At 48.2% G+C, this 121896-nt stretch overlaps 10 protein-coding genes, 3 long non-coding RNA genes, 2 other non-coding genes and 1 pseudogene across 22 annotated transcripts; 10 read left to right on the top strand and 6 right to left on the bottom strand.

Annotated features, from left to right (window-relative positions):
- Nucleotides 1-1140: 1140 nt before the first annotated feature.
- On the bottom strand, nt 1141-5772 carry LOC135319170 (uncharacterized). The gene is made up of 3 exons (XR_010377617.1): nt 5656-5772; nt 3502-3637; nt 1141-1334 (listed from the first exon to the last, which is right to left on the bottom strand). It is a non-coding gene; the product is annotated as an uncharacterized LOC135319170 (long non-coding RNA).
- LOC116147266 (U6 spliceosomal RNA) lies at nt 4949-5055 on the top strand. The gene has a single exon (XR_004130800.1). It is a non-coding gene; the product is annotated as a U6 spliceosomal RNA (small nuclear RNA).
- A 6053-nt stretch (nt 5773-11825) lies between the features above and the next one.
- SEPHS2 (selenophosphate synthetase 2) lies at nt 11826-14084 on the top strand. Its single transcript, XM_064478556.1, has 2 exons — nt 11826-11883; nt 11967-14084. The coding sequence occupies exon 2, from the start codon at nt 11977-11979 to the stop codon at nt 13333-13335; it is 1359 nt and encodes a 452-aa protein (XP_064334626.1). The 5' UTR covers nt 11826-11883; nt 11967-11976; the 3' UTR covers nt 13336-14084.
- Nucleotides 14085-21518: 7434 nt separating this feature from the next.
- On the top strand, nt 21519-24848 carry DCTPP1 (dCTP pyrophosphatase 1). The gene is made up of 3 exons (XM_010996158.3): nt 21519-21677; nt 22362-22472; nt 24068-24848. The coding sequence occupies exons 1-3, from the start codon at nt 21580-21582 to the stop codon at nt 24366-24368; spliced, it is 510 nt and encodes a 169-aa protein (XP_010994460.1). The 5' UTR covers nt 21519-21579; the 3' UTR covers nt 24369-24848.
- A 2182-nt stretch (nt 24849-27030) lies between these two features.
- Nucleotides 27031-35317, bottom strand: ZNF771 (zinc finger protein 771). Of its 3 annotated transcripts, none has more exons than XM_031432904.2 (3): nt 35022-35317; nt 34215-34364; nt 27031-28098 (listed from the first exon to the last, which is right to left on the bottom strand). In XM_031432904.2, the coding sequence occupies exons 2-3, from the start codon at nt 34353-34355 to the stop codon at nt 27286-27288; spliced, it is 954 nt and encodes a 317-aa protein (XP_031288764.1). In that variant the 5' UTR covers nt 34356-34364; nt 35022-35317; the 3' UTR covers nt 27031-27285. The 3 variants fall into 3 exon arrangements, with proteins under 3 accessions (XP_031288764.1, XP_031288763.1, XP_031288765.1); XM_031432903.2 differs by lacking the exon at nt 35022-35317 and adding an exon at nt 34725-34963; XM_031432905.2 differs by lacking the exon at nt 35022-35317 and adding an exon at nt 34487-34702.
- A 3456-nt stretch (nt 35318-38773) lies between these two features.
- Nucleotides 38774-51155, bottom strand: ZNF48 (zinc finger protein 48). 2 transcript variants are annotated; one of them, XM_031432907.2, is made up of 4 exons: nt 51026-51155; nt 49190-49247; nt 42495-42588; nt 38774-41350 (listed from the first exon to the last, which is right to left on the bottom strand). In XM_031432907.2, the coding sequence occupies exons 3-4, from the start codon at nt 42571-42573 to the stop codon at nt 39555-39557; spliced, it is 1875 nt and encodes a 624-aa protein (XP_031288767.2). In that variant the 5' UTR covers nt 42574-42588; nt 49190-49247; nt 51026-51155; the 3' UTR covers nt 38774-39554. The 2 variants fall into 2 exon arrangements, with proteins under 2 accessions (XP_031288767.2, XP_031288766.2); XM_031432906.2 differs by lacking the exons at nt 49190-49247; nt 51026-51155 and adding an exon at nt 42754-43562.
- On the top strand, nt 44961-53380 carry SEPTIN1 (septin 1). Of its 5 annotated transcripts, none has more exons than XM_064478554.1 (13): nt 44961-45009; nt 48640-48734; nt 49653-49787; nt 49891-49981; nt 50074-50160; nt 50401-50524; nt 50832-50966; nt 51060-51177; nt 51816-51917; nt 52034-52133; nt 52378-52543; nt 52786-52876; nt 52981-53380. In XM_064478554.1, exons 3-13 carry the CDS (start codon nt 49713-49715, stop codon nt 53065-53067), a joined length of 1176 nt encoding a protein of 391 aa, XP_064334624.1. In that variant the 5' UTR covers nt 44961-45009; nt 48640-48734; nt 49653-49712; the 3' UTR covers nt 53068-53380. The 5 variants fall into 5 exon arrangements, with proteins under 5 accessions (XP_064334624.1, XP_064334625.1, XP_064334623.1 ...); XM_064478555.1 differs by lacking the exon at nt 44961-45009 and adding an exon at nt 47241-47251; XM_064478553.1 differs by lacking the exons at nt 44961-45009; nt 48640-48734 and adding an exon at nt 49247-49273 and having other exon boundaries at nt 49653-49715.
- Nucleotides 53381-53568: 188 nt separating this feature from the next.
- Nucleotides 53569-55841, bottom strand: MYL11 (myosin light chain 11). The gene is made up of 7 exons (XM_010996162.3): nt 55752-55841; nt 55025-55120; nt 54705-54780; nt 54390-54494; nt 54206-54284; nt 53856-53904; nt 53569-53766 (listed from the first exon to the last, which is right to left on the bottom strand). The coding sequence occupies exons 1-7, from the start codon at nt 55752-55754 to the stop codon at nt 53662-53664; spliced, it is 513 nt and encodes a 170-aa protein (XP_010994464.1). The 5' UTR covers nt 55755-55841; the 3' UTR covers nt 53569-53661.
- Nucleotides 55842-59175: 3334 nt separating this feature from the next.
- Nucleotides 59176-69979, top strand: TBC1D10B (TBC1 domain family member 10B). Its single transcript, XM_010996163.3, has 9 exons — nt 59176-60443; nt 63389-63488; nt 63794-63901; nt 64002-64108; nt 67151-67265; nt 67392-67457; nt 67662-67851; nt 68201-68355; nt 68450-69979. Exons 1-9 carry the CDS (start codon nt 59500-59502, stop codon nt 69080-69082), a joined length of 2418 nt encoding a protein of 805 aa, XP_010994465.3. The 5' UTR covers nt 59176-59499; the 3' UTR covers nt 69083-69979.
- LOC135319221 (uncharacterized) lies at nt 66935-67764 on the bottom strand. The gene is made up of 2 exons (XR_010377687.1): nt 67639-67764; nt 66935-67037 (listed from the first exon to the last, which is right to left on the bottom strand). It is a non-coding gene; the product is annotated as an uncharacterized LOC135319221 (long non-coding RNA).
- On the bottom strand, nt 69132-71545 carry LOC116147197 (uncharacterized). Its single transcript, XR_004130689.2, has 2 exons — nt 71049-71545; nt 69132-70747 (listed from the first exon to the last, which is right to left on the bottom strand). It is a non-coding gene; the product is annotated as an uncharacterized LOC116147197 (long non-coding RNA).
- A 148-nt stretch (nt 71546-71693) lies between these two features.
- Nucleotides 71694-74182, top strand: CD2BP2 (CD2 cytoplasmic tail binding protein 2). The gene is made up of 7 exons (XM_010996164.3): nt 71694-71827; nt 72362-72465; nt 72695-72830; nt 72956-73113; nt 73222-73657; nt 73740-73846; nt 73934-74182. The coding sequence occupies exons 2-7, from the start codon at nt 72388-72390 to the stop codon at nt 74042-74044; spliced, it is 1026 nt and encodes a 341-aa protein (XP_010994466.1). The 5' UTR covers nt 71694-71827; nt 72362-72387; the 3' UTR covers nt 74045-74182.
- A 13235-nt stretch (nt 74183-87417) lies between these two features.
- LOC116147256 (U4 spliceosomal RNA) lies at nt 87418-87537 on the top strand (annotated as a pseudogene).
- A 7003-nt stretch (nt 87538-94540) lies between these two features.
- SPN (sialophorin) lies at nt 94541-98557 on the top strand. The gene is made up of 2 exons (XM_064478781.1): nt 94541-94692; nt 95051-98557. The coding sequence occupies exons 1-2, from the start codon at nt 94541-94543 to the stop codon at nt 96267-96269; spliced, it is 1371 nt and encodes a 456-aa protein (XP_064334851.1). The 3' UTR covers nt 96270-98557.
- Nucleotides 98558-101875: 3318 nt separating this feature from the next.
- Nucleotides 101876-101979, top strand: LOC116147274 (U6 spliceosomal RNA). Its single transcript, XR_004130807.1, has one exon. It is a non-coding gene; the product is annotated as a U6 spliceosomal RNA (small nuclear RNA).
- Nucleotides 101980-102320: 341 nt separating this feature from the next.
- QPRT (quinolinate phosphoribosyltransferase) lies at nt 102321-114901 on the top strand. The gene is made up of 4 exons (XM_010996165.3): nt 102321-102406; nt 112709-113244; nt 114201-114332; nt 114406-114901. Exons 1-4 carry the CDS (start codon nt 102394-102396, stop codon nt 114622-114624), a joined length of 900 nt encoding a protein of 299 aa, XP_010994467.3. The 5' UTR covers nt 102321-102393; the 3' UTR covers nt 114625-114901.
- Nucleotides 114902-121896: the final 6995 nt, after the last annotated feature.

Raw genomic sequence — 121896 nt, 5'->3', positions numbered from 1 at the left:
AAACAGTGCCTGGGAGCAGAGTGGGTGAATACTGAATCAGTGACTATTTAGGGAATGAATAAATGCTTGGGGTGGCCCTTGCCCCTAAGAGTGGTTAAGAGGCTTTTGCCTTCCAAAGTCTGGGCTCTAAGAAGCAAAAATCTGTATCATCCAAAAGGGAGAGGTTGAAGGATTTGAAAGAAAAGGACTAAGTTTCCAGAGCTGGGAACTTGTTAATAAATATAGAAAATGAAATAGTACACTGGTGGTAGGTAAGCAATCCATTGGTTCTTTCCAGAATGTGAACTGGAGAACACAGAGAGGATTGGCCAGTTATAAGTGAGGGGAGGATGGTGCAGACAGGCAGACAGACAGACGTCATGAGGGATGTAAATATGAAGTCTGTGAATGCAGGACGGTGATAACTTGGAGGGCTATCTCCATTCCTAATGGCCGCTCTAGTCCCAGTCCACACATACTCTCACACTGAACCTTTTCTCTTTTGTGGCTCTTGAATGAATAAAATGTTGACTAAGCAAGGATGTGGCAGCAAGGAGCCTCTGGGCGTGATGGGGACCAGTGGTCCTCCGGCTGATGTGGATGGCAGCGGAAAACACAGGCCAGGATCTCCCTGTTCCCCACCCCACCAGTCCACCAGGCCCAACTGCCTACAAACCCAAGACAAATCAGGGCTAAGCTTGCTTTTTTGGACTCACACAGAAGATCTGCCGGTGCAAATGCTGCTGGCTGCTTCACTGCTAGCTCCCAGCCCAGGCTCCCCACCCACCACTTCCTCCTGGGTAACTTGGCACAGGCCGCTTTTTGTCAGGATGGTTCCGACACAAACATCTATGTCACCGCAGTGTTCTTTCCCCTTCTTCCCACGTGCCAGGAGATTAGAAGGAGGAATTCCCCAGAGAAAGAGACTGAGCCTCGGGAGAGAGGCCATCACTAAGGCCACCACCCTATTCCAAGGCCCTTATGATCTCATGGCTAGATGGACTGTGCATTCTAAAGTTCTAGAAACTCTACGTGGATTTTCCCTCCACCTGGAGGGAGGGCTGAGCTGAACATACCACAGGCAGGGATTTTCTAAGGATGGCACTCCTTGGGTATTCATCTGCCATCCATGGGGCCCGTGTCCCTGGGTGACCTCACTTCAAGGGCTCCATTTCCAGCCTCTTGGTATGTGGTTGATTTTTGTGGCCATAAGAGCATACAGTTCAGGGCCAGCGATCTGGGGATCAGTTCCAAGTGGTATTTTTTTGCCACGTTGTGCTGATGAGTCTTCTCACCTCTCTGGGTCTTGGTTCCTCCCTCTATCCATAGCTCAGACTTCTATGGGATTCAACAATCTGTGAGTTCAAATAGGAGGGTATTAACCTAATACTCCCATGTTGTTGCTTTAGTACTCCCACCTGCTTGCACAAGATCTCCAGCTTCCTGAGAATCCACTGTGCTGTTTCAAAAAGTCTCATGTACCATCCCCCGGAGCGGGAGCTGCTCCTGGCTTCACACCTCAGCTGTCATTGTACAGCCAAGACCTTGGATATATATAGCAATTCTTGGCGATTAGCCCTAAGCCCTCAGAATGCCAAGGCTGACAGAAGGGTGTGATAGAGTTGAGGGGGAAAACCTCTCTCTGCTTTGAGTTACATCACGGTAGAGTGTCCCCAAGCTCTAGTGCTTGGGCTTTAGTGTGCAAGGCTACTGAAGCAGCTCTTTCTGGTTCTACTTAACGCTCCTCTCTCAATCTCTCTCTCTCTCTCTCTTTTTTGATTTTATTTTGTATTGAAGCCTAGTTGATTTACAATGTTAGTTTCAGGTGTACAGCAAAGCAATTCAGTTATACACATACAGACATATACATGTTTTCTTTCCAGATTCTTTTCCATTATATGTTATTATAAGAAATTGAAAATAGTTCCCTGTGCTGTACAATAGGTCCTTCTTGTTTATCTATTTTCTATATAGTAATGTGTGTCTGTTAATCCTCAACTCCTAATTTATCCCTCCCTTGCCCTTTCCCCTTTGGTAACCATAGTTTGTTTTCTATGTCTGTGAGTCTATTTTTTAATCTCTTTCACTCTTGAACTCTGATTCAGGGGGCTGAGCCAGACATATACTTGAATAATAGCCCCTATATCTAGGAAGGATTTCTACTCCCCTCTGACAACAAAGACCTCAGTCCTGGGTCAAGCTCGTTCTAGTATGAGTCTCCCCCTACCTTCAGGAAGCTCCTCTGCCCCCTCTTGAAAAAGTCTTCTCCAGTGTCACCTCAAAAGCTCTCAGACATGCCTAGGCAGTCTTGAAATTCCAAAGTGGTCAAAATCCAAGTTTGACCTGCTACACCTACAATGGGGATGTCAGTAACGCCTACCACTTTCTTTTGTTACAAGAAAAGCGAAGTCCTTGCTGTCACTCTACCTCAAAGGAAAAAGGAAGACATTCCCCATATTCTGACAGGTAGCTTAAGTGCATCTAGAAAACAAACCAAACAGAACCCGGAGGACCGGTTATTGTGTGATATGTTTGCTCTGCACAGTGAGGTGAAGTGTTTGGGGGAAGCAGCAGCTGTGTCTAAGATCTGAAGGATTAGGAAGGCCTCCTCCCAGGTCTCACTGTCCATCAGACTCTTCTCAACCCTTTCTGTCACCCATCCTTCAGCTGAATATTCCTGAAGCTTCAGGAATTATGGATGACTGAATTTAGAGGATCTCAGCCAAATCTCACCTTATGTCAAGTAACAGGAGCCCATCCGAACTGGCTAAAACCAAAAGAATAAATTTGTTTAAAGGATATCACAAAGCCCTTAGGGGAACCCTGATACAATTAGGTCTTCCAGGTGGCTGGAAAGGGCAGCACATCTTCCCCCAATTCTTTCCTTCATCTCTGCAGGTCACCTTTCTCCACCTTTTCAACAAAGCTTGAGAAAGGTTGTCCTTTATTGGCACCGTCATTCCATTTTTATATATACTTAATTGAAAAGACCACCAGAGGCTAAGATCTCTGAATTTCCACCCTCTTAGGAAGGAGAATCTGACCCAGCTAGAGTCCAATGTCCGCCCTACAGTAAGCAGCTAAGGTCAAGGGAACAGGGTCACACCCTAAATCTCCAGATGGGGAAGTAGCTCTTAAATAGAGGTTGTGGGGCTAGGGTTAGGCAGAAGTGCCCAAAGCTCTTTGTTAGCTGGGGTGAATTTCGATCTTACACTATAACTTGGTTCAAACTTTCTTTAGCTTCATGTCCTACTTTTCTTCCTTAATCTCTCATCAGCTCATCCTCTTTGCCTGAAGTGTGCCTTCCTTGTTGCCACTTGTCAAAATCTTCCCAAAATCTTCTCTAAGGCTTCATGCCAACTTTTTCATGCTATTCTTTGTGATACCTTCCACTGAAAGTGTAGTAAAACATTTCAGATTTGAAAGGACTCCTGAATATCACCTAATTCAACCCCTCCTTGCCTCACACAAGTCCCTTATATATTACCTCCTACTGAACCTTCAGCCAGCCCGCTTACACACCTTCAAAGGTGGGATGCTCAAGACTTCTCAAGGAGATCCGCTGCATCTCCAGCACCTCTTCCTGTAGGAAAGTGCTTTCCTGCATTACATGCCAATTTTCTTCCTGTGACTTCCATGCTCTAGACTTGGTTCTGCCCTGTGGAAATGTAGGATGAGTCTGTTTATTTTCCCGCCTGGAAGCCCCTTCAGAAATTTGGACAGGATTCATGTTAGTCCTTACTCTTCTCTCTTCCAGGCTGAACATCCTCAGTCACAGCTAATATTCCCCATAAAACAAAGCCTCCAGTCCTCTGACTACCCCAAGAAGAACACCTGTTTCACCTACACTCCTAAAATCTGATGCCTCAAAATAAATGCAGCAAGGATATTCAAGGAAATCTTTAAATTAAAAAAAGAAGAAGAAAATAGGTTAAATACCCAGCGTAATAAGAATCTGGGGGTCGGGGTATAGCTCAGTGGTAGAGCGCATGCTTAGCACGCACGAGGTCCAGAGTTCAACCCGCAGTACCTCCATTTTAAAAAGTTGGTTGTATCAATTAAACAAATCTATTTTATAGAATACTATTCAACCTTTAACAAAATATCGTAGACTTACATCTATTAGCATAGAAAGATTGTCATAATGCAAGTAGGAAAAAAGCAAGTTATGAAACAGTGTGTGTTACATCTTAATCTGTCTGCGAGGCAGGAAGTCCCTTCCTGAGCTTCCCTCTCTCCCACATCTCTGCCTCTCAAATACTTCATTTTTTGGTGTATACATAAAACATATTGGGGGAGGATATTTACTGAACTCTGCATAGTTATTTCTAGATTCTAGAGCTGTCTTGCATTAGTTCTGGAGTATAGAGGATGAGGCTTGGGGGATCTTTCATGCTGTGATTAATATATCTGTAATGTTTGCTTTTAATAAAGAGCACATATTACTGTCATAATCTGAAAACAACAATAATAAAGGTTTTGCAATGCCTTGGTGAGCTCTGAATATCAGGGTGTTGACCTATTTCCTCTTTCACATTCTTTTCATTTATTTATTAAACAAATGCTCTCTAAAGCCTTCTCTGCACCAGACCTCAGACTGGGCCTTGGGCTCTTAGAGCCTAGTGAGGTGTGATCCCAGCTGTGAAGAGCTCACATATTTCAGAGAAAACCTAGCATGATGTGTGGTAAAACAGAGGAAATCACAGGGCTCAGGCATCACAGAAGAGGGATTTCTTGGAGTTTTGAAGATAACAGTGTTTGTTGGTCATAAAGGGCTTTTTGATGATTGAGAGCAACCTATGCAAAGGTCCAGAGGCAGGGAGAGGTGTACCCCGTCTTCTGTCTACCCCCTCCACCTGCTTCCTTCAGTCCAAGCCAGCAACCATCCTTCACTGTCCTCTGCTGCATTCTTCCCCTCCAGTCTGTTTTCGACATAGCAGCCAGAGTGATCTTTCAAAAACAAAAATTCATGCTCATTTTGGCAACACATATACTAAAACTGGAATGATACAGAGAAGATTAGCATCGCCCCTGCACAAGGATGATTTGCAAATTCGTGAAGTGGTCTATAAAAAAATACACACACACACAAATTCAACCATGTCATCCCCCTGCTTAAAACCAATCCTGTGGCTTCCTCTTTCTCTTAGGAGGAAAAGTCCAAAGTTCTTCCATGTTACCCATCAGATCTTGCACCCAAATCATCAGGAAATCTCTTGGCTCTACTTTCAAAAAATATCCTGAATCTGCCTGCCTCTCACTATCTTTAATGTAGCCACTAGTGCAAACCACCATCATTTCTCCTCTGGGATTTTGGCAGGAGCCTCCTCACCTTCCCTCTGGTTCCACCTCCCAAGTCCATCTGCCCTCACCTTAGCTAGGGTGATCATGTCAGTCCTCCGGTCTAAACCCTCCAAAGGCTCCTGTCTCACCCAGCGCCAAAGCCAAAGGCCTTACAGGCACAGTGGGCTCTTCATTGCCACTCTGACATCAACTCCTTCTGCCCTTCTCTTGACCATTTGTCTCCAGCCATGCTGGCCTCTGATGGTTCCTCCAACCCATCAGGCTTGCTCTGTCTCCAGGACTTTGCTAGGGGTGTTTCTCTGTTTGGAATGCTCTTCCTATAGAGTATCACGTGACTTCCTCCCTCACCACCTTCAAAAGCGCTCTACTGACCTCGATCTCTGTCTCCAAATCCTCTGTTCCCCGAGTTCTGACATCATTATGAGCCTCTTTCTCTCCTTGTTTCCCTCTTGTTCTTATGGCAAGAGCTGACCCACTAGGGCTTCTCACATACAGATGTGAGATACAAAGATGAAACTTCCTGCCATTTGGGATGGTGGAAGGTGGTTAAGAGTGCGAGAGCTGTGGTCATGGGTGTCATTTCTCAAATCTTCTGAGGCAGAGCCTGTAGCTGGAAGCCCCATGGAGAAAGCCCAGGGGAGGTGGGAGCTGAGAACTAGAGCTGTAGCTGGCCTAGGTGAGAGCCCTGTCAGGAACCAACAATGGGGACCCTGAGCTGGCTGTCAGGCCAGAGCGCTGGGGGCTCAGGCCAATGGGAAAGGTTTTGGACCTCTGGGGTGTGGCTGCAGATTAAAAAACTCGAGCAGAGTTAGATTATGTCACTCCTACAATGACCTCTGAGGCCATGTCCTGTACCACCTCCCCCATGCCCTCTGCCACTTCTGTCTGACTTCATTTCCTCTAACTCTTCCTACTCACTGTGGAGCAGTCACCCTGGCCTCCTTGTTGTTCCTAGACCACCCCAGGTATACTCCTTCCTGCCCCAGGGCCTTTGCACTTGCCATTCTCTCTGCCTGAAACACTCTTTCCCAGATATTTGCATCGTTGTTCCATCAGGCTTTTACTTCAGGGTCCCCTTCTCAATGAGGGCTTCCCTGGCCACAATCACACAATACACACTCACATACCAGACTTTTTATACCCTTCTCTCCAAACTTTATTTTTTCTCCTTAATATCTATCCCTAACTAGCAAATGATTGATCTTATCTACTGTTATTTCTCTCCATTAGCATGTCAGCTCCATGAGGACAGGGATTTTTGTCTGTTGTGTTCACTGCTGTATCTCCAATATCTAGTGCAGTGACTAACACAAAGGAGGTATTCTATAAATATTTGTGAATGAACCGAGAAGTGTTGAGCATCTATTACATACCGGATGTTTTTCAGCCTTTATTTTATTTCTTACTAGAAATAAATGGGATGATCCCATTTTTGCTTTTTTTTTTTTTTTTTTAATTTCATTTGGGGGGGTAGGTAATTAAGTTGGTTTATTTATTTATTTTTAGAGGAGGTATTGGGGACTCAATCCAGGACCTCATGCACGCCAACCATGCACTCCACCACTTGAGCTATACCCTCCCCCTGTTTTGTTTTGTTTCTTAAAGTATATGTAATACACAGAACACATATACTTTGCGGCTCCAAACAGCCGGGAAGGAATGGTAGGGCGTCCCCTGGCGGTCATTGTGAGGTGGTGTCCCTCCATATAGTACATATGAAAAAATGCCTAAACTAAGCTCTGCTCCTTAAGGTGTCAATAGTACTTCTCTCTGGGGGGAAGGATTTCAAGTTATTTTAACTTTTTTCCTTTTTACTAAATTTCATTTAGTGACTTTTCTCCAATGACAGAAGAATGATCTTGCAATAAGAAAAAATTTGAATTGAAAGTGTACTAAGCATACGGAAGTATTTTCAGTGTATATATACTGAATGTATATTTCACCACAATAAAAAACAGTCTAAAAAGTGTACTGAACCTTAAAATGTAGTATTATGACTAAATGATTATCATAATGGGGGAAAAAACTACAACTAGCCCTAGCCCCAAGGCTTTTGATGTATATGGAAAACAAGTGGGCGAGGGGGAGGGGCAAGACAGGGAAGCGGGATTAAGAGGTACAAACAACTATGTATAAAATAAATAAGCTGTAGGATGTATTGTGCAGCACAGGGAATACAGCCAATATTTTACAATAACTTTAAATGCGGTAAATCTATAAAAAAAATTTTGAATAGTTAAGTTGTACACCTGAAACATATATATAGTTAATCAACTATGCCCCAATTTTAAAAAATGACAAGCTGGTATTCAAATCCTCGTTCCTTAAAACCTCTCTTTCTTCTCCTTTGCCTGCTCTCCCAACCTCACCTCCAGGATTTTACCTTTGCAATCTTTGACCCAAATGGTAGATGTATTCAGTGAATCTCTCAGTGAAAAATAAGCAAAAGATTTTTTAAAAATCACTTTTGAATGCTCATGATGCAGTTACAAGGATCCACCCAGGTGGATTGTCTGCACAAAGGCATATGAACTTGTTCTGAGCCCAGTGGGTTGATCACTGGCCAAGGCAAATTTACTTTGCACTGGCCCAGGTGAACATTGCTCCCAGGTAGAAGTGACAGGGAGCGATATGGATGAAAATCTTCCCCCAAAAGAATCCTGATTCCTTGAGAGGCATTGCAAGGAGTTATTAGTATTATCAAGGGGGCCCCTAGGATGAGCGATAAAGCACCAGCCTTCAGGTCAGACAGACATGGGTTTGCATTCTTACTAGGTTGATTCCCAGCTAGTGACCCTGTGCAAGACCCCTAACCTATCAGGGATCTCAGTTTTTGCCTCCGTAAAACGGAGATTAGAATGCCAACTTCCAGGGGGGAAGGGGATAGCTCAGTGGTAGAGTTTGTGCTTAGTATGCATGAGGTCCTGGTCATCCTAAGGCTCAGCATATGTACTTAGCAATGTATAAAATGATGTATTCGTTTCACAAAAGTTATTGCCTGGGAAACCAGGGTGGACAAAACAAAGAAGCCTCTGCTCTTTGGACCTTACAGCCTAGTGGGACAGATAGTTATGGTGTAATCACATGAATAAAGAAGTACAAATTGTACTAAATACTGAAAAGGAAAAGTCCAAAGACCTAAGAGAGTATGTAACCAGAAGTACCTGATGGAGTCAATTTTTAACCCAGGCAAGGTGACTACAGATGTAATAGAATGTTCTTGTTTTTCCCAAAAATGATAAAAGAATCCTTCATGGTCACAATATGCTGAACATTTTGAAAAGAACTTTTCATAGTTGAGATTTTCATATGATCCAAAGCAGAGATTATGACCCTGATTTTACAGAAGGGGAAACTAATGTGTAGAGAAATTATGTAACTTCCTTAAGGCCAGACAGCTCACTGATAGCAGATCCAGAGGTTCGACAAAACCCAGGGATCTTTCGCTTCCACATCTATAGTTACGTGAACACTAATGTAACTACCACCCAGCCCAAGGAACAGAATTTAACAAAGCTCAGAGGGCCCCTATGTTCCCTTCCCCAGAAGTAACTCCTATGCTAAATTTTGTTAATCATTCACTCTTTTACCTTCTGAAAGTTTTTTTTATCATTTATGCATCTCTCAACAATATATTATTGCTTGTATATAAATGGCATCTTAGTTTCTGTCTTCTTCCGTAACTTGCTTCTTCCCTCAACGTTTTGTTTTTGAGATTATCCATACTGATGGCGCTGCCTATACTTCATTTTCTCAGATAAATAATATTCCATTGTGATTATATCCCAATTTATTTATGCATTCCCTTGTTGACAGACACTTGGATCATTTCCAGTGTTTTACTGTTATAGTTCTTTTTTTTTAAGGGAGATAAATGAATTTCTTTTTATAAAAAAATTTTCAAGGTATTATAAATTTTGTGAATTTGAATTCCAGTCCCTGTACCCATGTTAACAGTACTATATGATAATAGGTTCTGTCATTTAGTTTGAGTTTACCATCAGCCAGGAACGGTGTTAGGTGCTTTATACACATTTTAAATTTTAACTAGCATAATATTCCTATTTGATAAGTGTTATTACCTTCAGGTGAAAGGACTATTTTATAGGCAATGAAAGTGAGTTTCCTACAGGTTAGACAATTCACCTAAGGTCATTAGGAGAGCCAAGATTGAAACTCAGTCTAATTCTAATGTTCTAGGTCCTCCCAATTCACTCCAGGACTTAATACTGTATTGTGCAATAATAAAAAACCAAATGTATACATCTGAAACTAACATTGTAAATCAACTATGCTTCAATTAAAAAATATTTTTAGAAACAACTGTAACAATGTGCCATAAGATCTATGAGTATCTACTATATTTTTAATATTTTTAATTGTGGTAAAATACACATAACATGAAATTTACCATCTTAATCATTTTTAGTTGTACAGTTCAGTAGTGTTAAGTACATTCACATTGTTATGCAATCAATCTCCAGAGCTCCTACATTTTTAATTAATCAATTAATTATTTATTGAAGTATAATTTATGTGCAATAACAGTCATTCTTGTATATATCACCTGGGGCACTTGTGCAGCAGTTTCTCTAGGGCATGTCCTATGGGTGCAATTGCATGGGTTTATATATGTCCAAATTTATCAGTTAAGGCCAAGCTCTTTTCCAAAATGTGTGCACCAATTTATATTCCCATAGCAGTTAATTTTTTTTCAAATATGTATTACATTTAAATTTTAAAAGAATTTTTTTAAGTTCCAAATGTTAAAACAAGAAAAACACAATATAATGGAAAAAATCTCCTGTTCCCTTATCATCTCATTCCCTCCCCAGAAGCAATCAAAATATCCAGTTTCTGGTGATCACTCTTCCAGAGCTATGCTTCTGTATATACTTTCCTACTTTTTTTTAAAACAAGTAATAGTGTTCTATACATTACTGTTCTGAAGCGTCTTTGTTTCTCTTAACAAACATCATCGGAAGTATAATCTGGTGGTCTTTGGAGCAGATTGTCTGGATTCACATCCAGCTCCACTCCAAATTGGCTGTGAATTTGAACAGGTCATTTAATCTCTCTGTGCCTTATATTCCTTATCTGAATATCTCATGAGAATCTTAATTTATAAGGTCTTTATGAGAATTAAGTTAGTTAATATATGTAAAGCATTTAGAATTGTGCCTATTAGAACTATAACTGTTATCAATATAATCACATCAATGTTTTCTTATTCTTTTTTACAGTTATTTTGTGGCCTGTAATGTAAATGTATCATAATTTATTTTCATCATAATTGATAAACACTTAAGTTGTTTCCAGTATGTTGATATTACAAAAAGCACAGCAATAACTAACTACCATTTCCTACTCAAACAGGCCAGTGCATCTGCAGGATAAAGTTCTACAATTGGAACTTCTGGGTCAAAGGTAATGCATGCCGTTATAATTTTAAAGGATATTGGCAAACTACCCTTCATGAATACATCACAGACTCTCACATACGTTAACTTAAAGATATATAGAAACTTTAGAATAAAAGAAACTTAGGTAAGCTTACTTTTTGTCCAGATGAGTCAGCTGATTCCGGGAGAGGGAAAGTGACTCACACAGGCAGTTGGTGGAAGCAGCATGAGAACCCATGCAGGTGTCTGGACTTAAGAGTCCTAAAATTCTTTCAAGTCCATGTTAACATTTCATTATTTTTTTAAACAACAATATAACATTTTTTATTGAGTTATAATCATTTTACAATGTTGTGTCAAATTCCAGTGTAGAGCACAATTTTTCAGTTATACATGAACATATATATATATTCATCGTCACATTTTTTTCTCTGTGAGCTACCACAAGATCTTGTGTATATTTCCCTGTGCTATACAGTATAATCTTGTTTATCTATTCTACAATTCTGAAATCCCGTCTATCCCTTCCCACCCTCCGCACCCTTGGTAACCACAAGTTTGTATTTATTGTCATGAGTCTGTTTCTGTTTTGTATTTATGCTTTGTTTGTTTTTGTTTTTTTTTTTTAGATTCCACATATGAGCAATATCATATGGTATTTTTCTTTCTGGTTTACTTCACTTAGAATGGATGCAGCAGTTTGCTTACATAATGTTAGTAACTTACAATTTCTCATCATTTTTTTCTAATTTTTTTCCCCTTGACTATTTCCTACCCTGTATTGATCATGTGCGCTCTCAAGTGACCCTTGGACAGTTCTGACTTGCTTGAGGTTTGCCGAATGACCGATCTTCCCTTGTCTTAGAAAATGCTGGATTTGGTCAACTGCCTCGAGGGGAACAGAGTTTCGCCAGGTTCTCCCAAGAGTTCATTTAAATTGCATCAAGGGGAATGAACAAAATCGCTTGTTCTGTAAACTTGCCGAGACCAATTTCGGAAGCTGGTGGTTGATTTGTAATACATCTTTTAGACGGCAGGAAGCCCGCCCCTCGGTGACAAAGTCCTCATTGGATGGCACAGCTGTCAATCACCATGGGTATAAATAGGAGAGGCCAGCCGCTCCTCCTTCAGGACCGCCAGGAGCGCGTGGGGAGGCAGTAGTCCTTCCGCGAGAGTTGTGCCGGGGAAAATCTCTGCGGTAACGTCTGACTTACTCCTTATTAACTGGAGTAGAAAGTAAAAAGGATCTCCTCTACTCGCTCCTCCTTTCCCTCCCTGCAGGGCAGGCGTGATGGCGGAAGCCGCAGCAACGGGCGCCGGCGGAGAGGCGATGGCGGCAGCGGTGGCGGCGGGGGAAGGCTCCTCGGGCGCGGCGGGTTTGTCTCTAGGCCGTGGCTTCTCGAGCTACCGGCCCTTCGAGCCCCAGGCGTTGGGCCTAAGCCCTAGCTGGCGGCTGACCGGCTTCTCTGGCATGAAGGGCTGAGGCTGCAAGGTCCCCCAGGAGACGCTGCTCAAACTCCTGGCGGGACTGACGCGGCCAGACGTGCGGCCCCCGCTGGGCCGGACCCTGGTCGGAGGCCCAGAAGAGGCGGCCCAGGAAGCCGGCCTGCCGGTTAGGGCGGAACCCAGCCCAGCCCTTCCAACCCTCGGCATTGGGTTGGATTCCTGTGTCATACCCCTGAGACACGGGGGCCTCTCCCTGGTGCAGACCACGGACTTCTTTTACCCCTTGGTGGAAGATCCCTACATGATGGGGCGCATAGCTTGTGCCAACGTGCTGAGTGACCTCTATGCCATGGGCATTACCGAATGTGACAACATGTTGATGCTACTCAGCGTCAGCCAGAGTATGACTGAGGAGGAGCGAGAAAAGATAACACCACTCATGATCAAAGGCTTTCGGGACGCTGCAGAGGAAGGAGGGACTGCAGTGACTGGTGGGCAGACGGTAGTAAACCCTTGGATTATCGTCGGTGGAGTTGCCACTGTGGTATGTCAGCCAAATGAATTCATAATGCCTGACAGTGCCGTTGTTGGGGATGTGCTGGTGTTAACCAAACCCTTAGGAACCCAAGTTGCTGTTAATGCCCACCAATGGCTGGATAATCCCGAGAGATGGAATAAAATAAAGATGGTGGTCTCCAGAGAAGAGGTAGAGCTGGCCTATCAGGAAGCCATGTTCAATATGGCTACCCTCAACAGAACTGCTGCTGGATTAATGCACACGTTTAATGCCCATGCAGCCACCGATATCACAGGCTTTGGCATTCTAGGACACTCTCAGAACCTTGCAAAACAACAAAGAAATGAGGTGTCCTTTGTCATTCATAATCTGCCAATTATTGCTAAGATGGCTGCCATCAGCAAAGCCAGTGGGCGCTTTGGGCTCCTTCAAGGAACCTCAGCAGAAACTTCAGGGGGATTACTGATTTGTCTGCCAAGAGAACAAGCAGCTCGCTTTTGTTCTGAAATCAAATCTTCGAAGTATGGAGAGGGTCACCAAGCATGGATTGTCGGCATTGTGGAAAAGGGGAACCGGACCGCCCGGATCATTGACAAGCCTCGAGTCATTGAGGTCCTACCTCGTGGAGCCACTGCTACTGCTCTTGTTCCTGAGAATTCCAGTGCCTCCTCTGAGCCTAGCTCATGAGATGGAATAGCAGAAGTGGTTTGGACCAGACAGCCTTTGTACACAATCATGGATGATTCTCAAAAGTTGATTTTAGGAAGAAATTTCCAAAGGCTGCCTGCATAGTAGTTCCAGTTGCTCTTTCTAGGTGACTTGAATTGGCCCATCAAAAGCTGCACATTCCAAGGCCAAAAGTAACATTTATTTTGAACTTCTGAGGGGTAGGTTTGTTAATTTCTTGAGTAGAAGAAGAGCAGAAAAACCTTTATTTACTCTTTCCAAGAGCAAGATTAGGCTACTCAGGTTTGAGAGATTTCTCTTGGCACAGGGTTGATTGATTTCTGCACAGGGAGTGAGATTATTAAAATTACATACATAGCAGAAGTAAATTACAAAATGAAAAACATTTAGATCAGAAGCAAATAAGTTTGGACCAATATTGTTGATAAATCTAAACTGTTAAAAGAGATAGTAAAATGCAATGTCAAATTGTTTATTAGATTTCTCTGAAATACTGGCTCTTTCCTGCTCTGGACAAGAATTGAGCAGCTTGTCCAATGATTGGGAAAGGAGGACCTCAGCCACCTTACTTGGTCTCTGTTAATGATGTCTCTCCCTCTAAACCCCTTTAAGGACCGGGAGAGGCAGAGCAAGCCCCAGAGCCTAGGCCTTGGTGGACATTAAGATGTTAAATCTTGTGCTGAAAATTCCTGGTGATTTAATCAATAAAGTGATTTCTAGTGAAATAAAGAGAATTTTGTTGAAAAATTTTTCTGGCTAATGTTTGGATCCTTGGAATTCTGAATCTTTTTACAGTCATAAAATAAACCAGCTGATTCATTTAGAGTTGACAGCAAAGGACTCAAGACAGGAGTAAACCCCAAGAACTAAAGGGTAGGAGAGGAAATAGAGAAAAAAAAAAAGTCAACTATTCTTGGAAGATGGAAAGTGGGTGGAAGAGCAGAACAGAGGAGGCCAAAGTATAAATGCCTTCAGAGTCGGGGAATACTAACAGGAAGCAAGGAGATATGCTCCCGGTATACTAAGGAAGGTGGGGTCAAAAGGTGAGGATAAAAACAGATACTGGTTAAAAGTTTATGCACAGAGTAATTAGATCTTTGAAGTTCTCACACCTCTCCTTCACACAGCCAGATGACTTCTCACCTTTGTAGGAAAAAGGTGATTTATTTTTTGGAAAATGTGGATTTAAAAAATACTGTCAAGTCAAGGATACCAGGCAGAGAGAGTACTGGGAGCGTGATCAAAAACCAAAGAGTAAGGACTGAATAATGAGATTGCCCCAGCTCCCTTCCTCAGCTTAACTATTAGAAACATTGCCCAGGAAGCTTATACTGCCCCTGGCTGGTGCAGATAGAAGACTGGAGAATATTCCTCTGGAGAAAATAAACCTGCCCAGGAAAAAGACCTATAAATATAAACATTTAGGGAGCCTCCCAGTTGAAAAGCTTCACTCAAACACATTCTTTTTAATGCCTCATTTTAAAATATGAGCAGTCAAGGATCACCATTTGAGGCAAGCCTCCAACCTGAAGTCAAAGCAAACAAAAAACTCAAGAAAGAGATAATACAGGAAGCAGAAGGGAAAAAAGCAGAAATGAAGACAAAGTATCTATAAAAAGATAATAAGAGCCAAGTACTTAAAATATAAAAATGTAGCTAAAATTTTAAAATTCAGTAGAAGACTTAGAAAGTAAAGTTGAGAAATTTATCAGAAAGGACAACAACAACAAAAAGATGCACAATAGAAGAAAAACAGGAAAATCAGAGGTGAGTTAGGAGGTTCAACATCTGAGAGGAGTTCCAGAAAGAGGTAATAAAGCAGATGGAAGAAAGAAAACTAGCAAAGAATAATACAAGAAAGATTTCTAAAATTTTAAAGTTGTGTCTGTCACATGCTTTTTGAATTTCTGCATAGTGAATGGAAAAAGACCTACACTCATTGTTAAGTTTTAAAATGCCAGGGACAAAGAGACCCTAATAATAATAACAGCAAACAGTTTAATAGTACATACTCTTTGCCAGGCACTGACATATAAGTGCTTTTATACGTATTGACTCCTTTAAACTTTCAAAACCCCATTTTGCAAACGAGGAAGCTGAGGTGCAGGGAGATTGAGAAATTTGTCCAAGGTTGCACTGGCAGACTTCCAGACAGTCTGAGTCCAGAGTCCAGAGTCCACGCTTCTGATAGCTATGCTCTCTGAAGTCTTCTGCGGGGAGGGGCAGATCACCTACAGAGGTTTGGTGATAAGAATGGTATCAGGTTCTCAACAGTGAGTCTGAAGCTAAAAGACAGGCAATGTTTTCAAAATTCTGAGGGTAAATGATTTTCTATGTGTAATTCTATATCTGGCCACATTTTCCAAACAAGTAGTATAAGGATATTTTTAGACATGCCAAGTAGCGAAGTGGTTTCATCCCATTCACTCTTTCTCAGGAAACTACTGGGAGATGTGCTCCAGCAAAACAAGGGAACAAATTGAGAAAGAGAAAAACAGGAGGTCCAGGAAACCCAACCCAGCACAGGGGAGAGGTGAAGGGAGGTCTCAAGGCAATATCTGTCCAGCAGGCATAGAGAACAACCAGCCCATGCCGGAACAGGAGCCTGGAAGTCTTCCAGGAAGAGAAAAAATGAAACTGATAAGAGTATTGATATATTTAATTGTGTGAAAATTGTATTTGAAGATTCATGGAAGATGTAAAAAGGATTAGTGATAGTTACATAGAAAGTTAGCAAATAAAAAAAAAAGAAGTAGTTGTAAGCTCCAGCCAAAAATAAAACCTTGAAAAATAAAATTTCATCTAACAACAACAAATAATAATAAATAAATTCAGTTGGCTTTTTCCCTGCTCAGAGCTCAAAGCTCTCATAAAACTTTGCATAAAACCCCTGCTCCATCTCATGATACTCAATTCCTCTCTCAATAAACTGTAGCCCATTTGCCTTCCCACAGGCCTTCAAACACATCCAGATCCTTTGTACTCTGTCTGGAACCTTCTGCCTAGCTCGCTCACTCCCAGTCCAAGCGCAGCTTAAATAAAACCGCTCCATAAAAGCCCTCTCTGACCTCAGTCAACACCTGACTACTCTCCAACTCATCGTAGTACTTACTGGCTTCATAGCTTTTATCCTGATCTGAAACTGTCTTGAGGATTTATTAGTTCACTGCACAATTGTCCCTTTCTGCTACTATATAAGCTCCAAGATGGCAGAGAATACTCTGTATCCGAAGCACGTGGAACAGTGTCTGGTTCACAGTCAGTGCTCAGAATATATTGAATCAACGAATCAATGAATGAATGAGTGAGGTACACACTGGGGACCCTAGCACCCCCTGTTTTCACACTTTCCTTGCTCTTGGTGTCTCCTAGTGGTGGAAGTTGGTACCAACAATCTCTCAGGACAAGGCTTTGGAGAAGAAATCTGGCCCTTGGTCCTAGTTGTCCACTTACACAGTTCTCTAACTCGTTTATTTTCTAGCTTGGGATGGGCAGTAGGAAAGGGCAGGAAAATGACTGGATGCTTCCCTGGCCTGGGTCCTCTTAGTTACCCAAGAAAGGATTAGGGGTTGAGAGCAAGGTAGGCATTCAACTATTCCTTGTGGAGGGGCTGGGCAGCAAAATGGAGGTAGCAGGTAGTGGGGGTGACAGACCCCAGGTGGAAGTCAGAACAGAATCACAGGTCCAAAGAGAGGTAAGAAAGATGATGGAGGAAAAGAAAGAGGAAGAAAAGGGAAGGGAGCCAAAGGAAAAAGAGAAAAAGAGCAAATTGAAGGTAGAGGAAGAGAAAGGACAGAGGGCAGAAGGAAAGAGAGTGACAAGGTGACCTCAGCACACATCGAAGCTCATGTAAAGCTGCATCCTCTACTCCCTTGTTGCGGGGGAAGACTCCTTTCACTTGCTGAGGAGCATTGGGGAGTTCTGGTGAGGTCAGACAAGTCTCCTGACCTCTCTGGGTCTCAGTTTCCTCATCTGTAAAATAGGTACAGCCATGCCCACCTATGGCAGGCAAGTCATGGAGAGAATCCCATGAGACATGCTCCTATAAAGTAGTATTTATTAGATCGACTCAAGTACCAGGCCCTGGGAAAACAAAAGCCTGATGCTGCTTCTAGGGGGAGATCTAGAACAGGGACACCAATCACCCCAAAATTAAGGTAAGAACTGGTAAGTACCATGAGCGCTCTAGTGGATGAAGTGCTATATAAAACCAAATTATGGGGGGTGGATATAGCTCAGTGGTAGAGCGCATGCTTAGCATGCATGAGGTCCCAGCCATCTGCCCACCTTATGGGCCTCTGCTACTTTGTTCTCCAGCTTCTGCTGCCTCTTCCACTCCAGGGTTTCCCAAAGAGAAGAGCCTTACTGGAACCAGCTGCACCTGCTTCAGTCTAGTGGGGAAGATGGCCAAACTCTTTTGAGCAGCAGAAGGGCGTGTGTGCATATTCATGTTTGCCTGTCCCAGCCCATCCATTCTATCATTAAACATTCATTAGCGTGTACTGGATAAACATCTTTGGTTTGAAAAGAGTACAGTCCAGACTCTGGGGAATAGACCTATTTATAAAGGGCTAACCACAAATGTGGACCAAAAAACAAGACCAAGTATACTGAGGCCCTGACTAAAGCAGAGAAATCTGGCTGCCAAGATGTATCTGAGGAGAACAAAGGAAACTAACAGGATGTGGGGTGAGGGTTCAGGAAGAGCCTGGGATAAGAAATCCACATGATGGGGCCAATCATAAGTTCATGTCTGTTCCTTCTCCTTCATGAAGGCCTCCCACGCACCCCTACCACCAACTCCATGCTCTGTGCTGGGCTGGAGCTGGGTTTGGTTGGTTTTCAGGGCATGACGCTGTGGAGCTAAGAACTTGGATGTTCCTGCAGGATGCTTTGCAAGAGCTTTACAGCTCAGCCAGGGAACCTCCTAGTTGGGGTGGGCAGGGGCAGTCCGAGAAAGAGTATCTCCTCCTTCCTGTCAGTTTCCAAGGACCATCTGACCTGTGAACTCTACAAGACCTGGAAACCTGACTCTTCGAAAATCAGAGATGCAGAGAACTCCTGAGAAGCTGCTCTTCAAGTGGTGTTTTATATTCCAGTGAGAGTTTGTGTTCTTGCCTGAAGAAGCTTGGCAAACATCAAGGAAGGAGCTAGGGGTGGTACTTGGCTTCTGAAACTTTCAGTACCCAGATCCATAAGGCAGCTCAATGCTGTGAACTTCAGACCTGTATGTCCACCTGCCAGCTGGAAATCATCTAGTTGTTCTAGAGCCATCATGGGCTCAATGTGTCCCAAACTGAATTCATTATCTTTCTTCCTACCCCAACTGCCAGGTTTTTTGTGTCCTCATTTCAGTGAATGGCAAAACTATTCATCCATTTACTCAAGCCAGAAACCGAGGAATTACCCAGGACTCCCTCTTATCTCCCATCTCCAACTTCCATGTTGCCTAATCCAGTAGCAAATTCTGCACTTCATTTTACACAGCAGCTCAGCAGCATCAGCAGCACTCATTCTGGACCACTTTCCTCTCTTAGCCTCCATAACATCACACTCTGCCAATTTTCCTCGTACCTCACCTTTCTCTTCTGCTTAACTGCTAAATGTTGGAGTGCCCCAAATCTTGGTCTTGTCTACCTAGATTCTTGTATAAGTTATTCTTCTCCAATTCCTTGACATTAAATGCTGTTTATTTATTTTATTTTTTAATGGAGGTCCTAGGGATTGAACCCAGGACCTCGTGCATGCTAAGCATGCACTCTACCACTGAGCTATACCCACACTCTAAGTACTGTTTAAATGACTGAGACTACCAAAACTGATTCTCTAGCCCTTATCTCTTCTCTAAACCTTAGGCTCATAAATCCTTCTGCCAACTTGATATGCACCTTCAACTTCCTCTGTCCTAAAACACAGTTCTAATGCTACATGTGTTCAATTTTGCACCTCATCTTCCTCATCCTAGTATGAGTCACCATCCATTCACCAAATTGCTCAACACTGAAAACCTATAAGCCATGCTTGATTCTACCCTTTCTCCCATTTCACTCATTAAAAACCAACAGAGCTTATAGGTCTGTCTCCAAAATAGGCATCCACTTCTCTCCATCTTCACCCACCATCAGCCTGGCCCAAGTCACCAGCATCTCTTTCCTGGACAACAGCCGTAACTCATCTCCCTGCTTCTACTCTTGCCCTCCAACGATTCATTCCTAACACAGCAGCCAGAGGGCTCAAACATACAAAATACAATCACATGGCTCCCCTGCCTAAAATCCTCCAAAGCGTTTCCATAATACTTAGAATAAAAAAATAAAGTAAAATATAAAATAAAATCCATGGTTGATTGATCTGATCTCATCTCTTTTAACTTCTCCAACACCATATCCCACCATTCTCCCCCATCTTCACTATATTCCTGCCACACTGGAATTATTTTTGTCTTTAGAACATGCCAAGCCTTTCCTGCTTTAAGCATTGGTGTTCTCTCTACCTAGAATTCTGTTCCCCTTGATTTTTGCTTAGCTTAAATGTCACTTGCTATGAAAGTGGAGGATTAGGAGGTACAAACTATCAGGTATAAAATAAGCTACAAGGAGGGTGAGAGTATAGCTCAAGTGGTAGAGTGCTTGCTTAGCATGCATGAGGTCTTGGGTTCAATCCCCAGTAACTCCTCTAAAAACAAATAAACCTAGTTACCTTCCCCAACCAAAATAAAATAATTAAATAATAAATAAAACATAAAGCTAAAAAAAAAAAAAGCTACAAGGATGTATTTTACAACATGCAGAATATAGCCAATATTTTATAACTACAAATGGAGTATAACCTTTAAAAATTGTGAATTATTTTATTGTATACCTGTAACATATAATATTGTACCTCAAGTATGCGTCACTTTAAAAAATATGATATTATAAAATAAATTCAGAAATTAAAAAAAGAAAACAAAAGAAAAAAATGTCACTTGCTCAAAGACAAGTAACAGAAAACTAACTAAAAATCGTATGACCAATAAAGGGATTTATTATTTTACATAATCAGAGTCCTAAATCAGGGCACCTCTGGAACTTGTAAAAATAATGGATAGGTCCTTTCTATCTTGCTGTCTACCAGTCTCAGCTTGTGGGCTAGCTCTCATCACAATCTGATCCTCACATACCAACATCTAAAGGCAGAAACATCCTGTGACTTTTTGAAAAAAAGAACTAAGAAACTTTCCAAGAAGTCTCCAACAGATTTCTTCTAACTTCTTATTGTCAAGAACTGGGCCACATGTTCACGGATAAAACTGATCAATGGCCAGGATAATGGGGGTCACATGATCAATCAAGTAGAGGAAAGTGGACCCTAGAACAGCATCATGGTTCTGCCAAGAATAGAGGAGGGGAAAGGGCAGTTGAGTAGGTAACCAGCAGTGCTTACTTACCCCATCTTCTCTGGATCATGTAGTCTAAAGCTGCCCCCACTTTTCATAGTATTTAAATATTGTAGATTGAAAAATCTTTTTCATAGTACTTTATCACCATTTGAGACAACATAGGGATTAACACAGACTCTGAAGCCAAACTGCCTGAATTTGAAACCTGGCTACCACTTTACTAGCTATTGAGTTAGATTACTCCATCTCTCAGTTTCCTTATCTGTAAAGTGAGGATGATGATTACCTCAGAGGGTTGTTGTGAGGACTGAATGAGTTGTGTGAGGATTAAGTATGTAAAGTGCTTGAAACAGCTACTTTAGTTCTAGGTCATTCCTAAGGCCCAGCTGTATTCTAGAGACATTCCTCTATCCTCTTAGTAAATTCCCCTTTCTTGTTTAAACGCTTCGTTTCTGGGGTTCTCCACGGGGCTCCCCGCGGGGCTCCCCGCCCAGTCATTTTGCTTTGGCGCCATCTGGCGTCCAAAAGGGAAGTGATGCGCCTGCGCTCTTTCGCCCACTGCCTGCCCTTTTGTCTCTTCCCCTGCTAGAATCTGGTACATATACCTTTAAGACGCTCGGTCCAGACTCAAGAATTCAGGGGCCAGAGCCTAGGAACGCAGGCCTGAAGTTCTCTTAGGTTGGTCCAGGCCCGGTAAGGGGCAGGCTGTAGTAAACTCCACGTAAATAATTGGTCTTTCCTTCGGCTCCGCCCCCATGAAGCAATCGTGAATGCTTGTGATTGGTCAGGGGCTCCGGAGGCGGGGGCTCTGAGCTTGGACCCAGGTTCTCCCAGACAGTCCCGACTGCTGTGTGGTGGGCAGCATGTCAGCTTGTGGGGAGAGGCGTGGGGACACGGAGGGAGAGGGCACTGCTTCCGCCGGCCCCTTCAGCTTCAGTTCTGAGCCCACGCTGGAGGACATGTAAGCCGTCCTTGCCCCGTCTGGGCTGGGGAGATCGCCCCCTTTCTCCCTCCTACTGGGGAGGGTCCTTCCACGTGGTCGGGAAGAAAGCTAGCAGCTGTGCTGGGGTCTCAGCTCTGCTCCCTGACCTCGGGCAAGGCTTCTAACCTCCTCATCTGCAAAATGGGATTAACAGTGCACACCTGAGGCGGGGGAATACCGGAGTCCAATGCTGCTTCTGCCTTGCCTCTGCCCTCCAGGAACGAGACGAAGGATGGGGGCAAATGTAGTGCTAAGAGGTGGGAGACATTTACTGCTGGAGGAAATCAAGGAGGGCTTCTTAGGGGAAGTGTCTTGGTTCTGCATTCTGTAAAATCAATACGCTTTAGATATGCAGAGATAGGGATATTCTAGGTGGAGGAAACTGCAGAAGCCCCAGCAGGAGGTGGAATAACGGAAAAGAAGGTATTGCTAGATTTCGATAGTTTAGGGTCTGTGTAAGGGCGCACCCATTTTATAGATAAGGAAACCAAGTCCCCTAAAGACAACTGACTTGCTTAGGCCATCCAAGGAATTAGTTGCAGAATCCTCTCTGCTACCCATGTCCCCATTACATATCACTGAGGTACCTGCCTGGGTTCTGCATCTTCTGCCCTACCCCCTAACCTTGGGACCTGGACTTCCACCCTTTTCCTCCTCTTCTAGCCGCCGCCTCCATGCTGAGTTTGCTGCTGAACGAGACTGGGACCAGTTCCATCAGCCTCGGAACCTCCTCCTGGCCTTGGTGGGGGAAGTAGGGGAGCTGGCGGAGCTTTTGTGAGTAGATGAAAGACTTCCTGGAAGAGTCTGTCTGTTGGGGAGGATTTATTTGACCATCAAATATCCATGGATGCAATTTCCCCTCCTCACTATCAAGTTCTGTGTCTGGTTGCTGGGGATACAGAGATGGCTAATGGGTCCCTGCCCGCTAGGGCTGCCCAGGCTCCTGGGAAAATTGTGAAAACAGCAAGGCAGATCCAGGTCTAAGGAGAGGTGTTGGAACCTTCCTTTACCTCTGCCTCTGGGTTGGAAAGGATTCTGTAGAAGACCTGCCTATGGCATTTCAGACAGGGGGAACTACATTTGCAAAGGTAGTGAGGTAGGAAGGGGCAAGTTAAATTAAGGGAGAATTTAAGATTCCTTCAGTGTAAGTTTTTCGAGGAAGGGCAAGGATTGTGTATGTTTTGTTCTCTGGTCCATCCGAAGTGCCTGGCACACAATGGGCACTCAATATATATCTGCTGTAGCTGTGGAGGAGAGCAGTAGGTTGGAACACAGAATCAGGATTGGGAAGTAATAGAGTTTAGACTGAAGACCTAACCAGATTTGAGTGGTAGAAATATCACTATGTCTTCAGGGTGGATTGGATCACCAAGAGCATTGAGCCAGGGGAGACCAGTGAGGAGGCTGGTGTACATCAGGCAAAAGGTGGTGAGGCCTAAGCTGGGCAGTCACTGTTGGGTGGAGAAATGAGGGCACAAATGTCTGTGAGGGCAAGCCATCCGTTCATTACAGATTCGGGAGCATCATGTGTGTGCTAGGTCTTCTAGGATCGAGATACGGCCTTGAACAAGACAGACACAGTTCCTACATCACAGTGCAAGGGAACTGACAATAAATAATCAAACCAATTTTAAAAGATATGGACTGGTGACAAATTCTATGTGGAAAATAACACAAGGTGATGAGAAAGAAAATAACAGAGGGAGAAGGCTTTTCTGGGGACGTGACATCTGAGCTGAGACCTGAGTAGCAGCCAGCCACGGGAAGGATGGGGGGAAGAGCATTCAAGGCAGAGGTAACAGTAAGTGCAAAGGCCCTGTGACAGTTTGGCCTCTCTGCAAGACAGAAAGGGCCAGAGTGGCTTTAGGTGGGGAGTCAAAGGGAGATTGGTGGACAATGACATTGGAAGAGGCAGGAGTCAATTCTTGTAGGACCTAGAGGGCATGGTAGGAGTTTGGATTTTATTCCAAGCACAGTTGAGGGAGTTTTAAGCAGCGAAGGGACAAAATGTAATTTGTGCTTTTAAAAGATGGCACAGGGCAAGAGGCATGAGGATGTTAGAAGGCTTCCTCAGAGGTCCGGGTCTGAGGTTTAGTCTAGGGCTCCGGCAGGGGGTGGGGAGCAGAACTGGGTCGCAGTAAGTGGTATGTTCTCATGGCTACTTGGCTCAGGTTGGGAACACAGAGGTCTGGGTGAGTCATCTGTTGGGGCCCGTGAAGAGTCAGAGCCCAGATGAGTTGAGTTGTACTTGGAGGAATTTCCCAGGAGGTGGGAGTTTACTGCTGCAAGGACTAGGGTGCACCTAAGAGAGGTGGACCCATTGTCCTGGCTACCATCTATGCATGTGCGCCTATGTGTTCTCTCCCCAGTCAGTGGAAGCCCGATGAGGAGCCTGGCCCCCAAGCCTGGTCCCCCAGGGAACGAGCAGCCCTTCAAGAGGAGCTTAGTGATGTCCTCATCTACCTGGTAGCATTAGCAGCCCGCTGCCATGTAGACCTGCCCCAAGCAGTGCTCTCCAAGATGGACACCAACCGGCGACGCTACCCAGCACATCTGTCCCGCGGCTCCGCCCGCAAGTATACAGACTTGCCCCACGAGGCCACCTCTGAAGACCAGGCTGTGAGGCCTGCAGACCTTGCCTGTGAGTCCGCAGGTCAGGCCCCAACCTAGAGACGTAGGCACAGAACCTCTGACTCAGCACGGCATCTGAGGAGCAGAGGGTGCCCTGGCCATGGAACTTCATTCTAGACCTTTCCTAGCAGACCATGGGCTTGGGGGCTACACTTCTTGAGGTCTGAGGCCCAAGAACTTCCAGAAGATAACCTCCTGATTATTTTCTTTCTCAGTACAAGTTTTGGTTAGCAACTTCTGGATTCTTCCTGGAGCAGCCGGGGAGTCTCTGTCTCAGCACAGGCTGTGGAGGGACAGCAGGGAGGCCTCTGAGGGAGGCCAGCTCCCACGATTCTCTGTTGTAACTCCCTCCTGCAGAGCAGAGAGACCTGATTTCCAGTAAGGTCCCTGTCTGATCTCATGCAAGTCTCTTCCCTTTCTCTAAACAAGATTGGAGACCATATGTAGTGCTGGTTAAGAGCCCAGATTCTGGAGCCATCTTTGATAGTGGTTCATGTTCATTATATTACTTCATCTTTCTGTGTCTCTGTTTCCTCATTTAAAATGAAAAGAATGGGCCGCTCTCCCTTCTGAGAGGGATCGCACTCTTGTCTATGGAGTGTGTAACTACTTTTACTTTAAACTAGACACCCTACCCCCACACCTCGTGGCCTCTCTCTTGCCTTCTGTAACAGCCTGCACTCTATCCATGGAGTATGTATCTCTCTGAATAAATCTACCTTTACTCAAACAAAAACAAAAAAGAAAAGGAAAGAGTGGTATCTACTTGATAGGGCTGTCAGATTTAAGCGAGTTACTGTAAGTAGAGTGCTTAGGCCAGTGCCTGGCACATACTAGGTATTTCCTAAGTGTGCAGTTGTTCTTATGTTTGCTTTTCAACTCAAAACTTTCAGGAGGCCAGAGCAGGAAATATCAACAGTTAGGGCAGGCCCCAGCCTTGTCCATCAAGACCCCAGCCCTGTGAGACCCCTCTGTCCCTCTCCCTTGGCTCCCAGCACAAATCAAGATCAGGTCCACCTGGTCTGGAGCAGAACAGGGCTTCCTCTCTCCGGGGCTTGAGCCCCTTGCCCCCTCTCCTGCCCTCCCAAGGTCAATTTCTTGTTCCACTTCTACACCTAAAGAAAAGTGTTGTGTGACCTCAGACGTATCTCCTTTACTGAGATACCCATGGCCTGCCTCCTTCACAGGGTAGGGTAACGCAGGGAAGACCATTAAACTACTTTTGCTTCCCCTCTGAGCCTGTTTCCACATCAGTAAAATGAAGCACTTCCCTGTTACTGGCCTCATTCCTCTTATTAATGACCTCACTCTCTCTTAACCAGTGACCTCTCTTATTTCCCAGGTAAAAAAAGATCCATCAGATTGGAACTGCTTTAGCTTTATGTTCCCAAACCCTCCTTTCCTCTCCCTACCAGTGATAGGAGGAGCCTTATCTTATTGATCTCTTATTTAATCCTGTCTCCTTGATCAATTATCTCATCTCCTTTCTATATAATCACTTTCTTTCCATTAGCCCTTCCCACCAGCACGTGAGCCTCTTCCCTATTGACAAACAAAACCAGCAGAACTCCAGCTCCTTCCCTCATGCTTTTCATGCCCAAACTTCTTGAAAAGGGTCGTCTACACTGATCCATTCTGCTTACTCGTTATCCCATTTATACCCTAATCCACTCAAAGCTGGCTTTCACCCCAACCCCTCCACTAAAACTGTCTACACCACTTTCTCCGAATTCATACACACACAGTGGACACCAGAGCATCAGTTGACTGAGCTGTTTTCCTCCGTGAAACACTTTCCTCTAGATTTCCCAGACACTTCTGGTTTTCTTTCTACCGCTGGCTGTTCTTTCACAGACTCAAGTTCTCAAGGACCCCCTTCTGAACGTGGTGCCATGCCCTCCAGACCTAATATCCCCAAGCTGCTATTTCCCATCACCTCCCTGACCCCTCCACATTTAATCTCACTCAACATGTCCAGATAAGGGTGTAACAATTGCTGCCACTTCAAGTCCTGTCCTGCTCCTCATCCTGTGCCATCTCAGGGACACTACCTGCAGTCCCCCAAGCTAAGAAATGAAGTCAGCCCCATTCCTCCATTCCCTTATCCCCACAGCCACTTTAACTCCTTTGAATTCTAGCTCCTTAAAAATATGCCAGATCCACCCCTCCCCTCTAATCTCTCAAGGCTTCTTTGCGGCCTTGGAACCTTCAACTGGCTTCCAAGTTCCCTAGTGGTCTCTCCTGCCAACCTCCTTGCTTTCTGTCCCTACATTCCACCCCAGGGGACATCTGCAAGCTCTAACAAGTCTGGCATGCAGTTTCAGGGGCTCTCCATATTTCCCCAACCCCAAAATGCTCTTAAGACCAGCTTAAATATCACCTCTGAGAAGAGCTTCTCTAGTGCTATGAAGACTACTTCTTCACTAGACTGAATTCTGTGATGTTCATGCCGCTCGCCAAAGCTCTGCAGAATACAGTGCTTGTTGATCACGCATATGCTAAACTTATGGACCCTTCCAGATCTGAGGTTTTGAGGACATAGCCAAGGGCCAAGTGCGGGATGACTCCACCACACGCAGAAACGCAGTTCCAGAAACCCTTTGGGGCTTATAGCCCTAGTTGGCTCCACGACAGTTAACCTAAGCCTGAAGAAACCTTCAACTTTCCTCCTGTCCCCACTCACCTCATTCACAGGCACGGGTAGGGTGAGGATATAATATTTTATTCACTAACACGGACGGAGGGGATGGAATGAGGGGGAGGTGGGCACGGTTTCCAGGAACCTCGGCGGGGGATTCTCTCTGTCTCCCAGTTCCAGGGCAGCCAAGACTGCCATCCCACCCGATCCCAGTCCCGGGTGGCGGGATGAGGAGGAGTCGTCCACGCTAACGCATCCCAGGCCTGGGTCCCAGTATGTCCCTCCCCAACCAGACCCCGCGGCGACAAGAACGGCGGCTCAGTTGCCCTCACAATCTGGGCAGCGTTCAGTGGCAGTGGCGGCTGTAGCGCCAGGGGGAAGCTTGAAGTCCCGGCCGCAGCCCGCGCAGATATACAGACGGCGCCGCATGTGCGCGCGACGGTGGCGGATGAAGTGCGAGCTGAGCCGGAAGCGGCGGCCGCACTCGGCGCACGGGTAGGGGCGCTCGCCCGTGTGCGTGCGCGCATGCTCCGCCAGGTTGGAGCGGTGGCCGAAGCGGCGGCCGCACACGGCGCAGCGGTGCGGCTTCTCGCCTGTGTGCACGCGCCGGTGCTTGGCTAGCGCCGAGCTCTGCGCGAAGCGCGTGCCGCAGTCAGCACATGCGTACGGCCGCTCGCCCGTGTGCGTGCGTCGGTGGCGCGCCAGGCACGAACTGCCGCCGAAGGCGCGTCCGCAGTCCGGGCACGCGTACGGCTTCTCGCCCGTGTGCACGCGCAAGTGCTGTGCGTAGTTGGAGCTCTGCGCGAAACGGCGGCCGCAGTGCGCGCATGCGTACGGCTTCTCGCCAGTGTGGCGCCGCCGGTGCTGCCGCAGGTTCGAGGCGGCCGAGAAGCGCTTGTCGCACTCCGGGCACTCGTAGGGCCGCTCGCCTGTGTGCGTGCGGCCGTGTTTGGTCAGCGCCGACTTCTGCGAGAAGCGCCGGCCGCACTCGGTGCACGCGAAGGGCCGCTCGCCCGTGTGCGTGCGTGCGTGCTTGGCCAGCGTTGAGCGGCGCGCAAAGGCGCGGCCGCAGTCCGGGCACGCGTGTGGGCGCGCCGGGTCGGCCGACGGCGCTGGCGCCTCGCTCGGGACCTGCGGGGAGAGGGGCGACAGGTCAGCCCTGACCGAGAGGCCTGGGAGCCAGAAACGTGGGGCTCCGCAAGCTGCAACCTCTCCGTCCCCGTTTGTAAAGTAGGAAATGCCACGGTGCCTGCCTCTTAGGACGGTTGTGCGCGTTAAATGAGATTATCCATTAACGCACATCACAATGCTTAGTGTCATTCTAGCTGTTCTTTATTAATACAGTATTTATTGAGCGCGTACAATGTGCCAGACTCTGTTCTAGACATTGGGGATTCAGCATTAAATTAAAAAAAAAATTCCAGCTTTCAGTGAGAATGGACAGGAGTGCTTGTATTGGGAGGATGCTGCAAATTTAAATAGGGTTGTTAAGAAACCTTACTGGTGTCACAAGAGCAAAGACCTAAAGGAGGTAAAAGAGCAAGCTACTGCGGGAACAGCAAGGCCCTGAGGCAGGAGTTTTTCTGTTCCAGGAATAACAAGAAGTGCCTAGGGCAGAATGCAGGAGGGTGAGTGGTCCTGGGGTGGGGGGATATTTCAGCATAGGGCCTTGAATGTGAATGAGATGAGGAACCATTAGAAGAGATGTTAGATGGTTTTGAGCAAGGACACAAACAGATCAGACTCATATTTTTAAAAGTTCCACAGAATGAAGGACGGGAGAGGGTAGGAACCCAGTGAGGAGGCTACTATACTGCAGTCAAGAGAAGATGGTGGCTCGGACCCAGGTGACATAGGTGGAAACTGAAGGTGGTCTGCTTCTGGATATATTTTGCAGTTTGAAGCCACAAATTTGATAATAGATTAAGAGATGTAAAGAAAAAGGGGTTGAAATGACTCCAAATTTTTTGAGCTTATTAGCAACTGCAAAGGTGGAGTTGCTGTCTACAGAGATGAGGATGGTGGGAGGACCAGGTTTGATCTGTTTCTGATCTTATCTCCAATTTTCCTCACCACATCTGGAGCTCAGAAGAGAGGCCCAGGCTGGAGATGTTAACTGGGAAGACATCAGCCTGTAGATGGTTTTTAAAGTCATGAGACTGGATGAGATTACTCAAGGAATAGGCAGAGAGAACTTGGGGCAGCAAGATGAGGAGCAGCCAGCCAAGGAGACTGAGCAGAAGCAGCCAGTGAGGTAAGAGAGCCAGGAGAGCATGGTGTCTTAGAAGCCAGGCCAGGATCAAGTCCAGGCTCAAGAGCAAGCACCTATCATTTTTTAAAGCTGTGAAAAAGGCAGCAAGGGTAAAACCTAAATATTAATCTGAGGCGTGAAATGAAAAAATATGAAAATGTGCCAGTTTCATAAGGTCTGGGCCTCTAGAGATAAAATCAGAAGAAGAAATGCTTTGTAAGAAGCAGATGAAGGGAAAACGGTTTGTACTAACAGTAGAGTGAAGTGGAATATTGAGGGCACATTGCTTCCTTCTTAGTAAAGAGAAGGCTCATCCTAGAGTTGCTGAGTCTAACGTGGGCCAAGCAATCGCAATCAGGTATATATTGACTAGTGACCAAGTGAAAAACCGGGCACATATTAAGGACAAGACAGTGTTAGCTTCTTTCTCCTCATATTCCATCTCCACTGAGTAATTATCACTGTTCTCTTATAGACAAGAGAACAAGTTAAGACAGAGTAAGGGACAACTAGGGAGTGGTAAGAACTTTTCTTTCTAAAGTTGCAAGGATGGGCCTTCAAGATCCATTGTAAAAAGACAGCAGCTTTCTGGTAACCAACTCAGAAATTTGAAAACTAGGCAGTTTGGAAAATGAGTGACCAGTCAAGGGAACTCTGATTTACACAGTGTACATAATGCTAATGGTGATAACAGCATTACACTGTAAAGCTTTGACAATGCTGTTTTATGTACATTATTGTATTAAATCTTCCTGCCACCCCTTTGAATCAGGTGTTATCTTTTGGTAATTGAGAAAACTGAGCTCAGAGAGATTAAATTCACTTAGCCAGTCGGAGTCAGGACCCACTTTAACATTCTCACCCTTAGCAGTCGGCTACATTGCTTCCCGGCACTTGCTTGCCAAGATATGACAGAGGCTGGACTCCAGGTGCCTGGCGCTCTCCAGGAGGGATTCAAGGTTAAAATATAACTTGATACTTTAAATCGAGAAACTCCCCACAGCAGAGTTGGCACAGTCTGAATTCAAGGTCACACTTTCAGTCTTGCCCTGGTTTTGACATCTATTGGGTTTATTTTGAGTTGACCAGCCTGAGAACTTCCTCATGCTGTGTTCACTGACTTGGGGAAAAAGAGATTCTTCACACAAGTACCCTTGGTATCTCCAGCTCCAGGAGGGGCGCCACTTCCTTCTGCAAGGAAGAATCTTGGTAAGAGGGGCTGAGTCTAGCTCATTAAGACCCCAGGCAAGTTCCTCCCTTCCCCTGCCTCAGTGAACCAAGGAAGGCTAGGCTAGGTGAGACAGAAATTTCCCGACTTGAGGTATGCACTTAACAGAATGCAAAAGGATTCTAAGGGTTATGTAGGCAAACATTTATCTTACTATAATCATTATTTTCACAGGTATTAGGAGAACAATGGATCACAAAACCAAGAATTTCATCAATATTGTTATTCAGATGAAGGTAAATTTATTTAACAAAACAATGTGAATCTATCTGAAGAAGAGCAGTGAATGAAAGAGCACAACAGGTGAGCCATATATATGTGACTGAAGCTCAGCAAATACCAGACTTAAATTCTACTGCTGTTAGATTTGAAAATGAGAATAAAGGGTATTTGCACTGTAACAAGAGGGTACCATGGGGATACAATGCAGTACAGTAATATGATAATCCAGGTATTTAAAGTTAGTGGTTTTGTCTTTCTGCTTTAGTTTTTTTTTTTTTTTAAACCAGGGCAAACATCGCAGTTTCCTCCTCAGCCATTACTTTTCTAATAATAATAACACTCCCATTTATTGCACACTGTGTGCCAGGAATGATGCTAAGTGCTTTTCACCTATGTCCTTTTTTTAAATTCTCACAACTCTTTGGGTTAGGTATCATTAGCTTCATTTTAAAATAAGGATATAAGACTTAGAAGTGACTACCAAGGCCCTACAGTTAATCAGTCAGCACAGCCAGGGTTTGAACGGAAATTCTCTCATTGTCCAAAACACCTCTTCTCTCAGCCATGATGCAGTTCTAGCTCACTGACAAGTTTGAGGTCACCTACACAGCTTGTCTCCCTCCCCTGGACTCTTATAGCTGCCAGAATCTCCTTTCTCTTGGGTACAAAATATAAAATACGATCTCCTCCTCTGCTCATTGCTACAGGAAGTGTGGTCCACAGACCAGCAGCATCAGTATCACAGGGAACTTGTTAAAAATGCAGAATCTCAAGTTCCACCCCAGACCTACTGAATCACAGTCTTCATTTTAACAAGATCCCTGGGTGATACGTATGCATGCTAAAAATGAATAAACCTCATCTAGAAGAGAGACAAGCTACTCCTGGAGAAAGCAGGTGGGAACTCGAAGAGGGTATTAGGCTGAGAAGGCTGAAAGACCCTGTGGGCAGTCTTAGAGGTGAGAAAGGTCAGGTGTGTTTGAAGCTGGGGGCATGGGATGGGTGCTGAGTGATGAGAGATGAAGCCAGGACATGAGGTCAGATGGTGAAGAGCTTTGAATGCCAGGCGTGGGAGCTGAGGGAAACAGAAAACCACTCAAAGGTTCAGTTTTAAGCAGGGAGAGACAGAACTGGATGTACATAGAGCCCTCTGAGAAAATCTTTATGCAAATGAGAAATTCATTAAAGATAGCTGGGATTTTGATAGGCAGTGAGCGAATACTCTGACCCCTGGGTACAGCATAATTAAGGCCTGTTCTGGATATGAGCAGCCATGGGACTGGGTGACAGCTAAGAGCCACAGAATGCCAACACTAGGAGCTTTCAAGATCACTATTTCATAGAAACCAAGACTCAGGGAGACCACACAGCAAGTTGTTGAGCTACCCTGTGGGCACATCTTCAGGGGATGTGTGTGTGTGTAACTCTCACTCCCAGCCCCCTCCTCCAAATCCAGTCACCCATGTGATACTTAGACTGGATTTCAAGGATCTTACTTTCATTATCTCATTTTATAGATAAGAAAGCAGGTCAAGGCAAAGCTGGTTAGGATTTGAACCAATGATTTTAACAGCTATGTGATACCATTTAGAGTCTAGCCCTACAGCCCTTTCATGACTAGCCATGCTCACTAGCTCCAGCCAGTCCAATCATGGTTCCCATTAATCCCCTTCTTTCCATCTTCTCTAGCCTGCTGCCACTACCTTAGAGCAGGCTACAGCTTTACCCCTGGTCTCCCCATAGCAGCAAATGAGTCTTCTAAATAGAAAATCTGATCATGTCTCTCTGATTTGAGACTTCTGATGGCACCGCGTAACCTAACAGAGTCTGTCCAAATTCCTTTGCTGTCTTTCAATCCTTTCACTCTCTGGCCCTGCCTACTTCTTTGGCCTTATCTTCTCTGAGCATTTGCTTTTGCTGTTTCCTCATCCTGGAATGCCCTTCCTCCTTCCCCATTTGCCCAATTCCCACTAAGTTTTCAAGGACCATGTCAAAGTCATTCCCACTGCCTTGGGTTATTTGCCCTCAATCTTCTGTCTAGGCCTCCATGTTGGTTTCCCTGTTCACTCCCAGCCCCAGGATTCAGCCTAGAAAGGCTTTGATAAAATGAGTTCAAAAATCTTCAGAAGGATGACCCAGCCCAAGGTCCTAAGTTTTAGAATAGAAGGCATAATAATAGCAGCAAATACTTATTTAGTGTTTATTATGTGTCAGACACAGTTCTAACTCTTCACATGTACTAACTCTTTTAATCCTCCCAGCCCCAAAAAGTAGATGCAGTTATGAGTTCCCTTTTACAAACAAGAAAACTGAGGCACAAAGAGGTTAAGCTTGCCTAAGTTCACACAGCTGGTAACTGATGGAGTTGAAAGTCCACCCTAAGCTCTGAGGTCTGAGTTCTTAACTTACAGACCAGAACTGGAGATCAGGGGATCCACAGGGCCAGAAGAGGCAGGCTGAGCTAGGATGATGGGCCAAAGAGGCCTGAGAAAAACAGAACTAAGTAGTTATTTTGACTGAAATAGGAGGCCACGGCAGCCAGCCCCCTCCCCCAGGGCCCACCACACCCACTAGGGGGCAGCAGAACTTTCTTTTCCTGGGAACTGGCCCCTGTGCAGGAAGAAATCAGGGAGTCTGAGCCCAGAAACCTGGCCCAGGAGGAGCCCTCCAGGTGGCCTCAGGGCTGCTGCGACTGGGTGTGGGAGTCCTGTAGGGTTCGGGGAAGTAGAAAATATACCCAGTGGCACTTAGGTCTCGAATGGGGAAATCTAACTTATATTTTGATCTCCTTAAAACTCCTCTCAAAACCTTCAGCACCCTCGGGATAAAACCGAAATGCCCTACCTGGCCTGCCAACCACCCTACTCTCATTCATGCCACAGCATGACTGAACCACCTGCCCCCATTTCTTCCGGTGCCCCACTCACTCCCCTGAGCCACAGGAAGGGCCATTCCTCCTGTCTGGAATAGCCACCCCCTTCAGCGCTCAGACTATCCCTGGTCTCAAATAAGCCATCCCTTCACTAACTTTGAAACCTTTGGGCTAGTCACCAAACTGTCCAGTTTACTGGGCCTCAGTTTCCTTACCTGTAAAGTGGAACAAATACTGCTTAGAATAGTGTCTGACGCATATGTAAATACTACCAAGAGTCAGTTGTTAACTGTTGCTGTTACCTCATCTGACCTCCCTCACAGCCCTAAGTCTGCAGTAAGTTCCCATCTCTGGGTTTCCACACCCCCCTGCACCCATCACACAGGATTGAAAGCTGTGTGATTACTTGTTAGTCTAACCCCATTAGACATCAAGCTCCATGGGGAACTGAGGATAGCGTTTACTCTCCAGCACCCAGCACAGAGCCTGGCACAATAGGCGTGACATCTGTATGATGGCAGCATGGGCAGTGGGACAGAAGGATGGGTGGCCAACCCTGAGATACTAGGTCTGAGAGTCGGGGAAAGTAGGGGCATCCATGGCTTCTGTCTGAGGGAGAGGCTGGACCTGCCCCAGGTTAGGGGCAATGGGACCCCAGGACGCGGGACACGTACCTCCTTGTTGTCCATAGGGATCTTGAGTTTCACTACTTCATACTTCTCCTCACCCTCATCCTCCTCACCCTTCACCAGCAGCACCATCTCCTCTTGCATCTCTTCCTCCTCCTCCTCCTCTGTCTGCTGTTCGCCCGGCATCTTGGTGTCCTGGGGCAAGGAGCCGGGTCAGAAGACCCGCCCCCCACCATGGCCCTGGCCCACACAAGGCGGTGCAGCCGTGGCTTCTCCTTCTCCCAACTAGACCAGGTCTCTGGGTCTGATCCTCTTACCGCTATCCCAGCCCGGCCCTAGGCCCCATCCTTGCCCCGGGACCAGCTTGGAAGTCACTCGTTCACCCCACTCATCCCGGCATTCAAGGCCCTGAAACAGTTCGAATCTCCAGCCCCAATGAGTCGCCACCCTCCCCGCGCTGAGTCACTCCCCGGAGCCTGGTCGGGCGGCCCGGAGCTCCAGGGCACGGGCTGGAGGCGGGATCGGGGCGGAGACCCTGGTGGAGTGCGCACTCACCAGCCGCAGGTTCCGCGCTCGCGCTGCCCCAGGCCAGGGCGCCGGGCGGTTGGGCACTCTCCGAGGCCGCGAGTCTGGGGGCGGGGCGGGGCGGGGCCTCGGTGACGATCGGTCATTGGTCCGAACACCTAACCCCGCCCCCGAGGGGAGGGTCTTAGAGGACCCAGGCGTCCGGCCCTAACCGGCCCGGGAGTGTGGCGAGACCAGACCCAAAGGCTTCCGCTGTTCCCCGACTCCCGAGGGCCCTGGGCTGCCCCAGTGGGCGTTCAAGGTTCTTATAGCCCGGTTGTGACCTACCTTCAGGCCTCGTCTCCTGTGGACGGCTCGAAGGTCTCCGCTGCGGCCAAGCGTGTCCGCTCCGCCCGAAATAGGCCACGTGCGCTCACGCCCCAGCCTGGGCCTCTCGCTGGCGCCCCGCCTGGAGGGCGGACCCTGTTGCCTCCTCACCTCTTCCCTTCGCTCTTTTTGCCTCTTCTCACATCTTTTCTCCTTTCCCGGCGTCGTCTTCCCGGTCTCCTGGTCTCTGGGATACCTTGCTCTTTGAATACCTACTTACCATATCAACAGCCATCCAAGCTACCGCTGGCATGTATTGTGTATAGCCTCCTATGCTAAGCGTTATGCTAAGCGTTTTACACACCTGATCTCTTGATCCGCATAAATGTGAATGTATTTCACAGATGAACTGATTGACGTTCAGGGGAGTAAATTGATTTGCCTAAACTACACAGTAGGTGTAGGTGTAAAATTATAACCCACGGACCAAATCCAGTCCACGGAAGTATCTTGTTTGGCCCTCAGGGTATTTTTACTTATAAAAACTAACTTCAAGAAGAAAAAAAAAAGGTCTTTTACTAATTTTGATTTCAACATTGAAAAATTGGGATATTTCATATAAAGTTCTGTATTTTCTCACTTCTCTTGAAAAAGATATCTAAGTCTCCCATTTTATGAATGGGGCAACCAAGATTACGACGTGATGAAAGAAAAAAGAATACTCAGTAAGTGCTTACAATCCGTAATTGTCTCTTTACAACAGCCCTGTGGGGATCAATATTATCTTTCTTTGACAAATAAGGGAACTAAAAGCTTAGAGAACTTGAAGTAGTTTGCTCAAAGTCACATAGCTTGTATGTAGCAAATTCCAAAGCTCATGCTCTTGCACCAAATTATCTCTCAGAAATGAGGTTACATGAGCAAATTGGTAGCGGAGCCAAGACCCAAAGCCTGAGCCTCAGTCTGCAGAGCCCAGGGCACGATTTGGATGTTGAGATTATTTCTGGTCAAACTTCTGCTCTTCCGCAGAGCTGGGAACAGGGGGTAAGTGAGTGTGATACACTCAAGATCCCCAAAATCACTTTGATTGTGTTCATTCTTCATCAGGTATTTATTGAGCCCAACTATGTGCCTGGTACCATTCTAAATATTGAAGATGCAGTGAACAAAACAGACAAAAATCTTGGCTACTATGGCATTTCTCAGGGTGTAAAAAATGTCAACAGGTAAACAAGATAATTTCAGATAATAATAGGTGTAAGAAAGAAATAGGGCCAGATGATGCAATAGGGAGTGGTTGGGGGCTTCTTTAATGTGGGCAGGGACAGCATCTCTTAGGAAACAATATGTGACATGAAACTTGAATGATGAGAAAGTGTTAGCCATTTGAAAATATGGAGGAGAATGTTCTAGACAGAACTACAGAGACTTTAAGGTGAGATTAAGCTTGGCATGTTCGAAGAATAGAAAGACTTGTGTGGCTGGAGCCAAGTGAGTTATCGAGGGGAAATGTAGTGTGGGAATTGGAGGAGAGGCAGGCAGATGCCAGGTTGTGGCTGGAACCATAGCAAAAGGCAAGGCCTGCTTCCCCTGATTCAGAGACTCAGTGAGGAGACTCAGCTGAGAGCAGTGAAAGTCCCTACTGGAAGGTCCTCCTACTGTGGGAGGACTTTGGAACAGATGCTTGCAGGGGGAATAGGTACGAGTATCTCTCTGAAATCAGAACTAGTTCCTGTTTTTGAGAATCTCACAGTCTAGTAAAGAAGATTGTGATTAAAAATATATATATATATATTTGTATGTCACATCCATATGAAAAGGAAACAGTAGGTGTTGTGGCAGGAGAATAGCGGGGTGGAAGGGAGTAGATATTGGGTGCAGGCCTCACCGAAGAGATAAATGTAAAGGACCTTCAAAGATAAGTAGGAGTCTTCCAGATGGACAAAGAGCAGCTTGTAGAACCGTGAACTCTTGTGAAGAGCACATCCAAGGAAACAAAAAGTATTTAGTGAGGCCTATTGTGTGCCAGGCCCGTTTTAGGACTGGGAAGTAGAAAGTTGAATTTGGGAAAGTCTTTATCTTACTCTTCACTACTCTGCATTTCACCGTGTGTCTTCAGCCTCACTAGAAGTTTACTTAAGTTCTTGAATCCTCAAGGACTTGGTGCGCACTCTTTATTCTGCCTAGAACACGCCACCCCCCCATCCCATCTCCCACCTCCTCCTTTCTTAGCTTAATCCAAATCAGTCTTTATGTCATAATTACCACTTCTTTGGAGAGGCACTGGACCATGTAGGGTCAGAGGATTCTCTCCTGCATGCATGCATGCTTTCTGCATAGTCTTTACACTTGAAAATAGTTGTTCATTGTCTATCTTCTGCTTGGAAACTGATGGCAGAAACTTCGTCTTACTCATCCTTCTATGCTCACTACCCAGAACACAGTAAGTAATGCTGTTGAGTCTCTATCCTAAAGACGCTCTCGGTATGTTAAGTGCTCAGATGAAGGGGGTCCAGTGGGGAGGTTTAGGGAAGGCTTCCGGGAGGAAATAATGCTTGAGGTGTTTGGTTAGGTTAACAAGGGCGGGGTCGGCAGCATTCCAAGTTAAGTAAACAGAACATTTAAGAAGCCCAGGGCTGAAATCACATAGTGGAAGGCCTTGAATGCCAGCTTAGGAGGTAAGTTTTATTAGAGGACATGCAGAGATACAGCAGGGTTTTTAATTAGGGGAGTGACATGGTCAGATACAATTTTACAGAGTTCATTGCAGACTAGCTTGGAGGCCAACCTGGTAGGGAGGGGAGACACAGAAACCAGCATTATCTTCCTAAAGCCCCAAGAGGCCTCCATTCAGATCTATGGGTGTGTGTGCACTGAAGGACGGAAGCCGCGAAGAACCCCAGAACAGAACTCAAAATTCTTGGGTTACGGAGCGTATGTGACAACTTGGCAGGGGTGGAAGGACTGGGAGGAGCCGTGCAGCAGCAAGCTTTCATTGGTTTCTAGGGAAGCCCGGGCGATGGTTAAGATCTCGCGAGAGGTTCTACCCAGGCTCATTCCTGCACGCAAATTAGCTGAGACGCCTAGGCGGCGAAGTTGCAGGGCAGTCATAGACTTCGTTTCTTAGGTGGGTGAACCGCCCTAGTCTTTTTTTTTGTCCCTAGCCAATCAGGTCAGTTCCTTCTTCCTCCCTATTGGCGCCCTCCTCGGAAAAAGCTAGGAATTGGAGTCCTGCACCTAATGATGCATGGGTGGCTGGGAAATACGTTGCCTTTTCCAGGGGATAAAGAGGCCTTCCCCTTTGCCCTCCTTTTGGGCTCTGCAGCTAAATGACCTGCTTCTTGACAAATAAAAAAGGGTCGCAGGGTGGTGGGGTTCCCAGAAGGCAGAGCATCAGACAGGCCCGCCACATTTCCCCCCCACCTGTCGCCGTAGCAACAGCGCTCAAGGAATCCCGCCCCCCCCCCCGACACACACACTCTCTCTCCCTCCCCTCTTACCCCGTGCCGTTGTGTTTTTCCTTTTAAGGGTCGCGCCTGATGCTGTGGTGTAGGTGGCGCCTGTGGGCAGGCAGAATTCAGGTCTAGGGCATCAGCTGACAGACCTGGTTGCCGTTTTTTAACCAGTTATCAGAGCTAGAAAGCAGCTATGAGGAGCCAACTTCTTTATTTGACGGGCTCAGAGGTCAAGTTTACACATGGCTTGTAGGTTTTGCCTGTGGTGACCCTTGGGTACATTTTTCACCCCTCACCATAAACATACGAGTCCAAACCTCAGACAAAAAGCAGTTTATTGGCAAGGAGACACAGAGATGTGACTGTAGGGTCTTGGTGCTTCCCTGGCCTCTCCTCACTCAAGTACTGCCCTCCAAGCCAGTGTGTCTCTACTGATGCCTGCCAGGAGGACCTGGGCTTAGCATCCAGAGTGGATGTCCTTCTGCTGTCTCTGCTCTATTCTGCCAGTGTCCAGATGTCAGGATGGGTTGGGCTTCTCCAGCGCAGATAGGTCTGGTGTCTGTCCAAGTGGCCCTTCCTGCCTAAGACTGTGTCTAGTGGCCTGAGGCTGGGTACTGCCTGCTTCAGAGCTCAAGATGGCCCTGCCTCGCTCTGTCACCACAAACCTCGTAACTCTCATTGTTGCAGCTCAACAGGTCTAACAAATCCTGGTTCAGGGTGCTGGTCTTCCAGGGGCAAGGTTGGGAGGAATCAATTAATAGGTTAAGAGGCAGCAGGAATTCTTTAAGGAGTTAATGGCCCTCAGGCTAAGGCCAGTTTATTCATTCAACAAATACTTATTGAGTGTCTTCTGTATAGTAGGCAGTGTTCTAAATCTGGGGGCATAGACCACACTGGCAAGGTCCTGACTGAGCCCAGCCAGGACAATTTCCTGAGCTTCAAGGTCATTGTCTCCAATCTCTGTCTCTATCTATTCACTCCTTTCTCCCGTTTCTTCCCCTCCTTCTCCCTCCCACCACCTCCCAGGCCCTTTCTTCTCTGCTTAAGCAGCAGATACCCTCCTTTTGGTCTCCTGGGCCTCCACCCTCCCTAGACCCCATCATTCTAGTCCCGTTGGTGGCTCCTCTTTCAGGGGCCTTGCCCGACCATCCCCTGTCCCAAAGGGCCTCAGGACCAGGTGCCCACGCTGGTGCTTGATACGGGCAGAACTGTCACCAAAACCCTTGCCACATTCTGCACACTTGTATGGCTTCTCCCCAGTGTGTGTTCGCCTATGTTTGACCAGATCTGAGCTCCGGGGAAACTCCTTCCCACAGAAGCCACATACATGGGGCTGGCTGGGTCCGGAGGGCTGGGCCCGGACTCGGGATCGAGGGGTTGTGGGTGCTGGGCCAGGGGGGTTATGTGGCCTCAGGAGAGTGGATGATGGTGGTGGCCGAGCCCGTTCACCACGGTGGGTGCGGAGGTGCTTGACTCGGGCCGAGCTGTCGGCAAAACCCTTGCCGCATTCAGGGCAGAGGTAGGGTTTTTCCCCTGTATGTACGCGATGGTGTTTCACCAGGTCCGAGCTTCGGCGGAAGCCCTTGCCACACTCAGGGCACTTGTGGGGCTTGTCACCCGCCAGTGGTGGGGGTGGCTCCCCAGCCTGTGGGCCCCCAGGCTCTGGCTCCAAGCCAGGCAGGCCAAAAGGGCCATCACCTGAGTGTGAAGGACTTCGAGGCGTCAGCGGGGGGCTGGTGCCGAGGGGAGGTGGGCTTGAGCTGGGGGGTGGGCTGGGGATCAGGGGGGCCAGAGGGTAGCCCGGGAAGCTGAAGTCCTGGGGCTCCATGTGAGTGAGGCGGTGGCGGAGAAGGGTGGAGCTGAGGCTGAAGGTGCGGTCACATTCCGGACAGGCGTGAGGCCTCTCACCACTGTGGGTACGGAGGTGCTTGACCCGGGCAGAGCTGTCAGCAAAGCCCTTGCCACACTCAGGGCAGAGGTAGGGCTTCTCTCCTGTGTGCACTCGCAGGTGCTTCACCAGATCTGAGCCCCGGGCAAATTCCTTTCCACACACGTCGCAGCCAAAAGGTTTGGGCCCTAGGTGACTGCGCTGGTGGCTCAGGAGGCTGCAACTGAGCACAAATCTTTTTCCACAATCAGTGCAGATATATGGCTTGTCCTGGGCCTTAGGTCCCTGTGCAGCTGCCATGGCCGCTCGGGATGGCTGCCGTCGGGACACCACAGGCCGAGGGGGCTGCTCCCCCCGGTGTGTCCGCTGATGCTTTATGCGGGCAGAACTGTCGCCAAAGCCCTTGCCACAGATGCCACACTTGTATGGCTTCTCACCCGTGTGTGTCCGCTGGTGTTTCACCAGGTCAGAACTCTGCCGGAAGCTCTTGCCACATTCCCCGCAGATAGTGGGGCGCTCACCAGCAGGGATCCTGGACCGAGGAATCTTTGGGGGACCCTGGGCTGGTGGTCGGGCTCTGTAGGGCTTTTCACCGCTATGAGTTCGCTGGTGTTTGATCCGGGCAGAGCTATCCCCAAAGCCCTTGCCACAGACCCCGCACTTGTAGGGCTTCTCCCCTGTGTGGGTCCGCTGGTGTTTCACCAGATCTGACATCTGCCGAAAACTCTTGCCACACTCACCACACACAGCAGCCCGATCACTAACCTGGCCCCAGCGTGGTTCTCCGAGGAGCCGGGGGCCTCTGTCCCGAGCCTGAGGTTTTCCAGGTCCCTCTCTCTGGACCCACAAGTCATCCCAGGTCTGGATGCCTTCGGGTTTGAGAGAGGCATTTCCTACTTCATGACCTGGGGCCAAATCTTCCTCTTCCTTGAACCCCAGGTCATCCTCCTGTGGGGCATGATCATACTCATCCGGCTGAGAAATTTCTGCATTCTCACTCCCTAGACCTGGGGAAAGAAAAGGGAGTTGCAGGTCTGCCCTTTGGCTCAGGCCCTATCTTCCACTGCAGCCTCCCCAAGAAGGTGTCCTTGACAGTCTATGGTCACAAGGATCTCTCTTGCTCTTGCTCCTCTGAATTTCTGAAGCACATATTGTCTGTGCCTCTCAATAACAGTAACTTCTTTTTACCATTGCCCTTCGTATGTGCCAATAACTTAACTAAGCATTACTGAATCCTTGTGAACAATCCTATGAGGTAATACTGTTACTATCCCCATTTTATAGACATGGAGAGACTTGGAGAATTTAAGTCACTAGCTCAAGGCTATTAAGGTTAGAAAGTAGTAAAACCAGGTTTCTAACTCGGGTCTGTCTGATTCCCAAGACTGTGTTAAGCCCTACATTATATTGTCTCTATTTGGAAAACCAGTACTCGCTAATTATATTATATCTTTTTTATATTAGCGCATTCTGTAATTTATTTCTTCAGTCGTCTTATGTATACCTGAGAGGACCCAGACACACACCTGTCCCTCAAGATGCTTCGGGTTGGTAGGAGATAAAACACAAATAATTATGATTGCAGGCTTAGAATAACTGTGCTGTCACAGCAGAGAGGAAATAGATAGGGCTGGGTTTTCACAGCATAGAAAAGAGTAAACCATGGAAAGGAATGGAAGATAAAGCTGGAAAGGGATGCTGGAATTAGATTAAGCATGTATCATCTGAATTGAACACTAGGCTAAGGTTTTTAATTAGTAGGCAGAGGGAGCAAGGGAAGGTTTTTGTGAAGGGAGACAGGATTAGATCTGGACTTAGATCATTGTGACTACACAGAGAGAAAAGGGCTGAGGGGAGATTGCTGCAATTGCCAGGATTAGACAGAATGAGGCCTGAAGTAGGATAGAGGCAGTGAGGATGGTGATGCCTGTCGGGGAGGGGAAGTCCTTGAAATGATGCCCCTCGTGACCTGATGCGTAGTAGGTGCTCAGAAACACTGGCTCCCTCCTTCGGCTTTTGCTCCCTTCCCCCTTTCTCCCTGGTAGCACAGTTCATGTCCGATTTTTCTGGGTCTGGGCCAGGTAGAGCCCAGCTCCGGAGTCCCCACCCCGCCATTACCTGCCCATGGCGGCGCGCCGCCTCGGCCCTCACCTGTGCGGGCGCCTCTCAGCTGCTCCCTGTCCTCTGGGCCACGGAGATCCGGGCCCCAGGACCCCACCGCGCGCTGCATCGCCGGTACGCCGCTCTGAGCAAGGAGACAGACAATTCTACGGTCACACAGCCATGTGCGGACGGCGGCGCCCTGCCGCTGCCCTCTGCCGGCCGGTGCGGGGCACCGGGCAGCGTCCAGATCCGAGGTGCGGGCGCGGCTCCCGGTGACCCCCGCCCGTGCCGCCCACCACCCCTGCACCTGCTGCTCCTTCCGGCACTCAGCCGCCTCCTTCCCCTCCAACCGCCGCCGCCGCCGCCACCCTGGCGCCCTCCGGAGCTCCTCGGCGGGGCCCCGGTGTCCGAGCCGCCGGCGGCTCGAGTATGCGGGATCGGCGCCAAACGGGGAGGGGGCTCGGACCCAGGCGTCCCGGGGGCTGCCGCCGGGGGCGGGGACGGGAAGCGGAAGCGCCGGGCGGCACCGAGCCGCTCTAGGACCTTGGAGGAGCTGCACGCCTGTGGCGGCCGCCTGCGTCCTCCGGAGCTCGGTGTCCGGCGGGCGCCGCGTGCCGTGGAGAGGGTTACTCTGAGCCGAGGACAGATGCCCGAACTCGGTGGTTTTAACCGTGTGCCTCCTGGGTTGGAGCTGAGCGAGGAGGGCCGAAGAGCTTCCTAATTGTCGCTGTGTCGGGCCACCCGCGCCGACCCCCGGAGCTGGCCGACAGCGCCAACCACCCCAGCCCGGAGAGACAAAGAGATCCAAAGACGGACCCAGAGAAAGGGGTGGGGGAAAGACCAAGGCAGACAAAGGGCGGCAGAGGGCGGCGGAGACCCCAGACGGGGCAGGGGCGGGGCGCCGAGACACAGGAAACAAAGCGGGGCTGGTCGGAGAGGCCGGGGGCTGCGGGTGGGGGCTAAGCTGGGGGAGACCAAGGCAGGAACAGAAGCTAGTGGCAGACACCAGCGTGCTGTGGAGAGGCAGCCTGATGGAATTAGACCTGGGCCCCGAGCCTCACAAAGTCGTATTTTAAGAGCCCAGGGTGAGAGAGGCTGCAAAAGCGGAGAGACAGTGAGACTGCAGCCGATCAAAAATACAGGAGCAGAAGATTGGCTGCCAGAAACAAAGAGATGCGGAAACAGATAAGAGATATAAAGTGACTGAAACAGAGTTGGAGGAACTGCAAGGAAAGGCAGGGAACCTGGAGAGAAACAGGCCCAGAGGCAGTGGAATAAAGACTGAAACAGGCAGAGACAAAGAGACACAAAGAAAGAAGCCCTGAGGAGACTAGGGACAGGTCGACAGCCCTACAAAGGCAAAGCCCAGGAAGAGGCTAAAACATGAAACCCTGTTTCCCAGCTTGGTGGGCCCCTGGCTAGGGCTGTGTTGTAGTGGTCCCAGGGGCATGATTCCCCAGTATCTGTACTCTGGGCAAGCTTGCCTTTGGGGAGCAGGTGGGGTGCCTGGAAGTGTCTGATGCCCATCTAATGATGGAGAAGTGTAAAAAGATTTGCGTATTAATTCACATTTATTAGCGCCTCAGTGTTATGCCAAGAGTTTGATACAGAGGTGAAACACATGTAAGAGTTGTCCTTGGGATGCTACCAGTTTAAAGGGCTAGTACACAAATCATGACAAATAAGAACTGTTAGGGCATTAGAGAGTTACATGTACTGATTCAAGATAGTGTGGGAGAGCAGGAAGAAGCCTAATTTGTGGGAATGAGTCTAGATGGTTCTAGGTACCTGGTATGCATGAATGTTAGACACTGATAAACAGGGACCACAAATGAATCAACACATACTTATGAATCACCAACCAATAATTTAGACACTGTCTAAGACCTAGAAATACAAAGAAACCCCTCAGGGAGCTCTCGGCCGGGTAGGAGGTGGGCAGATGTTGTGACAGATTCTATACTGACCTAATGAAGAAAGATTTGATAGGAATGTAGTGCAGAAAGAGAGAGACCTGGAGAGTTTAGTGGCTGTGGACACTTTTTAAGGTCATTCATGCAGAGTTTGATTCCTGGCCTTGTCATTTGCTACTGTTTAACCTTAGGGAAGTTACTTCTGTTTCCTGAAATGATAATACCTAATTTGAATGGTTGAGGATAATATGTGTAAAGCACTTAGTAAAAAATAGCAGAAATTACTCTTTGGGCTGAAGTAAGCAAGGAAGAAGGTGGCATTTTTGAGCTGATTGTTTCAGAACAGCTAAGATTTCAGCAAAGTCTGGCTGAAGTGGGCCTTGAATGAAGAACTCTAGACAGGGAATGAAATAAACAGTGGCCCATGCACTCAAGGAAAACCTGCTGTGTGCTGGAAGCTTGGAATCCAAAGATGGTTATGACCTATCCTCAAAGAGGAAAAAACAGAATAGTTCTGTTTCAATGTGTCATGAGTTTACATAATAGCAAAGTAGTGGAAGCTAAAGATAGGATGGTAAGTTAATCATTTGTTCCACAGACATTTCCTGATGGGTCCAGCGTGTACCAGGCACAAGTGCTGGGAAACAGAGGTAAGAGGGCACCAAATGGCAAAGAGCCAGTCCCTCTTGTAGGAAACCCCCCAAAGACTGGCCAGCCCACATGCCATACTCACTTGTAGAGCTAGCTCTTGAGATGAATCCTGGAGTTACTAGGTCTGAACCTGAACTCAGTTCTAAACATATAGAAGCCCCCCCCAGGACTGCCTGGTAGGGCATAGGTAGCTATGAAGATATGATGGTGAGATGAAAAATAACTAATCCAGATGATTATTAAATGGGAAAACTGCTGTCCACCGTACACTGTCCCACTGGAAACTCAAGAATCTTCCTTTCTCTAAACAGGCCCCAAACCTTATCACATGAATAATTGGGCATAATTTGTTGGGGTTAATAAGCATGTAAATGGAATACTGTGTTACTACTAATTCATGTCATCCCTACACTTAAACCAAAGACCAGCCGAGAACCCATTCTGCAGGGTATTTGTTAATATGCACATATGCTTTAAATATGTGACTTCCTTTGATTCAGTAATTCCCTGTATAGAGATGAGGCCCAAGGAAATGGTTGGACAAGTGCATAATGATAGCACCACAAACGTATTCATCCCAGCTCAGCACTGTTTATCACAGGGAAGAACTGGTATCAACCCAAATACTAAGCAGCTCTAAAAATGTTAATGCAGATGTGTATTCATGATCATAGAAAGGTGTACAGAATAAAAACAGGTTTCTAAAGTTCCAGTATGATCCTAGTTTTGTGACTATAATTATTCATATGTATGGGCATATGAGAAAATTTAGAAGAATACAAAATCAAAATGAGGTTATATCATGGTACTAATATGAGAGGTAAATTTTTCTAACCACTTGCATTTGCTAATTTTTCTATGAGACTATGTGTTGGTTATACAGCAAATAAATGATATGCCTGTTTTTTTCATTTTTTATTGAGATATAATTGATTTACAATATTATGTAAGTTTCAGGTGTACAAATAGTGATTCACAAGTTTTAAAATTATGCTCCATTTATAGTTATAAAATATTGGCTATATTTCCTGTGGTGTACAATATATCCTTGCAGTTTATTTATTTTATACCTGGTAGTTTGTATCTCCTAATCCCCTACCCGTCTTACGCCTCCCCCTTCCCTTGCCCACTGGTAACCACTAGTTTGTTCTCTGTATCTGTGAGTATGTTTCTTTTTTGTTATATTCACTAGTTTTATTTTTTAGATTCCACACATAAGTGGTAATATACAATGTTTGTCTTTCTCTCTCTGACTTATTTCGCTAAGCATAATACCCTCCCAGGTCTATCCATGTTGTTGCAAATGGGAAAATTTCATTCTTTTTATGGCTAAGTAGTATTCCATTATATATAATTACATGTATTATATAATATATAATGTGATATATATATCCTTTAGCCATTCATCTGTTGATGGACACTTAAGTTGCTTCCATGTCTTGGCTATTGTAAATACTGCTGCATGAATATTGGGGTGCATGCATCTTTTCAAATTAGTGTTTTCATTTTCTTCCAGTATATACCCAGGACTGGAATTGCTGGGTCATATGGTAGTTCTATTTTTAGTTCTTTGCAGAACCTCCATACTGTTTTCTACAGTGGCTGCAGCAATTTACATTCCCACCAACAATGTACAGAGGTTCCCTTTTTGCCACATCCTCACCAAGATTTGTTATTTGTGGTCTTTTTGATGATAGTCATTCTGACAGGTGTGTACATGTTATTTTCTTAAAGGTTGTTGAATAATTTAGGGAAGAGCTGATTAGAGCCTGAACCCAGTGCAAGGGCAAAAGGGTGAAGAGTGTAGAGAGGAAGGGACCAATTTTTCTCATTGATAGGAAGGAATTGGAAACTGATTGGATATACTTGCGGAGAGCAAGGGAGGTGGGTGTTCAGAGTTTTAACTAAGTCGGTAGGGCTGCTCAGCCTGATGAGAAATGCAGGAGGAAGGGTTGTGGTGCAGTGGGGAAGGGTATAATTATCCCTCCCTTGGCCTTTCAAAGAACTCTGTTTATCTCCTTATTACACTGTATTTTTAGCACCAGTGCTGTGTGTCACACTTACTTGTGGCTGTCTCTGTCTCCCCAGAGGGCAACAACTGTGACTGATTCACTGTGTCTGGATTCTCAGCAGCTAATCCAGAAGAGCAGTCACTGAGTTGGAGCCGGTGGCACAGTCACACCCCTCAGCTCATGTTATAGCAATAACTAGCAGTCTATGTGAGCTCATCTCCTACGCCAGGTATGAAGGCATGTGTGTCAGGCATATAATCCTCATCATGACCCTGTAAGGTAAAATTATTAATGCTACCATTTAACAGATAAAGAAACTAAGTCACAAGAGGTTAAAGTAAGATGCCCAAATTCACACAGTTAATAGGATCACAGAGCTCTTAATCACTATATGTGTATTATCATATGAAACTTGCACAGATTTTGTGAATTCAGTATGGGAGGAGCTTCCAATTCCATTTGATAGATGAGGAAAGTAAGGCCCAGAGAGGTGATTTTCCCAGGGTTACATGAAGGTGGCAGTACTAGAAATGAGGTTGAAGTAAAGATAAGGTAAATGGATGGCAACATGCATGGGTCTTTAAAAATAGTGCTGAATGAAAAGTTAACAGAAATATATATTCATCTCTATATATATTACCATTTGTGTAAACATGTACTGTATACTATGCATTTTTCAAAATATATGCAAATTTAAAAATTACACATTAAGCACATTAGAGTGGTTGCCTTAAAGTGAGGAGGGGAAAGGAGTGAGCCATGAGCCTGTGTTAGTCGCCTCAGGCTGCCATAACAGAATACCACAGACTAGTCTTAAACAACAGGTATTTATTTTCTCATAGTTCTGGAGACTGGAAGTCCAAGATCAAAATGCCAGCAGGGTTCATTTCTGGTGAGGCCTCTTTCCTCGGGGTGCAGACCGCTGCCTTCTCACTGTGTGCTCACATGTACAGAGACAGATTGCCGATGTCTCTTGTTATAAGGACACCAGACCTATCGGATCAGGGCCCCACCCTTATGACCTCATTTAACCTTAATTACCTCTTAAAGGTCCTATCTCCAAATATAATCACATGGGGGGTTAGGGCTCCAACACATGAATTCAAGGCAGGGAGCACAATTTAGTCAATAATGGGCCAAAAGGGAAATAATAAATAGAACCAGGAGGAGTGGAGAAAGGAAATGGGGTTGGAGCAGTAGGCGGGATCCAGATCAAGCAAGACCATAGTAAGAAGACTATCTTTAAAGGCTCAGAGAGGTCACTTAGTTAATAAATGCTAAAGCTTAGGTATGTATACAGGGTACAGGGTATATGTATCTGATTGACTCCAAAGCACACATCATCCAAAACCACTCTGAGTCCTGATGAGTGAGTGGAAATGTGTGCATTTCATCTTACTATGAAGAAAATGGAGTTCAGAGAGGTCAAATGACTTGCCCAGGGTCACATACTAAGCGGTAGAGCTGTGGTTTAGAAAATTCTTTCTGACTCCAAAGCAAACCTTCTTTTATGTGTTCTGCAGCCTCCCAGCTTTGTCCCTGACTAACTTCACTCACTCATTTTTACACGCATTCATTCATCTAGTACATTATTTACTGGCACCTTCTTTGTGTCAGGTGCTGTGCAAGACACTGGGGATACAGAAATTAGGAAGACATGGTCACTTCCCTCAGAAAGCTCAGCTGGGAGTAGAAGAGACAGCCACAGTCTGGTAAGCAAACGTGGGCATTGGAAGGGCCTGTGAAAGGTGCCAGGGGTCCAGAGGATGGAAAAATGACTCTGCCTCGGGTGGGTGGGTAAGATTTCATAGAAGAGGAAGAAGAGCCCTTTGAATCAAATCCTTGAAGGATATTGTGCTGTACACCAGAAATTGACACTACACTGTAAACTGACTATACCTCAATATAAATAAATAAATAAATAAATAAATAAATAAATAAATAAATAAATGCAAAAAAAAAAAAAAAATCTTTGAAGGATGAAGAGGAATTCACCTGGTGCAGAAGAAGGAAAAGCTCAATGTGAGCAGAGCCAAGGATGTGGCACTCACTAAGTGTGAGTGCAGGATGGGGTTATGAGGTCAGATGGGGAAGGCTGCCAGATCAGAACTCAGACTTGTTCAGAGGTCACCGGGAAGCCTCTGAAGGGTTTCGAGCAGGGGAGTACCTTGGCCAGGATCCTGAAGAAAGTTCTCTCTGGTGGTGGTATCCAAAGACCTGAAGTCCTTTAAAGAATCCAATGCATGAGCTGGTGAGGAAAATTGACAGCCCCTCCCACCCACACTCCATTCTTGTTATGGCTTTTGGTCTACTCAGACACTTGAAACTTTTTTTTTTTTTTTAAAAACCATCCCTGTCAAAGCCTCCATCTCACTTGCTAGAGAGACCAACCCGCTTCCTTCCTCTCTGCCGATACCCTCCCTCCCACCAGGGTGATGGGGCTACACTCGGGCTTGGAACAAAGGAATACAGAGAATAGAGGGGTTGAAGCTTTCTAAAGGGGTGATAGGCAAAGGGATCCAGGAAGTGAGGACCCCAGGTATTCTTAGTCTTGGCTCTTCCCACCTCTCTGGGCCAGTTCGAGCATCTCAGGTTCCTACATTGCCCGCCCCCTTGTTTGCTGCTCTCAGCTTCCTGCCCACCAGAGGAAGTGGAGAGAGACAGCAGGTGCAGCGACAGCTATCGGGGCCATGGTGAGTCTTTATGCCCAGGAATCCAGGCATCTATGCTTCCAGCGCCCAACCCCCCAAGGAAGCCAGGCCCAGGTCAAGCCACAGTAGGCTGACTTCTCCTAACCCCAAGATCAAGTTGCACTGGGGGCCCTGCCTTCAGCCCTCAGCAGCCTCATATCACGCCCCCCCCCAACAGGACAAGGAGTATGTGGGTTTCGCCGCCCTCCCCAATCAGCTGCACCGCAAGTCCGTCAAGAAGGGGTTTGACTTCACACTCATGGTGGCAGGTCTGGGGGTTTGGAAGAGGGGCCTGGCAAGGGGTCCTCAAGAGACCTTGGCTGTCCTCTCACCTGATCAGTTGGTTCTGTCCTGTCTTCAGGAGAGTCAGGCCTGGGAAAATCCACCCTCATCAACAGCCTGTTTCTCACCAACCTCTATGAGGATCGGCAAGTACCAGAGGCCAGTGGTAAGACAGCCCCACCCCATACTCTCCAGGCACTCTGATCCCTCCTGTGTCCCCAGGCTGCACTCTTTTCCTTCCCATCTGGGTCTCCCATGATGTTCTGGGGGACTCAGGCAGCTCTCTGATTTTCTCTGAGACCCAGTCTCCTCCACTGAAAAATGTGTGGGGGCAACTGAGAGCCTAAGGAAATCAGTCCTGCCTCAGACCCCTACCTAGCTCCCTGATGTCTCCCCATCCTCATAGCCCGCTTGACACAAACCCTGACCATCGAGCGTCAGGGTGTGGAAATTGAGGAGGGAGGTATTAAAGTGAAGCTGACCTTGGTGGACACACCTGGCTTTGGGGACTCAGTGGATTGTTCAGACTGGTAAGGGGTAGGGGAGGGTATGGGGCTCAGCTTCCCAATGTGGCTATTCTGTGGGGACTGAGGGGTTAGATACAGGGCTGGTCTACCCTGGCTGCCCCAACCCTGATCCCAAAGGTGGGGCCCATTTCTGGTGGCCTTGTGGCCCAAAGTGCCCATTGCTTTCCGACATCTCACCTGCCAGTTTCCTCTGATGTCTTTGGTTGGAGCCAAAGAAACTACTTCCCACCCCCACAGTCCTGGCTCCCCTGCCCCCTTCCCTGCCTGTGGTCCCTGATCTCTGACTGCCTGCTCTCTCTCCACGCCCCAGCTGGCTGCCCGTGGTGCGCTTCATTGAGGAGCAATTTGAGCAGTATCTTCGGGATGAGAGTGGCCTGAACCGGAAGAACATTCAGGATACCCGTGTCCACTGCTGCCTCTATTTCATCTCACCCTTTGGCCGGGGGTCTGGAGGGCACCCTGGGGGTTGGGGCATTTGGGAGGGATGAGGGGGGATCTCTGTACCTGAGACTGAGATGGGACCAATCCCTGGGTGCAGGCTCCGGCCTCTAGATGTGGCCTTCCTCCGGGCGGTGCACGAGAAGGTCAACATCATTCCGGTCATTGGCAAAGCAGATGCCCTGATGCCTAAGGAAACACAGGCCCTCAAGCAGAAGGTGTGTGTGGTGGCCTCTGACCTTTGGCCCCACATGAAGCCAGAAGTCATGATCAAACCCATACTCAGCTTTTGACTTCTTTGATCTTGGGGTAGCCTTTTTGGAGCTTGATGTGTCAGGCTAGATTGTGGGAGGTTTCTGAGAAAGGTGGGACATAAGCTGCCTAAGGGAGCCATGTCTCTGGAGGCTCAGAATAGAATCCCTAGACTGGATGCTTGGCTAAGGCCTGTATGAGGGCAGGGACATAGACATGATGACCCCCTTTTATCTCTCTGCCCCGGGGTGCTGACCACCTTCCCAGCCCCAGTGTCTTTGGAGCCCTCTCCCATGTGCCTGCTTATGTTTTTCTCTCCTGGTCTTTTGGTGTCTGCACTTCTTAGAAACTTCCCAGGCATCTGTCTTCCCTGTTAGGGTAACTGTTTGTCTCAGTTTTGCATCATCTAGGTCTCTGCCTTTCATTGTCTTGAGATTTTGTTTTCAGTCATCCTGTATATCCATCTCACCATCTGTGTCTTTCATGTCTTCCTCTGTCTCTACCAACCCCTATCTGTATCTGTATCTCACTCTCTGTGGTCATGTAATTTCTGTGGCTTACAGCCTCTGTGTTTCTCACTATCTCTGCATCTGTCTTTTTTAAGATCCGGGACCAGTTGAGGGAGGAGGAGATCAACATCTACCAGTTCCCTGATTGTGACTCTGATGAAGATGAAGACTTCAAGAGGCAGGATGCAGAGATGAAGGTGCAGAGGCAAAGGAGGAAGGGGCAGAGAAGCAGGGGAGGCAGATGTGGAAGTGGGAGCTAAGAAGTTTCTGCCCAAGGGGGGCCAAGGATGATTCCCTGACTACTGCCCTCTAGGAAAGCATTCCTTTCGCAGTCGTCGGTTCATGTGAAGTAGTGAGGGATGACGGGCCCCGACCGGTGAGGGGACGACGCTACTCCTGGGGCACCGTGGAGGGTGAGTAAGCCGGGACATGTGTTCTGAGGCCAGCAAGCAGCCCAGGCCGTCTCCAAGTCAGCCACATCCAACATGTGAAGTTGGGGCAAGCTCTGGTCCCAGGGATCCTAGGAGCCGAAAGAGGGGTCCTTGGGCAGCAAACTGCGGACCCTCGGCTACAGCGGCGGCAGGGCTTTGGGGCGACCCGACCCAGCTGATGAGGCTGGACCACAAGCTCCCTGACGCTCGCCGGTCCGCCCCCCAGTGGAGAACCCCCATCACTGCGATTTCCTGAACCTGCGACGGATGCTGGTACAGACACACCTGCAGGACCTGAAGGAGGTGACGCACGATCTGCTCTATGAGGGCTACCGTGCCCGCTGCCTACAGAGCCTGGCCCGGCCCGGGGCGCGTGATCGAGCCAGCCGGAGGTGAGAGCGGGAGCTGACTCCTAGGTGCTTGCAAGGCCCCGCCCTTACCAGCCTTCACTTTCCAGACCTCTCTCCTAGAATCTTTTCTCACCCACTTTGCTTACGGCTTTAAGGCCCTAACCCGAAGGACATGTGTCCACCTTCTGGACCCCAGCCAAAGCCTAGGCTCTGCCTCGCGGCCGTGACCCACAACCGCGCCTCTAGCCCTTGATTGATTCCTGCCCCTTTCCCACACCCCGTAGTAAGCTCTCCCGCCAGAGCGCCACAGAGATCCCGCTGCCCATGCTGCCTCTGGCGGAGACGGAGAAGTTGATCCGCGAGAAAGACGAAGAGGTGAGCAAGCACCTAGCTTCCCCCGCGACCAGGGCCCCAAGCCCTCTTCGAAGTCCCTCTCTGGCCTCGCCCGGTCCCACCGCCTGCAATCTTGCCCTGTACAGCTGCGCCGCATGCAGGAGATGCTGGAGAAGATGCAGGCCCAGATGCAGCAGAACCATGCTCAAGGCGAGCAGTCGGACGCTCTCTGAGGCCCCCGCCGGGGCCCTACTTTACCTCACCTCCGCCTTCAGTTCGTCTCTTGTCCGATCCCCGAGCCCCAGGCTGCCTGGCTCCTAATCCCGGAGCCCCGGACTGTAAAGCCCTCCCTTGCAAGGGATTCACCGGCTAACAATTTCTCCCAATCTTGGAGTTTGTAGCCCCGCCTTTGGCTCCGCCCCCGACACCGCCTTGGCCCCGCCCCGTCCACTTAAAGAGCCCGAGCTTCACTTCCAGCCCCTACTCCCCATAACCCTGCTCCACTTCACTGAAGCTGAGACATCAATAAAAACTTAGTTTCTTTGAGGCTTCGCACCTCTTCTCTTTCCCAGCGGGAATAAGTGGCGGGCGTAGCGGATGGAACCGCTCCACCCAGGCTTCTGGGCCACTATTTATTCATTCATTTGCTGGGTACTCGTTTAGAGCCAGCCAGTGTTTCAGTCCAGCCTCCCACCTGAGTCCCGCTCGCACAAATGCACTGAAGGCGCCGCGGATAAGAAACAAGACCAGTACAATTTATTAGGAGTCGGGGTGGGGGAGTCGAACTGGCAGGAAGGCGTTGGCCAGCAGAGGCCTAAGAGAACCCCCTACTCCTGGTCCTTGGCGTCGCCATGCGTGATGACGTAGCAGATGTTCTTGTAATCTACGTTGCCGCCCACGTCAGGGGGGAAGGCCTGCCACATGTTCTTGATCTGGGGAAAAGGTGTCATGGTATCTCCAACCGGTTCTTAGGCCACCCTCCCCCATCCCTCGACTTCTCTTGGGCCCCTCCCCCACTCACCTCTTCCTGGGAGAAGCGGTCACACTGCGTGGTGAGCAACTCCTCCAGGCTGGAGAGAGGCGACATACAGGGAGTTGAGATTGGGCTTGGTGAGGCCTTTCTACTACCTCCCATCTCATCCCTATTGCTACTCCCAGTCTCGCCTTGAAAACCAGGCTCACTCTGGATTCCTCATTGGTCTCCCAAACACTCTGGCCTCCCTCCTTTTGCCCTTCCCTATATGTGCTGTGAAAATTTAATCCTTGCCCACTTCCACAGTCCTAATTTCTCCCTCATCCCTGGCAATGCCTAACTCTTTGTAGGATTTAAGGATGCTTTCTGTGTGAGAACAGCTGGAGGGGGTCACTTACAATTTCTTCTTGATGGTGCCCTTCCCCTCAGGGTCCAGGACCTTGAAGGCTCCAGTGATCACATCCTCAGGGTCAGCACCTGGGGGTCAGAGGGCACATGAAGCTGAAGGGTTGCTAAGGGGTCAGTGCCTGAAAGGTCTAGGGAGAGACAGCTGGGGGCTTGGACCCGGGATACTTCATTCACCTTTGAGTTTCTCCCCAAACATGGTCAGGAAGACAGTGAAGTTGATGGGTCCGCTAGCTTCCTTCATCATGGCATCTAGCTCCTCATTCTTCACATTCAGACGCCCTGGATTAGGATGGGGGAAGCATGGGCTGGAGTGGGGTCTTGGGGCCAGAGGATGATGCTTCCCATGAATTCACATCATCCCACCCATTTTTCATATGGGTAAACTGAGGCCCAGTGTGGATCCAGCAGGGCTGGAACACGAGGCTGCTGAATTCCCATGACTCTGCAGCCTTGAATCTTTACTGGTTGCTGGTTGGGTAGGAGGCTCACCCATGGCTGCGAAGGTGTCCCGCAGGTCTTCCTTGTCAATAATGCCATCACGGTTCTGGTCGATTACCGTGAAGGCCTGTGGAGGGCAGGAGTAGGGAGGTTAGGATCCCTATGGCTAGGCTGCAGCATCCTTACCCCAGGCAGATCAGATTCTGGGCCCCCAGCCAGCCACACTCTTACACTCCAAGCAGAGAGGGGAAAAAGGAATTCTAAACTCTTCCCCTCCCCCCAGAACAGGTGCACATTCTGGGGGGGGGGGGAGGAGGGGCAGCAGGGGGTGCCTTTGATCAGCCTTCATTCTCCTTTCTTCCCACACTTACCTCCTTGAACTCCTGGATCTGAGTCTGATCGAACATGGAGAAGACATTGGAGCTTCCGCCCTCTGCTGCTGCCCTTCTTCTGGCCTTCTTGGGTGCCTGAGGGGTTAAGGTGGGGCAGAAGGGCTCATGGGCCAATCCCTACTCCTCTCTGGAGGCAATGGATTAGATTCAGGGTTCTTTGAGTCCATTCTTCTAAAGTAACTTCTGGCTCTAGACTTCCCCTTCCTTAGGACCTCTTTGCTGAGGGGACTTGCTTCAGTTGTATCCCAAATTCCTATCCATAGCCCTCAGGTCTCCATCCTTCCATCCTAGCCAACAATTGGAACGTACCTCCCCGTCTCAGTGCCCTGAGCCTGCCTCCTCACAGACTTGCTGTGTGACCCTGATCCACTCATTCACCTTGTCTGAACGTCTACTTTCTCATTTATAGAATGGGAGTGAGAATCCCTGCCTGGCTGGTCCCAGGGGGTTTTAGGAAGATGGAGTGCAGGAAGGTATGATGCATGCTTTGAGAGGGACTGGGTTCCTGTGGGTGGAGTGTCTGGGCAGATTACTCTTGGTTTGGTCCTTCAGGGTATCATTCTGGACATTCCCCTTAGTGATACCAAGAAAAGGAAGATTCATCTTTTTTTTCTCTTGCTGACTGGGAACCAGCTACTTTCTTCCAAAGGCTGAGGCTGCCCTGAGGTCTGAGGGATCTGGGAAGGGCTGGGGGATTCTCACTCACCATGTTTTAGGTCTCCTGGGGGCAAGGCAGTGGCTCTGGCTGGAAAGGAGCAGAGAGTCAGCCTGGGGCGGTCCCTCTGGAGTTATATAGTCCTGCCCCAGGGAGCCCTTAACATACCAGGGTAACCTTAGCCCTGTGGGTGCCCACCCCAGGTACCAAAATAGCCCAGCTCAGGGCCTCTCCTTTCTTGGAGGGCCCGCAGCAGCTGGAGCTCAGGGAGGGAGGAGGGAGTGGGTCTTGGGATGCATGTCTCACTAGGACTTGGGCAGGAAGGGATGTTCTTTCTCCATGAAGGGGACTGGAATGTACCAAAGTTCAGAGAAGATCCAGGCTAAGGCGCAGTACTAGGAGAGAGATGAGTGGGGTGGGCCCAGATTAAAACCCAGTAAGTTTATTGAGCATTTAGTGTGCCAGGCTCTGGGCTGTGATTTGTGGGTGCACTTTGGCAAATATAATCTCCCTACCCCATTGTGGAGTTCATAGTTGAGTGTAGGTATATGTAGGGGTAGGGGTAGAGTTTAAAGGTGGGAGGGATCCATCTGGGGAAGCTGAAGGATCAGAAAGTTCTTCTACATCCCCTTCAAGGAGAGGGGGGATTTTATAAGGATATATTTGGAGCATGGAGTCACTAGGTATGAAGAGACTAGACAGCCTGGAGCAGAGAGCCTGCTCTGGGATCTTGGGCTTTTTGCTTCAACTCCCTGGGTCCTTGTTTCCCCCTCTATAAAATGGGGACATAATTCCCATCCCACCCCCGAACTTGTGGATGTGAACGCTATTTCAAAACAGTTAGTGAAGTATAATCATTATAATTAATATTCAGGCCCTGCCTTGGTGGTACTTACAGTCTAGCCGCGGAAATGACACACCAGCTGGACAGGAGTACAGAAGTAGAGGGCATAGCAGCCCTATCCAGGAGTATGGGAATGGATTTACGGAGGCCAGTAGAAGTGAGTCAGGTGAAAGTGGAGGAGCAGGCATGCTAAGCAGAGGGCACCGATGGGCAAAGGCCTGGAATCGTGAAAGATCAGGAGTGTTTAGCTCCCCAGAATTGTGTTGGGCTTGAGCAGAGGATACCAGGGGGTCAGACACAGGAGGGTCTTCAGTGCCAGGCTGAGGCCCTGGAAGCCTTGAAAAAGTTTGAAACAGGAGAAGGACATGGTCTAGTGAGAGTCTATAATCACTTTTTTGGATACCAGTGTGAAAGTTGGAACTCTTGGGAGAGTCAAAGACACCAAGAGGGAAACTGATTGGTCACCTCCTCCTGGGTGGCTGGGATGGGCCAATGGCTTCTCTCTCCAATCTGGGCAAGAACCAGCTAGGTTGATTGTGTGACTTTGAGGTAACCTCTCCCACCCATCTGGGCCTCAGTGTCCCAGTCCATTCCATTCAGTGGAGGTCTGGGGAAACAGTGGCTGAGGAAGCCCCAGGAGGCCCAAGTTTGGCACGGACATTCATCTCCTCCTCCTCCTGCTATCTCTAGGGCCTGATGTCCTGAGGAAGTTGCCTCCTTCCCTCCCCCTCCTCCAGCCTCATGCCAATGCCTCTAAGACATGTTCTTTTCTGGGCACTGGGGTCCAGGCACCTGTTGTCTCTAAGAAGAGAGAAGGAGCCACCCTAAACTTAGCAGCTGCCCTTGGCCTCCTGAACTGCCCCTCCCTGCCTTAGCTGACAGCTGCCTAACCTTATATGGTTACCATGGGGGTCCAGGCCCAGGGAGGAGCCCACTTATTGCTGGGTTCTGGGAGGGGAGGAGAACTCCAAAGAAGGTAATGGGGGAAGTGCTCAGGAAGCTGGAGCCAAATGGAAGGTGGGGAAGTTGAGGAGAAGGAGATCAGAAGCAACATATCTCAGACGCTGGAGTTCACAGGATCTGAGTCTGAGCTTGGAGTGCAGTGCCTCAAAGAACTCAGAAACCAAAAAATTGGGAAGCTGGGAGCTAGGCTTGACTGAAATTTCAGGATGGTGGACTTTGTATGGAAATTGAAGCTCTCCTGAGGCTGAATCTTGAATCCTGGGGCTCCAGGGACTGGGGACCAGAGACAGGAGGGGCTGGTAAAGTCAGGGCTTTGTGTTTGTGGTCTAGGGTAGCCTCTGGAGAAGGGTGGCTGATGAGATTGGGGTCTGGTTTTTGTTTGTTTGTTTTTTGTTTTTGTTTTTTTAGCAGAGAATGCAGAGCACAGAGAGGTGTGTCAATGACAGGGAAGTAGGTGATGGGACGGGTCCTAGATCCCCTAAAGAATAAGAACACAGATATGGGAGTTCATGGTATTGGGAATTCATGGTTTGTGGTCTGGGACCCCAGTAGAATAGGGGAGGTGGGCCACTCAGAGGACGAAGTCCCAGGAATTGGAGCCCAGATTCTGGGGAGGAGCTCAGATAGTTGGGGCTGAAGAGAGGGACTTGGGGTTTGGGATTCCTGCCGGGGATGGCGGACCCAGAGAGATGAGTAGCTTAAAGGATTTTAGGGCTCTGGTTATAGTCGCCTGGGCTTGGAGTGCTGGGGTTGGTTGAGGACCAGGCTAAGACTTAGAGACAGAGTGGAGGTCGAGAGTACTTTATCAGGGCACTGGATCTGTGGTGGGCTTGGGAGCTGAATGGAGAATGGGGACCAAGAAAGGACTCAGGCAGGGCAGCGCGGCGCTCTTATTGGCTAAGGAATGCACCAATACTCCCGGCCCCCGCCCTCTCTCCGCCCTGTCCCCAACTGTCACCCCTCTCCCGCGCTTGTCTCGGATTGTCACCGATATCCCTGACCTGGCACCGCCTGCTGGCAGCGCCCCTACTCTTTGGATGCTGCCATTGGCTGATACAGCTATCTATCTTCCTCCCGTTGCTAAAGTGAGAGAATGAGCTTATTGGCTACTGAGGCACATTAATCGCAAATTTGCCCTGGTCCCCCGCCCCCCTCAGCTGTCATTTCTTCCTGACCTTCTTGGGAGACCTAAAGAATTCCTCAATTCCTCAGCTCCTATTGACAGCGGATACTGTCTGTCATTGCCTAAATAGACATTATTGTCTGTCAATTTGACCTCCGCCTACTTCCCTTTTCATTGGCTCTCTTTTAATTATTCCTATGAGCCAGCCCTGCCTCTCCTCGCACAGCACCCGCCTCCTTCCGCCGTCATTCACTATTCAGCCATCTTTATTGGCCAGGAGGTTAAGCTTCCCGCTTTGCTATTAGTTACTTCCTTCGTTCCACCTCCTCCTGCCTTCACGCGCCCTCTCATTGGCTTTTAGAGCCCTCCGCCTTCTCCATTTCCTCTTCCTAAATTACCCACCCCCTTCCCACCTCCAACCCCACCCACCCTTCCAACGATTGGTAGAAACCCAGTTCCCTCTCTCCTATTATTCGTCTGAGCCCTCTGACGAGGCGGGAGGAAAAAGGAGCGCGATGGGACCGCCCGCGCGCAGGCGTGGAACGCCGAAACGCTGGCCGCTTGGCCGGCACCGGGGCGTATGCGCAGGCGCGAGGTCGGCTGCTCGCCCGAAGCGGGAGGGAGGGGGCGGCGGCGAGAGATCGAGACGGGTGAGAGAGCGAGAGGGAGACCCCGACGCCTGGCATCCCCGGACCCCTGCCCCGCCTCCGCGCGCTTGGCAGCTGCCCGCGCGCCGCCCCTGACCCCAGCGCGCGCCGGGCCGCGCCCTTCGCCCTCTCCCCTTTCTCGGCAGGCGGCGCGGAGCGGCCTGAGGGGCGGCGCCTCTTGCGGCCGCCCCGGCGGGGGGATGTGAGGGGCGGCCCGCGGCCATGGAGACCGGCCCGGCGCCTCTGGTGGCCCCGCCGCGCCGTCATGGCGCCCCCGCGGCCCCTTCGCCGCCGCCCCGCAGCTCCCGGGCTGGGTCCGTCGTGGTGGTGGCTCCGGGGCCGCCAGTGACCACGGCCATTTCGGCCCCGGTCACTCTGGTTGCCCCCGGGGAGGCGCAGCCCGCATGGGTACCGGGTCCGACCCAGGCCTCGGCCTTGGCCTCGGGTCCGATGGTCACAGGCAGCACGGTGGTGGTGCTGACTCTGGAGGCCTCACCCGAAGCCCCGAAGGTGCAGGTCTCCGGTCCAGAGCCCTTGGCGCCCCAGGCTGTGGCAGGAGCCGAGATGTCTAAGGCTCTGGCCCCAGGGGCAGACTCTCCAAAGACGGAGGAGGCCGGAATCTCACCCGCGCCTGGACCAGGTACCCTTACCGGGAACCCCACCAGGACCTCTTCCAGAACGGCTCCTGGGGCCCTGACCTCCAAACCCCCGCTTGCCCCCAAGTCGGGAACCACAGTGGCCTCAGGAGTGACTTCACGGGTTGCAGCAGTGACAGCAGGACAGGTGACAAGTGGACATGGAGCTGCAGCAGCAACATCAGCATCAACAGGACAGGCTCCAGAGGACCCCTCAGGGCCTGGAACAGGCCCTCCAGGGACATGTGAGGCTCTGGTAGCTGTCGTGACCGTGACCCCAGCTCCAGAGCCTGCTGAAAACTCTCAGGACCTAGGCTCCACGTCCAGCCTGGGACCTGGCATCTCTGGGCCTCGAGGGCAGGCCCCAGACACTCTGAGCTACTTGGACTCCGTGAGCCTCATGTCTGGGACCTTAGAGTCCTTGGCGGATGATGTGAGCTCCATGGGCTCAGACTCAGAGATAAATGGGCTGGCTCTGCGCAAGACGGACAAGTATGGCTTCCTGGGGGGCAGCCAGTATTCCGGCAGCCTGTGAGTACCCAGTGGGCACCCAGTAGGACTGCTTCAGGGAAGCAGAGGTTGGGGGAGGAGGAAATGATACATCTTGCCCATACTCTGGCAGCCCATCCTCTTCTGAGGATCCAGGGGGTGATTAGTGGGAGTGGGCTTCTTAGCAATCTGTCTTGCCTAGAGCATCCTGAGGTTTCTTTGGCACTGGCGTGTTAGGGTTTCAGACCAGGTGTCTGGAGTTCTGGATCTGAGCCTAAGCCTTGCTTAAGCTTTTGGTGTGTTGTGTGCCCTTGACTTAGTGTCTTCCTCATTTCCCTGCCTCACTTTCCTCCTCTATGAGGTGAAAAGTTGAATGAGATGATATCTTAGGTTGTCCCAGCTCTTCAATGGGCAACTCCAGCCACAGGCCAGATATTCTGGAGGGCTGGCTGGACAGGGGTTCTGGTGGAGATCTTTGGTGCCTTAGGGGGAAAGTGTGGAGGGATGGAGGCACCTTCTCTTCCCCATAACCCTTGGTCTGATAGGGTGGTGAGATGGGGATGTCTGGATGGAGGGGACACTCTGAAGGCAAGGCCCCTCTGTGAAACAGAGAAAGGCAGTCTTGTGTTTTCATTGAAGGAAAGGAGGTGGGGGAGGCCTCTTCCCCATTTCCTCATCTCCTCAGCCCGGCTTACTCTTTCCTAGTTCCCTCCAGGGGCCTGAGTCACTCCTAAGGTGGGGGTGTGATTGCTTCTGGCTTCTTCCTTCCCTCTCTTTGGATCCTGCCCATTGTTCCTGTACCCCTTTAACAGCATCACCTGAGACCCCCAGTGCCAGGCCCTATGCTGGGTACTAAGGATAGAATGGTTGTTTCAAGGTGCTCATCATCTAGAGGGAGAGACAAATACTTAAACAGTTGGTTTCAATATAATATGTTACATTTAGCCTAGAGATCATCACAGGGTTTTGTGAACACCTAGGGAAGGAATCTTGCCCAGTCTGGGAATTCAACTGAGCTGATGAATCTGAAGAATGAGTAGGATTTAGTCATGGCTCTGCGTGTTGGGATCAGGGGGACCTGCCTGCCTGGTGTTGGGGGAAGCCCTGTGGGAGGATATTCTAGGCAGGGTTTATAATCCAACAAGAAATTCGTAAAATCTTTGAGCACCAATATTCACAGTCCTGTGTGGGGTGGGCAACTGAAATTTGACTCTGGTGCTTTCCCATGCATGATGGATGCATTATTGTGTCAAATTAATAGGTGAAGAAACAGGATTAGAGCAACTGAGTGAATTGCCCCACTCAAATAATTCGGATCTCTGTGACCAACAGCACTCTCCTTAATACTATGCTGCCCTAAGGAACTTGGATTGAATTGGATTTTAGTGAGCCCCTCTTGTGTACCAGGCACTGTGCTGGGTGCTGATTCTGTGTTTTGTGATTTTGTCCTTTAAAATCCATCTTACATGCTGACAGAATCTACTTCTGAGGCAAGGCTGACTGTGGCACACGTTACCTTAAAACCTTTTAGTGGCTACTGTCCACCAGATAAAATCCAAGTGCTTTAGCCTGAACACAGGCTCCTATTATCTGGCTCTGCCTGCCTCTCAGGTCTTCTTTTCCACTTCTCACCATGTGCTGTGATCCTGTCGAAGTGATTGAAGTCTTTTTCCCTTCATACTCAGGCTATACCATCAGCCAGAAATGCCCTTCTCTCTGTCTTTTCCTGGTATGTTCTACTCTCCTTCATGGCTTACCTCAGATGTTCCTTCCTCCAGGAAGCTTTCCCTGATATCCATTGCCCGTACTCCAATTAGTGCCTTTTCTGTGCATCCTTGTCATTGCATTTCCCTCACCATACTGCAGTTATCTTCCCTGCTAGCTTGTGGCCTTTTAAGGGCGGGAAAGGTATCTTACTCTTCCTGGCCTTTAGTAGAGTTTGAAATTGACTTATGATAGAGATTAATGAGAAATGATCTTTCTGTTTAAGGAGCTTCTAGGACCAGAGAAACTAACATTAAACCTCCCATTTAACAGTCCTTTATATGCAGTTTCTCAATAGTCCTCTCATAACTTTGTGATGTAAGTGGTGGCATTCCTTTTTACAGAGAGGAAAGAGAATTAGGTTATCACTTGCCAAGACTCCCCAACTTCTAAGGAACAGAACTGGGATTTGAGCTTAAGTCTGTCTGACACCCAAGCTCTTTCTTCCACTCCACTCACTTCCTGGTACTGGCTCCCACGAGTAACTGTTTCAGGACTGAGGGGGTATCTTGAGTGCGAAGCTCTGACAGAACAGTGAGCGAACAGTGCAAGGAAAGCTTCCTTTGTTTGTTAATCTGGGGCGATTTCAGGGAGGAGGAGGTAGAGGAAATTGCAGATGGTCCAAAGGCTCTCTAGAGTCTGGTAGAAGGAAACTCACACAGTTGCTTCTAAGGAGACAGGGAAGTGTATTTGTTCTTTATTTTATTTTATGGATAATAATTGCTGTCACTTAACTGTGTCCCTGCTTTGTGTTATTTCATATAATCTCTTAGGTAGATATTGTTTTTCTCTGCATCTTACAAATGAGGAAATTGAGGCTTAGAGGAATTTAGTGACTAGCCCAAGACCACACAGTGAGTAAGTAGTAAAGCTAGAACTTGGATCCAGGTCTAATGCAGAATGTAGCTTTTAAATATTCCATACTCTCTTCCCAAACTTGTATGTGTCAGAAGTGGGATTTGAACACAGTGTCTGTATAGAGATCCAACATGAGAACGCGATCTCTGTTCAGAGATTCCTTCCAAAGGGAATTTCTTCCAGTATGGTGAATTAGGGCCTTGGATGGCCAAGTGGCCAGACATCCTGCTGTTTGGTATTGGTAGCTCACAAAATGCTTTTATGTTCTGGTCTCTCATTTGAACTTGGGGAGTTGGCTTGCCTCAGTTCCCCTAGAAAGCCAGGTTTTATACTACTGACCCCTTCCATACTCCTCATGTCCTCAGAGAGAGCTCTATTCCTGTGGATGTGGCTCGGCAGCGGGAGCTCAAATGGCTGGAGATGTTCAGTAACTGGGATAAGTGGCTGTCACGGCGTTTCCAGAAGGTTTGAGAAGGCTGAGTGGTGGGCAGGGCAACGGACACAGAGGGTGTGTGGGGGGGGCAGGGAGGGCCTGTGTGCTCTGGAGAAGCCCAGGAACCTGATAGTTTCTGCTCTCTGGACCATGTTGGGGGTAGGTAGTACTTGGGCTTGGGGGGAAGAGTAGCTAAAGACAGAAGGCCAGGCCAGGTCCAATGGTGTTAAGCCCATGGGATGTGGGATGGGTGTCCCAGGGAGCCTGAGGACTGCTGGGGAAAGCTTGGAGGCTGTGCCCGCCACTGAGGCTGTTCCCCTGCATGGACTCTGCGTAGGTGAAGCTGCGCTGCCGGAAGGGGATCCCCTCCTCTCTCAGAGCCAAAGCCTGGCAGTACCTGTCCAACAGCAAGGAACTCCTGGAGCAGAACCCGGGCAAGTTTGAGGTGTGCACAGCTCCAGGGTGTGGGGACCTGTGACATTGTCTGTGTGAAGGGTGTCATTAGTTCCTCCAGATTGGAGATAATTGCTGCTGTTCCTCTGCAGGAGCTGGAACGGGCTCCTGGGGACCCCAAGTGGCTGGATGTGATTGAGAAGGACTTGCACCGCCAGTTCCCTTTCCACGAGATGTTTGCTGCTCGAGGCGGGCATGGGTAAGGTGACCTGACTGAGTCAGTCAGCAAACATTTGTTGAGAGCTCCAGGTAGATATAGGGGCTGGGTTGAAAGCCTTCTAGGACTTCCACAGGAATGGTCCTTAATGGATTGTGTGTCAAGCCATATTGAAGGAAATGTCCTAGGAGGGAGACTCTGACTCAGAGTGATGAGGGGGAGGTGCTGGTGAGGGGATGGGGAGCCACATCACAGGTTCATTGAAGAGGCTGCATTTGAGCTGGGTTTGGAAGGGTAGATGGGAGCCAGGTTTTTCCTGGCTTAAGGGTTATGTAAGCTGTGTCTGGGCAGTGGAGTTGGGTAGAGCTGAGGCTGGAAAAACAGTTTAGGGCCAGATCACCAAGGCCCTTAAATGTTCTGCCAAGAGCCTTGAGTTTTGTTCTGTATGCCAGGCTTCCTCAGGAAGTCTATATACTGCTCCATAGCTGTGTGCAAGATGTTTTTAGGTGGTTCTCAGCTTGAGGGAGCATGTGGATGGACTTTTTTTTTTTATCAATAAGTTCATCCTTTCAGCAGATATTTATCAAGCACATGCTATCAGCCAGGTCCTGTTTTAGTCACAGATGATAGTGGTGAGCAAAAGACAAAAACTCCTGCCCTCAGGGGGCTTATTATAGTTAGTAGTGATAGACAGTAGGTAAGATAAAGAAGGAAAGTATGTTGTATGTACAGTGATGGTAAATATTAAGGAAGAGTTTAAAGCAAGAAAAGGGGATAGAGAATGTGACTAGAGATGGGGTTACAAGTGACTTGATCTGACTTGTGTTTTAAAAGGATCGTTCTGGTTGCTGTGCTGAGGACAGACCATAGGAGACAAAGGTAGAAGCAGAGAGACCATTTAGGAGACTGTTTTCATAATCCAGGATAGAGACGATGACAGACAGACCAGGATGATAGCAGTGGGGTGATGGGGAGAAGTGGTTGGAGTCTGGATATGTTTTGAAGGTAGAGCCTAAAGGATTTACCAGTGGATTAGACATGGAGTGTGTATGAGAGTAGTTACGGAAGACTCTTAATGTTTTTCGACATTTTTCTTAGAAAACTAGAAGAATGGAGTTGCAATATACTGATATGGATGGGGAAAACTGGGGGAAAAGTAGATTTGAGGATGTATCAGGAGCTCATTTTTGGAATGTGAAGTTTGAAATACTTCTTGGACATACAGATGGAGATGCCAAGTAAACTGGATGTCCAGTATTATATAAGTTTGGATTTCGGTTAGAGGTTTAAACTGGAAATAATTTGGAAATTTAAAGTTGTCAGCCTTTACGTGGGACTAAATCTCCCCCATCGGTCTGGATGAGGTCATTAAGGCAGCAGGTATAGCTATGAAAGGAAGCTGTTCAAAGATTGAGCCCTGCAGCTCCAACATTTCAAGAAGGGGAAGATGAGAAAGAACCAGTAAAGGAGAAGGACTAGCAGGAGAAGCTGGTGAGGTATGAGGAGAACCAGGAGAGTATGATTCCTAGAAGCAAAATCAAGAGTGGTTTCAGGATCAGCTGTAGGAAATGTTGCTGATGGGTCAAGTAAAGTCAAGTCTGCAAATCGATCTCTAGATTTAGGAATGTGAGGGTCATTGGTGACATTGATAAAAGCAGTTTTGTGTAGAGCAGTGGGTTAAAACCTGATTGAAGAATGGAAGGAAAGAAATTGAAGATAGCAGGTCTGTACTCTGGGTTTTTTTTTTTTTTTTTTTTTACTGAATAGGTAGGAAAGAAATGGTGTGATATTTGGAGGGGAAATAGGATAAAGGGAGGTTTTTGTTTTGTTTTGTTTTTTAAGCTGGAGGAAATGACAGATGTTGGTATGCCAACAGGAACGATCTAGTAGATTGAGAAAAATTGATGATACACGAGTGATGGGAAGGTTGCTGGAGGGATGGCCTGTGTAGGTTAGGAGATGGGATGCAGTGCCCAAGTGGAAAGGCTGTGGTTGGCCAGGATCACAGATAGTTCACCCACAGCAACAGGGGAGAAGGTGGTGGCACAGAGACAATCTGGTAGGTGAATGTAGCATGGGAAGTTACATGTTTATTTTAATATGCATTAGGTAAGATAACTAGTATTATCAAACCTGTCATTTCAAGGATGCTATTGCAGACTGGAGAAAAAAAATTAAGTAGATAATAGTAGGGGTGGCATGCAGATATACCACAAATGAAGATCACACTTCAATGACAATTTTGGGAAACACTATTGTAAGCAGTGGTCATGAGTGGGTGACTGGAGGCAGGGAGAGGATTTGGGATGTTATTACATTTTCCTGGGTAAGAGATGAAGGTCTGAGCTGCTCACTGGCTGGGAGGTGGAGATAGGGAATAGAGATGAATGAAATTCAGAATGTGGTGTTGATAACACTTGATTAGCTGTGGGGAGTGATGGAAGGCTCTCTGTTTTCTGACGTGGGGCTGAGTGGATGGAATTCCCATGCACAGCAGTGGGGCACCCTCAAGGAAGAGGAAGAGGTCTAGGGCAGTTTATTTTGGATGCAGAGACAAGAGAAAGGTCTGAGGCATAGCTGGTTTCCCAAGCATTCACCAAAAACCAGGGCCCTGCCCTGGGGGAACTGATGAAATCCAGTGAGACAGATAAGGCAGGCCATGCCCTGGGGGAGCTCCTGCTCTGGGGTGGTAAAAACATTCAGACAGTGCTGGAGGCAGGCTGGTGCTGCACTGTTGAAAGCTTCCTGAAGAAGGTGACCTTGAGGGTTTATAGGATGGTGGCAGATGGAGAGAGAGCACAGTCTGTGCTGGGGAATGGGTAGGGAGCACGTGGGTGTGCAGGCAAGGGTGGAAGTCTGGAGCCTGGAATAAAGCTTATATTATAGTCTGAGTCTTTGGCTTAAACTTGATAGGCAGGATTAGGAAGCTGGATGGAGGTGTGTGGTGTGATGGTCAAGGTGTGAGGTTGATCTGGAACACAATCATAGGGCAGCTCTTGATGTGGTTGGTGGGGGTGGGTTTATTTGGGGCAGAGAGCTCCCAACTCCTGTGATTGCCTTCATGGTCTTTCTCAATATCCATAGGCAACAGGACCTGTATCGAATCCTGAAGGCCTACACTATCTACCGGCCGGATGAGGGCTACTGCCAGGCCCAGGCCCCCGTGGCTGCAGTGCTGCTCATGCACATGCCTGCTGAGGTCAGCAGATGCTGGTCCTGGTTGGGGAGGGGCTGGGAGGATCTTGGCCTGCAGTGGTGATGGGGGAGCTTCCTGCTCCCTGTTTCTCAGGCTCCATCCCTCTCTCCTTGTTCCTGCCCTTCCCAGCAAGCCTTTTGGTGCCTGGTGCAGATCTGTGACAAGTACCTCCCCGGTTACTATAGTGCAGGGCTGGTAAGTGTCTGAAGGCTGGGTGCAGTTGGGGCTGTGACTTTTCCCTAAGGCTGCAGAGTGGTCCTTGTCCTGCCTCACCCTGTGCCACTCTGTCCCTCTGCTCTGGACCTCTCCCACTGAGGTGAGGATCCCCTACCCCAAGACTAGTTCTACCCCAAGGGGGGGCCACAGCAGGCCTCACCTGATGGCTCGTCCCACCTCCAGGAGGCCATTCAGCTGGATGGAGAAATCTTTTTTGCACTGTTGCGCCGGGCCTCCCCGCTGGCACATCGGCACCTGCGACGGCAGCGCATTGACCCTGTGCTCTACATGACAGAATGGTTCATGTGCATCTTCGCCCGCACCCTGCCCTGGGCTTCAGTGCTGCGTGTCTGGGATATGTTCTTCTGTGAAGGTGATTCTGTAGCCATTTGGGCCTTGAGGGGGCTGGGGATTCCATGGTGGCTGCCAGAGAGAGGGTAGCCCGCTGACAGAAGGTACTTGGTGGGCCTACACTTCACTACAAGAAGTCTGGGGGCTGGAGAAACTGAGCCCTGGTCTTGTTGGCTTTGCCACCAGCCCATAGTTTGCTCTACCTCCCAGGAACCTGAAACCCATGGCAGTTTATTTTGCTTCTTGGGTCCTCAGTCTTCTCACCCATAAGGTTGGCTGTAGACAGGGATGGGGTCTGTGTGTACCTCCTGATTGGGACAGGCTGAGATCCCAGGCTGATCACCCAGGCTGTCTTCTTTTTGACCCTGCAGGTGTCAAGATCATCTTCCGGGTGGCCCTGGTGCTGCTGCGGCACACGCTGGGCTCAGTGGAGAAGCTGCGTTCCTGCCAAGGCATGTATGAAACCATGGAGCAGCTGCGCAACCTGCCCCAACAGTGCATGCAGGAGGACTTCCTGGTGCATGAGGTAGGTGCTGGCCTTAGCATACCTCACACCTGCTTCAGCCCATCCCCATCGCCATCCCCATTTTCATTTTAGTACCTGTTTCTTCTCTGTCTAGGTGACCAACCTCCCAGTGACAGAAGCACTGATTGAGCGAGAGAACACAGCCCAGCTCAAGAAGTGGCGGGAAACCCGGGGCGAACTGCAGTACCGGCCCTCACGGAGACTGCATGGTTCCCGGGCAATCCATGAGGAGCGACGTCGGCAGCAGCCACCCCTGGGCCCTTCCTCCAGCCTCCTTAGCCTCCCTGGCCTCAAGAGCCGAGGCTCCCGGGCCGCTGGAGGCGCCCCCTCCCCACCCCCTCCTGCCCGCAGGGCCAGTGCTGGGCCTGCCCCAGGGCCTGTGGTCACCGCTGAGGGACTGCGTCCATCTCTTCCTTCACCTACTGGCAACAGCACCCCACTGGCTCCCAGCAAGGAGACCCGCAGGCAGGAGAAAGAACGGCAAAAACAGGAAAAGGAACGTGAGAAGGAGCGGCAGAAACAGGAGAAAGAGCGGGAGAAGCAGGAGAAGGAACGGCAGAAGCAAGAGAAGGAGCAGCAGAAGCAGGAGAAGGAGCGGCAGAAGCAGGAGAAGAAGGCCCAAGGCAAGAAGCTCTCGCTGCGTCGGAAAGCAGATGGGCCCCCTGCCCCCCAGGACGGCGGGGACAGGTCGTCAGCATCAGAGGCCCGGCAGGATGCTTACTTCTGACCTCTGCCCTGGGGCTGGACTGCATGGCCCCCTTTTTCCCTCAGCCAAGAGCAGGCCTGGCCTGGGGTGTTGCTCCCAACCCCCTTGGCAGGTGTCCCTCTTTCTGAGGAAAGTGGCTTGATTCCCCATTTCCTTGCCAGCTGCTGATCCCTACACAGCCAGGACAGTCAGAGTACACAGGGCAGCTGCATTTCCCTGGGGCAGCAGTGAGCAAATCTGGAGCCCCTCACCTCTAGTTAAGCCCAGCTGGGGTCTCTGTCACTTCTGCCCCAATTCCTTCTGGGGTCCCTTCCCAGGTGCTGTCCTGACTGGCCTTTTGTCACCACAGGGGTGACTCTTGGCGATGGGAGTCAGCGGTTTTCAGATTCTTACACTCCAGTCACTCCCCTTACCCATGAAGTGGAGCTGGGTTCCTTTTTCCCTTCTTGAGTCTTGCCTATCTCCCCCACTTCCTGGCTGGGGGCCAAGACTCTTCTTGCTCTACTTCTGGACATCTCTGTGTTGTAATTATGTACAGAAGACCTGGTCAGCCCAGGGTGGGGGTGTTCACTCTATCTTCTGTCCTTTGGTTCTCCCTCCACAATGTTCTTGCACTCTAGTTTATTTAAGGGGACATGCACTGGAACAGGAAATGTCCCCCTCTTCCCCACCACCACCCTCCTTGCTCTCCTTCCTCTTCATCTACCTTTCTCTGTATTCTCAGGCCTCCCCTGCTTTGTCTCACCAGAACCCCCACCTTTTACCTTGTTCCCTTCCAACCCTCCAGCCCGTACCTGGGTAAGGGGTCTTCCCTTGAGCTCCAGGGGGTGGAACCCAGTGTTTACATTTTCTTCTGTCTCTGCCCCCACCCCGTACAGCGCTTTGAGGAACCGGAAAAGAACCTGCTGTTGTACCTGGGTCCGTCTCCTGCCTTGTTATTTGATGAAGGGGGTTAGAGTAAGTACTAGGAGGGAGGGAGTGATAGAGCCAGCCAGGATCTGGGTGTCTGTTGAAGCGGTCAGCTGGTCTTGGCCAGTAGGTACCTTTTGGCCTTTGATCCATCTCTCAGTCACTTATCAACAGGTAATGATTGAGCTCCACCTCTGCCTGGGATCTGCTGCCTCCATTGTCACTGGCCTCTTGGAGCCCTCTTTGCACTGCCTGCAGCACCTGGATCTCCTTCCCAAAGTGCTCATGCAACTCCTGGAAGCTGGAGAGGGGACTGAAGGTGGCTGGGAAGTCACAGTCCTCTGGGGGTGATCTTGGCCAGCTCCCTGGTACAGCTCCCGGTACTGGGCCTCCAGGGGGCGTAGCAGCACAGCCAGCCACCTCCAGCTTGCCCTAGCCAGTGCCCACAGCCAGGCTTCCAGCTCCTGGTTTTCTGCTGCCAGCTTGTAGGCCTGCCCACCTTCTACCCCTGGTGTCAGGATGGTAAAGGCATAGGGGTTCTGTGGCCCCAAGGTGTGGCTCCACTTGGTAGTTCTCTAACAGGATGAGGCTCAGGGGCATGTGGTCTGCCTGGTGTTCCAGGTAAAGAGGTTTCCCCAGAGGATGAACCAGTGGTGTTGGTAGGTGGTATTTCAGGCCCCCTTTAGCAGGATGCCCTACCGGTCTGGATCCTGTGTTTTGTACCCACAGAAGAAACAGCACGGATTTTGCTTCATAGTAGTCCAATCTGGGAGGAAACTAGGGGCAAGAGAGAGGAGGGGTGGTCCATCCGGTTATGCTGGGGCCCCCCATGCTGCCCTTCTCAGGCTTTAGTTGGGTCTTTCTGGGCACAGCCTTGGCCTACTGGGATTCAGACTCAGTATCCTCAAGAGGTAGAGGTCTTGTCCGCACAACACTGAACCTAACCCTCCTAACCTCCCAAACCCAGCTCTTCCCCTTGGGCCAGATTATAAAACCTGGGTAGGGGCCACTTGGCTAGGGTCCTGCTTGGGGGGAGGGGGGAGTCTGGGTATTCACTGCTGCCCTTTCCCAGGCCTACCTGAGATGAAGGCAAAGGGACTTCTGGGACTTCGGTACTGGGCACAGGTCACACTGCCACCTCTCCTGTTACGGCTCTTAACCACCTCAGAAACCAGGAACTTAACGCAGGGAATAGGCGTAGGGTAAATGACTTCCCCTGGGTCCTAAAAGGAGCTGGGTTCAGAAGGTGTCCCAAGAGCCACCAGGAGAACCGAGCATCCCCTCTGGGACAAGAGCAAGGCCACACCTCAGACTAGGAGACAGCGGGCAACTGGACGCTTACAGTGGGAAGGCAGGGTTTCTAATGAGATGGTGATGGGTGCAGAGCCAGCCCTGGGGAAAAGGCGACTCAGCCCGGGAAAGGGAAACTAGGGCAGCAACCCACTGACCCTGCTGGGACTTTGCTTCTCCATCGTGATCCTGGGCTCCCCTTTAAGTAGAGTGCCCCCCACTTTCTCCTCAGCCTCTACTGCTGTAGGAGGGAATCGAGACCACTTCCGGCCGTCCTCGTCCGATCAGGGTCTAGGCGTTAATACGTCCCGTCTTCTCGCCATTGTCGCCCCACACGGCTCACGTCACTTCTGCGGGGGGTGTGGGTGTGGGTGTGTCTTTCCCCACTCAGTGCGTATTTCCGCTTGTTCCCGCAGTTAGTCTTAGCTCTAACCCAAGCGAAGCCACTTCCGGCCTTCCCTGGAGCCTGCCGCAGTTCTCTTCCGGGTGATGGCGGCTGAGTGCCCCGGATGTAGCCCTGGCGAAAGCCTCTCTCCCTTTCTTCCCCCGCCTTCCCTGGATCCTTAGGTGAGCGCGCGCCGGTGGGACTGCTGGAGTCCCCGGGGCTCTGCCGCCTCTCGAATTTGTACACAGCCCAAGACAGTTGGGGGGGGTCACCCAGCGGAGTTGGAGTTCGGCGCAGGGAGGAGCGGGGCTGCCGGGGCGCCAGGTCCTGGGCCTGCCAGGGCCCCACAGACTTCCAGGAAGCTGGGGGTGGTGGAGCGGGTGTCAGCCCGCGGAGCACCTTCGCTCCCAGGACTGCGGGGTCCGGGAATGGGGGTGGTCACGTGGAGGAACCCATCTTTCGTTCAGGGTGGGAGTGCCCATGGGGAGCTCCTCCGCGCGTTCGCCTCTCCGTCCCCGCAACTGCAACTCTTCCGGATGCCAGACTGGTGCCTCCTGGCTGCCAGCTCCCCTTATGGCCCTTGATTCTGTGTTCCCTCCTGTCCCTAACTAGATCTAGTAACGATCAGGTGAAAGATTTGTTGTGCAGGGAGCCCTCTCGCGGTGAGTATTGTGCTCACCAAGTTCCCCTAATCTTCACCCTTTCCCTCGGCTCAGCTTGGGGAAGGCCCCTCTATCCAGTCATGCCAAAGAGGAAAGTGACCTTCCAAGGCGTGGGAGATGAGGATGATGAGGATGAAATCAGCGTCCCCAAGAAGAAGGTGAGGGGGCCAGACTCCTGCGTTCTGGGGAAGAGTGAGGGGAGAAAAATAGGAGCTAGAAGCTAGCAGAGAAACCTGGAGGGACAAAGAAAGGGTGGAAGGGGCTAGCGTTTCCATGCGCTGTGAGAAATGGGTTTGAAAGATTTTCAGTTTGAGTCTAGAACCTAGGATATTTGGGGCTAATAGCCAGTAACCTACATCTCTCTCGACTTCTGGCTCCTGCTTACAGTTGGTGGATCCTGTGGCTGGGGCAGGGGGTCCTGGGAGCCGCTTCAAAGGCAAACACTCTTTGGACAGCGATGAGGAAGATGATGATGATGAAGGGTCTAGCAAATATGACATCCTGGCCTCAGAGGATGTAGAAGGTGAGTTATACCCAAGAATTGACTTTCTACTAGAGGAATAAATAGATGCTCCTGTGGTTGTGGAGCACTGGAGGCTCCTGTCTCTTTTGCACACCTAGCATGGGACTCCTGTGTTTTGGGTGCAGGTCAGGAAGCAGCCACGCTCCCCAGTGAGGGAGGTGTGCGGATCACACCCTTCAACCTGCAGGAGGAGATGGAGGAAGGCCACTTTGATGCTGATGGCAACTATTTCCTGAACCGGGATGCTCAGATCCGAGACAGCTGGCTGGACAACATTGACTGGGTGAGGTCCAGGGGTTGGCATGGCTGGGCCTGGAGGTGGCAAGTGCTGTTGGGCCTGGAACCTGAGACAGTTTGTCAGAAATAAAACTCTCCTATTTTTGCATTACAGGTAAAGATCAGGGAGCGGCCACCTGATCAGCACCCACCATCAGACTCAGAGGAGGAGGACAGTCTGGGCCAGACACCATTGAGCACCCAAGCCCTCCTGGAGGGCCTTCTGGAGCTGCTGTTGCCAAGAGAGACAGTGGCTGGGGCACTGAGGCGTCTAGGGGCCCGAGGAGGAAGCAAAGGGGGCAGCAAGGGGCTGGGGCGGCCCAGTTCTCCTCAGCGCCTAGACCGGCTCTCTGGGTTGGCTGACCAGATGGTGGCCCAGGGTAACCTCGGAGTATATCAAGAGACAAGGGAACGGTTGGCTATGCGGCTGAAGGGATTGGGGTGTCGGACCCAGGGACCTCCTGACCCCACACCACCACCCTCTCTGGACATGTTTGCTGAAGAAGTGGCAGAGGGCGAGCTGGAGACCCCAACCCCTACCCAGAGAGGAGGTAAGATTGTAGGGCAAAGGAGGGGTGTTGTGGGCAGGGGGCAGGCCACTTGAGGCCCCTGTGGCTTTGCTTGTTATTTTAGAAGCAGAGTCTTCCGGAGATGGTCTGGCGGATGTGATGTGGGAATATAAGTGGGAGAACACGGGGGATGCTGAGCTGTACGGGCCCTTCACCAGCACCCAGATGCAGGTAAGCTCCTTTCTACTCCATTTTGCCTCTTCTCTACCTCTCTCCACTCTGTCAGTCCTGCCCTAGCTCTGCCCTCTCTTCCTGCAGACTTGGGTGAATGAAGGCTACTTCCCAGATGGTGTTTATTGCCGGAAGCTGGACCCTCCTGATGGACAGTTCTACAACTCCAAACGTATTGACTTTGACCTCTACACCTGAACCTGATGAGGGCCCAGTTTGGTGGCCCCTTCTTTCCTGGACTTTGTGGAGGAGGCCCTGGCTGCCTCAGGCAGTGAGGATATTGGGGGCCAGTTTTCAGTCAACTTCCTTTTCCCAATAAAGGCCTTTAGTTGTGTATTAGGGCCTTGACTTTGCTGATGGCCAGAAGCTGGCCTTTCTCCTCCGCTCTTTTGGACTTGTCTTGGTCCTTGAGTGTTTCCTCTCATGAAGTTCCTCCTTGGGAGTTCCTCTGTAGTCTGTTGAACCACCTCACATTGTTTATTACTCCTAAGGGTGGAGCTGGGGCCTGTCAGGTGTCCTGTGGCCTCTCAATCTGGATTGTGTTCACCATCTAAAAAATTCCTTCACTTACATGCTGTTCTCCAGAGTCCTCTGGGGGTTCCTGTTATGTTGCTTTTAGGTCTTTGGCTTTTAGGGCCTCAGATTTTCTGCTTTGCAGCCAGTACAGGTTAGAGTCCCAGAATTGAAGATTTTAGGCCTGGAAGCACTGGTACATCTGTTGAGGGTGAGCAGGAAGATTGGTACTTACTGGCCCCCACTGTCTTGAGCTCTTTAGATGTTGGGCAGAAGTGTCCTCTTACATAAAGTCCAGATTCAGTGTTGGCACTTGAATGGACCTTTCACGGCCACCTGCACCAGTCATGCATTGTAGAGGCACAGAGAAGGGTAGCATCTCACTGCAGGTTACACAGTGAATCAGAGTGCTGGCCCAGACCTTTCCTGGCACCAGGCCTTTTCTGCCTCGCCTTGGAGGCCCTGCCGCTTACATTTCCTGGGCTCCCACAATTTGCCTGGCACGGGACTAGTGCTTTGAGGGAACTGAGATAACTGTCTGGTCTCCTTCAAGGAATTCAGAGTCTGGGCAGGAAGGGAGGAAGATGGATAGGTTTGATTGTATGTCTTAACACCTTCCACCTACTGGCAGTGCTGCCTCATGCCTCTCACTCACACCAAGTTAGTTCTCTGCCTAGGCTCTCTATTGGAATCTCATGGGGAGCTGTAACATTACTCCTCACAGATTTGGAATGAATTGGTCTAGGTAATGGCCTGGTGGTTGGATCTTTTAAAAGTTCCCAGGTGTTTCCCATGTGCAGCCAGGTAGCAGACGACTGGGCCTGACTTCCATGACTGAGATTACACCTGGGGAGAGAGGCCGGATCCTGAACTCTGCTCCAGGAGAGCTAAGCATGTGCATGGACTGGGGCTCTGGTGGAGTCTGTTAGTTGCAGGAGAGTTGAGCACCAGAGCCCTGGGGCAAATGGGAGTCCCGGGGGGAAGGAGCCAGTCTCGGAACTAGGAAAGACTTGGGGGCGAGTGGAATACTTGATGCTCCAATGAGGCATCCAACTTCCATAATAATTAGGCCCACTCTAGTGCCAGCCCAGACCTGGATTTCCTTGACTTCAAGATGCCTTCAGTTTTAAGATGTCTTACTTTGTGTCATTGTGAAAGAAAACCCTGCTCGTTAAAGTTGTTAAGATGTCATTGATTCAAAGCTGCATCCTGATTTCAGAATCAGGTGTCTTAGGACCAGTGAAGTACAGTGGTCACCTTTATATCCCCAATGACTCAGTCATGGGAGGTGCTTAGTGTTTGGTGAATAGATGGAAGCTGGAGATGGGGGGGGTGTTCCCCTGGATGTCCTACACACCTCAGGCTCCCTGGATCCAAAGCTGACCTCACCCTCTCCCTAGCCTCGTGTGTTCACCTTCCTGATGACACCACATGAAGGCAGAATAGTGGCCCCCAAAGATGTCCCTGTCCTCAATCTCAGAACCTGTGACTATATGACTTGACTTGGCAAAAGGGACCTTGCAAGTGTGATTCCATTAATGACTTAGAGGCGGGGGTTATCGTGGATTGTTGAGGTGTAATCACAAGGGTCCTATTAAGTGAAAGGGAGTGAGGAGGGTCAAGGTGAGAGGGAGGTGAAGGTCTTACACTACGGCTGGCTTTGAAGATGGAAGTAAGGGCAATGTACGAAGGAGTGCAGCTGGAAAAGGCAAAAAAGATGAATTCTTCCCAGGGTCTCCACAAAGAAATGCAGCTCCACTGAAGATTTTACCCCGGTGAGAATCATTTTGAACTTTTGGTCTCTAGAACTAATAAAGTTGTGTTGTTTTTAAGACATAAGGTTTGGGGTCATTTGTTACAGCCCCAGTAGGAAACTAACACTCCAATCTAATGCCTCTTTCCTTTGTGACCATCACTAGTTCTCTCTCCCTGTGGCCATGTCCCTATTACAAGCCCCCATCAACACTTAACTCTCTTGCCTTTGTGTGTGTGTATAATTTCTATGTAAGTAACCTTTTTACATTTTACAGTAGTTTTGTAGATTGACAGAAAGTTTATAAAAATAGAACAGAGTTCACCTAGTTTCCCTTATTGTTAACATCTTTCAGTGGTACATTTGTTATAACTAATGAACCAATGACATTACTAATTTTAAACGGCTTTGTTGAGAAATAATTCACACATTTAAAGTACAGTGGTTTTTCACAGGATTATGCAACCAGCACCACAGTGTCATTTTAGAACATTTTTCTCTACCCTGAAAGAAACCCCACCCATTAGCAGTTCATCCCCATTCCTCCCCATCCTCCCTCGCTCTCCAGTCCCTGCCAACCACTAGTCTACTTCCTGTCTCTGTAAATTTGCCTATTCTGGACATTTTATATAAATGGAATCATATGATATGTGGTTTTCTGTCTCCTGCGCTGCTTCTACTTAGCATGTTTTCAGGATTCATCCACGTAAGGTGTAACAGTACTTTACTCTTTTTTATTGTTGGATAACATCCCACTATATGGGTGGATTGCTATTGACTAAACCTCACATTTTATCTGGATTTTAAAAGTTTTCCCCTAATGTCCCTCTTCTGTTTCAGAATCCTGCCTGGGACATCACATTGCATTTAGCTGTTGTGTCTCCTTGGCTTCCTCTGCCGTGACTGGTCCTCAGACTTGTTTTCACTGACCTTGACCAGTCTGAGGCGTGCTGGTTAGCTATTTTGACAAATTCCTACAGTTTGAGCTTCTCTGGTATTTGCCCCATGATTAGATTTGGGTTATGGGTTTGGGGGAGGAAGACCACAGAAGTGAAGTCCTTTGCCTTTCACTGGAACTTTTAAAGCCTCCCCATTGCCCTCAAGAGAAAGTTCAGAAACTTGAAGCTGACGGGAGGTCTTCCATGGCCCAGCCCGAGCCAGCCCCTCCATCTCCACATCTGCCTTTGCTTCCCTTCCCCCTTCTCTGCCCAACTCCAGGCTCCAGGCTGCTCCCAGAACAGGACAAATCATTTATTTCTCCAGGCCTGGCCTGTGATGCTCTTCTCTCTTTCCTGACTCTCCAGCACAACAGACCAGTGACTCTGTCTGCTGTGACATAGTTCTAGGCCTCCTCTGCCTAAAGGCTTCTGGACTCCCAATCCCCACTTCCCAGGTTGGTCATCGTTTCTTGCGCGGTGCCCAGTAGCACAGACGTCTGATGCACATGCAAAGTGGTTTCTCCTGGTCTGACTCCACCAGTTAGCCTGAGACGGGATCAGTTGATGAATGAATAGGAAACGAGCCTCTTCTTTCCTTGTCCTGTGTGTCAGAGACACAGCACCCTCTTGAGCCAGACTGGAGTGTGGGAGTCTGTTTGACTGTCTTTTCGGCCCCAGAAGGGGCAAGGTGTGCAGGATGGTCAGCATACAGATGTCTGCACCCAAGTGTCTCCCAAGGAGGCAGGGCTGAGGGGTCGTTAGGAGCATTCTAACTCCTGGGTGTGTCACTGAGTCATGAACAAATTTGTAAGGGGTTCAGGGTAAAAGCTGCAGATGTCATCACTGCATCTGGGACACCAGACCCTCTGAAATACAGCCTCTTGCCTTTGGCAGTCCATTTTCCAGAAGAGTAACAGGAGTGGGGGAAGGCGATTCTGGGTGCTACCAGTGGAGGTCTGGGGTCTCATCTTCTGCCCTGGGCATCTGGGAGTGCCCCAGGAAAGACAAGGACTGGGAAGGAGCCCCCAAAGGGGTTCAGATGAATGAAGAATCAGGCTCCACAAAGCCTGAGGAGTTTGGGTGTCTTCACAACTTTGACGCATCTGCCACCCCTTCTAGACCCGCCCAGCTGGCTTGCTGCCTGATTGCACAATCACTGAACCCCAAGTTCCCAGGCAGTGGGGAGGCCTGAACCTGGTAGTTTGCCTTCCACTCTGCTTCCAGCCAGAACCAAGCTAGAGCCCTGGGGATGCCCAGTTCTTCCTGATGCTGCAACCCAAGAGGAATTTCTCTCAAGGGCAGATTTAGTAGCAGGTGTTTTGCACAGGACCCCAGGGTGGAAATGTTCCTTCAAGTCAGTAGTCATTTCTGAACTTCCCGTGGAGGCCAGGCTGCCCCTTGGTCTTTTTGGCCGTTCCCCATGTTCAAAGATATGCTGTTCGTGGTAAGTTCAGCACCTTCTAGCCCACCTTTAGCCTCCTCCATGGGGGCCAGCCCAGCATACATCTCCAATCGGCTGGCTGGGGGCCACTGCTGCCCTGTTCTCCAGGAGGCTTATCTGGCCCAGCCTGCCCTGTAGGTGAGACCTCACTTACCTGGGTAAACACTGCATGTGACAAGCCTGGAAAACCCAGCTGCAGATGCTGATGATGTCTGAGATTTGCTTGGGCAGCCTCTGGTTTTCTTGTTCTGATGCTATCATCCTTGTTCTCGCTTTCCTGTTCTCCACCCGCTACCCCACGTGTCTCTGCTCTGCAGCTCTCGGTGCCATCAGCCCTGCGGCTCCAGTGCCCAGTTATGGACATATTTCTTTATCTCGACCGCGTCACACTTGGACACAATGTGGGCATTTGCCCTCTGGCCTAAGGGTGCTGCTACCTCTTATCTGACCCAGACTTCCCAGGCTAAACCCATCTCTATTTGACAGGAGAAGAGGAGGGTGTTTGACGTTACTTAAGGACCTAAATAAGTTACCATCTTGCACAGCCTGTTGTTTAGTGTCTGAAATGCCTGGATTTTGTGAGGATTTTCACTTGTTTAAGGAAGGTAGGTATATTTGACTCTTTACTCCATTCTGGCCAGAGCCCCAGTCAGGCTCTCTGATTACACTGTGCTGCACCCCAGCCCAGCCCCACCTTGTGCCCCAGTATCAGTGGCAGTAGAGACAGTAGAGGGCAGCTTCTGGTTCTCCACAAATGTCCCCAGAGTCCTCCATGGAGGTCAGCAGGAGGCCCTGTTCCCTGGGTTCATGAACACCGAGGCCGTGTGGGCTAGAGGTGAGCATGGGGGAGCAAGCTGGTGGGAGAAGCCTAGCCTTGAATGTCATGGCCGTGGGCTCCCTGCCACCAACTAGTCTGGGATCCATGAGGAGGCAGGCCACGTGACATCTATCTAAAGCCCCCTGGAGGTTTGTCTTCTGGGGAACATTCTTTGCTCTGACTGTTCCTAAAGTTGCCTTGGTGATGATAATAATAGCCAACATTTATTAAGTACTAATAATGTGTGCTTAGGCACTAGGCTAAATTGTTCACACATTAGTCCTCCTAGTAACACAGGAGCGGATGTACTATTGTTATTCAGGTGTAAACACATCAGTAACAGGAATGTGGGCCCTTCTGCGGTTTCCTGAAGGAGTAGCCAGAGTGACTGGCACAGGGGCACTGGAGGGGTTGCCTTGGCCAGTGGCTCTCCACACAGAGGTACAGAACTATTCCAGTATCTTAACAAATGGGCCAGCTGCACCAGTGTGTGTTAACTGAACTTGACTCCTGTGGCTGTGTCAGGAAGACACTGGTCTTTGCAAGTTCCATAGTGGGCAGCAGGTGGCAGGACACCAGCATGGTGCCATTACTGTCAAGACTGCCCAGGACCCTGGGCCAGTGACAGAATAGGAAGCTTGGCAGATTTACTACCGCCTGTCCTAACAAGGGCCTACAGGCCTATGTTTACTGCTTTCAGCCCTTCCCAGACCCCATTCTCCAGCCACAGTGAACTTCTTCCAGAAGCTTCCACCCCACAGGCTCTTTGTTGCCTCCAGGCCTTTGCTGAAGCTCTTCTTTCCCTCTGAAGTTCTCTTCCCTCTTCTCTCTGACTGGCTAACTTCTACTATTCAAGACCAGATGGTTAAAAACATTTTGTATATTAAGGAACTGCCAAACTTTTCTAAAGCGGCTGTGCCCTTGCATGTTCTCATCTGCAGTGTATGAGGTTAAACATTATGTCTTTTTATTTATTTTATTTTTTATTGAAGTATAGTCAGTTTACAATGTTTTGTCAATTTCTGGTGTACAGCATAATGTTTCAGTCATATATATACACATACATATATTCATTTTCATATTCTTTTTCATTGTAGGTTACTATAAGATATTGAACAGAGTTCCCTGTGCTGTACAGTAGAAACTTGTTGTTTATCTATTTTATATATAAAACATGTCTTGAATGCCTGTTAGAATAGTTGAGAATCAATGACAGTTTAAACTAGATTAAATGTATAAACTGGATAAAGGTGCTTTGGTTCTGATGGATGTTGGGGCAGGTAAGTACCAGTCCTTCCCAGCAGGAAACAGAATCTCACTCGGCTGGTTCTGGAGCAGTGCTGTCCAACAGAACCTTCCATAGTGTTCAAAACTTCTATATCTGCAGTGTTCAAAATTGTAGCGACTATCCACATTGGCTACTGAATGCTTGAAATAGGGCTAGTGCAATGGAGGAACTGCATTTTAGATCGTATTTAATTTTAATTACTGTAGTTTAAATTCCAATACCCATATGTGGCTAGTGGTTATCATATTGTACAGCACAATTCTAGAGGCTTTAATATATGGACTCCTTGTAGAGGTATGGATATAAAGAACCTACAAAGAGTGTTGAAGCCCCCAGAGACTAAAAATAATGGGAAAATGTTAATACCTCTACAACTATGGAGGAAGAGGAAGAAATAGTGTCACTGAACCCCAGTGAAAGCTGGAGAAATGAGGAAGGGGTGAAATTCTGATTATCAATTCCAGTGCATGTGTGTGTGGTTTTGGGAGCTCTCTGCCAGAAATGGGGACAAAGACCAAGTATATATTTCTTATTGCAAATCACAGCATCACAGGAGACCACCTCACAGATGCTACAGGCACGCATAGGGAGATAAAGCCATTGCCAGAGGTGTGACACAGAGCAGGGAAGGAGGGAAAAGAATGTCCTGGCTTTCCTCTCTCCCCCTCTGATCTCCGGCCCATCCTACCTGTGTCTGAACCCAAGTGGGAGCCAGAGGGCAAGGGAGCCTCCAGGGCAGAGAGAAGGGATCTGGGGGTGGAGGGCAGATGACAACCAGCCCAGGGTGACAGGCCCTAAAGCACCATCTCTGAACCCCAGGGATCTGAGGAACTGTTGGAAAACCCCTTCCTAGGTGGGACACTGAACAGTTTTCTGGGGCAGAGGCAGGTCGGGACCCCTGGAATTTCCATGGCTTCTGAGGGATCTTTGCTGAGATTCTTAATGGCTGAGAGAAGAGAAGAAAAAGAAATTAAACTCTGTGCCAGAGCTTACCATGTGCTGGGTGATTTCATTGGTATTTTCTCATTTAATTTTATTACAGTCCTGGAGAGAAGAGCACCATTACTTTCGATTTAGATCTAGGATGAGGGCAAGTGGTTGGTGACATCAATGGGTGACATTTTTCCAGACTGGAGAAAAGCCTGCTGGGGTGTAATGCTGAGTACTCCACTCATTATTCTGGGATAGATCCAAACTCATGTCTTTACTGGCCAATCCCTAGGCAGATCCTCCAACTTTCAAAATCGAGTATTTTGATTCCTACCACCTCTGGCTTTGCAAAGCACACAGATCTGCTCTGTCTCCATGTGTGGGAATCCCATCAGACTTCTAGGCCCAGCCTTGGATTCTTGATTCTCCTGATCTTTTTAAAGCTCACCGGAGAAACAACCTAGAGCTTCAGAGTCTGAGTGAACACCAGTTAAATCTTCTAAATTATAGCCATGGAGCAAATTACATCAACAGAAGCCTACATGGATGACTCTAGAGGCATATAAGAAGATCTGAACTTCTTGTTTTGATTTTGAATGCTGATTCTACCCCTTATCAGCTGTGTGATCTTAGGCAAGTCACTTAACCTCTCTGAGCCAGTTACTGGCCCTGTCAGTAACTGGAGTCACACCCACCTCACATGTCAGTGCTGGTCTTTTTCTCTTAATCAACGCTCTTGAGTTGAACTCCTCATGGCTTTAAACACCACCCAGATGCCAGTGGCCCCCAAATTTACATCTTCAGTGTGGGTCTATTCTGTGAACTCCTTAAGTGCTTATAAAAGCTTATAGAGGATTGCTTACCTAAAACCTCCACTTGAGTGTCTAATGGGCATATCAGACTTGGCATGTCCCCAGGTAAATTCTTTATCTTTCTCCCCAAACCTGCCCCACCCCTAGCCTTCCCATATCAGAAAGTGACAATTTGGTTCTTATAGTTAGGCCAAAAACCTTGGTGATGTCAGATCCCCTCTCTGACACCCTCCTATCCAAAATGTTAAGACATCCTGTTGGTTTTATCTCAAAAGATACTCAGCAACTGACCACTCCCCTCCATGTCTCCCATCACCCTGGTTCAGACTCTGTTATCTCTCACCTGGCAGGTGCGGGAGCCTCCTCAATGGCCTCCCTGTTCCCACCACTGCCCCCGCAGCCTGTCTTTTCCCCAGCAGCCAGAAAGGCCCTTTGCAAAGGCAGGGCCCTCCAACGGCTCTCCATTGATTCAGAGCAAAAGTGCTTAAGATCACCTGGCAGGAGCTGGCCCTGTTTCCTCTCTGACCTCCCCTCCCACCCTCTCCCCATCACATGCTCTGCTCCAGCCACACTGGCTTCTCAGGGGTTCCCAGAACATGCCAAACATGATCTGGTTTTAAGGCCTTTGTCTTGGCTTTGTCCTTCTCTGGAGTTCCCTCCCCCACGTAGCGCATGGCTGGCTGCCTCACTTCCCTCAGGCTCCTGCTCAGACGGCACCTTCTGGAGAGGCCACCCTGCAGGAAGGAGCATTTCCTATCCTCGCTTTCCTGCTTTATGTTCCTCCATAAAACCTAACACTATAGATTAGTCTAGAGTCTGTCTCTCCTCAGGAGATGTTCACCTCCTGGAGGACAGGTGACTGGCACTTTATTTGTTTCCTGGTTGGGTGCGTGGTTAATGTTCAACAAATATTGGTGGAATAAATGAATAAATTTAATAGCATTGTGAGGTAGACCCTTTATTCCCATTTTATTTACTTTTTTCTTTTAGATTTTTCTTTTTTTTTTTTTTTAAGGTTTTTCTTTTGTAGGGGGAATTATCTTTATTTTTGGAAGTGGTACTGGGGGTTGAACTCAGCTTAGCACATGAGAGATATATATATACATACCCTCTTGAGCTATACCTTCCCCCATTCCCATTTTAAAGGTCAGGAAAACTGAGACTCAGAAATGTGCCCAAGTGCACACACTTAATGACACAGAGTCACTTCCAGGCTGGTCCATCTGACTTCAAGGCCCAGACCCTTACTCCTGACTAATGGGTTGCCTGTCAGCCGTTATATTCATGACATCAACCGACATGAGGTATGTTCTCACATGAAAATTAATTTTGGAAGTGAGTGCCAGGAAAACACTGGACTCCTCTGAGGAATTACTGGGTTTCTTGTGTTAGTTCCTTTTTGACTAAGAGAACTCATCATGTAAATTGTCCCCTCTGGGGTCAGCCCCAGGAAGCTCATAGTCAAATGTGGAGTTGGTCACTTTATTTGCCCTTTCTTAGGCTTGGATTTTTTTTTCTCATTTTTTATTAACCTTTTCATCTTTTTAAAAAACTGAGATGTAATTGACATATAACATTATATTAGTTTCAGGTATACAGCAATGATCTTTTCATGTGTCTGTTGGCCATTTGAATGTCTTCTTTGGGAACAAGTCTATTCAGATCATCTGCCTATTTTTAATGATGGGTTTTTTTTTTTTTGATGGTTTCTTTTGCTGTGAAGAAGCTTTTTAGTTTGATGTAAACCCACTTACTTATATTTCTTTTTGGTGTCAAATCCAAAAAGTCATTGTGAAGGCTAATGTCAAGGAGCTTATCACTTAAGTTTTCTTCTAGGAGTTTTATGGTTTCAGGACTTACATTCGTTTTGAGGTTTTTTGTTTGTTTGTTTATTCGTTTGTTTGTTTTTGTATGGTATAAGATATGGGTGGTTTTATTCTTTTCCATGTGGCTGTCTAGTTTTCCCAGCATCGTTTATTGAAAAGACTGCCCTTTCTCCATTGTATATTCTTAGCTTTGTTATTGTAAATTAATTGACTGTATTTTATGGGTTTATTTCTGGGCTGTCTATTCTATTCCATTGATCTTTGTGTCTGTTTTATGCCAATACCATACTGTTTTTTGGGGTCACTTTTTTTTTTTTCTGTAAGGGGAGGTAATTAGGTTTATTTATTTATTTATCCTTAGAGGAAGTACTGGGGATTGAACCCAAGACCTCATGCATACTAAGCATGTGCTCTACCGCTTGAGCTATACTCTCTCCCCCCATACTGTTTTGATTATTTTAGCTTTATAATATAGTTTGAAATCAGGAAGTGTGATGCCTCCAGCTTTGTTCTTCTTTCTCAAGATTACATTGGCTATTTTTTAGTTGCTGTCTTCCTGACATGGTTGGCTTGGGTCTCTTGGATTGATCTGCTGTGTCTCTGTGGTGAGGGCTACTCACTATCCACCAAAATCCACTTAACCCTTCACCCCATGGGAACATGGCTGAATTACATTTCCCAACCTCCCTTGCAGTTAGGCATGGTCATCCAATATGTTTTCCCCAAAAGGATATGATGGAATTGATGTTTAGGACTTCTAGTCTTAGGCTTAAGAAGATGGGCAAGGCATGCTTTCTCCATGTTCTCTTTTCCTTCTGGCTAGTTAGAACTCAAGACAGCAGACATGCCCTAGTGAAAGGCAGAACGATGACTAGGAAGGGGCCTGGGTCCCTGAATGACGTGAGGTGCTGAGCTCCTCACTGACCACCACCACTTAACTTGGACATGTTCCATTAACCTGCTTTATTCTTTCAGAAACCACATTGTTGGATCTTTTGTTACAGCAGCATCACTTCACCTGATATAATGCAGGTGAAGTGTCTCTCATATGTTCTCCTCCACCCTCCATTTTTGAGGGATTCTATTTTCTGGGATAGTTACTCTGTTTTATGTTTCAACATTTTATTAAATCAGTATCCCGGTTTTAATTTTTAAGGATTCAGTCTTGTACTCTAATTATTTCTTTTCATGGCATCCTGTTCTTATTTTAAGGAGGCCATATGTTCTCAAACTTCTCTAAGAATATCAGAATTTTCTTTCTTTTTTTGTATAAATTCTATTGCTTCTTCCAGGATTACTTTTCATTTTGTTCATGTACTTATGATGCTTTTGGCTGCAGTAACTAAAGATCAAACTTATAGGAAGTCCACAGGAGGAGACAGGTGGGATTCAGGGCCCACTGATCTGGTTTTCATAATTCCTCAAGGACCCCATGCTGTTTATTTCCATGCTCTGCACCCACAACATTGTTAGCATCCTAGGGCTGGTTCTTCTCAGAGTTGTGGGATGTGTCCTTACTCATGGCTGGTGAGAAAAGAGAAGTCATTTGCCCTGTTATGTTTTTTTTTTTTTTTTTTTAAGTAAGGAAGACCTTTCCATTAAGCTTATATCTCAGTGGCCAGAATTGGGTCACATTCCCTTTCCTGACCCAACTGTGGGTGGAGGTGGTGGTGGTTGCTCTCAGACTCTCTCCTGGAGCTGCAAGAGGGTGTCAGTGCACTGATATGCAAGGTGGTGGCCTCTGAAAAAACCGTTAGGAAAGAGGGAGGCAAGATGGATGATTGGGTCAGTTTATCTGGATTTCAAGCTCAAGCGCTTTCAAGTTTCAGGGCTTTTTTGAATGTCTGGTATTTCTTTAAAGTCTATTCATACTTCAGGGTGAGCTCATGAAAAGCTATTTGGTGTTTTAGGTACCAGAGTAGAACTTCCCAAATTGAAGGCTGAACTTTCCAGTTTTTCCTTTTTTTTTTTTTTAAGGGGAAAAAAACCTCTTGGATTAGGCTCAGAGTTTTTATCAGCAAGATCAAGTATCCAGAGCCTAGGAGAAAATGAGTCAATGCCTTCTAAGTTCTAAAGAAAATGATTTTTAGCCTAGAATTCTGTATCAAGCAAATGTGAGAATAAAGACATATTTAAGTGCAAGATTATTTAGAAAGCTTATCTTCTTCTTAGGAAGTGACTTGAGGATGTGTTCCAGCAAAAATGAGGGGATAAGCCATGAAAGAAGAGGATGTGGGATGCAGGAAACAGGGGACCCCACTTGGGAAGGACATAGCCACCAGTCCCAGGATGAAGCTGTGTAGCCATTGGGAGAGGCAGGGGGGCCGGTAGGCCACTCAGAGCAAGCAATTAGGAAAAGCCATTAGAAACTTTAGAAAAAATTAAATGATGTATAGTTAAGAATGGGTAATCACAGTAAATTATTAGGCTGTGCACTGAACAATATTTATATAATCTTTAAAAGGAGAGAAAATTAGTAGCTCTTCATTTTTAGACTCAAACTCTGGACCAGATGGTGCTGATCTTGAATTTTGGAGATGAAGGAAATGTTCTGCTTTTGTGCTATCTGGTGCGGTAGCCATTAGCCACATGTGGTTTTTGAGCACTTGAAAGGTAGCTGGCTAGTTGCAGCCAAGGAACTGAATTTTAAATCTTAATGAGCTTTAATGAATTTAAATTAAAATAGCCCCGTGTGGCTAGTGACTGCTACATTGGACAGGCAGCTCTGGACAATGCAAAGAAGAGATTGCGAGTTTTAGCTACTTTAAGCATTGCAACAATTAATGTACACATACCAGAAATTGGGCAGAAGAGAGATTAGGGATGGGAAGCCACAGAGTGATAATCATGAATTTATAGCAGCCAATGTTTACATGGCACTCAGGGTCTTTTAAAAAAGAGACAACAGACCCAAAATAGAGTCACTTCTGTTAAGCCAAGTCACCAAAACCAAAACTTAATACCTAACCTAATTCAGCTTCTCCCAGGTGTGAAGTTTTAAATTAATCAGCATGGAAGTTCTTGATCAACACTGGTGGGGTAGTTTTCCTGATTAGACCCCAGCTTTTCCTGATCCCTGCCTCTAAGAGGTGTCCTTGCCTGAAATAATCCTTTTTTCTCTTTTGCTAATCGTCTCCTGGTCCTGCCCCATTTCTGCCAATAAAAGTCTTCCATGTACACAGCCCCTCAGAGTACCTCTCTGCTTACTAGGTGGGATGCTGCCTGACTCAGGATCATTTAATAAAGCTAATTAAGCTTTGAACAGTGGCAGTATCATAGCCAATGAGGTTTATCTGAGGCATGATTATTGCTAATTGAAAAAAAAAGCCAATTAGATCCTCAAATTTACTCAATTGAATTGTGTTCTTTAACGGGTTGCTGGCACTGTTTCCAGTGCTCCCCCGGTCCAAAATCACTGAATCCTCGGGGCAAGGCTAGCCCATCTCACAGATCAGTAACCTGAGGCACCGGAAGGTGACATTTGTTGCCCAGGGTCACACACTCAGTCAGTGGCTGAGCCTGGGTCTGGCCCCAGGAAGTCTGGCCCCAGAGTTCACTCCCTCAACCACTGTACCACTGCACCTGACAACTGATACTGAAAATGACCATGGGGAGCTATTATTTACAGCAACAAAAACAACTTTAGTGACAGTTACAAAGGGCCTAAAAAGAGGGTTATAGTTGACCTGGGAAGTGGGACAGGGCCAGTGGGTCAAATCCTCTTCCATTGGAGCTAGAAGCCAGTAGACAAGATGGATATATCAAGAAATAGCAGAACTGGGGGGAGGGTATATAGCTCAGTGGTAGAGCACATGCTTAGCATGCACAGGTCCTGGGTTCAAATCCCAGTGAAAAAAAAGAAGAAAAAAAAGAAATAGCAGAATTAGCATATTGTTGAGGGATATTGTCGAAGGATATTGATATCTGTTGACCCACCAGAAGAATTCAGTTAAAGGGATTAAAAATTGTTCCTTTCCAGGACCATGACTTGGGAGGGAAAGGGGAGGAGTATTACCATTCATGATAAACACCCTGTGCTTATAGTATGCATTACCTTAATAAAAATTAAAAACCATTATGTTCAATGATAAATTAGTACATAAGTGTCTTTCTGATCAGATGGAAAGTGGGGACAAGGGCTGCCTGACTTGTCAATCCTGTTCCTGGAGAGGGTTGTGGATGAGAGGAAAGGGCCCCAGGCCTTGGGGGCCAGATAGGACGTCACAATTCATCTCTTACAGCATCAGTCATTATTTACCAGGCTCTTACTTAGGGACCCCTCACACTATCTAATTTAATCCTCCCAAGAACTTTGAAAAATAGCATTATTGTCCCTATTTACAGATGAAAAAACAGGCAGAGAGATGACAGGACTAACCGAAGGCCACACAGACAGTAGGTGATGCAGCTCAGGTACCCAGACCCTTCTTCTGAGGCTTCCCTGGCCTTGGGTTTGGGGCAAGGAGGAGGCTCTCCCACTCCAGCTCCTGTCTGTCTGCGTGTCTGCCTGGAAACAGCTCCTCAGAGACCTGCAGAAGGTCAGAGCTCAAAGTCCAAACCCTAATGGGAGATGGGAGTCTAGGGAGGGAAGAAACACTACCTTCATTGAACACCAGTTGGTCGCATCAGTCCTGCACCTGAGAACATCTGATGACCTCGCATGACTTCCTGGAGGTCTGCGGGCTGGGTGGAGGCTTCAAAGTTTAAGGCACACCCAGTGCTCACGGCAACCCGTCCCTGCCTGGTCCCTTTCTGGCCTCCTTGCCTTCAAGGGCACAGTTCTTCAGCCTGATGCCCTCTTCCTTCTCTCTGCCAGAAGACTCCTTGTCAGCCAGTAAACGTCACTGAGCACCTCTTGTGTACCAAGAACTGTCCAGGTTCTGGTGGCAGAGCAGCAAACAGACACACATCCATGCTCTCGTGGGGCTTATGTTCCAGAAGAGGCAGAGAGACAGAAACAAAATAAGAAAGGAAACAAGGCAGTGTATTAGGTGAGAAAGTGCCAGAGAGAGAAAGCGGGGGTGGGGGATGGGGTGTGTAGGCCAAAGGGAGGGGTACAATTTTAAACAGCCAGGCAAAGCCATTTAGATATCTGGGTGAAGAGGCTTCCAGAAGGGGCCACAGATGGCACAAAAGCCCCAGGGCTCAGATTCTCCAGGGACATCACGGAGGCCTGGGTGGCAGCAGCAGAGGGAATGAGGGTCAGAGTGGGTATGGCCTTGCCGTCCACTTTGAGGACTCAGGCTTTTCCTCTGAGTGGGGTGGGAGCTGTCTCAGGGTTTAGAGCAGGGGACGGGTGTTTGATCTGGGTCCTTCTGGCTGCTCCGTGGATAAGAGCCTGAAGGGAGGTGGGGAAAGACAAGGCATTAGGCTAGATGGGTAGCAGTGAAGGTGGGGAAGAGTAGTCAGATTCTGGATCTTTCTATGTTTTATATGTTCTTGTATTTTGAAAAATTTCAAACACAGAGAAGTTACAAGAATGATACAGTCCACCCATTGACCCTTCACATGGCTTCATTACCTTTTTTTTTTTAACCTGCCCCTTTGTTATATGCCTGAGCACATGATAGGTGGGTGATGGAGTTACATTTTCAGTCTAGCATCTCCATACATCTTAAAAACTCCGTAGTTCTCAGAAGCTTTGTCTGGGTCCTCTTTGTTCCTGACTCTGGGGAAATATAATGACCCCACTCAGCATTTTTGTTGACGACTGCTAACTAGAGGCCTTTTTCTCTTCTTTTATGAGCACCCGAGACGAGATCTGAGATTTGCAAGATGGGCTTTCCTGCTTTTTCATTTAATAGTTGAGTTCTTTTCAAATTTCAAGTGTGGGTTCCATCTCCAGTACCTCCTCTAAAAATCAATAAACCTAATTACCTCCCCCTCCTGCCAAAATAAAAAATAAAGTAATACAATAACAAATATCAGGTGCTAAATAAATACAGGGAATTAATGACTCAGGAAAGTGTTAAAATATGTGAGGTTACTGATTTGTTATAAAAGTATGTAATGCAGGAACTGTAAACTGGAAGAGATGCACAGGGAAGGTATGGGGAAAGGGACCGGAGCTTCCATGCCCCGCCCCCAGCACCTCTCCCGCACGTCTGTATTCACCCACCCGCAAGCTCCTTCACTGCATTTTATTTTGCCCCATATGCTTTATTTTATCTCCTATATTTTTATTGTTATTATTTTGTATGTGTGTGTGAAACTATTTAAGAGGAACTTTCTGCATTGTGTACCATCAATCCTACATACTTCAAACATGTATTTCCTGCAAACTAGGAATATAACCATAATACATTTATCAAATTCAGGAAAGTTAATCTTAATTCAGTACTATTATATACTCTACGGTCTATTTGAATTTTGCCAGTTATCCCCATGGTCTCCTTTATAGCATTCTCCCCCGCCCCCAAATCTAAGACCCAATCCAGGATGCCTTATTGCATTTAGTTGTCACATGTCTTTATTCTTTTAAGATCTGGAAGAATGTCTCTGGTTTTCTTTGTCCTTCCTAACACTGACATTTTTGAAGATTATAGGCCGGCTGTTTTGTAAAATGTCTTTCAATTTGGGTCTGCCTGATATTTCTTGAAACTTAGATTCAGGTTATGCATTTTTTGCTAGGACAGAAGTGATGCTGGGTCTTTCTCTATGCATCATACCTGGAGCCTCCATCACTGGTCATGTGAACTCTGATCACTTGGTTAAGATGATGTCTGTTAGTTTTCTCCACCGTAAAATTGCTACTTTTCCTTGGTAATGAATACGTAGCTTGTGGGGAAATAATTTAAGACTATAAAAATATCCTCTATGCACCCCTGACGTCGCTACTCCAATTTCACCCAATGGTTTTAAACATCATTCCTACCTGAGTCAATTATTATCATGGTGGTTGTAAACTGGTCCTTTTTAAACTTTACATTCCTTCTACAATTTTATGTTAGGTTTCCTACTGTAAAAGAACTTTCCCTATGCTCCTTCCTCCCTTCCACCTCCCTTCCTTCCTTCTTCACTCTGGGTCTCTCTAATATTTTCAGAATCAATATGAACTCATGGGTTCTTTTTTCATTCAACGTGTTAGTTGATCACAGCCATTATTCATTCTGATGCTCAAGGTCCCCCTGCTTGGGCCGGAGGAGCTTCTTCAAGCTAGTTCCTTGTCCTTTGATACAGTTCCATCATTCTTGGAGCACTGCCTTACTTTCTGATGCAATAACATGTTCCAGGTTCTTCTTTCCTTTCCCCTCCTCCTTATTTACTTATTGAAGAATAATTGACCTACAACACTGTTAGTTCCAGGTGCACAACATAGTGGTTTGATATTTCATTACATTACAAAATTTATCACCACGGCAAGTCTCATTACCATCTGTCACCACACTAAGTTACTACATTATTATTGACTCTATTCCCCTTGTGGTACATTTCATCCCCATGAGTCTTTCTTTTTTTTTTAATGATGGCACTGGGGATTGAACGCAGGACCTCGTGCATGCTAAGCACACACTCTACCACTGAGCTGTACCCCCAATTCCCCCCCCCTTAATTTTGTAACTGAATCTTCATACCACAAACTCCCTCATCTATTTCATCCATTCCTCCCACCACCTTCTCCTCTAGCAATCACCAGTTTATTCTCTGTATCTATGAGTCTGTTTCTGTTTCATTATGTTTGTTCATTTGTTTTGTTTTTTAGATTTCACATATAAATGAAATTATATGGTATTTGTCTTTCTCTGTCTGACTTATTTTACTTAGCACAATGCCCTCTAGGTCCATCCACATTGTCGCAAATGGCAAGATTTTGTTCTTTTTTAATGGCTGAGTAATATTCCAGTGTTTATATATACCACCTCTTCTTCCATTTATCTATCAGTGGACACTTAGCCAGGATGTGGTTATCAGACACTGGCCCCATTTTGAAGGTAGAGAGTGCAGAATTTACAGATTGGATGTAGGCTGTAGGAGAAAGAGAAGTGATCCTATGCCCCTTAGCCTTTAAAGATGTTGCTTCTCTGCAGTCTTCTTAGACACTCCCTAAGGCTGAACCTTGCCCCTATTTTAATGAGTATTCTATTATTTGAATTATTTATCCATAAGCATGTGTCTAAATGCAACATAGTTATTAAGTATCAGATGGCGGTACTATCTGGGAGATCCTTATTCTTGGCCTGGGGTCCTTAGACCAACATGGTTTTGGAGTTCATCTCTAGCGCTGGCTGGTTGTCTGAGCCTAGCCAATTCTCCTAACTGTTTTGTTTCTCAGTTTCTTTACCTGTTAAAGTTCAGGGAATGATCTGAATGATCAGAGTTGTTGTGAAGAGTAAGTGCTTTGTGAATGCAAAGTGCTGGCCCATTCGAAATGCCTAGGGCACATGACTTAACCTCCCTGTACCTTAGCTTCCTCACCTGTAAAATGGGCTTGCTATAAGGAGCAGCTGGAATCATGCGCAGAGAACCTTCAGTTCTGTACCTGGCCAACTGCTGCTACTGAATTTCTAAGTATTGTGTTTCTGCGATGTCTTGAGGGCAAGGCCCATTCCTTGTTCATATTTTCATCATCTCTCCCTCCACCCCAGGGTCTACACACTGTGCTGGTCAGATCGTTTCTTGAGTGCTTCAGGCCAGAGCCTGGACCCAGCGACATCCTCTCCACTCGCCCCAGAACTGAGGCTTAACATCGGGCCTGGGGAATGTACCACTTTGTCAGCAGCAATTTAGTTGAAATGACAGTTTTGTCAACAATGAATTTTGCTTCAGTGATTTTTTTTTAAAGGTTGAGAAATTGGGCATCTTTATGCCATCTTACAAACATTTTTTTAGATATATTGGAATTAAAATTTTTTTAACCTCCAGTTACTTTGCCGCCAATTGTTCCTACTTTTCTGTTTGCAACGACAAAATGTGGAAACAACCTAATGTCTGACAATGGAATGTTTCCTCCCTTCCTTCCTTCTTTTTGTTCATACTATCTGATCTTTCTTTCTTTCTTTCTTTTTCTTTTTTTTTTTTTGGGGCAGGGGAAGGTAATTAGGTTTATTTATTGATTTAATGGAGGTACTGGGGATTGAACCCAGGATCTTGTGCATGCTCCTTCTTTTTGTTCAGTTAAAAAAAAAGGAAAGTGAGAGAACGTATATACAATAAAATTTAATACTATAATAACATACATGTGTATATGCATGTATAGCCATTGTTACGACTGTCTATCTGGTGGCAGACGTACAGAGCCTTTTCACTTCATACACTCCTGCCTGCTGGGAGAGGCAATCCAGCCTGGCCCTGAGCATCCCTGCATTCTCACTGATATGCCAATACAAGGTCCTGGATGCTCTGTATCCAGGCCATCTCTCAGGGTTGAGTAACCCTGTGGGGGTGAAGTAACATCTCCCTTCAGGACAAATAGCAGGCTCAAAAAGGGGGAAATTCCCCAAGCTCAGTGTTCCTCAGCTGTGAGGCCAGCCCCTCTGTGTCAGCCCTGTGGGACTCAGGGGCAAGCGGAACTGAAGCAGACCCAGTGTCCCTGCCATTAGCTGAGCGATGAGTAGTGGGTTCCTGTGTCTCTGACCCAGGAATCTCACATCTTTGTCAGACTAACTCGTTAGCTTATGAGTGGGATACAATCCCAGGCCTTGACGTTGGCCTCTTTCAATCATCTTTCATGTACATGTATTATTACTTTCAAACATGAAAGTCAGTTTTGATTTTTTTTTAAAAGAAAGGCACCTGCCTCCCCAAACCATACACATATCAAAAGTCAAAGCTCATACCTACCCAAAAATCTTGGTAATATCTCAGTAGATACTTATCCAGACTATCTTCCATGTAGATTCCCACATTTTCATTAGTCTTCTGTAAAAATAAGATCATAGCGTATACAGTGCCTAATAACCACCTGGATTTAGTCAGGCGGTCCACAACTGGGGGCCATTGTGGTAACCACCCCACATCAGCTTCTTGGGAAGTCAAGAGCCCACCAGGGATTTCACACAGCTTGCAAAGGCTTTCGCTGCCATCACCCAGAGTTGGGGGCTTCCTCTTTCCCCTGTACTTCCTGGGAGCTCTCAGGGCAGAAAAAGTGCTAGCTTTGGGTCCTGGCTTAACAGCTGGGGGACCACAAATGCAAAGGAAACCACCTACTCCTCCCATCTCCTCCTCTGCACCCCCTGGGTCTCAAGCACACATTTCCATCACCCCTGCTCTGACTCTATCCCCGCTTCACCCCTTGGCATCCCATTTCTCCAGCAAGACCCAGGCATCCTCATTCCAGACCCCACCCACCATCCCCACCGGCCTCAGCTGAGACCTAAAGCCCCTGTCACCATCACAGACCCTGAGAGAGTAAGTGATGCCGCTCTTATTGTACGGCAATGTGGGAGCATGGCGGGTGGGGCAGGATGCTGGTGTGGGTGGAGCCAGGGCCACTTCCTTTCCCCTTGGGGCCCTGTCCGCCAGTCTTGCCCCAGCTTCAGGAGGAGTTGGAGCAGCCTGGCCCCAGCCCTGTGCGTTATCGAGTGAGCTGGTAAGAGATGTGACTTGGTGGGTAGGAGCCTCAGTGGAGCTGGGAATGTGCCTCTGGCTTGACGGGTATCAGGAAAGGAGGATGAGGAGCCAATGGGATTGAATAGGGTCAGGCCAGGCAGGGAGCAGGTGGCTGTTGCTGGAGAGCAAGCTGCCATGGCCTGAGGGGGCCTATGGGCTAGAGCTGATGGGGGAGCGGCCAGTATCTGTTCCTTTGTTATTTCTGATACTATTCAAAGCACTGGTGGAAAAAGCCGTTGAACCGCAGATTTCGCCCAGCAGTTAGCAGGGAAGTGGGCAGTCCTCCTCCCATCCCCAGCGCCTTATGTGTTCTATTTCTCCAACTTCCCCCCCTTCAGGTCCCAACTCCTGCTCATGCCTGTGGCCTTGGAAATGACCCTCCTTCTCTTCCTCTTTGGGAGTGTCTGGGTCCAAACCGTGAGCCCAGAGAACATAACTACTTCGCCGATGTCTGAATCCAGCACGTTATCTGGTTCTTCGACCTCAAATATCCATGAGACCACAACATTCACCTCAATGACATCCCATCTTACAAAGGTGGTTGACAGCACTGTGCACCCGACCTTCCCACCTTCCTCAACTTCTGCTCCAGCCAGTGAGTTTTTATCCACTCTTGGGACTTCCCCTGCTGCCAGCAGTGACCTTGCTGCACCGAGGTTAATAAGCTCCCAGGAGCTTATGACCAAGAATTCATCGGTGCTCCCGGAAATCTCGGAAGCAACCAGTGTGCCTGCTCACCCGGTAATGGACTCTTCAGAATCCCACACTGTCACTGATACAATCATGGCAACTAGCTCTCTGGAGACCTTCAGTGGGACCAGGGGACCCTCTCTGATCACGGCAACTAGCTCTCTGGAGACCTCCAGTGGGACCAGGGGACCCTCTGTGACCACGGCAACTAGCTCTCTGGAGACCTCCAGTGGGACCAGGGAACCCATCACCACGGCAACTAGCTCTCTGGAGACCTCCAGTGGGACCAGGGGACTCTCTGTCACCACGGCAATTATCTTTCTGAAGCCCTCCATGGGGACCCGTGGCTCCACCATCTTTGGGGAAAAAATAGTCACCATAAGCAGTACATCCTTTCCCAAATTACATCCGGGGACAAATGTCACCCTGCTGGTGAGTGTGCTGCTGGTGGCCCTACTGGTGATCATTGTCCTCCTGTGCCTACTCCTGCTATGTGTCCGATGGAAGAAGCAGAGGACAGGAGTCCTGACACTAAGCAGGGGTGGGAAGCGCAACGGGGCAGGAGATGCCTGGGCTGGGCGAGCACAAGTGTCTGACGAGGAGGCCATGATAAAAACAGACGGAGTGTCTAGGGGCGACAAGGGCTCCGGGGTCCCCCAGGGAGAGGGGTCCGACCAGCGGTCTACACTCACCACTTTCTTGAATACACAGAAGTCTCATCAGGACTCCCTGCCGTTGGAGGATCTAAAAGCCCAGTCAGCCTCCAGCCTAAATGGGGAGAAAGAGCCACTGGTGGGCAGAGAGGACGGGGCTGTGGAAGCCTCTGTTCCTGATGGGCCAGAAGCGAGAGATGTGAAGGCCCCTTAGGGCTCGAGAATAACAAGACTCCCTATCATTACTTCCAAACCCATCATCACCCAGCATCCTTTGGGTTTTCGCGTAGTATCTTCACCCCAAATCCTTATTTGGCTTCTTAACCCTGGATCTTCTAGCCGGCATCCGCACCCAGCGCCTAGCCCAGTGCCGACGCCCACTGAGTGCTTGTAGACTGCGTGAACCAGACTTCCTCATCAACCCCTACTTCTCCCATCACATTTTCTCCAGGTTTTTGCCCTTGAGGCCAGCTGCTGACTTCTAGAATGCCAAACTTCCTTGACCTCAGATTTCTCAGAGGATTCCCCAGAGACACCAGAGTCTGGGGAGGAGAAGGAAAAGGCAACGCCGCAAACTCCCGCTTAGGATGACTCTGGAAAGTACATCTGGCCCCACAGATGAGGACAGTCCTACCGGGTCAGCCCACAAACCTCGTTTAACTCTGGGCCCCAGTGCTCTGTGCCAGGCCAGCCTGGAGCACAGGCTAGGTGGCATCACCTCGCTGTGCTCTTCGGAGGGTCTGTGACAGCACCTGGACTCTAGGCTGGCCCATGTTTCAAACCACCCCCTCTCACCCACCTCTAGACTGAGGCTGAACCCAAGGCTTCTTCTGAAGAACAGAGGTGAGAAGTGTTTCTGGGCAGGAGCAGTTCTTAGAAGTCTGAGCATCCACGTGGGTCCAGTCATGCGTACGGTTTGTATGCAAGAGGCGAGGACTTTGTGATGCTTGTGAAGGGTGGTGGCGAGTACAGATGGTGTGAGGGAGTGGGCAGGAAGGGCTGCAGAGGCTCAGATGCCATCCTGGGAAGCTGCTGAGAACACATGTGCTCTCATCTTTGCTCACATGGGGTGGAGGTAGGAGATTTAACTCCGTCTGTGATGGGCTTGAGAGAAGGGCTGCATGTGTGACCAAGTGTAGTCCTTCAGCTCAGCCGCAACATCCCTTCCTCAAAGAACCTCCCCTTCCAACTCCAACGTGCACACGAGAGACCCGAGAGACCTGGAGCGGGTCTTGCTGAGGCTGTTACATGTTTAATGTGTTGACGGTATCTCCTCTTCGGTTCTCCAAGGGGGATCGGTGAGAGTCAGCTGTGACAGGTCCCTGGAACCAGGAGGTGGAAAGGAGGGAGGGGACAAGACCCAACTGTGCTGTCTGTCTCTGAGGTCAGCCCAGGCCAGAGCCCAGGGCGCCGCAGGGACCAGAGGCCGTTGGTATTTCCCCAGGGCCAAGAGGAAATTTGCAAAGAGGAAGTTGTTGAGTCAGAAGGAACAGTGGCTGAGAGCAGACACATTGACCTACAGAGAGACCAAGGGACACCATGTGAGTGTGACTGCCAGCTAGCTTGGACTGGAGGGGATGCAGGAGACAGGGAAAGGGCCTGGATTGGTCAGTTCATGGAGTAGGGGAGGGATGGAGGAAAAGGGGCCAAAAGGGGCTGAAGATCTGCCCAGAGTTGTGCCACTTCTGCCTGGTCTGTGGGAACGGGCTGAGCTGGGGTGGAAATCCAGCCTTCACCACCCACGTCTGGATGCCTTCTCCTACTTCTCAAAATGCACTGTTTGGACCAATCGTCGCCCCAGGACAGCAGAAGTGAGTTCCAAAAGTCCCTTCGGGACACCGCAAATGTTGTCTTAGATTTGTCAAAACAACTGCCCCAATTTCAGGTTTAGAAAATATTGTTACTGAACTCAGAGACCACCAACTTCACACCTCCCACTCCCACTCGACACATGCAGTCATCTTCTGAACCATCACTGATTTCGGGGTCCTGGGCGCATCCTGAAGGAAATGGCAGGAGTGGGTGGCAATGGGGGTGGGTATTTTCTGGGCTCTTATAGAAGGAAGCAGTAAATATTATAAGGCTAAAAAGAAAGAAAAAAAGAGAAATAAGAAAGAAATATAAAACACCATAATAAGAGAGGACCAAACCTATCAGTTATGAAAAAGTTGTCAACTGTCTATTATATTTACAATGGTTGGGAAAAATCCTGTTTTCAAAAATTATATCATGACTTTGAAAAATGCCTACAATATAATGTTAAATGGTAAATTTAAGTAGGTAATAAAACTAGTTACTCATCTGTAAATACATATGATTCTAGTTTTGTAATAAACATGCAAAAACATAGACATTATAGAAAACGAAAAATTTGATGGAGATATCCCAAATATTTACTGCGGTTCTCTGTAAGGGTATGGGGTGATTTCTATTTTGTCCATACTCTTTTGTATTTTCCATATTGTATACAATAAATATTGATGACTTTTCTGATTTCAAAAATGTTAACAAAAAGGTGTTTGCGGGGGGCTGGGGGTGTCTGGTTTGAGGAGGCTGGAAGGGTAGGATGGAGCCACGCTATGAAGGGCCCCACTCTCTCCTCTGGCCTCACTGCCCGGGTGCCAATTCCAGCTGATTCTTCTTGCAGGGTCCCTGGGAGCCCTCCCTTCTCTCCAGGCCCGTCACAGCCCACCTGGGTCCTGCAGAGATTGCCCTTTTGGTTTCCTGAGTCCCGTCCCTTCCACCCTCTGCCCTTTCTAAAGGGCCACTCTGTCCAGATCACCCCTTCACCCTCTAAGGCCGTCAGGAGTCTATCTTCCTTAGCATGGAGTATAAGACCCCTTTAAGATCTGGCCCTCCCTCTCCTCTGCACACCCCTGCCTGGTCAGCCCTTGGCCCAAGAGTTATAAGCTCTCCAGCCTCATGAAATTCCTTGTAGTTTCCTGAATATACCATGTGCTTTTCTTGGGGTTAGGGGTATAGTAAAATAGCATTTTCCCCCTCTTGCAAAAGTTAATTACCAGAACATTCTAGTTTCTTAAATACCAGGATTCTCTCTCACACACACAACCATATACAGTGTCTTATTCTTTACCTTATATTTTAAAATGCATGTTTCTATTTTATATTCAAAAGGGCACATTATGATCGTAGTTACAAATACAGCTTTGCCATCTACCATGCAAATTCCAGATGGCAGGAGGATTTGGGTGGGGAAGGTCTTAAGAAATCTATTAATGTAATTCACTTTTGCAGACAGGAAAGGGGCCTCAGAGCATGGTTTTAAGGACATTTTATTTCTGAACATGGACAGTTACACCTAATTTTCTTCCGCATCCCCATTTCTGCCCCTTGACCACGTCCAGTTTGGCAGAACCTGTGAAGGATGGGTTACCGGGGGGCTGCAAGCACAGGTGACCGCCAGCAGCTCTGAGTGCTCCAGCCCTTGGGCTGAGGGAATGGGAAACACCTCTTCCTGAGCCCCAAGTTCAGTGACTGTGTCAGGAGGCAGATCAAGCTAGGACTGTTAACAAGACAAGAGAGGAATACAATCAGAAGGTTCTAAGACTCTCAAAGCAGTAACAAAAATAGACCCCAAATAAAAGTGGAGAGAAAACTTTCAAACTCTAAAAGGGTGTTGGCTGTGGGTGGCTATCCTGTTCTGGGGAGGTTTGGGGGCACGTCATTAGCCGTTGGAAACCCAGGGTATTTTGGAGATCATCTACTTGTCCCTGCCCATGAGCTGCCCATGAGTGCCTGTGTGCCTTAGCCCCCTGGGGTGCTCAGCACCTGCCTGCCCCGCTAGTGGCATCAGGACAGCTTCACTGGACCATGGCCCAGATCCCCAAAGCTGCCGGCCACTGAGAGGGCCACGTACTCCTGCATTTGTGCATGCTCTGCCTGAAGCCACACCCTGCCCCCCCATCTTTCCCCACCACACACGCATCTTGACTTCCTGCCAAACTCCTCCTCAACCGTCAAGATGCAGATCAGATGTTACTGCTCTTGCTGCCTCCATCCCAGATATGGTATTTCTCCTCCACTCCCGCAGCCCCTCATGTGACAGGAGGAACAACTGGATTGTAATCATGTGAGGGTGTCCCTCATTCATTTTGTGTAGCCCCTCCAAATCCATCTATTGTCTTTGTGGTTCCAGAGTCCACAGGCTGGCATGCTTACCTAGTAGGTGTTTACTGAATGGAGAGGGTAAATGAATTAATGAATGAGCAAAAGGCAATTTTCAAGTAAACCATGGCAAGATCAGACCTGTCTTTTGAACGAAACAGGCATCCGGGAGGATGGGCTGAAGGCATTGTGGCCCAAGAGGAGAGCATTAGTCTAGTCCAGGTTAGGTATAGTGGGAATCTGGTCCATCCGCTGCAAGGTGGGGGAAGGGGGCCCAAGTCCTGTGATTCCTGTGATTCTCCCGCCTCTGCTCCTCCACGTGATGTCACAGAGGCTACATGCAGGATGATAGGGGCCAGTCAGATCTGAAATATATTTATTCAGAGAAAAGATTTTTTGAACTAATTGACCATTGAGGTGATGAGGGGAAAAAGGAGGTTAGACTCCAAGATTTCTATCTTGGGAGATGGAGGAGATGCTGCCATCATTTTGTGGAAACACAGAGAGATGGGCAGTTTTAGGGGAAAACATGGGTTCATTTTTAGAACTGTTAGGAGGGCTGTTAGAAGTAGAGGCCTGGAATGTGGGAAGGAAGTCAGAGCTGGAGATATAAAGGTCATCCTCTGATTGTAGACAGCAATTTAAATAATGCATAAACTATATCATTCATTGTGTAGAATGAGAGGGGAGAGAGCTGTGAAGAGAATCTTCATTTATTAGTCAGGGCAGGTTAACTGCTGTAACAAACAGCCCCCAAATTTCAGGGGTAAAACTCAAGAGAAGCTTTTTCCTTGTTCACGTAACAATTCAGTGCTCATATGTGGAGGGTGATCTTCCATAAGGTCATTCAGGAACCCAAGCTCCTTCCATCCTGTGGCTCTGTCATTATGGGGGAGGAGCACGGGCCAGGTCTGGAAGTGGCACGTATCACTTTTACTCACATTCCATTGGAAAGAATTCAGTCACATGGTGGCTTGCATGCAAAAGAGGCTGGGAAATGTAGTTCAGTCATGTGCCCAAGAGGAAAAGAGAAACAGTCCCACTACACTGAGGGGGCACCACAGTTTGAGGGCTGCCTGTAGGACGAAAGACCTGCATGAGACAGAAAAGATCCTTTAAGAGAGAAACCAGGAGAAAAGAATATCTAGGGGAAAAAGGGAGAAAGTGCTTGAAGAAGGGCTGTCAGGAGCGGGTCTGGACTAGAGTGAGGCAAGCAAGGTGCTGAGGTGCAACATGAGGCTTGAGAGGAAGGCCTCCTTCAATTTTGTGCCCCAGGACACTTGCTTGCCTCACCCGAGTCCCAGTCCTGGCAGAGTCATGAGACAGAATCGGGAGAAGGCTGGGAAGAGGCCAGCGTCTGGCATTGCTGGTCCCAGCGACTTTAGCAAACAGTTCCGTTGAAGAAATGGGGTCCCCAACATTTCTGGGACAGGAAATTGCCTGATGTCCCAGTACAATGATTCACATTTTCCTGGCTTTCCTGTTCAGAAGCCTGGCTCTGATCTGCCCTTAAAGTACCTTGGGAAGAGGCAAGGGAAGGGAAGTAGAAATTCGCTGAGTTTTCTACTCTGTCACTCGCAGAGTTTTCTCACTTGTTTCTCAGTTGAAGCTGTGAGGTTGGTATTGTCCCATTTTACGGCTAAGGAAATGGAGGCACAGAAAAAGGTAAAGAGGTATCGGAGATCAAGAAGGATGGTGTTCGCTTCAGCAACACCTACACTAAAATTGGACCAGTATAGAGATTAGCATGGCCCTGAGCAAGGCCTGACAAGCAAATGCGTGAAGCGGTCCATATTTTTACCTATGACTGAATCACTATGCTGCACACCAGAAACTTACACAACATTGTAAATCAACGCTACTTCAGTAAAAAAAAAAAAAAATAAGAAGGGCGAAAGTAGGATTTTCCCAGGTCACCATCAGAAAGGCTTTCCAGTCCTCACAGGGAGCCCACCCTGGGGCAGGGCTATAGGAGGCTGGGTGTAGAAAGAAAACAGGGCCTCCACTCAGAGAGGAGAGGACTTCTGAGTCATATGACTGAGAGTCCTGGAGGCAGGAGGGAGCGCCAGAGAACCAGGGAAGGGCTGAAGGGGCTGGTCAGGCGGGCCCCTCCCTCCTATCCCTCTGGCAGCCCCACCCCCCACCCCAGCCTCCAGCCTCTCCAAACGCTAGATCGAGCAGCGGACACGCCAGTCGGGCAGCTCCAAGCTGTCATGGACCCTGAAGGTAAAGGAGCCTCCAAGACCTCTCTCCCAGGTTCCTGCACCACTATCCACCCTTCTCCGGTCCATCCCCCATCCCAACAGATCTCCATCCCCAGCTCCCCTACCCCAAGACCAAGTCTCCTCTGGTCCCCATCTACTCTCTTACCTCCCCCATCTCTCTCCAACCTCTCTGAACCCAAGCTCTTCTTTTTCCCTCCAAAGGCCTATTCTCACTTTTTTCCCCCTTGTACATCGGGTCCCCAAATGAGCCTTGGGGAAGAAAGGGGCTTGAACCTCTGGAAACGTCAGAGTGGCCTGGAGTAGGCTGCGTCTCCTGGGGGCTCAAGGGGCCGGGTAGTGGGAGGCTGGAGCAGCAGCAGCTCTGGACTTTGCCCAGTCACTAGCCGCTCTGGAGGGAGCGAGGCAAAGTCCTGATCTATCCGCCGCGAGGTGGGGGAAGGGGGCCCGAGTCCTGTGATTCCTGTGATTCTCGCGCCTCTGCTCCTCCACGTGATATCACGGAGGCTGTATGCAGGATGATAGGGGCCAGGCTCTGGAGTCAAACGGCCCCTGTTTGAATCCAGGCTCTACCGGAAACAGGCTGTGCGACCTTGAGCAAGTCGCCTGACTTCTCGGTGCCTCATTCCCTCGCCTCTGCAAAGTGACAGTAATAGTTCCCTGCTCACCAGTCTAGGGGGTGGGGAGGACAAATGACAAAAGCATGGAGGGCTCCTGCTAGTTTCACGGTCCCCTTCCTGAGCTTCTCCTTCCCTAGCTCTGACCTCCCTGCCCGAATCTGGGGCTTCCGCTGGCTCCACGCACCCTGCCCCTCTGGCGTGGCTGTTGAACCAGCTCTTGGGAGTCCAAATGGGTTCTTGGTTTAGAAATGATCTCAGAGTCTGAGCCTGGGTTCAAGTCCCATCCCTGCCACCTGCTAATTGTGTGAATTTGGACAAGATGCTTACTCCCTCACTGTGTTTTTCCTCACTGATAAAGTGAAAACAGTGTCTTGGGTTGCGGTGAGGATTAAATAAGATACCAGTGCCTGACACAGAAATCACTCGGTGTAGTTAAGTTGGTGACGGTGTTGGTTCCTCAGGTGCACCTCTCCAGCTCTGAGCCCTCCCCAGATTCCAGGTCCATTTTTGGAAGGCGTGTGCACCCATTTCCACTTGGATACCTCTCTGCTATGTCAGACTCAAAGTCTTCCCCCTACACCAGCTCCACTTGTGTTCATGCCTCACTGTCTTCCTATCAGACTGGAAACTTTGGGGTCTCCCTTGATTGTTCACTCTCCCTTGAACCCCAATATCCAGACAGTTGCTGTGTCCTGTGGATTTACTTCCATGGAGTCACCTGAGTCTCTTCTCTTTCTGGACTCTCCTCCCTCTGGGGGAGGCTTCCTTTGCCTGGCGGCCTTCATTCGTGTTATGACGCTGATGTTTAACTCTGGGCCAAACCAGAAGAGTTAGCCCTGGGATCACTGACCTGCAGGCATTAAGCCAGGAGGGAGTAGTCGAGTCAAGGGGGTGGTCACAGGCGGGGGAGAGGAGGGACCAGGATAGAGCAGGGGCAGAAGCAGATGGCAGGCTGGTGGCCAAGGTGTGAGGGGGCGGGGCTGAACTAAAGCAGGAGGTCTGCAGGGTGGGAAGCAGTTGGCAGCCCCCTTTCTCCTCACTTACACTTTACCCCGCCTCCCTGCTTCCTTGTCCAGGATGTTGCAACAGCCTCCCAACTTACATCTTTCAAGAGCCCTAGGCAAAATTTAAACAGTGAAACTTCAAAGTCCATCTTGGATCATGTGACCTCTGATCAAAAGTTTTATGGATTTCCCATTGCCTCTTGAACAAGACCCTGTTTCCTGTCACTTAAGTCCTTTTCGGTCTGGCAGCGCCCTACCACTCAGCCCTCACTCTTGCTACTGTCCACGTGCGCGTGATCCCGCCCTTTCTCCTCCAGATGCCCTGGCATGCCTCCCACCGCCCGGCCTTTGCTCTCTCCCATTCTCTCTGCTTGTCAGGCCTTCCTCTCAGTCCAACACCAACCTATTCTCAGAGCCAACCTTTCTGAGCCTTCTCTTATTGCTCTTATATCTTAACGACAAGCCATCTCTCCTCACTCTGAAACCCTGTAGATCATTTTGCCACTTGCGTGATGGGCAATCACATTTGGCTCTATTCAGAGGTTATTTCTCTTCTCTCAGAAGAGAAGAGGAAAAGAACATTTATATAGAAGCTGTAGGCTAACCAGCCTCTGTCTCCATCTGCTGTTTGCCAAATGGATCAACAAATAAATTGATGGGAAAACAAAGCTGCCTGGGTTCAAAGGCATCTGGCCGGGCATTGGCTCAGGTACTTTACATGAATCGCCTCGTTCCCTCCTCACTGCAGCCCTGTGATTTCCTCGTGCATCTGACTCAGAGAGGTTAGGGAATTGCCTACAGTCACCCAGCATGTAAGTGATGGAGTTGGGGCTCAGACCAGGCATTTCTGACCCCCCCAGGGACAGAGCTCTGGAAGCCTGGGTGTGGCTTGCAGAACTCTTTGAATACTGATATTTAAAAATAATTTAAAACATAATTTAGTGCTCAGTGGGGTGAGGTGAGGTAAGCGAGGGAAGTCTGGGGCCAGGCTGCCTAGGCTTATGAGCCTGACTCCATACTTCCCAGCTGTGTGAACTTTGGGCAAGTTACTTGCCTTCTTAATGTCTCGGTTTCCTTATCTGTAAAACGGGAATAATAAGAGTACCAACCTCATAGGGTTGTTGTGAGGATTAAATGTGTCAATACATATAACAGGCTTGGAACAGTGCTTGGGAAGGACCATGAAATGCTCACTGTTATCATTATTACACATGATGTCTTGCCAGATTCGATGACAGACAAGTGGTAGCAGGCACCAGAGTTTTAAGAAAAACTTATAAATGCAACATCTTTAAAATTGACAACATCTATCTATTTTAGTTAATTTTTTTTCTGTAAATTGGGGAAAACCAGCATTACCTGGATTTAGCTGCACTTTTTCAGCCTTGTATAACATCACTGTTGCTGCCAGCACTGGCCCCATGGTTACACATCAAATTAAGAACAGAAACTTGTGATATTTGTTTTAGGTGCATTTGCAGACCCTGCCTTTGTGCCCAAAGGCACAAAGGATAGAGGGACCCCAAATTGGAAAGACCACCAAATTTGTGGCAACCCCACCCCCACAATGGGTCCTTGCTCACCAATTGAGAAAGAATGCTCAGTAGAGGCAGAGGGACAGAGTGAAAAAAAAAGAGCTGCTTTATTGTTCAGAGAGAGAAGTGAAAAAAGCAAAAATGAAAACACTTGAGCAAGGAGCTGTCAGCGAGGTTGAGACAGCTCGAGCCCTTGACTGGCCCCGGGGTCTTTTACTGGACGGCTCTGCCCTGGTTATCTTCATTCTGGTTGGTGCCAATCATCTGTCACGGGCTCTTTCCTCCTCTGTAGCTCACCCCGAAAACAGAAACTTGGGCGAGAAGAGAGAGAACAAAGAAAGAGATACTGGGGTATGTCCTTGGGATTGATGCAGTGGTTGTGGAACATAAAATGTCTTGTTGTATGGCTGTGTCCTTGGAATCAAGGTGCCGGTCGTGGGATAAGAGAAACGCCTTTCTTTTTTTTTTAACAGCCTGGCACTTTCTTTCTGTTATTGTTAATCAGCCAGGGTTAGTAAGCCTGCCTAATCACCTCTCTCACATCCATCAAAGGCATGAACACGTGTTTATTAAACCACTAAAGGAAAGATGGAGGGATGGAAGTTCTGATTCTGGTCCTGTCCCTCCTGGTATTTGTCCCTCCGGAGACACTGCCTCGTTGGGGCAACATGGAAACAGGGTAAAAAAATCAGTCAACTACCCAGACAAGAAGAGCCAAAGTGCCAGTGGGGGAGAATCTTCAAATATTCTGCCAGAGTCTTCAGTTTATCTGTATCTTTTTCCATTCTTTGTTAAGAGAGAAGTGCAGGGCACTTCCCATGATGCTTTGGATGCCGTCAGAAACAAAGATGCCAATTTTAATAAAATTCTGGAGTCACCAATGAAGAAAGTATTGCCTAGAGAGATCAAAGTTACACCCCCACCGGATAAAACTATAGTCTCTGAAGTCCAGGCATCTGAGCGAATTTTTACAAATAACAACTGCAAGGATAAAAGGGGACAGGGTGTTACAGCTGTTTCCGCTGTGCAGCGGTTCCTCCTCCGGCAGCTGCAAAAACAGCCCTCCCATGGGCATCAGCTGCTAATTAGGAGAGCCCTTATTTTCAAAGCCACCCCGCAGGAATCCCTTTTTGTTGGAAATGCGTAAGAGAGTTGGGGCCTAAAGAAAACCAGACGTGTTTATTTATTTTTCACAAACGGAACATGGAGTGTGTAACACTCTATGTCTACAAGAGGCGATCAGAACAGCTGATCGTGAATAAGGAGGTAAAAGAGAAACCCGTGCCAGTGGAGGCAGTGTGGTTCTAAAACTACCCTCTGTGGAGAGGGAAGGCCAGGTCCACGCTGATCATTTTCTAGCTCTGCTCTTTAGATAATTTCCCTTTGCATTTCTGAGCCTCAGTTCTCTGTCTCCAAATGATCTCTACGGTGAAGAAGGGCAGGCAGGACTGTGACAACATACAGCAAGTACCCTGCATCGGGTAGGTGCTGCTATTCGCTTCCTGGGGCTCTCAGCCCTGCTACAAATTAGAATTACGTTACCACATTCCAGACCAGTTATAGCAGAATCTCTGGGGGTGGGGCCCAGACAGGAGCATTTGGCGAAGCCCTCCAGATAATCTCATTGTGTAACTGGGGTTGCAAATCACTGCTTTACTCATCCCCAAAAAACTCCTTAACACTGTCTTAAGCGAGGGCCCTCTCTCTCCTTATTTATCTACTTATTTTACTTCTTCTTTATTTTAGAGAATTTCAAGAAGTAGAGAGGAAAGTGTGATGGACCCTCAGGTACCCATCACCCAGTCTCAACAACAGGCAGCTTTTGGCCAGTCCATGCCCATCCATACTCTTTCTAATTTCTGCCTTCCAGCACTACTTTAAAGTAAAACCAGCCCTTAAACCTTTTTCATACATAAACATCTCAGTATTTTATTATTTTAAATTATTATTAAAAGATAAGGACTTTTCTTTTTATTACAACCATAACCAACTTTATTAACTTTTTTTTTAATGGAGGTACTGGGGATTGAACCCAGGACCTCATGCATATAAGCATGTGCTCTACCACTGAGCTATACTCACCCCTTCTTTTTTTAATTAACTTTTTTTTTAAATGGAGGCCGCACCAACTTTGAACAAATTTCCTTAACGTTACCAAATACCCAGTCAGTGTTCAGATTTTCAGTTGTTTCGTAAATGTGCTAATTCGGTTTCAGTTTGTTTGTTTAAAGTAGGATCCAAATAAGATCCATACATTGTGACTGGTTCGGATGTGTTTTAAGATTCTTTTAATCTTTTGTTTTCTTGGCAACGTATATGTTAAAGAAAGTAGGTTATCTTCTGTAGAGTTTCCTACGGTCTGAATTTTGCTGGTTGTATCCTCGTGGTATAGTTTGACATGTTCCTCTGTCCTGGTTTTCTTGTAAATGGATATATATAAAAAAAAAGCCTAAAAGTCGGATCTGACTTTGGTTCAGCTGTTTTGGCAAGCGTATTGCATGGGTAGGGGTCTGTTATCCCATCAGGAGCACCCAGTGTCTGGTCATCTTTCTTCTCCATGTTGGCCTTTGATCCAATACGTGAATCCACTGGGTCTTGCAAAATGGTTCCCGCCTTTTGGCAGAGCATTGGTTCTTGTTTGTTTATTAAAGTGGACAATTCAAAGCTTTTTAGTAAATTCACCGAGTTATGCCGCCATCACCATAGACCATTTTCATTACCCCAGTAAGATCCCACGCTGTTTCCAGCCCCAAACAACCACTATTCTGATGTCTGTTTCTCTCAGTTTGCCTTTTCTGGATGTTGCATATAAACGGAGGTATAAAATATGTGGTCTTGGGTAAGCACTTGTTCTTAACTGTTCTGTGCATCTAATCCCAGGGGGAGCTTTTCCAAAACCTGGATGCGTGGGAACTGCCCCCGAAAGATTCTGGTTCGGTTGGAATGGGTCTGAGCAGCAGTCTGACAAGCTCCCCAGGTGATTCCAATGTGCAGCCCAGGCGGAGGGCTCTGCTTTCCCAACTTCTGCCCAAAGGCGCAGTCCACACCTACTGCCACCACTTCCTCGCCTCCCATCTACTCCTTCACCATGACAGTGGGGCTCCTGCCCCCACTGCTGGGCACTCAGACTGCCCTGGCAATGGGCCCCAGGGGCTAAGTGCAGTGCCCACTCTCAACCTTCCTTCAACCTGCTTCTGCTCACAACCCGATGAGCAACACTTTCCTCCTTCTAGACACCCGCTCCCTCCTGGTGGGGCTTCTGTTTTCACAACCACACCTCTGTGTGTCCTGTAAAGTCTGCTGTTTCCCACAGCCCTCCTCTTTCACCCTGCCCTGGTGATCTTACCCACTCAGCCGCCGTCCACACATGAGGGCGGCTCCCAATTCTCCATTCTTCACCCCCAGTTCTCTTCTAAACTCCAGAACCCTTCTTCTACCTGCCATCTGGACACGGCCACCCATGCTTCCTGCTGGCATCTCGACCTCAACATCTGCAAAACCATTCTTTTCCCCCAGCTCTGCCGCTTATAAGCGCTGTCACCAGGGGGCGACACAAGGACACCCCCCCAACCCCCCACCCCCGACCTGGCTTCTGTTACTTGTAAAATGGGAATGACCCCCTGTGATGAGTTTCTGACCCAGGAGCCAGAGAACTGTGGTGCCCAGGGAGGGCCCACCACAGGTGCTCAGGCCTTGTGGGTTGCTGACTTCCGTGGTACCCATCCTCCACCCCAACCTACTCCTCCCCGAACAATTCTTTGTGCCAGTTTTCAGCTACCCAGGACAGAAACCCAAGGCTTCCGCGCCTCATTAGCTGCTAATTCCAGAAGGTTCTACCTCAGAAACAACTCTTCCATTTGCCCCTGCTCTCTTTTCCTATGGTTTCTGGCCAAATTCAGGGCTTTATCATTTTTTGTCTGGCTGATTGCCCCAGCCTTCTTTGGCCTCCCAGCTCATCTCCAGTTGGTAGCTGAAGTGACCTTTCTAGAACAAAATCATAATCATATGATTCCCCTCCTTAAAATTCTGTGTTGGCTCCTGGGATCAGTCCAAATTCCTCAGCTAATGGGTTTAGTCTTTTTTTTTTTCACTCTGGTCTTCACCTCTGACATTTCTCTCATGAATCTTACTCAGCCCTCCCTCACCTCCTCTCTCTCTCTCTTCTTGCTTTGGAACCTTGAACACTTGCTCTTCCAGCCTGAAATGTCTTGCCTGCCCTCCTCCCCACCTCCACCTCTACCTGGCACACATTACTCATCCTTCAAGGCCACTAAAATGACCCCCTTCCTCAGGGACATTTAGTCATTGTTTCCTCCTCGCTCCTATGACGCTTGGTAAATGCTTCGGTCATTCCATCAGCAAACATCTACTATGTGCCAGTGTTCCTGACGGCTTTGCAAACATTAACTCCCTTAATTTTTGTGAGAGGCCTGTGAGGTGATTCGTGTTATTATCTCCATTACAGCTGAGGAACTGTAGGCCCCCAAAAGGCTGAATCACTTGCCCAAGATCACTTAGCTGAAGGCTGCCAGACGCGGTATTGGAAGCCAGGCCCAGTTGACACAGAGTCTGGGTTCTGATTCTTTCCACTGTGTGGCCTCTCTGCTTGGATAAGTATCATCAAATCCTGGGGAGGAGGATAGCTTAGTGGTAGAGCGTGTGCTTAGCATGCATGAGGTCCTGGGTTCAATCTGCAGTACCTCTATTAAAATAAATAGATAAATAAGCCTAATTACCTCCCCTCCCCCACAACAAACAAACAAACCCTTAGTATTAAGCTAAACAATATGAAGTTGCCAGTAGTTGACCGTTTTTGACCCATACAAGCAGCACATTTGTCTGGTTCAGTGTGCTAAGAATTTGGGATACAGCAGAAAACTCAGCGGATGTCTTGGCCCCAGAGAGAAAACACCAGCAGACAATGACGGTAGTGGACAAACAAGGAGCCGAGTGAGCATGGGACCTGATGTAGGAGGCCTGTGAGAGCCCCCCTGCCCAGGAAGTGATGTCTAAGGGAAGACCTGAAGAGGAGTGAGACGGGAAGGGGGAGTTTGGGGTCAAGGTGAGGGAAGGGACTTCCAGGCAGAGGCGCCACCTTGGAACAGCATCGGCAAAGGCCTGAAAGCTCAGAGAAAGAGCTGCCCACTCATTCACCCAGCAGTTAGTACCTGGCACAGAGCTGGTGCTCAACAAGAATTTGTCAAAAGAATAAATGAAAAATGAAGAGAAGTCAAGAGAGCTGGTGTTACTGCAATGAAATTGGGCTTTTAAGCAGGAGAGTGATCCACTCAAATTTCCTTTTTTATTGTTTGACTTTAAAGTCAGGTTTAATGAAGTAGAACCACAGACAGTAAAATTCACTCTTCTCGGTGTAAAGTTCTATGAGTCTTGACAAATACATCAGTATTGTAGCTACCGTCAGGGACAAGATTCGTTCAATCACATCCCCAAACTTGGAGCTGCCCCTTTATGGACAGCCCCTCCCCCACCCCTAGGCAACCACTGGTCTATTCTCTGTTGCTATTTCTTTTTCTTTTTCTTTTCTTTTGCCTTTTCTAGAATATAGTCATATAGATGGACTCAAATAGCATGTCGCCTTTTGAATCTGGCTTCTTTACTTCTGAGATGCATGCCTATTGTGCGTATCAGTAGTTGGTTCCTCTTTTTATTGCCAAGCAGAATTCCATTGTATAGATGCATCACGGATTGTTTATCCAACACTCACCAGTCGAAGGATTGAAATTCACTTTAAAAAGCCAACATCCCTGCACCTGGTCTGAATGGAGAGCGGGGCCTCTGGATCTCGGCTGTTTGTCGCTTTCACTGACTTTATTCCCAGCAGCTGGCCAGGGCACAGATGGCTCTGAGTGAGGAATGGAAGCCACTTGGGCAGCTGTGGGAGAGAACGTGGGGAAAGAGGGTCAGGTGCAGTCACTGAGGTCTGTGGCTGAGGGTGGGGAGTGGGGGTGAAGACTGGATGCTTGGTTTGGGGAAGAACAGCTGGACAAGGAGGGCCTGCTTCTGAGAGTAGAGCAAGCCAGAATGCTTGGCCTTAACTTCAACTTGGAGCAAAAGTGGGGGAAACAAAACAAAACAAAATGACCACCCCTTCACATTTGCTAGCTAATTGTCTCCCCCTCCCCCTGGAAGCTAAGTCCGTCTATGGAACCGCCCATGAGGCTGCAGGTCTTCCTTTGGCCGGCAGATGGCGATGTTGCACCGTGCCTGAGCTCGGTCTCTGCGGTCACCTTTCAACAGGCGCATTAGTGCCGCAGGCGGGCGGGCAGGACCTTGTCTATAATTCATTTTACAGGCAAAGGACTCGCTTCCACTCCTGAAGCTGTGTCTCTCAGAGCAGGGTCTCAAACCAATTTCCCTGTGCTCTTTCCTCCTTGTACAGCTCCCACCTCTAGAGATGCCTTTTTTTTTTTTTAAACATCCGGTGAGGGAGGGGTCATCAACCTAGAAGGCAAAGGCGGAGGGACAGATGGCCATGGCCACAAGACTTGGTTGGTTTCATTCTGCTGTCAGTTTGCTGTGTGACCTCAGCTGACTTGCCTTTCCTCTCTGGTCTCAGTCTCCATGTCTGTAAAAAGCTGAGCTTCCAGCTTTAAATTTCCTTGGTGCTAGAGACGACTGGGATGGAAGAGACACTGCCCACATTCTTCTGGGGCTTCAGCTAGTAAATAACCGACCTTTCTATGCAAGGCAGATGGAAAGGCTATAGAGTGACTTTCAGGCCAGTGCATTTCTCTTCTAGTCAGTGAATAGCTGTTGACCCAGTACTACATTTACCAGGTAAAATACAGGGCACTCAGTTAAGCTGGAATTTAAGATAATTGATGACAGATAATTTTTAAGGACAAGTATGTTCTAAACATGGCCTAGAATATATACTAAAAATTTTTTGATGTTTGTCAGAAATTTAAATTTAACTAGGTGTCCTGTATTTTAATTTGGTCAATCTGGCAACCTGTTCCAGCCCACCAGGCCCTCCCCATGCCCTAGCCCCTCTCCTGAGACCCCCAGATCTTCACTCTGATTGGCTAGTGCTCAATTCAGTTGGTTGGTAAATATTTTGACAATCACCCCTGACTACAAGAAAGGAAGCCCAAATGTAACGCTGTGCTCTCTCTTTCTCTCCCAGGCCTCGCGCTCCTGCTGCCCCCTGCCACTCTGGCCACCCTGGCAGACAGCTGGCTCCGGGAGGACTGCCCGGCCCTCAACCACGTGGCTTTGGTCACAGGGGCAGCCCCTGCGCAGGCGGTGCTGTGGGCCAAGTCCCCTGGGATGCTGGCTGGGAGGCCTTTCTTTGATGCCATCTTTGCCCAAGTCAACTGCCAGGTCTCCTGGTTCCTCCCCGAGGGATCAAAGCTGGTGCCTGTGGCCAAGGTGGCCGAGGTCCGGGGCCCTGCCCACTGCCTGCTGCTGGGAGAGCGGGTGGCCCTTAACACACTGGCCCGTTGCAGCGGCATTGCTAGCGCTGCTGCCGCAGCTGTGGAGACGGCCAGGGGGACCGGCTGGACTGGGCACGTGGCTGGCACGAGGAAGACCACGCCAGGCTTCCGGTTGGTGGAGAAGTATGGGCTCCTAGTGGGCGGGGCTGCCTCCCACCGCTACAACCTGGAAGGGCTGGTGATGGTGAAGGACAACCACGTTGTGGCAGCTGGTGGTGTGGAAAAGGTGTCTGTCTGTCCAGCCGAGCCCCTGCCTTGGCCCTGCTCCAACCCCCTATCACAGCCCTTCCCCTCTACTGGGGACCCCCAGCCACTCCCTGGCAAATAGTGATGGCCTGGGAGCTGGGGGATGCAAGACTCCTCAACCCCTCAGTGGTTCCATCTATAAAATGAGGGGTTGGACTTGCTTCTTTGGCAACGTTCTTCTGCTGGTAGGTGTGATGTTCAGGAGGAAAGGACAAACTATTGGGAGCCGAGTGTTGATGGCCCAACGACCTTGGGCAGGTCACTCTAACTCCCTGGACCTGTTTCCCATCTGTGAAAATGTTCTTTTTTTTTTTTTTAATTGACGTATAGTCTATTTACAATGTCGTGTTACAGCATAATGATTCAGTTATACATATATATATATTCCTTTTCATATTCTTTTTCATTATAGGCTATTACAAGGTATTGAACATAGTCCCCTGTGCTGTACAGTAGGACCCTGTTGTTTATCTATTTTATATATAGTAGTTAGTATTTGCAAATTTCCAAACTTCCAATTTAACCCTACCCCACCTCCTACCCGGCTGGTAACCATCCATCCCTCTGTGAAAATGTTCTTTTTTAATGGAAGTACTGGGGATTGAATCCAGGACCTCGTGCATTCTAAGCATGTGCTCTACCATTGATCTATTTCCCTCCCCCCGGAAAATGTCCTTGAAGACCCCTTTCATTCTTAATATTCTCAGTCAGTTGAACTAGATCTAAATGCCAAATATTGCTGAATTTGGCTATTTTTTTGACCCACAAAAGTGATGATTTCATGGAGTTTCACCAAATATGAAAGAAGCCATTTCGATGCCTGGTTTCGTCATTAACTCCAAGCTCATTATGCATCTGGAGCTGCTCCAATGCCAGCTCATCTATCCCTGGGGCTGGGTGCCACCCATTCTCACTGTCACCCTCCCGGCCTGGCAGGCAGTGCGGGGGGCCCGGCAGGTGGCCGACTTCGCCCTGAAGGTGGAGGTGGAGTGCAGCAGCCTGCAAGAGGCTGTGGCAGCGGCCGAGGCCGGAGCGGACCTCGTCCTGCTGGACAACTTCAGGCCTGAGGTGAGGCGGGTCTGCTTCCCTGGGAAGGGGGCATGTTGGGGCCTCTCATCTCTCCTTGGCTTGTGTCCCGCAGGAGCTGCACCCCACGGCCAAGGCGCTGAAGGCCCGGTTCCCGCGTGTGGGCGTGGAGGCCAGCGGGGGGGTCAATCTGAGCAACCTTCCTCAGTTCTGTGGGCCCCACATCGACGTCATCTCTTTGGGGATGCTGACCCAGGCTGCCCCGGCCCTCGATTTCTCCCTCAAGCTGTGTGCTGAAGGGGCCATTCAGGTACCCGAAACCCACCGGTCCTAAAGTCCAAGAGGCTACACTGGCAGTGGGATAACATGGTTCCATGGGACCCTCAAGGTTTCACATCTTGAAGTACCGTGGCTGACAGGACACTCTCGGCATTAGCCTGGGCTGAGATCCAGCTCTGCCACGTGCTGCTTGTGTGACCTTGAAGGATTGACTTCACCTCTGCTCACCTCGGTTTCCTCGTCTGTAAAATGGGTCTGATCAACCTCATGGATTTCTTTGGGTGATAATTAACACAGAGTAAGTGCTCAGTAAATGTTAGAAATTACCATCATTCATCTAAGACCCACTTTTTTCCCACACACCACCTTCTCTGAAGTCACCTTTAACGGATGGTGTATAATGGTCACTGTCATCTGGGCATCTGTTGTCACATAGCCATTGTGGCCTGTACTTGCAGCGTGTAGATAAAACATAGTAACAGTCTCTGTGGAAATAAGTCCAAAAGTATAAACTAGAAATTGCAAATGATAAGAAAGCATTGGTCACAGTTTGACAGTTTTCTTTTTGAGCGATGGTAGGTGTGTTTTACAATCAATGGCATCTTACACTTGAGGATATTTGGCATCGGGTCTGAGATTCAGCTGGAGTATCACACCCGGTTGATGCCCATGTTGGACTGGTTACTAAGTATTTTGCTTCTCACCTCTGGCTACTGTTACCACTTCTTTAGTTGGAGGTGAGAACCTGTTTATCCCTCATTTCCCAGGGTCCTCAACAAACTCCACCGTGCATCCTTCCCCAAGTGAAACCCCTATTTTGTGCTGAAGGCCTTTTGGGGTTTGTTTCCAAAGGGCTGTCATTAGATGAGACAGGTACAGAGCAGCCAGGGCCAGAGCAAAGGTCAGTTAGGGAGTAAGGGGTGGGGTGGGGTGGGAGTCCGTGTTCAGGGGTCAAAATTCCTTCCATGCTAAGTCAGGACTCAAATGTCTACGCAGAGGATTTAAGTCCAGCCCCCTAAACATACACACACACACACACACACACACACACACACCCCTGAGGTCTTGCCCACCTGTGCGGCCACTCCTACCCTCACCTCAAGCCTAGGGTTTGCCTCTCTTTAACCTTTCTGGGGTGGCTGTGTGAGTTCCCAAGGGTGAGGGTGGTCCCCGACATGACTCCTCCCAGAAGGGCTCCAGTCTGGAGCTGCCTCTCCCCTCTGAGAATCCACTCTCTTCACTGCCCTTTGCTGGGAGGAGAGGAAAATGGGTCTCACCACAGAGGCTCCTTCCCAGAGGGAGTCTGGGTGTCCCAGTCTGCTCTGAGGGAGGCATTCTACCCCTTTGCCTTTTTCTCAACCTTGGAGACCAGTGATGGGTCTGGGAAAAGGGTAGATCAACAAACAATGAGCTCATCTCAGACGTGAAAGCTCCAGACAGGCCAACACCTTCCTCCTTCAAGCATCAAACGTGCGCTGAGCACCTGCTGTGACCATGCTCGGGCACTCAGCGGAGATTCACCTAGGGGATGCCAGGCAGAGGTGGATGCTGCCTTTGAACTGAAGGGGTCATTCTCACAGGACACAGCCTAGAGATGCCATCTGTGCTCTAATACATGCCTCCACCCCTGCATCCTCCTGTCCTTTCTCCAGGGAAAACATGGACACACTCAGCTAGGCAACCTTCCCTGCTCCAGGAAACTTAGCTCTCTGAGCCCCAGCTCCTCAGTCCTGAGGGGGAATAAATGAACCCTCCTAGAACTAGGGGTCCTTTTAGCTGTCACGATGGGGAAGTGGGGACCATGGGGAAGTGGGGAACCATGGATAAGCCGGGAACTGGAAGGCAAAATACTTAGGATTCAGGAAGGAAACAGCATTCTAGAGGCAGAAAGAAGGTACAAGGAATCTCAAACTCAAATGCATCCAGGACCCAGTCAGTGAAACTGGTGGTGGAAGCTGGAATAAGACACAGGGAAGTGGGCTGTGGCCAACTGGAGAATGCGGGCTGCGCCCACAGCATCTCAATTAAAAAAGAGAAAAGAAAGCTCCCAGGATGAGTCTCAAGCTCATCCTTGAACCCAGAAATGAACAAGCAGATCCCAGATCTGAGTGCTGGGAGGGGATTCCATCACCAGTGGGAAAGGAAATGGATCCTGGGCAGGCAAAAGCAACCCAGGCTCTCCTTGCAGGGGATGAATTTCCAGGCAGAGGAGGAGGTAGGAAATGGCTTGGATTATTTGGTGTAAGATTTGAAGCTGGGATCAGGAGAGATGAGAAGACTAGGACCTGGGCTGGGTCCAGACCACAAAATGGTAGGTTAGAGGACTTGGACTCCGTCCTGAGAACAATCAGATTGAAGCTGGAAAATGAGATAAGCATATTTTCTGGAAGATCTATTTGAGGGGGCTGGAGTGGCTGCAGGCAGACCAAGAGGAGGCTGATGCAGCCACACAGAGGGCTTGAATGTGGGTGGTGGCAATGGGTTGGAAAGAAGGGAACACAGGCGGAGGAAACAGCATCTGCAAAGGCTCAGAGCCCAATGGGTTTGGGGCAGTAGGAAGAGTTTGGTGTGGCTGGGGGCGGGGGCGGGGGGCAGTGAATGACAGAAGAGGAGTCTCACACCTCACCTGGTGTCTATCTGGCTACACTTCCTTCCTGCCTCACCAGCCTGTGACTAGGCTTGGATGATTTCCCCAGGTTGCCCCACACCCAGCATTAAGCCCATGCCCATAAGAACAAATGTGCCCGTCCAGTCAGGTGCCACCGTCAGCATATAATGTGTCATCACGCCAGCTGGTGGGTGAGAAGGGGACACACATTTGGCTGAGTGCCCTTGCTTGGCATGTGTAAGTCTCTTTCTCAGTTAATGCTCATGGGGGCGAGGGTGTTAGCATATCCACTAGACGCATGAGGAAACTGAGGCTATATGAAGTTAAGAGAGTGGCTCAGGGACATAGACCAATAAAGCGGTGGAGCTGGGTTCAAAAATAAATATTTGTTGAATGCCTACTATGTGCCAGGCACTATTCTAGGCAGCGGATGTACAACAATGAGTAAACAATGAAAAATCCCTGTCCTCACCAAGTTTACATTCTAGTGTTGGGGAGAATAGACAATGAAAAAAAGTCAGATCCCTTTATGGCCACCAGAGGGCACTGCAACCACACCACCTTCCATTCTCCTCTGATTCCATCTCCTCTCCCAGGTTCCAAAGATACTTAGCCAAGGAGGCTATGAATAGTAAGTGTAGCATCTGCTCAAGAATGAAAACTGGGGAAGGGTGTATAGAAGTCTATCTTCCACCCACTTTTCCAGCTTAATTCCCTCATCAGACCCCATCCAACTGCGCAAGGTATCTTAGTGACTTTCAAGGCCCTGTGTACTCCAGAGGTCACCAAGGTTCACATTCACTCACCAACACTCCCTCCCCCTGCTAACATTTACCCCCCCCCCATCTCCCTTCCATCTATCCCCCTGCCCACCCACCCCTCCCCTTCAATCTATCCATCCACCTTCCTACTCCTCTACCCACACAGCTACTGGGGCACTCAGTCTAGAGGGTCAGAGAAGGAAGAGGTGAAAGGAGGTTGGCAGAGTCAGTAAACTCAGGGGGCACAGGTTTTAGTGCACCAAGGCCAGTGAAAGCTGAAAGCATTTAAAAATGGTAAGACGTTATTAGCAAGCCAAACTGTATCTGAAAACAATTCAACCTTGGATCTTTAAAAAATCCCACAGTGGTATTATGTGGTGTGGACACATGTATTAATTTACTGCAAGCCCTTCAAGACGGTAGGGGAGGTAAATTCCATAAATGTTTCAGCACCTCTGTACTTTGTTCCAATCACTTCCTGAGTAATAGAACATTTTGGCAATTACTCAGTAAGTAACTGCTTTTAAGACCTGCTTTCTGAGGACCTAAGTAACTCAGCTTGTAAGCCCAAATGACAAAGATCTGAAGAGAGTCTGACCATGAAGCTGTGAATAACATTTCCGTGGATGGCGGTGCACATCAACCCCAGATAACGTGGGCTGGCTTTATTTTGGGTAAGAAGTGCTCTTTAGATCACTGGATCCAGTACAGCGCACTCAGAAAATGATCAGAGGCAGAGATCCTCATACATATCTCTAGTTTGATGGGTCACTGGGTAACCTATTTCCTCTCCCTGTGATTCAGCTAAAATTTTCCGAAGCCTTAGACAGCACCAACAAAGGGCTAGCCCATAAGTCACTTGCTTCTTGATATTTGTCTGCTTTTTAACCAAAGGAAAGACTCTTTTTGGAATACTATATCAATATATAAAGAACAATGCTGGTTTCTTAAAGGCTTATAAATCATGCTTCCTGCATTAAATAAATAGATACATACATACATATCCTGTAACTGTAATCTCACCGAGAACCAAAAATAGCTTATTTTTATTTTTTGCATGATTTGCTTTTTTTTTTCTCGGAATATTATAAGCCAAAAGGGGAATTCATTGAGGCTTGGCAGCTTTTTAAGGTAAAGGACTGTGCTAACATATTTTTGTATTACTGGTATAGTAATTACCCAAATGGATGGAAGATTTCAAGGGCTAGACCAAGGCTTGCATTTTAAAAATCCCAATCTAATTAATTCCAACAGATGAAAAGTCCATCAGGGAAAAGGTAGAAGATGCAAAACAACTGTTTCTATGACCTCTCCTGAGGCAACAATTCAGTGATGCTCTGTGTACAGCAAGTAAAACAGACCCCCATAAAGGGGTCCAGACATCTTTCCTGACAGTTTATTTGTCTTCTCCTGTCCTTTTCACTTGTTAATTATTGCTTGCCCGACGTGGTGAGTTTTACCTTGCTGAACGCCAGTTATTTTTGTAATCAGTATGATTTGTTAGGCAGGTTCAAAGCAGTGCTCAGTCGAGTGGATTATTCCCCGCTACTATGCCAAGACCTTCCCGAGTGCACTGCACAATGCCTTGTGACATTTTCCAGTCCTGCTGGTGGGAAGGGGCCTTGGGCACTGCCGCCTTAGTGCTTTCAGTCGGCTCTTCCCCTGACCTCAGGTGGTTTCCTCACACACCTGTGTGCTGATCAGTTCTCTGCTGAGTAATACTCCAGGGGGCCCCTCTGCAGCTCCTGGATTCTGTCTCTGGGAGGCCCTCTCTTCTCTGTGTTCTGTTCTCTGGGCTCCAGCTGCTGTGGTCTCCCTGGACTCTCCACTCTGTGCCCTCAGCTCAGGAATCCCTGGGCACCACCTCACCTGCCCCCTGCCCCCTGCAAGCCCGAGGTTTTATGTGGATGAGGAGGAGAGGGTAGCATTACTAGCAGTAGTACTAACAACTGGTAGAACTAACCCCCAGCCTGCAGTTTGGAAACTCTGTAAAAGCAGTAATCTGGACGATCCTAAAAGGACAAACGTCATTTGTTTTCCTTTCTCTCTGGGATTTCATTGTTCTCATCACTGTCTTTCATTGCTTGGTATTCAGTGTTTTGAAAGTCGATGTTTCCTGTACTTTGTCTGGTATTGTAGTAGCAGTAGTGATAGTTTCAGGCAGAAGGGTAAACCCAGTCCCTGTTCCTCCACCTTGGTGCCAAGGGGCATCTCGGTGGCGTCCCTGTTCCTAAGAGCTCCTCCGATGATTCCAGTGTGTGGCCAGGTGAGAGCCTTGCAGACCTCTTTTCTCGGCCTGAAATGCTTCTCTCAGTCGAATAGAATCTTTATTTCCTCCCCTCTGTTTTCTCTGCTGTCTCTTTCTGGAACTTCTATTAGGTAAATACTGAATGAATTGATTCTTTATCTCTTTACTTTTCTGACACATTTTACTTTTCTTTGTCATTTTCCTCTCCATCCTGAGAGATGTTTAAAAGCTTTTTCCTCCCATGCCTTCCTTTGATTAACTTATTAATCTGGACAATCAAAATGGCAATTTCCAGATGATGTTATAATTTCCAATTACAAAAGGCACTGTGATGCAATGTCTTCCTAGAAGCCCTTACTAGGTTCACAGTGCCTTATTTATTTGTTTCTTCCAGGCCTGGTTATTTTGTTTCTTCATCTGAATCCTTTTTTGGTACCAATGAAAATTAGTAAGAGGAGGCTCCCGTGGTTCTACTTGGCAGCTGAGTGGGTCTGGTTCCCCAGCAGGCCTGTCCCTGAATAGGCTGCAGGCTCTGTGGGCAGGGGTGTTATTGATTAAAATGTTTCCCTTAGATCAGAGGGTTTGTTCCCCAACCCAGGTGACATTTGGCAATGCCTGGAGACATTTTGGTTGTCATAACTTAGGGGGATGCAACAGGCATCGAGTTGGCAGAGGCCACAGATGCTGTTAAACATCCCACAATGTACAGGAAAGTCTTCTATGACAAAGACTTATCTGGCCCAAAAGTCAACAGTGTAAAGGTGGGGAAAATTCCGATTTAAGATCACCTGAGAGAAGGCTGTCCCACCCATTTCAGGAGACTTCAGGTTTAGAAGGGATCTCCAGAAGAGAACCCTCCTACACTGCTGGTTGGAATGTAATTTGGTGCAGCCTCTATGGAAAACAGAATGGAGATTTCTTAAAAAACTAAAAATAGACTTACCATATGATCCAGCAATTCCACTCCTGGGCATATATCTGGAGAAAACTCTAATTCCAAAAAATACATGCACCCCAGTGTTCATAGCAGTACTATTTACAACAGCCAAGACATGGAAGCAACATAGATGTCCATCGACAGATGCCTGGAGATAGATAGATATAGATGTATGTATAAAAATATTATTCAACCATAAAAAAGAATGAAATAATGTCATTTGCAGCAACATGGATGGACCTAGAAGTTATCATATTGAATGAAGTAAGTCAGACAGAGAGAGATAAACATCATATGCTATCACTTATATGAGGAATCTAAAAAATGATACAAATAAACTTATTTACAAAACAGAAACAGACTCACAGACATAGAAAACAAACTTCTGATTACTAAAGGGGAAGGAGAGAGGGATAAATTAGGAGTTTAGGATTAGCAGATACAAACTACCATACATAAAACAGAGAAACCACAAGATCCTACCATATAGCACAGGGAACTATATTCAATATCTTATAATAACCTATAATGAAAAAGAATATGAAAAGGAATAGATACCTATATATGTACAACTGACTCACTATGCTGTACACCAGAAGCTAACACAATGTTGTAAATCAACTATACTTCAATTAAAAAAGAAAAAAAGAAGTGAGAGGGTGTAGCTCAGTGATAGAGCGCATGCTTAGCATGCACAAGGTCCTGGGTTCAATCCCCAGTACCTCCATTAAAATAAATAAATAAGTAAAAACCTAATTACCTCCCCCAAAAAA

This window comes from Camelus dromedarius, chromosome 24 (assembly GCF_036321535.1).
Source record: "Camelus dromedarius isolate mCamDro1 chromosome 24, mCamDro1.pat, whole genome shotgun sequence".
In the NCBI taxonomy this organism is placed as follows: Eukaryota; Metazoa; Chordata; class Mammalia; order Artiodactyla; family Camelidae; genus Camelus; species Camelus dromedarius.
The sequence above is the reverse complement of the archived record's forward strand: the minus strand, read 5'-3'. Positions and strand labels throughout refer to the sequence as shown.

What these genes read in the sequence shown, in the direction of transcription:
- CD2BP2 (XM_010996164.3), top strand. Translation starts at nt 72,388, where the DNA reads ATGCCAAAGAGGAAAGTGACCTTCCAAGGCGTGGGAGATGAGGATGAT. An exon ending in TCAGCGTCCCCAAGAAGAAG is followed by an intron (nt 72,466 to 72,694) that starts GTGAGGGGGCCA and finishes TCCTGCTTACAG; the next exon opens with TTGGTGGATCCTGTGGCTGG. An exon ending in GGCCTCAGAGGATGTAGAAG is followed by an intron (nt 72,831 to 72,955) that starts GTGAGTTATACC and finishes TTTTGGGTGCAG; the next exon opens with GTCAGGAAGCAGCCACGCTC.
- ZNF48 (XM_031432907.2), bottom strand. Translation starts at nt 42,573, where the DNA reads ATGCAGCGCGCGGTGGGGTCCTGGGGCCCGGATCTCCGTGGCCCAGAG. An exon ending in GCTGAGAGGCGCCCGCACAG is followed by an intron (nt 41,351 to 42,494) that starts GTGAGGGCCGAG and finishes TTCTTTCCCCAG; the next exon opens with GTCTAGGGAGTGAGAATGCA.
- SEPTIN1 (XM_031432908.2), top strand. An exon ending in GCAAGTACCAGAGGCCAGTG is followed by an intron (nt 50,161 to 50,400) that starts GTAAGACAGCCC and finishes CCATCCTCATAG; the next exon opens with CCCGCTTGACACAAACCCTG. An exon ending in CTCCTGGGGCACCGTGGAGG is followed by an intron (nt 52,134 to 52,377) that starts GTGAGTAAGCCG and finishes TCCGCCCCCCAG; the next exon opens with TGGAGAACCCCCATCACTGC.
- QPRT (XM_010996165.3), top strand. An exon ending in CAGCTGGTGGTGTGGAAAAG is followed by an intron (nt 113,245 to 114,200) that starts GTGTCTGTCTGT and finishes CCGGCCTGGCAG; the next exon opens with GCAGTGCGGGGGGCCCGGCA. An exon ending in TGGACAACTTCAGGCCTGAG is followed by an intron (nt 114,333 to 114,405) that starts GTGAGGCGGGTC and finishes TGTGTCCCGCAG; the next exon opens with GAGCTGCACCCCACGGCCAA.
- ZNF771 (XM_031432904.2), bottom strand. Translation starts at nt 34,355, where the DNA reads ATGCCGGGCGAACAGCAGACAGAGGAGGAGGAGGAGGAAGAGATGCAA. An exon ending in TCCCTATGGACAACAAGGAG is followed by an intron (nt 28,099 to 34,214) that starts GTACGTGTCCCG and finishes CTCTCCCCGCAG; the next exon opens with GTCCCGAGCGAGGCGCCAGC.
- TBC1D10B (XM_010996163.3), top strand. Translation starts at nt 59,500, where the DNA reads ATGGAGACCGGCCCGGCGCCTCTGGTGGCCCCGCCGCGCCGTCATGGC. An exon ending in GGATATGTTCTTCTGTGAAG is followed by an intron (nt 67,852 to 68,200) that starts GTGATTCTGTAG and finishes TTGACCCTGCAG; the next exon opens with GTGTCAAGATCATCTTCCGG. An exon ending in AGGACTTCCTGGTGCATGAG is followed by an intron (nt 68,356 to 68,449) that starts GTAGGTGCTGGC and finishes TTCTCTGTCTAG; the next exon opens with GTGACCAACCTCCCAGTGAC.
- MYL11 (XM_010996162.3), bottom strand. An exon ending in GGACACCTTCGCAGCCATGG is followed by an intron (nt 54,495 to 54,704) that starts GTGAGCCTCCTA and finishes ATCCTAATCCAG; the next exon opens with GGCGTCTGAATGTGAAGAAT. An exon ending in ACCGCTTCTCCCAGGAAGAG is followed by an intron (nt 53,767 to 53,855) that starts GTGAGTGGGGGA and finishes CCTTTTCCCCAG; the next exon opens with ATCAAGAACATGTGGCAGGC.
- SPN (XM_064478781.1), top strand. Translation starts at nt 94,541, where the DNA reads ATGTGGGAGCATGGCGGGTGGGGCAGGATGCTGGTGTGGGTGGAGCCA. An exon ending in GTGCGTTATCGAGTGAGCTG is followed by an intron (nt 94,693 to 95,050) that starts GTAAGAGATGTG and finishes CCCCCCCTTCAG; the next exon opens with GTCCCAACTCCTGCTCATGC.
- DCTPP1 (XM_010996158.3), top strand. Translation starts at nt 21,580, where the DNA reads ATGTCAGCTTGTGGGGAGAGGCGTGGGGACACGGAGGGAGAGGGCACT. An exon ending in GAGCCCACGCTGGAGGACAT is followed by an intron (nt 21,678 to 22,361) that starts GTAAGCCGTCCT and finishes CTCCTCTTCTAG; the next exon opens with CCGCCGCCTCCATGCTGAGT. An exon ending in GGGGAGCTGGCGGAGCTTTT is followed by an intron (nt 22,473 to 24,067) that starts GTGAGTAGATGA and finishes TTCTCTCCCCAG; the next exon opens with TCAGTGGAAGCCCGATGAGG.